This window comes from Nerophis lumbriciformis, linkage group LG04 (assembly GCF_033978685.3).
Source record: "Nerophis lumbriciformis linkage group LG04, RoL_Nlum_v2.1, whole genome shotgun sequence".
Lineage (NCBI taxonomy): Eukaryota > Metazoa > Chordata > Actinopteri > Syngnathiformes > Syngnathidae > Nerophis > Nerophis lumbriciformis.
In genome coordinates this window covers 31,699,638-31,843,816 of record NC_084551.2, presented here as the reverse complement: position 1 = coordinate 31,843,816, position 144,179 = coordinate 31,699,638, and the positions used below count along the sequence as shown (strand labels likewise).

General features: G+C 38.7%; 7 protein-coding genes across 16 annotated transcripts in view; 5 read left to right on the top strand and 2 right to left on the bottom strand.

Annotated features, from left to right (window-relative positions):
* aplp1 (amyloid beta (A4) precursor-like protein 1) overlaps positions 1-27,813 on the top strand; it is a 101,615-nt gene extending 73,802 nt beyond the window's left edge. The window contains exons 5-17 of one of the 6 annotated variants that reach the window (XM_061952633.1): positions 2,568-2,755; positions 2,835-3,136; positions 4,445-4,572; positions 7,189-7,263; positions 7,333-7,491; positions 10,762-10,890; positions 11,002-11,101; positions 11,178-11,345; positions 11,477-11,497; positions 16,178-16,233; positions 16,328-16,393; positions 16,458-16,601; positions 23,465-27,813. In XM_061952633.1, coding sequence (XP_061808617.1) covers positions 2,568-2,755; positions 2,835-3,136; positions 4,445-4,572; positions 7,189-7,263; positions 7,333-7,491; positions 10,762-10,890; positions 11,002-11,101; positions 11,178-11,345; positions 11,477-11,497; positions 16,178-16,233; positions 16,328-16,393; positions 16,458-16,601; positions 23,465-23,566 — 1,638 coding nt within the window. In that variant the 3' untranslated portion in view covers positions 23,567-27,813. Of the gene's footprint in view, positions 1-2,567; positions 2,756-2,834; positions 3,137-4,444; positions 4,573-7,188; positions 7,264-7,332; positions 7,492-10,761; positions 10,891-11,001; positions 11,102-11,177; positions 11,346-11,476; positions 11,498-16,174; positions 16,240-16,327; positions 16,394-16,457; positions 16,602-23,464 lie in introns of all 6 variants that reach the window. The other 5 variants (XM_061952618.1, XM_061952602.1, XM_061952625.1 and 2 more) reach the window with 5 other exon arrangements.
* Positions 27,814-50,462: 22,649 nt separating this feature from the next.
* Positions 50,463-70,410, top strand: zbtb32 (zinc finger and BTB domain containing 32). The gene is made up of 5 exons (XM_061952573.1): positions 50,463-50,509; positions 57,834-58,725; positions 63,400-63,488; positions 65,624-65,773; positions 69,987-70,410. The coding sequence occupies exons 2-5, from the start codon at positions 57,866-57,868 to the stop codon at positions 70,247-70,249; spliced, it is 1,362 nt and encodes a 453-aa protein (XP_061808557.1). The 5' UTR covers positions 50,463-50,509; positions 57,834-57,865; the 3' UTR covers positions 70,250-70,410.
* Positions 70,411-70,918: 508 nt separating this feature from the next.
* Positions 70,919-110,578, bottom strand: kmt2bb (lysine (K)-specific methyltransferase 2Bb). 3 transcript variants are annotated; one of them, XM_061952544.1, is made up of 36 exons: positions 110,173-110,578; positions 107,747-107,825; positions 104,128-107,622; positions 103,830-104,011; positions 103,624-103,743; positions 103,187-103,373; positions 98,975-99,212; positions 98,829-98,896; positions 97,483-97,728; positions 97,222-97,328; positions 95,378-95,503; positions 94,539-94,652; positions 94,272-94,418; positions 94,099-94,191; positions 93,899-94,016; positions 93,685-93,798; positions 93,254-93,438; positions 93,038-93,139; positions 92,818-92,928; positions 92,586-92,662; positions 92,239-92,462; positions 91,356-91,459; positions 91,110-91,247; positions 90,794-90,952; positions 90,588-90,705; positions 90,432-90,510; positions 90,187-90,347; positions 80,454-80,621; positions 77,385-80,367; positions 76,586-76,686; positions 76,302-76,439; positions 75,957-76,209; positions 75,654-75,761; positions 75,451-75,534; positions 73,345-73,474; positions 70,919-73,254 (listed from the first exon to the last, which is right to left on the bottom strand). In XM_061952544.1, the coding sequence occupies exons 1-36, from the start codon at positions 110,500-110,502 to the stop codon at positions 72,979-72,981; spliced, it is 11,463 nt and encodes a 3,820-aa protein (XP_061808528.1). In that variant the 5' UTR covers positions 110,503-110,578; the 3' UTR covers positions 70,919-72,978. The 3 variants fall into 3 exon arrangements, with proteins under 3 accessions (XP_061808528.1, XP_061808545.1, XP_061808536.1); XM_061952561.1 differs by having other exon boundaries at positions 97,507-97,728; XM_061952552.1 differs by having other exon boundaries at positions 110,197-110,578.
* A 5,500-nt stretch (positions 110,579-116,078) lies between these two features.
* Positions 116,079-119,990, top strand: psenen (presenilin enhancer, gamma-secretase subunit). Of its 2 annotated transcripts, none has more exons than XM_061945390.1 (4): positions 116,079-116,238; positions 116,485-116,564; positions 116,798-116,902; positions 119,606-119,990. In XM_061945390.1, exons 2-4 carry the CDS (start codon positions 116,504-116,506, stop codon positions 119,743-119,745), a joined length of 306 nt encoding a protein of 101 aa, XP_061801374.1. In that variant the 5' UTR covers positions 116,079-116,238; positions 116,485-116,503; the 3' UTR covers positions 119,746-119,990. The 2 variants fall into 2 exon arrangements, with proteins under 2 accessions (XP_061801374.1, XP_061801382.1); XM_061945398.1 differs by having other exon boundaries at positions 116,099-116,182.
* Positions 119,991-125,471: 5,481 nt separating this feature from the next.
* hspb6 (heat shock protein, alpha-crystallin-related, b6) lies at positions 125,472-126,532 on the top strand. The gene is given in 4 exon segments (XM_061952532.1): positions 125,472-125,578; positions 125,667-125,829; positions 126,002-126,124; positions 126,199-126,532. Coding segments are annotated over 4 exon segments (552 nt in total). The 3' UTR covers positions 126,358-126,532.
* A 17-nt stretch (positions 126,533-126,549) lies between these two features.
* On the bottom strand, positions 126,550-140,061 carry proser3 (proline and serine rich 3). Of its 2 annotated transcripts, XM_061952511.1 has the most exons (13): positions 139,714-140,061; positions 138,811-138,922; positions 138,500-138,741; positions 138,268-138,419; positions 136,517-136,614; positions 134,944-135,029; positions 134,729-134,862; positions 131,139-131,341; positions 128,364-129,007; positions 128,098-128,281; positions 127,147-127,300; positions 126,847-126,928; positions 126,550-126,700 (listed from the first exon to the last, which is right to left on the bottom strand). In XM_061952511.1, the coding sequence occupies exons 1-13, from the start codon at positions 139,722-139,724 to the stop codon at positions 126,643-126,645; spliced, it is 2,160 nt and encodes a 719-aa protein (XP_061808495.1). In that variant the 5' UTR covers positions 139,725-140,061; the 3' UTR covers positions 126,550-126,642. The 2 variants fall into 2 exon arrangements, with proteins under 2 accessions (XP_061808495.1, XP_061808503.1); XM_061952519.1 differs by lacking the exons at positions 134,729-134,862; positions 134,944-135,029 and having other exon boundaries at positions 128,364-128,480.
* Positions 140,062-140,194: 133 nt separating this feature from the next.
* lin37 (lin-37 DREAM MuvB core complex component) overlaps positions 140,195-144,179 on the top strand; it is an 8,121-nt gene continuing 4,136 nt past the window's right edge. Inside the window, exons 1-3 of the mRNA XM_061952488.1 lie at positions 140,195-140,531; positions 140,706-140,781; positions 140,852-140,902. Of these exons, the coding sequence (XP_061808472.1) occupies positions 140,438-140,531; positions 140,706-140,781; positions 140,852-140,902 (221 nt within the window). The 5' untranslated portion in view covers positions 140,195-140,437. The remainder of the gene's footprint in view (positions 140,532-140,705; positions 140,782-140,851; positions 140,903-144,179) is intronic.

The window sequence follows — 144,179 nt, the reverse complement described above, 5'->3', positions numbered from 1 at the left end:
TGCCGTATATCTAACTTGGCTGCACTCTTGCCATGAGAAAAATCCTGTGTTTAACCAGTTGCTTCCTCAGATTTGAAGAATTCCCGCCACTTGCCTTGATTTTTACATCACAAATATTGCAGCAAGCGTAATCTGCATTGCATTTGGAAAAGACGAGACACACTTTAGAGCGTTTTCTATTTGGCATGGTTGGGTTTTGGTCATGAAACATTGATGGGCTGCAAGATTACTAAGAGCGCGTCTGCTTCGAAATCGCCTGTTTTCCTCTCAAGTGCTAGCAAATACTCGCCACTCCATCCATCCATCCATCCATTTTCTACCGCTTGTCCCTTTTTTGGGGTCGCGGGGGGTGCTGGAGCCTATCTCAGCTGCATTCAGGTGGAAGGCGGGGTACACCCTGGACAAGTCGTCACCTCATCACAGGGCCAACACAGATAGATAGACAACATTCACACACTAGGGCCAATTTAGTGTTGCCAATCAACCTATCCCCAGGTGCATGTCTTTGGAGGTGGGAGGAAGCCGGAGTACCCGGAGGGAACCCACGTAGTCACGGGGAGAACATGCAAACTCCACACAGAAAGATCCCGAGCCCGGGATTGAATTAAGGACTACTCCCACTCCCAAGTGCTAATTCAAACAGACGTGACGTGACGTGCAACCCAGGCACCGAAACATGGCACTGCTGGATCTTACGTGAATCGGTGCCCGATAGTACCAGCTGGTTTCGATCAGTGCCAAAATAGTACTGAATCCCGTGCCCATCCCTATTGACAAAGCATGATCGTAATGTAAGACATTTTCATGTTGTAAATGCAGTTAAACCGGATGTATAGCGTAGCGATTTTATTTTAAAGCCGGAAAAGTGTGATTGGTTAGAGAAAGTGTCTTGACATTTTTGATGTCGGATTGACTGTTTGCTGTAAAAAAAAAAGTCTCCTTTCGACTTCCTGCCGACCGTCTTCATTTCCGTTGAGCTTTTATGTCATTCTTACTAACTAAATCAGTCACAGTAACAATGGAAATGTTATGTTATCACTGCACCTAAATCGTAATCTGAACACGGAAGTGAAGCACCACCCACCCGAAATACGCGCGCAGCAGGTGTTTGCTGCAGGGATGTCGCCTCTTCTCACAGCGAAAAATAGTCCTTTCTTATCAGGAGAACAACTTGCCATGGCTTTCAACCTGATATTTCCATAAGGTAGACTTTGCTTTGTCCATTTCTGCTCGCTTGTGGCTCATCAGTAGCAAGTGAACTGCAACCAAGTTGCCCCGTTAAGGCACGGCTTAAGGGTCAAAACGGACACATGTGCGTTAATCGCCCGTTAAAAAAATGAGTGCCGTTATTCAAATTTATAGTTAACGTGTTAAGTTATCACGTTAACTTTGACAGCCCTAATGTACAGTATACATATATATATACACACACATAGGGATGTCCGATAATGGCTTTTTGCCGATATCCGATATTCCGATATTGTCCAACTCTTTATTTACCGATACCGATATCAACCGATACTGATATATACAGTCGTGGAATTAACACATTATTATGCCTAATTTGGACAACCAGGTATGGTGAAGATAAGGTCCTTTTTTTAAATATTAATAAAATAAAATAAGATAAATAAGTTAAAAACATTTTCTTGAATAAAAAAGAAAGTAAAACAATATAAAAACAGTTACATAGAAACTAGTAATTAATGAACATGAGTAAAATTAACTATTAAAGGTTAGTACTGTTAGTGGACCAGCAGCACGCACAATCATGTGTGCTTACGGACTGTATCCCTTGCAGACTGTATTGATATATATTGATTTATAATGTAGGAACCAGAATATTAATAACAGAAAGAAACAACCCTCTTGTGTGAATGAGTGTTAATGGGGGAGGGAGGTTTTTTGGGTTGGTGCACTAATTGTAAGTGTATCTTGTGTTTTTTATGTTGATTTCATAAAAAAAATAAAAAATAAAAAAACGATACCGATAATAAAAAAAACGATACCGATAATTATAATTTATCGGCCGATAATATTACAGCATGAGGCATTTGATGGAAGACGTTAATGGAATCTCGGCTTGAAAATACACTCTCCACATATATACACACATATATATTACACACACACATATATAAATATATACTGTATACATATATACTGTATGTGTGTATATATGTGTGTAATATATAAATCGATTCACAGCTGTACTTTTCATATACATGTAGAACTATTATTCCTATTTATTATCTTTATTTTTTTTCTGTACTGGGATGTGCGATATTGGATATTTACAATGAAAACATACGCCAATTTTAATCATTACTATTGTTTCAGATTAAATCCCATTCAAAAAGTAGACATTGGTGGAATGTGTAAATTTGAATTATTCTGATCCAAGCCTGCTACCAGTGACTATTTCCTTCATACTTGAAAATAAAAAAAAATAAAAAATATTAGGACGAGCCAGTCTTTTGAAGGGAGTGCTTCCCTTAAGATCTGGCTCCCTCCAAAGAGCCATAAATCTTGAAAATTAACGACGTCTGCTTATTCTTCTCCTGAAGGCGTGCACTGCAGACAATCTGGAGCTCCATAGCTATGGAATGCTTTTGCCTTGTGGAGAAAATTTCCGTGGCGTGGAGTACGTGTGCTGTCCTGGTAGAAGCAGTTCCAGCAGCAAAGCAGACTTGGAGGAGAGAGAACTCCTTACTGGACACCAGACTTCCCAGAATGGCGGAACACTCAATTCCCTGTAAGACGCCATTGAGAGATCCGACATGGAAAATGTTATGATTCGTGATTATAAATTATAATCCTTGTGTTTTCCACAGCATCAAGGTGACAACACCCACCCCCAGTCCGTCCCCCGACTCAGATTTGTACGAGACAGACATGGAGGACGAGGACGATGAGGTGGTGGAGGAAGATGACGAAGAGGAAGAAGAGGATGAGGACGAGGTTGATGATGAGCCGGTGGAGGTGGAGGATGAGGAGGAGCAGATAGCTGTGAGAAACCCAGAGAAATATGAATACCCAATTGACTCTGGTCCTTACCAGACCTCGGATTATGTGGACTCGTCCTACGAGAAAAGCTACAAGCCAACAACATCGGCACCTCTGAAAGGAGACGGCGGTACTCATTCTTAATTTTTTTTTTAAACTCTTTAATTCACCTTGGAGCATCTATAAGTGAAACTTATCAGTATGTGGACACACATCCAGTTTATTTATACCAGTTCAAGCTGCGATTTTCATTAATAAGTGATAGGAGGAGCAATCAATCAATCAAATCAATCAAAGTTTATTTATATAGGCCTTAATCACGAGTGTCTCAAAGGGCTGCACAAGCCACAACGACATCCTCCGCTCAGATCCCACAATCGCATTAATTCTATGGCAAGTCTACTATGCGTACCCATGTGCTTTGACTTACCGTAGTGGATTATATTGAGTCGTTCTGCTTATTGAAATTATGCAAGGTAGGGGTTCTGTATGACTAGTAGATGGAGCAAAACGTGTTCATGTAATCCCACAACAATAAAAATCCCACACTACTTTTTGCTATACAGGGTGTCCCTAAAATTGCAAATTCTATTGATAAAAACAGATTAATTAACCCTTGTGTAATGTTCATCTTGTTGTTACTCAGCCAGAGTTTGTGGGTCTGATGGACCCGTTGCATTTTATGGCTTTTAATGCCTCACAATCAAACACTTTTATGTTAAAATACTGAACAGATGTTGACCTTATCCCAATAAACATCTGTTCAGTATTTTATATATATATATATATATATATATATATATATATATATATATATATATATATATATATATATATATATATATATATATACTCTATAGCATATATATATATACTCTATAGCATATATATATATATATATATATATATATATATATATATATATATATATATATATATATATATATATATACAGTATATGCTATAGAGGGAAGCACGATCTGGCGAGGGACATAGATTACAGTTTGACTCAATTAATAATAATAAAACAAAAACAAAAAAATGCAATATCTGATAATTTAAAAAAGCAAAATGTAATATTTTAAAAATGTTATAAATTAAAAGTGTAGACTATATGTACAGTGTATATTACAAAACATTAAGTATATATAAAATATATCAGCTGATTTATTTTCTATCTATGAAATAACACATTGTAAAAAAACAAATACTGTAAATATTTTTATAATTGTTTTTATGCATTTTTTTCCATGTCGCTACTTAACACTGCACTACTGCAACTTTAGAAAAGTAATGGCACAAATAAATATGCTGAGTCAGTAAGTAAATACATATGACATGTTAACAGTCTGTTGGTATTTTAAATATCTTAAAGACTTCCTTTAATAGGCAATTGAACTAAGTGATTTTCCATTTATTTCCTGTCTCTTCCCTGCAGTGACTACACCACGTCCCACAGATGGCGTCGATGTCTATTTCGAAAGGCCAATCGATGACACCGAGCATGCCAACTTCCTGCGAGCCAAAACAGACCTGGAGGAGAGGCGAATGAAGCGCATCAATGAGGTGAGTTTGGAAAAACAAGCTGACTATTTAGTCATCGCTACAGTACATCTTTGACGTGACGCAGGTGTCTTGTTGATCCATCGCTCACCGTCGCCGATCTGATCACTGACACAAACACGTGCTTTATTGGCTTTCAACAGAGCAGGTCATTCAATGTAAAGTGATTACTAAAAGTATTGGGACATCTCGCCGTCATACTGACAGGAAGTTCAAATGGAGGTATTGGTTGCCTCTGTTTTGCAGCTTTAACTGCCAGATTTTTAAGAATGCCCATAATCAAGTCAATTTATCCTCCTCTGTCAGCCATTGTTGGCATTTTTGCCCTGATCAACCAATCAGAGGACAGAAAAATGCTGACGTTATTGTCACTGAGAGGTGAAGCTATTGAGCAGCTTGGCTCAGGTGGTAGAGTGGTGGTCTCCAAACCTGAAGGTTGCGGGTTCGACTCTCAGCCCCCATGTGACCATCCTTGAGCAAGATACCGAACCCCTGGTTGCTGGGCATCAGAGGACGGACAAATGCTGAAATTAGTACGCCTGCATGCAGGCCAAGCTATACTCTGATAAAAAAAAGAAAATAGCCCTATTATTAATATAGTTCATCTGACTTAGGCCTGCACTCCTGAATGTGAAGTCCCTCAGCAGATTACAGTCCATAGACATGGCAATATTTAGAAACTGAGACTTGGCTGGACAAAAGATCTAACATGTACACATACAGTGCAGCAAGAGACACACACAACCAAATAAAGATAATAGACTATTGGGAATAAGTTAATACAATTTCATAAAACAAACACTAGGATTTAAGTTAGGTCAGTGCTTCTGGATGTGTTTAAACCAGTTTAAGAAGGCCTTGCTGTTTGAACATAATTTGAAACGAAATGTTGATGTTATGCCTGGGATGCAAAGCTAACATCTGATTGGTTAAAGAAAAAAAAAGTAGTTTAAGTGGGCCTGCACTCCTGAGTGTGAAGGCCTTTAGCAGATTACACTGATATGGTAACATGGTAAAGCAGTTTTAAAAAGGCCTTGCTGTTAGAACATCATGACCTACAGGTTATAAGCACAGGCCCCCCCCAAGGCTGTGTAAGTTCTCCCTTCTTGTTTAATTGCATATTCCAACCAACGATCTACGGAATCAGCAACCAAACAACTATATAATCAACACAGTCATCCTTAGTTTCCTGCCAAAGCCCCAACCAAAGCCCAAACTATTGACCAAGCCCAAACGATTAACAAAGCCTAAACTATCCTCCAACATGGACTCATACAAACAAGAGATAGAAGGGGCTGTGAGGTGGTGTGAGGAGAAAAATCAGATTTTAATTGTAAAAAAAACAAAGGAGATGGTTTTTGATCCCAAATCTGTGTGGGGATCACAGCCCGATCATTATCCATGGGGAGAGAGTGGAGCAGGTGTCCTCCTATAAGTTAAAGTTAAAGTACCAATGATTGTCACACACACAATAGGTGAGGGGAAATTTGTCCTCTGCATTTGACCCATCCCCTTGTTCCACCCCCTGGGAGGTGAGGGGTGCAGTGGTCAGCAGCGGTCCCACGCCTGGGAATCATTATTGGTGATTTAATGCCCAATTCCAACCCTTGATGCTCAGTGCCAAGCAGGGAGGTAATGGGTCCCATTTTTATAGTCTTTTGTATGACTCGACCGGGGTTTGAACTCACAACCTACCGATCTCAGGGTGGACACTCTAACCACTAGGCCACTGAGTAGGTAAACTATCCTCCAACATGGACTCATACAAACAAGAGATAGATGGGGCTGTGAGGTGGTGTGAGGAGAAAAATCTGATTTTAAATGTAAAAAAACGAAGGAGATGGTTTTTGATCCCAAATCTGTGGGGGATCACAGCCCGATCTTTATCCATGGGGAGAGAGTGGAGCAGGTGTCCTCCTATAAGTACTTGGGTATTTGTTTTTATTGAAGTTGACTTTGTTTGCTCCCGTATTAAACAGCGCCTGGACTTTCTAAGGAGGCTCAGGATCCACGGTGTGGCAAGCAAATATCATGATGTTGTTTTATAAGGCAAACATTGAATCTGTCATCCGTTATGGCATCTTCACATGGTTTGGAAATCTGTCTGTCAAACTCAAAACCCAACTTCAAAACCTCATCAAGAGGGCTGGTAAATAAATTGGCATGCAGCCCCCTTGTTCCCTTCAAAAAATATTCGACAAGACCGTGAGGAACCAGGTTCTTAAAATCACCTGTGACCCACACCACACACTTCATTGTGTTGATGTCAAATGGTAAACGGTACAGAACAGCAACATGCAAACTCAACAGGTATACATTTTCCTTTGTCCCACTGGCAATCAAAGCACTTAACAACAGAAAACTACTGTAATAACTGGATGCAATAATAAGGAGTGCAGTATTGGGATAGTGCAATACGGGAGGTGTGCAAAACGGGAGGAGTGTAATGTGTGATGTCATAACTGACTGATATACCTGCGCACTGTTTAATGTATGTAAAACGCTGTGTCTTGATGTCCAAGACAAATTTCTCCTCGGAGACAATAAAGCTAATTATTATTATTATTATTATTATTATTATTAAAAAGTTGAATTGCTTGAAATCATTTTATTTCTTAGATCATGAAGGAGTGGGCAGAGGCAGACAACGAGTCAAAGAATCTGCCTAAATCAGAACAACAAGCTCTTAACGAGGTAAGCTAACAATTGAATAGACTTGGTAGAATTGATCATTTATGATCTGCTGTCAACACTTGTCTGCAGCACTTCCAGTCGGTGCTGCAGACTCTGGAGGAACAAGTGGCTGGCGAGAGACAGAGACTGGTAGAGACTCACCTAGCCAGAGTGGAGTCCATTCTCAACAACAGCCGCCGCCTGGCCCTGGAGAACTACCTGACCGCAGTACAGTCTGACGAGCCGCAGGTGAGTGCATCATCACCAGGGGTGTTGAAGTGGAGGGGTAAGGGGGTGCTCTACCGAGGCACCTAAGCTTTTGTAACGTTTGAAGATTTTTTTTTCTGTCATTTTATTTTGTACCGTAGGTTATTAAAAACACGTCATAATTGCAAGGATAAAATAGATGTATCAGTTAATGTTCAATAATAGGGTATTTTGAATATAATTAAGATTGTCTAACTACCTACCCTCCCTATCAAAAATGCAAAATGGTCCGGTCCACCTGCATAGTGGCAAACTTAACTTTGAACACTTCACTCAACACAGACATTATGACATCATCAAAGCTCTCCTTTAAACATTCCAACACAGCACCAGCATTTTGGAGCACAGATGAGGTGACATGAGAAAGGTCAAAAATCTAAAGGATCTGTGGCACCTTAGGAGAAAGTTATGTGTAAGTTTCACTTTTGCATCTCATTGCACAAAACTGTGGTGCGTTCAAGGACCCTCGATTAAAGTTAGAACAGAGGCATCATTAGTTTTTAAAGGCAGGGGGAGACTTGATGTAGGGGGAGACTTGACCTGCGAGAGATGCACTAATAATAATAATATAATGTAGGGCTGCAGCTATTAGTAATTGAGTAATATATCGATTAGTTTCTTTGATTAATTGAGTATTATACACTTTATGGCTTTAATGCATATTTTAGGGAAAATACTTGAAATTTAAAAAAATTCTGCTCAAAAATAACCTTTCTTTTTTTCTAAAATTCACATCATCAACATTAAAATTGCACTTTTAACATGTGTGCTTCAATATAAATAAAATAAAATAAAATAATGATATCAAATAAAAAATCATTATCTGCAGTTTTCCGCCACACAAATCACACACCACCGATCTCACGTGCACTCTATTGTAGCGGAAACACTCTATGCTGTCCGGATTTTATCAATTTATAAGCATTGAACTAATTTAACCATTAATCGAAGCAACAGATTTGTATGTAGACATTTTTTTCGAGTTTATTTAATCGATTAATCATTGCAGCCCTGGTATAAGGATAATAATGACGTATTATTATCATTTGTATTATGATAATACCACGTGAATCAGATAATCTCTACACTTTGAAGTAATGGAACATTTGAAATGAATAAATCTTGCAATATTCAGTCCTGCATAAATTAATATAATCATATGTAAGTAAATAATGACAGGTTATATGAATATTTAAAATCATATTTTGGCCACTTTATATTGAATTTGTTGGCACTTTAAAAAAAAACAGCCAAAACCAAATTATATAGGGGATTTAATAAATGTGTTCAAGATATGTTAATCCTATCTTTAAAAAGTCAAAAACCTAATTAAGGTTTTGACATGCAAGAAAAAAAGGAAAATAAATGCATTTAACATGTTTATTCAATACCCTTACCATCATGTTATTGATAGAGAATTTTTCTAGATCTGTTCAAGATATGAAGGGGACAAGCGGTAGAAAAATGGATGGATGGATGTTAATTCCATTTTTAAAAAGTCAAAAACCTGATTGAGGTGTTCACATGCTTATGGGATTCATTTATTTCGAACATGCATACAGTTACAATTTAAATATATGTATTAAATATACTATTTTTCAATCTACACAAATGGTGTTTGCATAAGCAAAGAGAGTGAAGAAGGAAATAAGTATTAATGCATTTAAAATGAGCTTTAACATCATGTTATTGCTAGGGATGTAAGACAGTGGTCCTCAAACCTTCTCCACAAAGTGCCACCTCAGAAAACACTTGGCTCTCCAAGTACCACCATAATGACCAACATAAAAATACAGTAGAGTAGTAGGCCTAAGTATTCATTAAAAACAAGGCAGTATATTTAATATTTTTGGGCACTGTAACATTACACACAGTTTGAACAGTAACACTGTCTTTGAATATAAAAAATAAAACACTGTATTTTAATCAAGTGATTCTTTCAGTTTGAAAACTATTCTCAAAAAACAACACTTTTTTTAAAAGACAAAACCAAATCGGTTTATGTAGATGCATTCAAGCTATGTTAATCCCATAGGTTTTTTTGGGGTTTTTTTTACATGCTTTTGGAATTAGAAAGAAGAAAATAAATATACCTGTACTTCACATGTTTATTACATATAAATGTACTAACTCATGTTTACGTCATCGTTTTGCTCTGCTCTATTCCCCACTGCACTATTATTTATTAGCCTGCGCACATATTTCTTATTTAGGTACTTTTTTCTTTTTAGTTAATCGTTATAATTTATTCTTCCCATCAAACAAGAGAGCGCAGCCTACCAGTCAAATTCTGTGTGAGTTTAACATATTTGGCCAATAAATTGGATTTTGACTCAGAAATACATTTTAAACCATGTTATTAATAGGGATGTTCTAAATCAGGGGTCGCCAAACTTTTTGACTCGGGGACCGCATTGGGTTAAAAAAATTTGGCTGAGCGCGAAGATGCGTTATTGATGGGAAAATGCATTTTTAGACAATATGATTTGCCTGAGCGGCGAGGAGACACCGAGTGTAACAAGTGGTAGAAAATGGATGAGAAAGGACAGATTTAAAAAAATAATAATAATTAAAAAATATATATATATATTTTATATTTTATATTTTTTTACTTGGGACTTCCCGTGGGCCGTAGTTTGGGGACCCCTGTTCTAAAAAAAAAAAAAAAAAAAAATCAATCAATCAAAACATATAGCCCTTAATCACAGGCGTCTCAAATGGCTTCACAAACTTTCGACATCCCCTGCTCTAAAGCCACATCTGGGCAAGGAAAAACTCAAAAGTCCTCAGATGGAGGAAAAGCAGAAACCTTGAGAAGGGGCCATCGATGTAAGGTTATATATATATATATATATATATATATATATATATATATATATATATATATATATATATATATATATATATATATATATGGGGTTATCTAGATGTGTTGGAGATGTTATTTCCATCTTTAAAAAGCCAAAAACCATTTAGGGTTTCCACATGGTTATGGAATTAGTTTACTGCAAACATGCATACAGTATTTTTTAAAGTGTTTTAAAAAGATGATTTCAACCAACTCCATGCAAGAAGTAGTTTTTTAGTGCATGAAAACATACCTCATGAGGGTGTGTATGGGCCGGCGACATTAGGTTTAGGGTGGTACGGGGGAGGTCCTTCAGGAGTCTTGGGTCTGGGGGCCCAGGATTTGTTGCCACACCCTTGCTTGTCATCACCATCATGGCTGCTTGTCCTTCTGCGTCCTTGCAGCCCGAGCGCGTGCTGCAGGCTCTGAAGCGATACATGGCCGCAGAGCAGAAGGACCGCAGACACACGCTCAGGCACTACCAGCACATCGTGGCCGTCGACCCGCAGAAAGCTGAACAGATGAAATTCCAGGTTGGCGATTCTTCTGATCAAAAAAATGAGATACAGCAGAACTGCTGACTCATCTTTTCTTCTGGGTTCAGTCCCAATCCGCTGAGTAATTCAACTCCTTTTTTTTGTCAGGTGTACACTCACCTGCATGTGATCGAGGAGAGGATGAACCAGAGTCTGGCGCTGCTCTACAAGGATCCCATCTTGGCCGAGGAGCTGCATGAGGATATCCGTAAGAGGAAGCCATGTTGTTGCCGTGTTTTGAAGCATCCTCTCATTTTGAGAGTGGGTCTTTCCCTGCACTGCAGAGGAGCTGGTCCGTGCAGAGCGGGGAGACATCAGCGAGCTCATGACCACCTCCTTCTCGGAGACCCACACCACCGAGGAGCTTCTGCCTGCTGAGAGCGAGGAGGAGAAGGATGACGAAGAGGAAGAGGAACGAGAATTCCAGAACAGGCCTTACCCTCCTCGCGTTGGTACGGACTGTCTTTTTTTTTTTCTTGAAAAGATTGTTGCACATTCAACATGTTTGGTAATCCTGCATGTCCAATCATGGCCTGGACTGCTTTTTTCTAACTCCTCCTTTCTTTTCTCCTCGTCTCTGAAGAACTGCAGTCCAATAAAAAAGGTGAGCGTTTCATTGCGTGAACTGACAGACAACTACACAGAGAGAAACATACCTCAAAATGAAATACATCTATGAAAAGAAACCACATCATTTATCAAATTATCAATATATTGTATTAAAACATGCATTGTTTTTTGTAGTCGGTCCGAGGAATTGGGCTGTCAAACGATGACATTTAAAAAATCTCAATCATAAAGTGGTTGTGGATTAATTTCAAGTGATCAGGATTAAATATTCATTTTTGATCTATATTTATGGTGTTTGTATAAGCAGAGACTGAAATGCACTTGATGTGTTTATCGAATACCATTAACATTATGTTCATGTTTTTGATAGAGATCAGGGTTTTATGCTGCCGATTCTGATACCAATCATTTATTAGTGAGTTTGGCTGATACCAATCATATGTATTAACTGTACATTTTTAATTTATTTAAGATTAGTTCTAGTTTAACAATATAACCACAATATTTAAACTAGTTTCTTATTCTCTTTTTCAACATACAATTTTTGAGCAAAACAAAGTTAATGGTACACTATAAACAAAATCCAAAACTTGGTATCGACCCCACCGATTCATGGGTCGGTCCGCCCTCGACTTACATATGGTGTACTGACTGTGACAATGCTGACACACCAACAGTTGTTTATTTTATCCCCTCTTGAAACTCTTCTAATCTGCTTGTTAATTTCCTGTTCCAACGACACTTCTTAAAGGCCTACTGAAATGCGATTTTCTTATTTAAACGGGGATAGCAGGTCCGTTCTATGTGTCATACTTGATCATTTCGCGATATTGCCATATTTTTGCTGAAAGGATTTAGTAGAGAACATCGACGATAAAGTTCGCAACTTTTGGTCGCTGATAAAAAAGCCTTGCCTGTACCGGAAGTAGCAGACGAGTAGCGTGACGTCACAGGTTGTGGAGCTCCTCACATCTGCACATTGTTTACAATCATGGCCACCAGCAGCGAGAGCGATTCGGACCGAGAAAGCGACGATTTCCCCATTAATTTGAGCGAGGATGAAAGATTCGTGGACGAGGAATGTGAGAGTGAAGGACTAGAGGGCAGTGGGAGCGATTCAGATAGGGAAGATGCTGTGAGAGGCGGGTGGGACCTGATATTCAGCTGGGAATGACTAAAACAGTAAATAAACACAAGACATATATATACTCTATTAGCCACAACACAACCAGGCTTATATTTAATATGCCACAAATTAATCCCGCATAACAAACACCTCCCCCCTCCCGTCCATATAACCCGCCAATACAACTCAAACACCTGCACAACACACTCAATCCCACAGCCCAAAGTACCGTTCACCTCCCCAAAGTTCATACAGCACATATATTTCCCCAAAAACCCCAAAGTTACGTACGTGACATGCACATAGCGGCACGCATGTACGGGCAAGCGATCAAATGTTTGGAAGCCGCAGCTGCATGCGTACTCACGGTACCGCGTCTGCACATCCAACTCAAAGTCCTCCTGGTAAGAGTCTCTGTTGTCCCAGTTCTCCACAGGCCAATGGTAAAGCTTGACTGTCATCTTCCGGGAATGTAAACAATGAAACACCGGCTGTGTTTGTGTTGCTGCAGTCGGCCGCAATACACCGCTTCCCAGCTACATCTTTCTTCTTTGCTGTCTCCATTGTTCATTGAACAAATTGCAAAAGATTCACCAACACAGATGTCCAGAATACTGTGGAATTTTGCGATGAAAACAGACGACTTAATAGCTGGCCACCATGCTGTCCCAAAATGTCCTCTACAATCCGTGACGTCACGCGCTGACGTCATCCGACCGAGACGTTTTCAGCGGGATATTTCAAAATTTTAAATTGCACTTTAGTAAGCTAACCCGGCTGTATTGGCATATGTTGCAATGTTAAGATTTCATCATTGATATATAAACTATCAGACTGCGTGGTCGGTAGTAGTGGGTTTCAGTAGGCCTTTAAAAGCATTTATTTTTTGGTGTTTGACGCTAGCTTAGCGGTTAGCTGGACTATTACCATGCTTGCTCCTGGCTTGCTCCTGGTGTGTAACATGTTTAGCCTCATCCTCCAGTGAAGCTCGGGGCAGCACGGTGAAACAGGGGTTAGTGTGTGTGCCTCACAATATGAAGGTCCTGGGGTCAATCCCCGAGCTCGGGGTCTTTTTGTGTGGAGTTTGCATGTTCTCCCCATCTCCCTCCACCTTCAAAGACATGCACCTGGGGATAGGTTGATTGGCAACACTAAATTGGCCCTAGAGTGTGAATGTTGTCTGTCTATCTGTGTTGGCCCTGTGATGAGGTGTCCAGGGTGTACCCCGCCTTCCGCCCGAGTGCAGCTGGGATAGGCTCCAGAACCCACCGCAACCCCGAAAGAGACAAGCGGTAGAAAATGGATGGATGGGAGCAGCTCCACACTGTGTATGGGGACACATAATTAGTTGCTAGCCGCATGTCAGCCGGGAGACTAAAAATAAATACATGATGTTGCTCCAATCTTTTTTTTTCTAAATACCATGAGTGTCAAATGATTTAATTCTTTAAAAAATATATTTTTTCGTAAGAGTGTAAAAATCCACTCCATCCCTTTTTAAATTAAATTTGCTTCTAAACCAGTGGTTCTTAACCTTGTTGGGAGTACCGAACCCCACCAGTTTTATATGCGCATTCACCGAACCCTTCTTTAGTGTAAAATATATATATTTTTTCAAATTCAAGGCAAAGCTAGATGTTTTTTTACTGGTGCACAAAATGAACCGTGCATGAACATCACCTTGTTTAAAGAACAAAACCATCACAGTGCATGAACTCACAACAAATTACACACCTGCAACTCAGTGTGACTTCCGCTGTTGCCTTTGAGAGACCAGTTCAGATATGCGTGGCTTCACCTTGGCAAGTGCCACTCTCATGTCATTTCAAATGCTAAATGATAAAATAAAATTATTTATTTATTTTCACAGCAAAGTCTGTTCCTTTTCTTTGTTTTCCACCCAGACATACAATACTAGTACACAGCTCATGAAAAAACAATATTTTTTGTTATTGTCTTTGTAAGTGGGCCAAAACACTTATATTAGAAAATAATCTCATGGAAATGACAGCTGTCATTTGATTATAATAATAAAACATTTAATTTGTTATTTAGTCAGGTTTGGGACAGGTGTGCTCACATGTGCTCCACTGAGTGCTCAAGGAGTTTTTGCGTTTGCTCACGCATATGGAAAATTAGAGGGAACATTGTTTGAGGGTATCCATAATACGCCGATAGGGAGAAGTTTTTATTTACACAATGAGTCGGGTGTGTCTTGACCTCCGCGGCGGAAGCTCCACCGAACCCCTGAAGCCGACTCACCGAACCCCTAGGTTTCGATCGAACCCAGGTTAAGAACCACTGCTCTAAACCTTTCAAAATAAGCCTAAATGTGCACAGATTCAGGTTAATAAACAGTAGCCTAACGGGACTCCGGACCATCGCCTGAAACCCAGAAATGCCCGGATGTGCCTCTAGGTCAGTGGTTCTCAACCTTTTTTCAGTGATGTACCCCCTGTGAACATTTTTTTTAATTCAAGTACCCCCTAATCAGAGCAAAGCATTTTTGGTTGAAAAAAAGAGATAAAGAAGTAAAATACAGCACTATGTCATCAGTTTCTGATTTATTAAATTGTATAACAGTGCAAAATATTGCTCATTTGTTGTGGTCTTTCTTGAACTATTTGGAAAAAAAGATATAAAAATAACTAAAAACTTGTTGAAAAATAAACAAGTGATTCAATTATAAATAAAGATTTCTACACATAGAAGTAATCATCAACTTAAAGTTCCCTCTTTGGGGATTGTAATAGAGATCCATCTGGATTCATGAACTTCATTCTAAACATTTCTTCACAAAAAAAGAAATCTTTAACATCAATATTTATGGAACATGTCCACAAGAAATCTAGCTGTCAACACTGAATATTGCATTGTTGCATTTCTTTTCACAGTTTTTTTTGACAGACATTTAAAAAAAATCTCACGTACCCCTTGGCATACCTTCAAGTACCCCCATGGGTACGCGTACCCCCATTTGAGAACCAGTGCTCTAGGTCACGTGATTGCAACCCACCTATAGGCACGAAAATAACAAACTCAAAACAGGTGTTGAGAGGTCAGAGGCAGGAGTGAGGTCGTTGCAGGTGAACACACGCAAAACAGAAAGCGCAACCAAAATATGAGTGCTAGACAGGAAGTGAAATAATAATAATAATGGATTAGATCAAACATCACCAAACAGGAAATGACCTGGTGTGACAGTTAATATGTTAACTGTGATGTTATTTTTCTGACCAATACCCCATTTGTCAGATTGACTTGAAAATGTCTCACGCAGCTCAATGGGCTGTACATAAACACACACTGTAACTTTAGGGGGTCTAACCGAATGCACATAAAATAGGCAACTTTAGGGGATCGCCATCAAGCAACACGTCTTTGCAGTACTTGGCAACAAACTGTCAATAAGTCCTCAACCATTTTTCTAATGATATTAAACTTTTGCTTAAATGTGCTTATTTTGAGTGGTAAAACATTAAATATTGCAGGAGTCAGATTTACATAATAACACATTTATAAAGAATTGTTAGTGACTGAGTGTGTTGTTGTATATGCAAGATGTTGATGATTTTGTGTTTCCAGCAGATGAATACGACTACACCGCTTCTGAGAGAGGTCCTACTTACGAATACGAGGAGAAGGTAAAGGTAATTATTATTTTTTTTTCCATTTTGCAATATTCCAAACATACTCAAAGAATGAATGATGTACGTTTAACCGATTCTGTGGTCTTAGATCAACACCTCTGTGGACCTCAAGCAGGTCGTCTACAAGCCTGACGAGATAGAGAGAGATGAACTGGTAAAGACTTTTTGTGACCAGTTGAATAGTATTCGGAGGTCATCTCCTACCTTTCCTCCAACAGCAACCGGACGCCTTGGAGACGTTTAACCGCGGCGCCATGGTGGGCTTGCTGGTGGTGGCGGTGGCCATCGCCATGGTGATGGTGATCAGCCTGTTGCTAGTGCGCAGGAAGCCGTACGGCACCATCAGTCACGGCATCGTGGAGGTAGGATTCTATTCGGAAAGTAAAACAGCAGCAACAAGCAAAAGTGATAGTTAGTGAACTACTTCCTGTTTCAGGGAGGATGATTTAATGAGATGATGGATTGTACCTTTTTAATGCAGGACTGAATGTTGCAAATGGGAAAAAGTGAGAAAATATTTATTGAGCAGAACCTTTAGCTGCAACAAAATCCCAAATATCTTTATTCATATGACATGTATTTTATTTTCAATTTTGTCTTCTTCATATTGTTACACATTTTTTTAACTAGAAAATGGCAACAATATCCTCTCATAACCTTTCATCTGAAGTGGTTAGTTGCTTGGCTGAGCTGAGACATGAGCGACACTAGAATAGCTCATACTTGCCAACCCTCCTGATTTTCCCGGGACACTCCCAAATTTCAGTGCCCCTCCCAAAAATCTCCCGGGGCAACCATTCTCCCGGATTTCTCCCGATTTCCACCCGGACAACAATATTGGGGGCGTGCCTTAAAGGCACTGCCTTTGGCGTCCTCTCTCACCTGAAAAGGAGACTATTATATATGTCTCCGTTATCCATAGGTTCATCTATAACCCATAAAGTAGGCAGGCACAGAGCTATTTCTCAGAGTGTGTTAATTCCAGCCGGCACGTTAATACACTGACACACAACATCCGGATTCCCATCATGCATTGCTTCAAAACTACGGCAAGTAGTAATGTCCAAAAACATAACAGAGACAAAGCAGAAGAACGAAGAAGAGTCATGGCGATGACGAGTAAGAAGAAGAAGTACGCTTGCAAGTTCCAAAATGATTGGAAAAAATTAGAAGGGGAAGGGGTATGCTGCCTGCACATTTTGTAGATCAGACTTATATATATAAGAAATACTTGAAAATATATACACCTCCCGAATTCGGAGGTCTCAAGGTTGGGAAGTATGGAATAGCTACTACCCGAGCTACAGTGCAACATTAAAACAGGTGGCAAAATAGTACATTAGTAGCCAATCTTCCCCTGGAATGAGACAATCTTTGGGGGAGAGATTCAAGGTCCTTGATTGTGGGATTGGGTAAACCTCCTCCTTTGTTTGTGGAGGGTTTCCTTTCTTTTGCACTTCCTCCTTATCCAGAATTTGCTCATTGTTGTCCTCAAAGGCATGGTCTTTTGAGATAAGATTTAGAATCAACAGACATTGTTACAGTGTTGCATGCTGGCTGTTGTCGTGACCCCAAGATGCAGAGATGGCAGGCAACGTGCAAGTGAAAGGTTTTTTTTATTTGGGACGCAAATGAGGGGAACACAGCAGTATATCACGGATGAGCAAAAACAAGGCAAGGCAAAACACAAAAAGATTAGTGATTAATGACACTACACCACCTACTCACTTATCAAGAGCAGGTGTGTAGCATCAGCACTCAAGCCAAAGGAAAAGTGGCAGAGAATAGGGGCAGACAGGAAGTGGAATAAAATATAACAGCGCTGAACAGAAAATAATAAAAAATAATAAGGGAACATGAAATATAAATACAACCTGTCATCATGACCAAAAAAAAAGTCATTTTTGCGTAATATGGTTCTTTTAAAACGGCTGTGTCCAAAATGCAGCCCGAGGGCCATTTGTGGGCCACAGCTACTTTTTTTACGGCCTTAAGCATATTCTGAAAATGCTATTACTAAAAAAAAACATACAAAGTTAAATAAAAGAGCAAACCGTTGTAATGAGAAAAAGTTAAAATGCGGACACTAATAACACAACAATGACATGCATGCTGTTTTTTTCTTTTAAATTATCTACATATCGTATTGTAAGTATATGTATTGTAAAATAAAATACGTAAAGAAAGCCATCACAAGACTTTGGTATAAACTTGAACCTCCTTCTTGGAATCTGTGGCTGGAAAGTATAAAGAAAACATGGAAAATGGAGAAAATGACTCATACAGTATATTACATTTGAAGAAAAGATCTGTTAAAAAAAAGATAGCTGAAGTGGACAATTTATTTGGAAAAAGAATAATGATACTTCAATGTTTGGTATTAAAGCACCTTTTTGATCATAAGTAGCACATACATACATACATATATATGTATATACATATATATATATATATATATATATATATATATATATATATATATATATATATATATACACATATATATATATATACTGTATATATATATATATATATATATATATATATATATATATATATATATATATATATATATATATATATATATATATTATGTTCCCTCTAAAAATTCCAATAAAAATTAAGTTAAAAAGAAAAATACATATATAACGATGGACGCTGCATTTTTAGCTTTGTCAGTGTTTAACAATTAGGTTTTGTCATTATTCTGTGCATCTCTGGTAGTCCTTGTAACAATGCATTATGTAATAATAGTGAATTGTAATACAGTTTTATTTCCACATGTTGTAAAACCACATTTTGTTATATTGTGCTGCATTTTGTAAAATAATGTCATAAACTATGACACATTTTGTAATAATAATTACATATGGCAAATATTATGGAATGTGGGTCCTGCACTTTTTTTTGATAAAGTTATGGTTCTGGTATTAGTTTATTTTCGAACATGCATACACTTACAATATTGTACATCACATATTTCCAGTTTCTCATTACAGCATGTCTGAAAAGCAGTAAAAAGAAGCAGAGCTTAAAAACATTTAATAATTTGGTCCATTTGAAAATAAACCATCAAATTTGATGCTTTATTTAGAGAAACTACCGGAGCAACACAAAACATTTCATATTAATTAGAATTATTAAAAAAAAAATAGTAGGTCGTATCATTGGTCGAACAGAAATCAAATGGTAACTTTATTGATTATTATAGAGAATGTGATTCCAAGCTAGAGACAAATGTTACACAAATAAAGAATTAATGACATGAACATGACCAGTGCACTTAATGTTGGAAACACTCCCATGTAATATGGATTATACTATACATCATAGTAAGAATCAAAAACACTAATACAAATATGAAACAGAAAAATAATTTATTGTATCAATTTTTAATAAATGTGATGAAAATGTTAATATTTGATGCATTATGAATCGATCAACTGTCAGTTAATGTTAATAGTTAATAAATATTGTTTCTGTTTCATCTTTGCGGTACAGTTGTTTATTTTGGTATCATGTCCAGTACAGTATATTATTAGTTCCCAAAGTTTGTAAGAATATTTGCAATATGAAACAAGTTATTACAAAAAGGGCCAAAATTCAATTTGAAATGTGTTCAGGAATTGTAATACAAAATGTGGTTGATTATTGCAAAATGCAGTGTTACGTCAAGGTCAAGGTTTATTCGTTTATATAGCAAATATATTTTAAAACAGCCACTACTGCACCAAAGTGCTGTACATAATAAAAACCTGAGAGGTAAAAATAAATAAAAAAATGCAGTAAGTACAGAAAATTATTCAAACTATATGTGGCGAAGTTGGTAGAGTGGCCGTGCCAGCAATCGGAGGGTTGCTGGTTACTGGGGTTCAATCCCCACCTTCTACCATCCTAGTCACGTCCGTTGTGTCCTTGGGCAAGACACTTCACCCCTTGCTCCTGATGGCTGCTGGTTAGCGCCTTGCATGGCAGCTCCCGCCATCAGTGTGTGAATGTGTGTGTGAATGGGTGAATGTGGAAATACTGTCAAAGCGCTTTGAGTACCTTGAAGGTAGAAAAGCGCTATACAAGTATAACCCATTTATCATTTATTATATAAAACACAGCTAGACAAACCAATTAATAAAATGGTAAAAACTAACTAAGTGCGACACCTACACAACAAAATAGGCACTATAAATAAAATAAATAAGGAGTATCTATAAAAAAGTATAAATAAAAATACAAAAATGTCCATAAAAATGTCCAGCCCAGCTGCCAGAGCAAATAAGTGTGTTTTTAAAGAAGATTTAAAAGTCTCGAGAGATATTTCAGCTCTAATTTTCAGAGAGAGAGAGTGTTCCATATTTAGGGCCTGCGACCGCAAAAGCTCTGTCTTCTTTTGTCTTCAGTCTCGACCTTTGGCACTCGAAAAAACTTTGTTCAGATGACCTTTGAGCTTTCACCAGGGTGTGCAAAATAAGTAAGTCAGATAAAATATGGTGGAGCCAGCCCATGGAAAGATTTAAAGGGGAACTGTACTTTTTTGGGATGTTGCCTATTGTTCACAATCATTATGAGAGACAAGAAGACAAAAGGGTTTTTTGAGGGGGGTTTTTCCGCATTCTTTCAAAATCGGCTCATTCTCGGTGGCTAGCAATGCAGCTAATTGGAAAAAATCAATTCTACCTCTAAATCACTTTAAAAATGTATTCAAAAACCGTCAACAATACTTAATTCCGTTCCGTAACCTGTATAATAACCAAGCTGTATCGTAGGGTTGTACAGTATACCGGTATTAGTATAGTACCGCGATACTAATGAATCATATTTGGTACTATACCGCCTCTGAAAAGTACCGTTACCCCACCCCCGCGCTCCTGTCGTCGTCACGTCGTGTCATTGCTGGTTTACGAGCAGACGAGCATGTTCGGCAGCGCACAATCACCGAGTACTTACAAACAGACACAGTGTGTAGACAGAAAAGGGAGAATGGACGCATTTTGGCTTAAAAACTAACAATAAAGGTGAAGTTGTAACACTGAAACGCCCTCAGGAAGAGGTGCTTTAAGACATTGCTAGCTAGCTAGCAATGTCACTGATCCTTGTCTCCATGGCGACAAATAAAGTAAGTTTCTTACAAGTATCATCCCTACAGGACGAGGAATAGCTAAACATGCTTCATTACACACCGTAGCTCACCGGCGTCAAAATGTAAACAAACACCATTGGTGGATCTACACCTAACATCCACTGTATTGATATCAAGTACAGGAGCGTATCTAGTCGATACTACTATGATTACATTGATATTTTGTGGCATCACAACATCTTCATTTGTTTTTTTAAAATGTATATTATGTTTATAAACTCAGGAACGATGTCCCTGGACACATGAGGACTTTGAATATGACCAATGTATGATCCTGTAACTACTTGGTATCGGATTGATAACCAAATTTGCGGTATCCTCCAAAACTAATGTAAAGTATCAAACAACAGAAGAATAAGTGATTATTACATTTTAACAAAAGTGTAGATAGAACATGTTAAAAGAGAAAGTAAGCAGATATTAACAGTAAATGAAAAAGTAGATTAATAATTAATTTTCTACCGCTTGTCCTTAATAATTTTGACAAAATAATAGAATGATAAATGACACAATATGTTTCTGCATGTGTCAACAGACTAATTAGGAGCCTTTGTTTGCTTACTTACTACTAAAAGACAAGTTGTCTAGTATGTTCACTATTTTATTTAAGGACAAACTTGCAATAAGAAACATATGTTTAATGTACCCTAAGATTGTTTTTTTTGTTAAAATAAAGCCAATAATAAAAAAATTTTGTGGTCCTCTTTATTTAGAAAAATATCAAAAAGTCCTGAAATAATTTGAATACCGGTACCGGTGCCAAAATATTGGTATCGGGACAACACTACTGTAGCGACATTGTTATTGTAAGAGCGAACACTGAAGAACTCTTTTTCTAGCGTAGTAACACATCAGCGTGCTTCGGTATCAGCCGTAAAAGCTAACTACGGCAAGAGATAAGCTAGCTTCTACAACAACACGAAACGCGTTTTAAGTTTGTAATGCACAACACTGCCATAGGACAACAATCTGTAGTTACTAAAAAACATGAACCATCATATTACAGTATCTGTAAAGTAGGGATGTCCAATAACCAATAACCAATAATCGGCCGATAAATGCGTTAAAATGTAAAATCGGAAATGAACGGTATCGGTTTTTTTATTATCGGTATCGTTTTTTTTTTTTATTAAATCAACATAAAAAACACAAGATACACTTACAGTTAGTGCACCAACCCCCAAAAAAACCCTCCCCCATTTACACTCATTCACACTCATTCACACAAAAGGGTTGTTTCTTTCTGTTATTAATATTCTGGTTCCTACATTATATATCAATATATATCAATCCAGTCTGCAAGGGATACAGTCCGTAAGCACACATGATTGTGCGTGCTGCTGGTCCACTAATAGTACAAACCTTTAACAGTTAATTTTACTCATTTTCATTCATTACTAGTTTCTATGTAACTGTTTTTATATTGTTTTACTTTCTTTTTTATTCAAGAAAATGTTTTTAATTTATTTATCTTATTTTATAAAAATTTTTAAAAAGGACATTATCTTCACCATACCTGGTTGTCCAAATTAGGCATAATAATGTGTTAATTCCACGACTGAATGTATCTGTTGATATCGGTATCGGTTGATATCGGTATCGGTAATTAAAGAGTTGGACAATATCGGAATATCGGATATCGGCAAAAAGCCATTATCGGACATCCCTACTGTAAATTATTATCCCACATTTCATGTTCTGTCTGTCACGATACACGCAGCATGTCAATATAAAATGTGACTCACTCTGACCATCAGCACATTTGCATATTAATGAAGACAGAGATGCAAAATGGACTGCACGCCTTATTCTGCTCACTTAACAAACCTTTAGTAAGCCAGGCCCCAATACGTTTTGCAGTGGGACCATAATGGGCCAAGCGCACTGTGAAAGCCAGAGAAGAGATCGGGCTCACCAAAAATTTATCTTTGAGGCCCCCCACAGGTTCTTAAATGAAACCCTTCCTAGTTTGACTGCAAAAGACTTGTCTGTCAGATAACATAATGAGGTGAAAATGTATATAATGTAGCATTAATGCGTTGTTACAGTCCTCCTGGTGTGCGATTACTGAGCTTCTTGGTTTGTCCCCAGCAGGTCGACCCCATGTTGACCCCTGAAGAACGACAGCTCACCAAAATGCAAAACCACGGCTACGAAAACCCTACTTACAAATTCTTCGAGCAGATGAACTGAAGGGGGTTGCATCTCGTCATCACGGCGATGGTGCGCCAACGTCTCCAACCGCCTGTGATGGATCTACAACATTGAGAAAATATCAATCATCTGGATAAGCTCGCTCTTTCCCCCCCCCCCCCCCCCCCCATAAAATGTTATGACCGGCAGTCGCCATTAGCAAAATGTGAATAGTAGATGAACAATCTCATCTTCATTAGATTAGATCCTGCTGTAGTGTAGAAAATACTCCCATCCAAGCTGAATGGTGCGTAATGCTTTATAATATTTATTTTTACACTTAGATAATCATGTGTAGGCGGCCTGTTTGTCCTCATTTGAACACCAAACGACTAAGAATAAAATACAACATTTCACTCTACAAAATGACAAAAAGAACCTACCCTTAATAGTTGCCGTGAAAAAATTGGTTAACACACCAGATATTCCATCTAGCTTACAGTAGGGAAGGGATTCATATGGCCCCATCCCTGGGTGGAAGAGGGGAGGGTTAATCATTTTGCAATGCAGTCTGCTGAAAACGATGGAAAGCACCAGTCTGTATAGCAACTGACGCTGCGGTCAAAGTTGGAATTGCACACAAAACACATTTTAAGATTATTCAACACTCTACTGCCATCTGATGCTGAAGTTTTGTCACGTTTCATGTGTCAGGTAAAGCACGACGAATGGGGCCGAATGAATCCCCTTCCTAGTGTAGTTCCGTTGATTTGTACCGCTAGAAGCTGCAAGAAGCTACTTTTACGTAAAAGCATGACGAGTCGCTGTATGAAGCCGCTGTAATTCTTTGCGTCGTTCCCGTCACGTCGACACTGTAAATAACGTGGGAAGTACATCCTCCTCGTCGTTGGTGTGTAACAGAGTTTAGCCCATCCACCTCCTTTAGTAGTTCATTGTGCTGTAACGAGAAGGAGAAACATTTTCCTTACATGGCTGATTGAAAACGGACTGTTGTTAAAAAAAAAAAAAAATGTAATAAAAGAAAAAAAAAACAGCACAAGACGACACGGTAACTTCTTTCTGAATGTATTTAAGGTAGATGTTGAGATTCCATTTCTTTCTTTCTTTATTATTTATGTCGTTTCCCCGAGTAATGAGGCCAGGTGAGGTCATCCCAAAGGAGGTGTAAAATACTGTAGAGTGCAGAATATTTGTGTCAGTGTGTGTATTCAAGCCTAAAACAGTACACTTAGATTTAAATGGTGATAGTTTAACTTTAAGTATTGCCATCTTTGGACTGAACAACACAGCATTAGCACTCTATAGACGCTTTAATACCTTTTCCTCTTGTTAGCCGCCTGCGTCGTTTTATTATAAAAGACACTTCTTGAGTAGTTTGAAGAAAGCAGGATGTAAAAATAATGCATCTTTTTTTTTTGTGTGCAAAAACACTGTACGTTGGAGTTTGTGTTTTGAGAGGCGGGCTATGGTTGTGTGACACTGGGTCACAGCTTTTGTATAATTTGTACAGCTATGTTAGTGAATGACAGTGAAGTACTTGCCATGATACTACCACTGAAATCATAGATGAGAATAAGCTTGCCTGTTTATGGTTTTTATTTGTATCGCAAAAACACTGAGGGTCCCCGACTATAAGACGGAGTGTTAGGGCCACACTAAAAAGAGCAAAGTAGTGCAATAAAATTTGTATTTCATTTAATAGGACGTCTTTACTCTCGCAAAAAACATTTTCTTAGAAAAAGGTTGAATTTTTCACAACAAAAATAGGGTTGTACTGTTACTACAAAAAAGTTGTATTCATTAAAGAACATATTAAAATTATTAGTACTGTCAAACGATTACATTTTTAAATCAGATTAATGGTGATTTTTCCAATAAATGTATTGCTAAATTGGAATTAACTTTCAATACTAATACATTGGGAAAAAAGTTACAAGAAAAAGTGGTGAATGTAAAAATTCCCACACGCACTTAAACACAACATTCTGAATTACTCTCTCTCTAGCAACCTGCCATATATTTTTTGACTGATTATTTGTTAAAAAAAAAGCTGGCATTTTATTTTATTTTATTATCATTGCTATGAAAAATCCATCCATCCATCCATTTCCTACCGCTTTGTTTAAATCAAATTAATCACACATTTGTATTTTGATTAATCGAAGAAAATTACTTGCGTGCTAAATTTAAATTACTATCACATAAATGCATAATTGTCAGAATGTTATACAGGAAGATTGTTGAAATGTTTTACTCACAGGCGAAACTCAAAATATTTGAATATATATGTTTGTTTATTTCAACAGTATAATATATGACATAGCATCATAACATCCAACTCAAGATATTGTATGTGTTTGTTTGATACAATTTTGATGATTATGGCTTACAGCTTATGAAAACCTTGAATTGCACATTTCAGAAAATGGGGAGGTTTTCCAAAACTGCAGCCATGATCATCAAAGTTATAACAAATAAAAGCTTGACATATGTCACTTTGCATGTAATGAGTTCATATCATGTATTAGTTTCAGTTGAATTGTTGACAGGAATTAACTTTTGCACAATATTAAAACAATTATAATAATTTTACCTGTAAATGCACTATATTTGTTTGTTTCAAACAAAGTTGCATTTTTTTTGGTACCTAAACGCAACATTCTAAATTACTGTACTCGCTGTCCCCTCAAGCAACCTGCCATGCATGTTTTATCTAATGGTAGTGAATATTTGTTTAAAAAATATTTTATTACATTATATTTTGAATAGTGCTGTGAAACAATTACTTTTTATTTTTTTATATCAGATTAATCAGACATTTGCCTTTTGATTAATCATGATTAATTGCAGTAAATTACTTTAAATTAGTGCTAAGTTTAAATGAACCCCAATTTTTGTTTACAAAAGCAATTTTATTTTCAGAATGTCATAGAGGAACATTTTGAAAGTGTTTTACTTGAATGCACATCATTTATTTGTTCAAAACTTGATAACAGTTTTATTTTCGGTACCGTTGGCGTTTATTTTGAAGTGAAATTTGCACCTATGTATGCATTGATTGACGTGAACACTGATCACCATCCATTGTTAAGACAGGTAAAGTGTGGACGAAATAAATTGTGTGATTAATCTGCATTCATACATGATTAATGAGATAATTAAAAACATGAGTAAACGTGTTAACTTTGACAGCCCTAATTATAAAGATATTATTATTTCATATTTGTAATATTCAGAATGTGTCTGATTCCCTTTGGATTTATGCTTGAAAAATACTACAATTTCATACAAGTCTGATTTTTTGGGGGGGAGAAAAAAATAAAACTTTTTATTCTCCAAGTAATGACTTAATTCTAGTACTATTTTATTCTTGCTGTGTCCCTAACACTCCTTCATTCCCTACCAGCATTTAGCAGATGTAGAAAGGTATATAACACTGTAGTATTCACATTTATACGTAAGTTCAATTCTTCATCAGTCTGTCCATTATTTAAAAAAACAACACCCTATGGAATTATAACAAAAAAAATAGAGATTTGAATTGCTGCATTATTGCCTTTTACAATGCTGTGTTTTGGATGTAATTATATTGTATTTTTTATTTATACTGTACGTAATAATCAGTTGGATCAAGGGTCATATGCTTTTCACGTGTAACTTTAGGAGCTTGTATAGTACAACAATGACATGTTTAATAGAAATGTGAACTCTGGTCAAGTGTATATACGACCACTTGGCAGCGTCTGGCATTAAGCACAATACAAGCAAATGACTGTGTGAGCTAGGGATGGGCTTTCACCAATAATCAATAATTATTTTTTTAAATACATGTTTAATGGAATGGGAGGATGTCTCTATGAATGTTCTGAACTCCTGTGTTGACTGAGCAGAAGAATGTTGTGAGAATGTAGCTCAACTTCCCATAGTTGACGTAAACAGTGCAGACCGGATCAACAGTGCCTCTGCTGGTCACAGTCATGTACTACATCACCTTTTGCCTCAATTGCTTCAAGACACAATCAATGATTAAGCAATCTTTATCTTGCCCCTCCCTAGCTTGCACAGATTTTAAAATATAAGACACTGGTTGTGTACCACCTCTGATAGTAGTAGATTTTTGTTTTTCCATCTGGGCAATTACCAAACACCATGTACCAAAAAGAAGTTGATAATCTAATTGGAGAAGAGTTGTTCTCTGTTGTGTAAATGTACTTGCAAGCAATCTGAGGCTGTAAAACCCACCACGCTAATTGATAGTATAATAAAAAAAATGATTGACCCATAAATTGGTGTCCTTTATTTTTTTTTTTTTACTTTTTTACTTTACATTGAGGAAAAAGTGTTTTTTACTTTTTCAGTGAGGCGACATGAACGATGGAGTCGTGGTATAAAATCACTTTGATATCAGTGTAGTTTAGGCAACTGGAAAATGGCTTACATAAAAAAAACTGCAAGTCAACTGGAAAAAGATACGTAAAGAATGAGAGAATATTTGTGTTTGAACTATGTACAGCATAAATACTTTCTTGGGTTGGTTGGAAGTCAATTGATTAACTTCCATTGTTTAAAAAAAAAGGAGCAGAACTAGATATTTACAAGTAATGTACAATGGCAAACATGAAGTCATACCATTCAGAATTGGTCAAATTACTTTAAAGGGGAACATTATCACAATTTCAGAAGGGTTAAAACCATTAAAAATCAGTTCCCAGTGGCTTATTTTATTTTTTGAAGTTTTTTTCAAAATTTTACCCATCACGCAATATCCCTAAAAAAAGCTTCAAAGTGCCTGATTTTAACCATCGTTATATACACCCGTCCATTTTCCTGTGACATCACACAGTGATGCATAATACAAACAAACATGGCGGAAAGAACAGCAAGCTATAGCGACATTAGCTCGGATTCAGACTCGGATTTCAGCGGCTTAAGCGATTCAACAGATTACGCATGTATTGAAACGGATGGTTGTAGTGTGGAGGCTGGTAGCGAAAACGAAATTGAAGAAGAAACTGAAGCTATTGAGCCATATCGGTTTGAACCGTATGCAAGCGAAACCGACGAAAACGACACGACAGCCAGCGACACGGGAGAAAGTGAGGACGAATTCAGCGATCGCCTTCTAACCAACGATTGGTATGTGTTTGTTTGGCATTAAAGGAAACTAACAACTATGAACTGGGTTTAGAGCATATGAAATACATTTGGCAACAACATGCACTTTGAGAGTGCAGACAGCCCAGTTTTCATCAATTAATATATTCTGTAGACATACCCTCATCCGCTCTCTTTTCCTGAAAGCTGATCTGTCCAGTTTTGGAGTTGATGTCAGCAGGCCAGGGAAGCTAGGGTCGATATTCTTCTATGCCATCTCTGTCGTAGCATAGCTTTCGTCGGTAAAGTGTGCGGAACAAACGTCCAATTTCGTGCCACTTTCGCATCTTTGGGCCACTGGTGCAACTTGAATCCGTCCCTGTTCGTGTTGTTACACCCTCCGACAACACACCGACGAGGCATGATGTCTCCAAGGTACAGAAAACAGTCGAAAAAACGGAAAATAACAGAGCTGATTTGACTCGGTGTTTGTAATGTGTTTGAGAAAATGGCGGATTGCTTCCCGATGTGACGTCACAACGTGACGTCATCGCTCCGAGAGCGAATAATAGAAAGGCGTTTAATTCGCCAAAATTCACCCATTTAGAGTTCGGAAATCGGTTAAAAAAATATATGGTCTTTTTTCTGCAACATCAAGGTATATATTGACGCTTACATAGGTCTGGTGATAATGTTCCCCTTTAAAAACAAGTCATTAGTAGGCCTGTCAAAAAAAAATACGTGTTGAAGGTGGTAACTCATTTACAAGGTTGATGTCATTAACAGATAAGCCACACTTCTCTCTAAATGGTAAATGGGTTGTACTTGTATAGCGTTTTTCTACCTTTAAAATACTCAAACCACTTTAACACTATTTCCACATTCACCCATTCACACACACATTCACACACTGATGGCGGAAGCTGCCATGCAAGGCCCTAACCACGACCCATCAGGAGCAAGGGTGAAGTGTCTTACTCAAGGACGGGAGCTGCCATGCAAGGCCCTAACTACGACCCATCAGGAGCAGGGGTGAAGTGTCTTGCTCAAGGACACAACGAACGTGACTAGAAAGGCAGAAACTGGGGATCGAACCAGAAACCCACAAGTTGCTGGCACGGCCGCTCTACCAAATCCAATACCAAATAGTTACAGGGGCACTATTGGTCATACCAACGGGATACTGATAATTCAAATGTTTAAATCATTAAATTATTCCAATTATTGATCACAATTATGATCAGGAAAACCACAGAATGGTGGTATTACAGCATCAATTAAGTATTTAAATTATTTACTTCTACTGGCTCCGGTTTAAATCAGTTGGTTTTGCCCTGAAAATCCTCCAGTGTCCAGGTACTGATTTCCTCAGTTTGTAAACAATGAAATAAACGACTTTTGGGATCATAAAAAATATAAAGCTAGTGTTACCATATCTGAATTATTGTGCAGAAATATGGGGAAATAACTACAAATGTGCGCTACATTCGCTAACCGTGTTACAAAAAAGATCAGTTAGAAAAATACATAATGTTGGATATAGAGAACATCCAAACCCTTTATTTATTAAGTCAAAAATATTAAAGTTCGGTGATTTGGTAAAATTGCAAACAGCTAAAATGATGTACAAAGCAAACTATAACCTGCTACCAAAGAATGTACAACAATTCTTCTCAACTAAAGAGGAGAAATAAAACCTTAGAGGAAAAAATAAATTAAAACATTTATATGCACGTACAACACTTAGAACTTATAGCATATCAGTATGTGGAATTAAATTATGGAATCGATTAAGTAAAGAAGTTAAAAATTGTACTGATATGATCCAGTTTAAGAGGTTGTTCAAAATAATAGTGCTTACAGAGTACAAAGAAGAAGAATTATGAGAAATACTTCCAACCTTATTGAAAATAAGATATTCTTCATCTCAGTATGTTAATAATGACCAGTGTTGGGACTAACGCGTTACAAAGTAACGCCGTTACTATCGGCGGTAACTAGTAATCTAACGCGTTATTTTTTTATATTCAGTAACTCCGTTACCGTTACTACATGATGCGTTACTGCGTTATTTAGCGTTATTTTTTATGTAGTATCGGCTAGAAACTGAGAAGATCTGAGTGTTGCAGCGCTGCTGAAGAGGCGACAAAAAAGAGGCGCGCCGCGCGCTGTCTGTGTGTACGTGTGTGTGTGTGTGTACATGTGTGTGTGTGTACGTGTGTGTGTGTGTGTGTGTGTGTGTGTGGGAGGGGGCGTGTCTGTGTCTACTATCAAGACGTCATGGCGAACCCCGAAGCCGAGTTTCTTAAAATGGAGATATTTTCAGTACGTTTCTTTTATCGACCACAAAGAAAAGAACATTTTAGTTGAATGTAAGTTTCAAATATGCTGAAACAGCGACAAAAACAACATGCTTCGACGAAGCTAGTAAAGAGACACACACTTCAACTCCACCTCCAACAGCGGCTGGATTTTAATGAGGCACTGCACACTGAAGGTACACACACTCTGTCAATTCTCTTATATACTCTTTCATTTTAGACTTTTAGAGTGTTTGATTATCACATCACTCTAAATGTTTAGACTATAAAGTTCACAAACCTAAAGAGGGATACTAGTGGGCCAGGCTAATATTTCCTTTTCTCTAAACTAAGTGGGGAAATGTGTAGAGTGTTCTGGGCTTCAGACATGATTTTATTTCAGAATTCCTTGAGAAAACGCCTGGTTAGGCTTTATGTATGTAGTGTGTGCCTTTCTTGTTATACAGCTATGTTGTTATTATGCTGTTTGTTACTTATGTATGTTAAGTTACAGCTATTTAAAATAGTTTTGTCAATTTGTTCTGGTCTGAAACAAATTGGCCCTTTAAAACATATCTTTGTCTTTGTGTGTTGTATGTAGAGCACATTTCTTAGCAGAGTTCAGTGATGCAAATGCATGTCAAGTTGATCAACAGATTGTATTATTCTCCAGTGCAATAACAGTACTAAAATGAAGGCTAAAAGGGCATTAAATGGGGCCTTAAAAAAAATATATATATATATATAAGTAACTAAATAGTTACTTTTCACAGTAACGCATTACTTTTTGGTTTAAGTAACTGAGTTAGTAACTGAGTTACTTTTTAAATAAAGTAACTAGTAACTGTAACTAGTTACTGGTTTTCAGTAACTAACCCAACATTGATAATGACTGAATTAATTAATTAATTACATATTACAAAACTGTTGTATACTAATTCATAGATGTTATTTTATTATATAAAAAGGTCAGTAAATGATTCTATACATTTGTACGGTAAACGCTTTGAAGTGGCAAAGGGGTAGGATTAAATAAGCTTTGCTTCTTCCTACTCCTTTTTGGGCATGATGTAAAATGAAATGATATGAAATTGTGTGATGTATTATGATGTAAGTGTGTTCATGTTCGAAATAAACTAAAGAAAGAAAGAAAGAAAGCTAACCACTCGAGTAACGACCTTATACTGATATGATACCTGGTATCGTTACTGTCTACAGGTATATTTGTATCGATCCGCCCAGCTTTGCTTACACTCAGGAGCTCTAGCTTGCGGTTATAGCATATCCATGCTACATGTTTAGCTATTCCTTGTCCTCCAGTGACAATGATATCTATAAAAAAATTTAGTTTATTTGCTGCCAATGGAGGCCATTATTACTGACTTAGAAGTAGCTTTGTACTGTGAAGGGACATTGTCGCTGTCAAATTTGGAGGATGCAGCTAGAATGTGTCAACATGCATTGGCACGTAATAACAATAGTGTTAAAAACTCTATTGCTGAAATTGCCAAATTGATAAAATGTATTGTCTATATCACGCAACCCTACTTTGTGATCATATGTTTTACTCCCAATGTGTGTTACTCTTTTTGTATTCTATTTGTTGGTGGCTTTCAAAACACCCAAAGTCGCCTAACTTGCATTAAACAAGCATTCACGCCAAAATAAGGCATTAATAATAAGCTAAAACCGTTCAAAATAAAAAATCCAAGAAAAAATGATATAGTCAAAAGAGAAATAGTGTTTAACTTTAGAGATGTTATTTTCTTTTTGGGATGTTTTATTACTTTCCCTCTCACTGCAAATTCACATATATAAGCACACAATGACAATTTGGTCCATAAACAGTATGTCTATATTTAAAGCTTAATATCATGAAACTGAAGTCAGGTGTAATAAAAAAAAAAGTTTTTTTATCAAAATATTTTTAAATTATGCTAACTGGTGTCACTGCAAATGACTTCTTATTGTTGATCTTAAAAAAACCATCTACAAACATCAAATATGCGCCGAAACCAAGCAGAGCCCAGCACTAACACTAACACAGGTGAGTAGGCGGCCCCACACACTTCCTCCACAAATTACCAAAGAAGTTTAGAAAAAAGCCCAGCAGAGTAGTGTCATTACTGTGAAACAGACGTGTGTGGTTGTACAGTGACACCTTAACACTGTTGCCTCCAGTGGGCATCCGTCATGTCGCTTTGTGGTTCCTCTGAACTTGACAGCTCACAATCGTCCACTGTGGTGAAGTGACTCATATTTACCACGAAGTTGTTCACGCAAGCTTCTCGTTTAGCTCACCGCCTCTTTGATTCATTCAAGAAAACAGCTTGACACCTAATTTGCATGTTGGGTGTGGCACTCAAGCATCTGTTGGGCCACCATATTTAGTACCTTAAAGGGGAACTGCACTTTTTGGCGGAATTCTACCTATCATCCTCAATCCTTATGTGAGACAAGAACACTAGTATTTCCCTTTTCTGTGCGTTCTAAATAGTGAAAAAGCTGCTAGTAAGAGGCGGCTAAAAAAGCAGGTAATGGGGATACAATATAAAGCCCTCTAAAAAACTCTTAACAACGTTGTAAGTATGTATATAATGTAGTAGCATTCATGATAACGTAATATTTACGGTATTTTTCTAATTTTAAGCACTATTGCAACTTATTTCCTAGGCACATTGATTTCGCATGGTACATAGTGTAATGGCAAAATTCATATTTTAGTAATCTCTTGTCTAAAACCACAATTTGTGTCTAAGGGTTTGTATATTCCCTGCATTAGTCTGTTTTTTTGTGCTAAGATAACACACTTTTTATGACCCTTCATGCATTCTTGGGGCTTGCAGGGGATGTCTCCAAACCCCTACCTTCTCTGTGAATAGGACAAAGATTGTTGTGATGTTGGGAGATAACTAATGTATGTTGTATTTGTCCTTCGTCAAAAGGTTACTCTTCAAATTAGTTTATTGTGTGATTAAAAATGCCTGTCCAAAGTTGAATCGAAATATTTCTGGTTTTGGCTAATATCAAATTCAGATCAAGTGTATTTTGCTCATCTTCTTCCCCCTCCTAGGATGAGACACTTTGCCCAAACCCCTCTTGTTCTTCCCCTTTCATTCCTAAAAGCTATAAAGTTCTGGAAGTTTTTTGTCTGACTTCTGTCTCATTCTCTCTCGCTTTCTCCTTTGTAATCTGATGTTGAGATCTCAAATAAATACCTAATCAATCAATCAATCATCAATCAACATGTATTTATATAGCCCTTTATCACAGGTGCTTTGACGGGCTGCAGAAAACACAATCACTACGTTTCCATGCACTAAATTAGTCTGATTTCTGAAATAGTTCGTTTTTTTGTATTTTCACACCTACATGTGAAGTCCAAGTGTCCATGTACTCTCTCTAATGCGACTATTGGTCATATGCCGTGTACCTCCCGTACATCGGGGGGCGCTTATTTCCCTTTTAGCGCGGATAAATGTATTGCTTTTTCGGTAGACCTATGTCACAGAAGGCATTGGCGGCTCCATACAAGTAAACAGCCGTGCTCTGTAGTAGCTGATGTCAGCTGTAATATCGACACAGATGACAAATATTACGTCTCTAATGGCTATGCTGATTTTAAATAGCAGACAGCATCAAGAAATTATCTTAGCTTGCACTACAAACACGACGACGCTACTACAAAGAGTGTATCGGAGCGGATGCAGGTCCTGTCAAGCTTGTCACTGACAGTTTGGTTATGTTTGGGTTTTCCTCTGTGTTTGTGTTTTATTTCCTGTCAGCGCTCTTATTTTGGTTCCAGTTTCTGCACGTCTCTCTGAGCGCTTGTTTCCCTCACCTGTTCCTGATTGGCAGCCAGGTACACCTGGTGGCAATTGCCAATCAGGCTACTATTTATACCTGCCTCGCCCTCCAGTCAGTTCTTGAGGATTGTTAGCTGTTTGCTGTCTCCTGGTTCCTCGTATCTTGTTTCCTGTTTGCTAGTTCCTGTTTGCCGTCTCCAGTTTGCCTGTTTCCTGGTTCCTGATTCCTGTTTTCCTGCATTTTCTTTGGACATTAAAATGATGTTTTCCTGCAACAAACCTGCCATCTCTGCATCTTGGGGTTCGTCACCAACACTCCCTGACAGGTCCGAAGCAAAGAAAGGGAGAGTTTTTTAGAAAATACATTTCAGTTGGAGAATCATGAAAACGAAACTTGCGAATGTCTCAGAGTTCATTCAAAAGGCTCTGAGGATTGATGGAAGGAGTTTTAAATCCGAAAGAAGACCGTTTGTGCCACGATCGATACTGTTCCAGATGAGGGTTGCTATCATTCTGGACTATCTTACCAGTTGTGCGGAATACAGAGTTAATGTTAATCAGTTTGGAGTGCACAAATGCAGCGTGAGGAGGTTTGTGTACACTTTATTATTCGCCTTTAAAATATCTGCTTCAATCCTTCATCCTTTTGAACACAGACAAGACCAAGGAGATTATTATTGACCCACGGAGAAGGAGTACCCACTACACACCTCTGTAAATAGGGGGGACAAAGGTGGACAGGGTGAAAACCTTTAAATTCCTCGGGACCCACATCAGCGAGGACCTCACCTGAGATCACAACACCCAACAAACAATAAAGAAAGCCCAGCAGCGACTGTACTTCCTAAGAAGGCTGAGAAAATTTGGCATGCCACCCAAAATTATCAGCAACTTCTATAGAAGTACGGTTGAGAGTGTCTTTACCAGCTCAATCACGGTCTGGTATGGAAACTGCACTGCTAAGGACAGGAAGGCACTCCAGTGAGTGATTAAAACTGCTCAGTACATATCAGGAGCAGCCTTCCCCTCACTACAGGACATGTACTCTACCAGGGCCACCAGGAGAGCACACAACATCATAAAGGACAGTACACCCCCCCAGCACAGTCTCTTCAGCCTCCTACCATCAGGCAGACGATACAGGAGCCTGAAATGCAGGACTACGAGACTGACAAACAGTTTCTACCCACAGGCCATCAGGCTTGTGAATGCTAACTTGTGAATGTTAGCTCCCCCCGTTTTACTTTCGTCTTTTTGAACAAAAGACAGCTACCATGACCACCCCCGAACTGTGAACCATCACTGTAGACACTTTTCACCTTTGATCACTCAAGACACTTTAACTGCTGCTGTGACCAAATGTCACCTCCATATGTCACCTCCATATGGAGGTCGCGCCCCCTCCAGCTCCATGCGGACCTAAGTGACGTGTTTTCCTCTACCGTAAAGCAGTTTGTCTCACGTAAACAGCAATTTTGTGACACTCTTAAACAGGACAATACTGCCATCTAGTGCATTTGATGAAGGCACTTTTGTGCGTGCCACACAGCAATGCATCATCAGTTCAAAAATAGTGACAGAGAATTGAACAAGGATGGACAATTCAACCCTTAACTCAACAATGAGTAGATGAGTGTTATGTGTGTATATGTGTAAATAAATGAACACTGAAATTCAAGTATTTCTCTTATTTTTATATATATATATATATATATATATATATATATATATATATATATAATAAAAGAAATATATATTTATAGCTAGAATTCACTGAAAGTCAAGTATTTCTTACATATATATATATATATATATATATATATATATATATATATATATATATATATATATATATATATATATATATATACATACATAAAATACTTGACTTGGTGAATTCTAGCTGTAAATATACTCTTCCCCTCTTAACCACGCCCCCACCCCCATCCCCCCACCCCACCTCCCGAAATCGGAGGTCTCAAGGTTGTCAAGTATGACTTAAGCCCAACAAACATCCTTCACAAATTCCATCATTGGGGGTGTTCTGCAATGATTTAAGCGATCATTGTGTTGTTGCTACCTAAAATCCCCAAATGCAATCCGTGTATTACTTGTAAGAGAAATGTTAAATATTTAATGAACAAGCTTATCACCATGATTTGTCTTTGGTTAATTGGGGGCAATTGAGTCTGTTGCCAGATGTCGAGCTGCCTTGGGCATATTTTAAGGAAAGTTGTATTAAGATTGTAAATAAACATGCTCCTATCAGGAAATTTAGTGTTAAGGGACGAGAGAACCCTTGGTTTTCTCCAGAATTGTCAGAGTCCATCCATCAATGCAATGTGGCAAAGGCCAAAGCCAGGGAAGACAATTTTCCTTCTGATTGGTCTAACTTTAGACATTTAAGAAGTAAATGTACTTTCCTTATCAAGAAGGCTAAATCAGAATATTACTTATCAGTCACAACTGAAAACTTCAACAATCCACAGAAATTTGGGAAAGTGATAAAGCCTCTATCTGTAAATAGAAGATCTCAGGCTTTTCCAAAATATGTTTTGAAAGACTCTGTCCCTGTCTATGATAGGACCGAGGTCCTCAATAGCTTTACCAAGCATTTTGTAGCTTCTGGTTCCTTGTGTGACTCCACACAAGCAGCCCCTGTGACTCCCTGCACAGAACCTCCAATGTCTTCTGGAGAGCTTTTTAACTTTGTTCCTTTTACTGTGCAGGAAGTGCATGAAGCGCTCAAAGCTTTAAATCACAGGAAAACCCCTGGACCAGACTTGATAGAGCCATACTTCTTGATAATAGCAGCTGATTATGTTGCACAACTTCTTACGATTCTTTTTAATCTTTCAATCCAAAACAAAGAAATCCAACTTGTTTGGAAGTCAGCTTTTGCTACCCCTTTATTAAAAGGCAGTGATCAAGCTGTTTTAACTAACTACAGGCCAATATCAAATTTGTGTGTTTTGTCAACAGTTCTTGAATCTCTTGTGTGATCAACTAAGAGTTCCTGTACTCTAACAAACTTATTTATTAACTTCAATCCGGCTTCAGGAAAAAGTACAGTACCATTATGGCTTCGACAAAAGTGATACATGATATACTTGTTGATCTTGAAAAAAAACAATATTGTGCTTCCCTTTTTATTGATCTGACAAAAGTTTTTGACACTGTGGATGGATCATGCTATTTTAAAAAGTAGGCTTCTTTGTTCGGGACTATCTAATCATGTTGTTTCCTGGTTCACAAATGATTTGAGTGACAGGAGCCAGTGTATTAAATGTGACAGTCTGTGTTCCGAATATTTAAATGTCCACAAGGTGGTGCCTCACGGTTCAATATTAGGACCCCTCCTGTTCATCATGTATATTAATTAAAGGGGAACATTATCACAATTTCAGAAGGGTTAAAACCATTAAAAATCAGTTCCCAGTGGCTTATTATATTTTTTAAAGTTTTTTTCAAAATTTTACCCATCCCTAAAAAAAGCTTCAAAGTGCCTGATTTTAACCATCGTTATAAACACCCGTCCATTTTCCTGTGACGTCACAAACAAACATGGCGGAAAGAACAGCAAGCTATAGCGACATTAGCTCGGATTCAGACTCGGATTTCAGCGGCTTAAGCGATTCAACAGATTACGAATGTATTGAAACGGATGGTTGTAGTGTGGAGGCAGGTAGCGAAAACAAAATTGAAGAAGAAACTGAAGCTATTGAGCCATATCGGTTTGAACCGTATGCAAGCGAAACCGACGAAAACGACACGACAGCCAGCGACACGGGAGAAAGCGAGGACGAATTCGGCGATGGCCTTCTAACCAACGATTGGTATGTGTTTGTTTGGCATTAAAGGAAACTAACAACTATGAACTAGGTTTACAGCATATGAAATACATTTGGCAACAACATGCACTTTGAGAGTGCAGACAGCCCAATTTTCATCAGTTAATATATTCTGTAGACATACCCTCATCCGCTCTCTTTTCCTGAAAGCTGATCTGTCCAGTCCAGTTGGAAATGCATCTGCTTTGAGTGTCGCAGGGTATCCACACCTTCTTGCCATCTCTGTCGTAGCATAGCTTTCGTTGGTAAAAAGTGTGGAACAAACGTCCAATTTCTTGCCACTTTCGCATCTTTGGGCCACTGGTGCAACTTGAATCCGTCCCTGTTCATGTTGTTACACCCTCCGACAACACACCGACGAGGCATGATGTCTCCAAGGTACGGAAAACAGTCGAAAAAACGGAAAATAACAGAGCTGATTTGACTCTGTGTTTGAGAAAATGGCGGATTGCTTCCCGATGTGACGCCACGTTGTGACGTCATCGCTCCGAGAGCGAATACTAGAAAGGCGTTTAATTCGCCAAAATTCACCCATTTAGAGTTCGGAAATCGGTTAAAAAAATATATGGTCTTTTTTCTGCAACATCAAGGTATATATTGACGCTTACATAGGTCTGGTGATAATGTTCCCCTTTAATGAATTAGGTGTCTGATGCTAATATACATTTTTACACTGATGACAAAATAATTTACTGTTTTGATTTGAACCCTGCTAAAGCTGTAGAATCTCTGCAGAAAGCTTTTGATGTCGTCCAGCACACACTTCTGCAGCTAAAACTAGTCCTCAATGCTGGAAAGATAAAACTAATGTTGTTTTCAAACACTAAAAAAGGTTCCTCAAACTATCCCCATATCCCACTCTTCAGGGAAATGTCATAGAGACGGTAAAACATGTAAAAGTACCTCGGTATTTTGTTGGATGACTGCCTGACTTTCAAGCCTCATTCAGACAATCTTGTGAAAAAAGTTATCATGTGGCAATTTTGACAATGACTTCCAATGTATGCTCTCACTGGGGCCCCACATTGGGGCCTGTGCAGTGGAGTCTGATAAAGATCACATGTGACTTATAATCTAAACAGTCAGCAGTAAAAAACAGTTTAAAAAACCTGATTTGGCCCACTTTGGCCTGCAGTGTTAACGTAGTCTTTGACCTCCAGGTCTAGAGTTAGCCTTCCATTGCTCCCTGGCCGATAAATCGTTGATGACTTCAAACTTTCCTTTTTCCTTTCTTTACTTTTTTTTTTGTGTTACTTCTTCAAATATTGTTTGGTGTTAACTGGTTCAGCCTTCACTCTTTCTCTGTATTCTCCCAACCTTTCTTTTTCAATTTAGTTTTTGTTTTGGCATGTTGGTGTCTTGATTCTTTCTCTTTGAACTCCACAATTACATATAGAAACCAGCATTACAATTAAAAACATGATTATTTGCTTTAAATAGATCATTTACACGGCCCTGCGTTGAGGTGGCGATTTGTCCAGGGTGTACCCCGTCTTCCGCCCGAATGCAGCTGAGATAGGCTCCAGCACCCCCCGCGACCTCAAAAGGGACACGCGGTAGAAAATGGATGGATGGATGGATGATTTACACAATGATTCTTGAAGAGAATCACTTATTTTAAGACTTTGTGAACCCATTACTTCAAAATGGTAGGATTAAACTACTTTCCATTTCATTTTATCACAACCGAAATGATCATGTCACCATATATAGAGAACATACAAACCCTTTATTCATTGAATCGAAAATACTGAAATTCCACATCATAGTGAATTTGCAAACAGATAAAATTATACGGAAAGCAAACTATAACCTGCTACCCAAGAACATACAACAATTATTTTCAACTAAAGAGGATAAATAAAATCTTAGAGAAAAATGTAATTTAAAACATTTGTACGCACGTACAACACTTAAGACCTTCAGTATATCAGTATGTGAAATTAAATTATGGAACGGATTAAGCAAAGAAATTAAACAATGTAGTAATATGATCCACTCCAAGAAACTCTACAAAGGTAAAGTGCTTACAAAGTACAAAGAAGAAGAACCATTATAAACATTCTGAATTTATCTCATCCATCCATTCATTTTCTCGATAATCTTATTTATCTCACCATATGAAATATAACTTACTTCACTAATTATTATTTATTTTCATTGTTGTTACTTATGGAGTATATTGTGAATAAATTGAGAACAGGAAGTGAACAAAAGTTTTAGCAACTGTTATGTAAAGGAAAAGGGGTAGGATTAAATAAGCTCTGCTTCTTCCTACTCCTTTTCCAACATGTTGAATAGAGAAACTGGAAATTGTGATGTATCATGTTGTATGCTTGCATGTTTTTGAAATAAACTCAAACTCAAACTACCGAAACATTATATTTCAATTTGACAAATCTAGCTAATATGGCCCATAACTAAATAATGCTAGCAAGCAAATGGCTAGCAAACACATCATTAAAGAGTTGAACACTCATAAAAATGTAATATTTATCATAAAAGCTGAAAAAGTTTACATAATTGAAGACAGTCGTGACAGTTTTGAAAGATACACACTGATTTTGGAACACACTTACTTAAAAACTATAGTATTAAGTAGAGATGTCCGATATTATCAGCCGATAAATGCGTTAAAATGTAATATCGGAAATTATCGGTATGGTTTTTTTTTATTATCGGTATCGTTTTTTTATTTTTTTTATTAAATCAACATAAAAAACACAAGATACACTTACAATTAGTGCACCAACCCAAAACACCTCCCTCCCCCATTTACACTCATTCACACAAAAGGGTTGTTTCTTTCTGTTATTAATATTCTGGTTCCTACATTATATATCAATACTACTCAGTGGCCTAGTGGTTAGAGTGTCCGTCCTGAGATCGGTAGGTTGGGAGTTCAAATCCCGGCCGAGTCATACCAAAGACTATAAAAAAATGGGACCCATTACCTCCCTGCTTGGCACTCAGCATCAAGGGTTGGAATTGGGGGTTAAATCACCAAAATGATTCCCGGGCGCAGCCACCGCTGCTGCCCACTGCTCCCCTCACCTCCCAGGGGGTGATCAAGGGTGATGGGTCAAATGCAGAGAATAATCTCGCCACACCTAGTGTGTGTGTGACAATCATTGGTACTTTAACTTTAACTTTAACTTTATATATCAATACAGTCTGCAAGGGATACAGTCCGTAAGCACACATGATTGTGCGTGCTGCTGGTCCACTAATAGTACTAACCTTTAACAGTTAATTTTACTAATTTTCATTAATTACTAGTTTCTATGTAACTGTTTTTGTATTGTTTTACTTTCTTTTTTATTCAAGAAAATGTTTTTAATTTATTTATCTTATTAATTTTTTTGAAAAGTACCTTATCTTCACCATACCTGGTTGTCCAAATTAGGCATAATAAAGTGTTAATTCCACGACTGTATACATCGGTTGATATCGGTATCGGTAATTAAAGAGTTGGACAATATCAGAATATCGGATATCGGCAAAAAGCCATTATCGGACATCCCTAGTATTAAGTGACTTACCATTCAGCCATGAGGAGTAGAAAAGTAATGTCACTTCCTGGTAAAAAAAAAAAAAAAAAGATTAGGGGTGTGGCCTAAATGTAGAATCAGCCACGCCTCTAACACTCTTGAGTTTCGGTAGTGACATAAAAACAGAGGACATTTTTGAGCAACGTTTTTTTATTTAAAAATTAAACCTACAATAAATCTATGTCCTTCAACTTATGTTTGAACTTACTCATAAAGATATTTTAAATTATACCATTGAAACAATTCTAAAAAATTTGGGGGTGGGGGGGCAGACCGGTACGTTTCAGAGGCGGTATAGTACTGCGGTACTATACTAATACCGATATACCGTACAACCTTCCTATAAGGTAAGTAAAAATGCATGTGTTTTATTAAACCCTTTTTTTGGTTGAGGGACAACCAAAATATTGCCCAATATACGACTGTACTTGACTGTAAATGTAGTGTTCAACATAGAGGAGTGACCTACATACTAGAGTGGCTGCCTTCCCTAGTATAGCATACTGTACTTCTACAGTGCATTATACATCTTTTTTTTTTCCGTCTACAGAGAAACTTGATTTCATTGGATTTGTGTTTGAACAAATAAACAATTGAGCAAAGAAAAAGTGCACCGAAAACAGTATTTGCTCATTAAAAATGTTTAAAAGTACCATTTGTCCTAGTATTTACAGCGATGTTCACGTATCTATTTGTTCTTACATGATTAAACAACTTTCCAGCTGCAGTATGAATGAATGAGGTTATTGCTCAGTTTTACAGACATGTCCTGTTTTAAAATGTCTATGTTCGACACAAAGAGAGAGGCACAACGTGTTCTGCCATCAAGATTCTAAGAAGACCGAGCATCTCAACAACACTTTTTTACCTCAATATATAACATGGAAAAGATGTTGCAGCCACTTCTATTTTTAGGCATGGAGTGACGCTTAACCTGACATATAGAACCCCCCCCCCCCCCCCCCCTCCCCGCCATAAACTCAAGTGTGCGTGTTTCCTGTTACAGATTAGCATCTTTCAAGTGGTTAGGTGTGACAGCACAGACTGTTCATGTAGTGACCAACAAGTGATGCTCCACAGGATAAGGTTTCTCACTTTGGACTAATTGGGTCACTTGATCAAAGAAGCCATTTTGCTTCGCTCTAAAAGTGAATATTTGCCATATGCATTGTATTATTTCCTCAAATAGTGTTGTTGTACTCAATTGTGGAGTGAACAAGGCATGTCTTTTGAGGAAGGCATTTATCCAAAAGGAGATCTTTGTGCAAATCATACTTGCCAACCTTGAAACCTCCGATTTCGGGAGGTGGGGGTGGGGGCGTGGTCGGGGGTGGGGAGGGGCGTGGTTGGGGGCGTGGTTAAGAGGGGAGGAGTATATTGACAGCTAGAATTCACCAAGTCAAGTTCTTCATACATATTATATATATAAATATATATATATATATATATATATATATATATCTACATCCTGAAAATATGCAAACAAAACTGTATTTAGATAATTGATACTTCAAACTTGCATAAATAAATATTAAGGAATATAACATAACTTGGCTTCTGAGAGTTTCAAAATGTAATGAATAAAATGCTAAAGTTGTTGATAAACAAGCAATTATTTTAATAATTAAATATGGTCATTTTAAATGAATTATTATGATAATTTAAAATCAAATATTTCAAATATGTTTATTTTAATGTATAATTGTATGGCTGGATGTAATGAGTCACGAAAAAATACAAATAAAAATACAATTAATTTTGATGTTTTTAGCAAAATATGGTAAAAATGTATTTAGTTTTTTTTAATTTTAATTAATAAATATATTTATTTTTAGGTAAAATAAACATAATAATACAATTTATCTCTAGTCTGGATGATTTAGTTCTTGTCACCCTGTTGTCCTCCCGTCATGAAAAAAGGCTGTCCTCACTCAGGTCCGCATGGAGCTGGAGGGGGCGTGGCTTCCAGCTCCGCTGAAAATCGGGAGATTTTCGGGAGAATATTTGTCCCGGGAGGTTTTCGGGAGAGGCGCTGAATTTCGGGAGTCTCCCGGAAAATTCGGGAGGGTTGGCAAGTATGGTGCAAATGCTTGCTGGGCATGCTTTTTTGGGCTCTTTGTTTATAATTGGTTTCTATCAGTAATGCAGTGCAGTTGTCAGGGGCGTTTTAATCATTTATGGGGCCCTCCACATACCAAAAGCAACATGGTAATTTACAATTTTGTTAGAAACTACCATGCAAGCTGCACATTAAAGCTTGCACAATGAGCATCACAGACCCTGATGCTTTTACTGTAATTTATAGGCAGTTAGGAACATCAATCAACATTTACTTAAGTGCAAGCCATTTTTAGGAATTTATTATTTTGTGAGAGCAACTGGATTGGATGTGGCGAGTCGTGCTATTACGGTAGGATATTATCACGGTATTAAGGGGGGAAAAAAAGGCTTAAAAATGTTGTAGTGTGTAAAATACGACAGTAATGTTTAAGATAAACCCACTTACTGTAATTGAAGACAGGTATATTATAATGTTCTAATCATATTTATTACTACATACATGTTTGTTGAAGTGCGGATAATTGTGCAGGGACATACACTGTTTCACGCAAATACAAACCCCGTTTCCATATGAGTTGGGAAATTGTGTTAGATGGAAATATAAACGGAATACAATGATTTGCAAATCATTTTCAACCCATATTCAATTGAATATGCTACAAAGACAACATATTTGATGTTCAAACTGATAAACATTTTTTTTTTTGCAAATAATCATTAACTTTAAAATTTGATGCCAGCAACACGTGACAAAGAAGTTGGGAAAGGTGGCAATAAATACTGAAAAAGTTGAGGAATGCTCATCAAACACTTTTTTGTAACATCCCACAGGTGCGCAGGCTAATTGGGAACAGGTGGGTGCCATGATTGGGTATAAAAACAGCTTCCCAAAAAAATGCTCATTCTTTCACAAGAAAGGATGCGGCGAGGTACACCCCTTTGTCCACAACTGCGTGAGCAAATAGTCAAACAGTTTAAGAACAACGTTTCTCAAAGTGCAATTGCAAGAAATTTAGGGATTTCAACAGCTACGGTCCAAGTAGTAAGTGCAAGTTAAAGCTCTACTATGCAAAGCGAAAGTCATTTATCAACAACATCCAGAAACGCCGCTGGCTTTTCTGGGCCCGAGATCAACTAAGATGGACTCATGCAAAGTGGAAAAGTGTTCTGTGGTCTGACGAGTCCACATTTCAAATTGTTTTTGGAAATATTTGACATTGTGTCATCCGGACCAGAGGGGAAGCGAACCATCCAGATTGTTATCGACGCAAAGTTGAAAAGCCAGCATCTGTGATGGTATGAGGGTCCATTAGTGCCCAAGGCATGGGTAACTTACACATCTGTGAAGGCACCATTAATGCTGAAAGGTACATACAGGTTTTAGAACAACATATGCTGCCATCTAAGCGCCGTCTTTTTCATGGACGCCCCTGCTTATTTAAGCAAGACAATGCCAAGCCACATTCAGCACGTGTTACAGCAGCGTGGCTTCGAAAAAAAGAGTGCGGGTACTTTCCTGGCCCACCTGCAGTCCAGACCTGTCTCCCATCGAAAATGTGTGGCGCATTATGAAGCGTAAAATACGACAGCGGAGACCCTGGACTGTTGAACGACTGAAGCTCTACATAAAACAAGAATGGGAAAGAATTCCACTTTCAAAGCTTCAACAATTAGTTTCCTCAGTTCCCAATCGTTTATTGAGTGTTGTTAAAAGGTGATGTAACACAGTGGTGAACATGCCCTTTCCCAACTACTTTGGCACGTGTTGCAGCCATGAAATTCTAAGTTAATTATTTGCAAAAAAAAAAAAATAAAGTTTATAAGTTTGAACATCAAATATTTTGTCTTTGTAGTGCATTCAATTGAATATGGGTTGAAAACGACTTGCAAATCATTGTATTCCGTTAATATTTACATCTAACACAATTTCCCAACTCATATGGAAACGGGGTTTGTAATAAAAACAACCTACAGTTGAGTGTCTTTAAAGTGACAAGGTAAACATCCAGTGTAAAAAAATAATGTTCACTTTTACTTTCTGAGCAGCAGTGTCCTCCACAGTGGACATGTTTACATCAGTCTGGGGAAATGCTGTTTCTCAGAAAAGTTAACTAACAATTTAACTTTGATTAATGTAAATACAGCCCTGCGATGAGGTGGCGACTTGTCCAGGGTATACCCCGCCTTCCGCCCGATTGTAGCTGAGATAGGCTCCAGCGCCCCCCGCGACCCCAAAGGGAATAAGCGGTAGAAAATGGATGGATGGATAATGTAAATACCTCACAGACTATTGTTTTAGCTTTGCTAGCTTTAAATATATCTTCTGGTTGACAGTTTATGAGGAGGCGACTTGTCCAGGGTGTAGGCTGCCTTTCACCTGGGTGCAGCTTGAGAGGCTCCAGGCCGTCCGCGACATCAAGAGAAACAAATGGTAGAAAAAGAGATGGATGGATTGAGGATTTATCAAGTAGTTTTTCAGTTTCACGGAAGGATGTTTGGGTACATTTTTAGTATATATAGATAATCCGCTCAAGTCACACTTGAACAAAATTCCAAACGCAACGTTTGGATGAAGTAGGAAGGAAGGCAGGATTATTTTAGAAATATCTCTGCAATGCCTCCACAGTTTATTTTCAAATTCTCGGGACTTATGCAGATCCCAAATACACATAAGCAGGTACCATCAGGCATAGGAGCCGATCCCGTGGGTGCTTCGAGGCCCAAGCACCCACTTGGGATTGATGGCAATTTTCAATCTTTAAAATAATTTTTTTTAAAAACAATCTTGTTGTTCATTTTTTGGCGAGTTTGGTCCGTTTTACATAATACAAAAGTCACAAATCATCCATTCATCCATCCATTTTCTACCGCTTATCCCTTTCGGGGTTGCTGGAGCCCATCCCAGCTGCATTCGGGCGGAAGGCGGGGTACACCCTGGACAAGTCACCACCTCATCGCAGGGCCAACACAGATAGACGGACAACATTCACACTCACATTCACACACTAGGGACCATTTAGTGTTGCCAATCAACCTATCCCCAGGTGCATGTCTTTGGAGGTGGGAGGAAGCCGGAGTACCCGGAGGGAACCCACGCAGTCACGGGGAGAACATGCAACATGCAAACTACCCAATAATGAACTAATGATGCAATTGTCCTGACTTGGATGACACTGCGCATGAGCGAATGAAGTGCATACTTACTCAACAGCCATACATGTCACACTAAGGGTGGCAGTATGAACAATGCCAACACTGTCATCAAAATGTGCCATATAGTGAAACCACACTAAACAACAATGACAAACACATTTTGGAAGAATATTTGCACTGTAACACAACATAAACACTACAGAACAAATTCCCAGAGTTCCCTGCAGCACCAACTCTTCTGGGACGCTACAATATAAACAAACGCCATTGTTGGATCTATACCTGACATCCACTGTAATGATACCAAGTACAGGAACATATTTAGTCGATACTACTATGATTACATCGATATTTTTTAACATCACAAAATCTTCTTTCGTATTTTTAAAATGTATATTATGTTTATAAAGTCAGGAAATATGTCCCTGGACACATGAGGACTTTGAATATGACCAATGTATGATCCTGTAACTACTTGGTATCGGATCGATACCTTAAATTTGTGGTATCATCCAAAACTAATGTAAAGTATCAAACAACAGAAGAATAAGTGATTATTACATTTTAACAGAAGTGTAGATAGAACATGTTAAAAGAGAAAGTAAGCAGATATTAACAGTAAATGAACAAGTAGATTAATAATTCATTTTCTACCGCTTGTCCTTAATAATGTTGACAAAATAATAGAATGGAAAATGACACAATATGTTACTGCATATGTCAGCAGACTAATTAGGAGCCTTTGTTTGTTTACTTACTACGAAAAGACAAGTTGTCTTGTATGTTCACTATTTTATTTAAGGACAAACTTGCAATAGTAAACATATGTTTAATGTACCCTAAGATTTTTTGGTTAAAATAAAGCCAATAATGCCATTTTTTTGTGGTGCCCTTTATTTAGAAAAATACCGAAATACTTTTGGTACCGGTACCAAAATATTGGTATCGGGACAACACTAATTCACGCACACACCGAGCACCCACTGGCAGAAATGTAGATCGGCGCCTATGCCATCAGGTAAAAAAAAAAAATATTTTTTTAATAAGAGAGCCACTTTGAACCACTGTGCACAACACATATTTAAAGTCTTTTGGCAAGTCACATTTTCTTGATCTTTTTTGCTTACTTTTAGTCATATATCTCAATGTATCTCATGTATCTATGTTGCTTCAAATAAGAAAACTTGGTCTAACATGGACCTTAAAGGACAATGTTGATAAATTTTTTTAAGAGTTTTAGACATTAATTTAAGATACAGTGGTACCTCAACTTAAGAGACTTTTGAGATAAAAGTTTTCTCTCGTCTAATTGTTATGCTTTGAGTTGAAGGCAAAATTTTTACTTTCAAGCATCCCCGCCATTAGTTGGCGTAGCGAATGTCTTAGTGAGCCCTGTAAGATCCGACCAAAACATACTTGCTCGCATTAGCTTATAGGTAGAGATCGACAAAACTTTGTTTTCCAGGTATGGGAAAGAAAAAAGTGAGTGTGGAGTACAGCGCTGAGAAGAAGAAGTGGATGATATTGATGGAATCAAATAAAGAAATCATCAAAAACATGACCGAGCGTGTCGCCAACTTGGCTAAGCAATTTGAGTGTATCACTCCTATTCTGCACTATACTGAAGACTTAGACTTAGACAAACTTTATTGATCCACAAGGGAAATTGTTCCACACAGTAGCTCAGTTACAAAGTGTAAGGATGGAAAGGATAATGCAGGTATAAAGTAGACTAAAAATGTACCATAGTAGCAATATAAAATATAACATATATGTAATGTTTATATATTATATATACGGTATATAATATGTACTGATATATTATATTATTATATTATATTATATATTTATATAATTTATACAATATATAACAAATGCCAATTACCATGTACAATATTACAGTATATGTAACAGCTGCAGCAAAAAAAAGATCAGTATCAAATAGAGCAGTGGTTCTCAAATGGGGGTACGCGTACCCCTGGGGGTACTTGAAGGTATGCCAAGGGGTACGTGAGATTTTTTTTAAATATTCTAAAAATAGCAACAATTCAAAAATCCTTTATAAATATAAATAAAAACCTATCTTTTTTTCCAAATAGTTCAAGAAAGACCACTACAAATGAGCAATGTTTGTTATACAATTTAATAAATCAGAAACTGATGACATAGTGCTGTATTTTACTTCTTTATCTCTTTTTTTCAACCAAAAATGCTTTGCTCTGATTAGGGGGTACTTTAATTTTAAAAAAATTCACAGGGGGTACATCACTGAAAAAAGGTTGAGAACCACTGAAATAGAGAGTAGATCTAGCAGAAAATATACATTATAAACCAAGAGAGGTAGCTAACATAGAAGGTGTCAGGTAATAGACAGATATCATCTATTGCTGTATGGCGAGTGATTATACAGCTGGATGGAGTGCGGAATGAAGGAGTAGTTGAATCGAAATGTGTCCCTGGACACATGAGGATTTTGAATATGACCAATGTATGATCCTGTAACTACTTGGTATCGGATCAATACCTTAAATTTGTGGTATCATCCCAAACTAATGTAAAGTATCAAACAACAGAAGAATAAATGATTATTACATTTTAACAGAAGTGTAGACAGAACATGTTAAAAAGAGAAAGTAAGCAGATATTAACAGTAAATGAACAAGTAGATTAATAATTCATTTTCTACCGCTTGTCCTTAATAATTTGACAAAATAATAGAATGGAAAATGACACAATATGTTACTGCATATGTCAGCAGCTAAATTAAGAGCCTTTGTTTGCTTACTTACTAATAAAAGACAAGTTGTCTTGTATGTTCACTATTTTATTTAAGGACAAACTTGCAATAAGAAATATATGTTTAATGTACCCTAAGATTTTTTGTTAAAATAAAGCCAATCATACAACTTTTTGTAGTACCCTTTATTTAGAAAAGTATAACAATTATTTTGGTACCGGTACCAAACTATTGGTATCGGGACAAGACTAGTTTCAACCCAATTTTAATGGTTTGTTGTCAGCCGTTAATGAACCAGTGAGAGAGAAGAAGAACAATTAAGAGGAGGGACTAGGACAAGCCAGAGGAAACTCCTCTCACAAAACATTGCATTCACCTTGCAGTCACAGACGTGATGCAAGACTGCCAGAGCGAAGAGACTCACCTCAAGTAAGTGCCAACCTTCACACACATACTGTATTGTCACCATGCTGGTCTCATAAGCGCCTATGCTATGTTCATGTCTTGAGACAAAACATTAGCTCCACCTGCACAATCAAATGAGATCCAATGCAAGAAATGTCCTTTTTTTGCCCTAACTCTCAGTAGGATACAGTGCAGCTGCTCCAATGAAATTAGTTTTTCTAAAATCATGTCTATTTTTGCAAAGGCACAATGTTTGATACAACTGAGTATAAATTAAGTACATGCTGAAAATGTGTCAACTAGAAAGCAATGTCAGCAAAATCACTCGACTATAGAGTTGTGGTCGCAAGTTATTTCCTGCGGCAGAATAATACAAAAAGGGGGGAAGTTCGTGCTTGTTTTTGTGTTGACGTGACCCCAAAAGTAAATAAATTCAAAGCAAACTCAATATTTCATAGGGATTAATCAACAAAGTATTTAGAAGGGGCTATTTGCAACTTGCTCAATCAAAGTGATGTTTTTAAACTAGAAAATCTAACAACACCACCACCAGGTAGTTTGTCACTATCACTGGTTTAACAGAACAACTGTTTCACTATTACTATTTGAATTGGATAAAAATTGCTTGTCGGCCCAAGAAATTTGTCTGGCGTTCTGACTCGTCACTCACCGCTGTCCCATACACACGTAATCGCAGCGAGCGTGTGCACAGAAGCAGTCCAAAAAAAGTCATGTTGCAATCTTGTTGTTGCTATTATCGACAATACACTCAGTGCCGCACCTTCACTGATCACGCAGTCCGTGTCGGGACCCACTATCCGTGAGTAGCCCTGTTTTGCATATAGAAGCGCATGTAAAAATAAATAAATAAATGAATGACAATGACAATGAAATGTTACTGCAAACCTATTCCTCGTCACTTCCTGCTCCGTCACTGATAATAATATAATGGTAAATTTCCCCACAAATTCCCATTGGCCCGTGCGGCGCGCAGCATTAATGCTTGTATTAAAAGGCAGGGTAACACTTTAGTATGGGAACACATTCACCATTAATTAGTTGCTTATTAGCATACAAATTAGTAACATATTGGCTCTTAATTAGTCATTATTAAGTACTTATTAATGCTTTATTCTGCATGGCCTTATTATACAACCAGTAAGCCATTAACCAAGAGTCTTCGCTCAATAACCTCAGAATTATTGCTTATTAGTAACCCTAACCCAAACCCTTATATGTTCCCCTAGTGTCCAAATAACTCTAAATTAAGTCTTAGAATATGTTCCCCGTACTAAAGTGTTACCAAAGGCAGTATTACTGGGTTCAGAACTTCAGATCCCAGTCGGAGATTAGTAAGAAAGGTTTGAAAAATTATGATTATAAAATATTTTGAAGGATTTATTTCCCATGAATTTGTTTTAGCACAAAACATGCATCAAATTAAATTCAAGTTTGCTTAAAAACAAATATAACAATTGTTTCACATACGTAAAAAGGTGTGAACATTTTTTATAACTTCTTCTTAGGGCCCCAAGTCGTGCATACACTTAATGATAACCAATGTTAGCTAGCCAAATGACTATCATTAGTTAATAACACACACATATTTAATGCTCATGTATTATATTGTATATGAGTGTAGTTTGCAGAATTATGTGCTAAAAGTTGGAAAAGGCCAGGATATAATGTTTACAACATGTTGATAAGTTAGCACCATAGATTTTAAAATGCCTGATAATGTTAGAATACAAATCTGCAGAAAAGTGTGGTTGTACAATATAACAAATATCTTTAGTATATAAAGTAGGCGAGTAAAAGGTGTGAAATGTAAAGGTCAGATTTTTGATAGATTTTTAAAAATAATCTAACAAAATATATTCATTCTGTGTAATGAGTTTACTCATGTGATTAATCACAAAATATTATCGCATTAATCATGTATAAATGCAGATTAATTACAAAATGTATTTAAATCGCACATGCACCTCTACCTTCACCACACATGCTTACCTGAAAGTTAAAGTTAAATTAAGCAACTAGGTAAACCTGTAACTAACTATGATTAATCCGAATTCATTTAAATAATTTGACATACATATTTTTTACACACACATACACACACATATATATAACTGTATACATATGAAAATATAACACTACAAAAAACTTTCTATCGCTACATATTTTTACAGCAATGCCAATTTCAAATATTATTATTCCAATTATGTACTATTTTTATATTATTTTTGTACTAACAGTGTTAGGCTTAAATCAAATCTCAAACATGATACATCTGCATTTACATTGTGCACCAAAATGTTTGAGACACCTCTCAAAAAAAGTTGGGGGAAGTTTATTTATTTAAGTGCATGACGGTTCCATTTGCACAATTTAGAATGCCTGAAAAGGAGTAGGAGGAAGCAGAGCTTATTTATACATCATAGTGGCGTTTTAAGGTGCATTTTGAAATGTATTAATTTGAGCAGGAATGGAGGAATACACTGCAAGAGAGCGATTTAAAAAACCGGTGCAATAAATTCCAGGAGGGGGGAAGCTAAATGTCATGTTGTTTCACATTTACTTTTCATTACAAGTCTGAAAGGCGCTTGCTTAAAGACAGTGTGACCCATCACAAACTGTATCATCATCATAAAAGCTCATGAGGCTCACAGCTTTGCGAGTACATTTTACATGCACGCTATTACACTAAAGGGCACCGTAAATGACCACAAAGTACGGTAGTGTCTCATGATTCATTCTACATTGATGCTCTGCAAATGTTCTACTGTCCTTGTGTTGAGTCACACTTTAGTACACTGTAAGGATTTTGTGGCTTTACAGCACATATGTGAGCACAGAATATGAAATCTCCACACATCAAGCACACATTGAAACGTGATATCAGATATAAGTGGCAGTGAGACCAGCGCACGTACTCACAATGTTGGATGAAGGTTTCAAACCCAACATCAAACGCTTGGTCTTCAGACGCAGCTATAATATTACATTATAGTTATTTATTTGTACTTATTACAACAAATATATTCACATTTTTAAACCATAATTTCTAGTAATGCAGTTATTTCAAATTATTTACAACATTAAATAACTGTTAATTTGAAAAACTGTCTTTCGTGGCTTCAGAATTTGCAAGTTGTTGTTTTTTAATAGATTTTTATATTTAATACAGAGTTGTGATACAGTACGCATATAGGAGTGACTGGCATGTGTATGCCAATTTTTGGCCTAGCAAAATATCACTTTTGTATCCGTTTTTATTTTTGTAATGTTTTAAAACAAATCCCAATTTATTTGTGTTGAGAATGAATAATGAATAATAATATAATGGTTAGTTGAAGTTTCTTTCGAACATGTATAACATTTTAATATGTTGCCTCCTTACACTGTTTATTAGTATATACAAGTACTGATATAGTCTATATGTATTATGTTATTATAATGAAGTGTAATATAATATTTAAATGTAGGGTGCAGAGAGTATTCAAGATTCATTAGCTTTAGTATGAATTAAAAAAAAAAAAAATATATATATATATATAGAAAAATTATATTGTTCTATACATATATATATATCTTTGTATATATATAATATATATATATATATATATATATACATACATACATATATACACACACACACACATATATATATATATTATACATGTGTATATATATATATATAATATATATATATATACATACATACATATATACGCACACACATATATATATATATATTATACATTGTGTATACATATATAATATATATATATATATATATATATTTTATATATATATATATTCACAAACACACACACACACACACTCACACACACACACACACACACACACACGCGCACACACACACACACACACACACACACACATTTTTTTGTTTTGTTATTATTTTAACAAAAAGGTCTTTGTACAAACGTATCCATAGTTTTTCTCAATACAATCATGATTTGTCTCCAGATATATAATAGATCATATTTAAAAAAAATTAATTTACGCACGCGCACACACACACACATATATATATATATGTATGTATGTACATATATATATATATATATATGTATATATATATACATACATATATATATATATATATGTATATGTATATACAGTATACATATATATATACATTTATATATATATATATATATATATATATATAAAAGTGACGTGCGGTGAGTCAGATTTACAAACATATGAACCCTAAAGAGTATCTTATTCACCATTTGATTGGCAGCAGTTAACGGGTTATGTTTAAAAGCTCATACCAGCATTCTTCCCTGCTTGGCACTCAGCATCAAGGGTTGGAATTGGGGGTTAAATCACCAAAAATGATTCCCAGGCGCGGCGCCGCTGCTGCCCACTGCTCCCCTCACCTCCCAGGGGGTGATCAAGGGGATGGGTCAAATGCAGAGGACAAATTTCATTACACCTAGTGTGTGTGTGACAATCATTGGTACTTTAACTTAACTTTAACTTTACACATACAAACTGTAGCACACAAAAAAGCACATTTAATTAAAATAAACGTTATTATGGTCTTACCTTTACTTAGAAATTAAGTCCATGCACCGCAACTAAAGCCCTCACTTAAACGTTCCACGTGCAAGATTGAATCTATTTAAAAAAGTGTAACCGAGGGTTTATAAATGTCGCCTATACTGTATGAAACTACAAAATAACAAACACGGAGGCTCCAGTTTACACGAGGACCACTTTATTTACCTTCTTTCAAAAACCTCCGCAACGTGACATCACTTCCGCTCTTAGCGCCTTCAAAATAAGAGCTCAAGGCATATGCTGTATAACAGCGCATAACAGGAACTTAACATCACAAAGAGGAAAGCCCATGAAAATAGGTTACAAAAGTTATTTAATAAGAAGCCAAAAAGTGCAAAAACAATAATGTTCGTGTTGGAGGAGTTGTGAATTAGGTACACCTGCAGTCTGCAGGTGTATCTGCACAGCAGGCCAGCAGTTAGCAGAGTCATTGCGCAATCCATGTTGCGGCACTGAGTGACGTGCCTCAACTGGCTGCTGTTCACCGCACCGTCTCTTCTCAGTATTTGAATGGCAAATGTGAAAATTCAGCGATTTTGAATAAAAATAATCTAAAACTTGTGAAGTTAAATGGAAAATAACTTTATAGTATAATCACTGGATACATATAACCATTTTTTTTTTTGTTGTTGTCCCTGCAGTCATTCACAACTCCTCCAATACCAACATTATTGTTTTTGCACTTTTTGGCTTCTTATGAAATATTTTTTTTAAATAGATTCAATCTTGCACGTGGAAAGTTTAAGTGTGGGCTTTAGTTGATATAACAATTCTATGGCGGGGGTGCAGGAAGCGAGCCTCAGCCAGTGTGTCTTTTGCAGCCGTTTTATGATCGCTCAGCACAAGAAATACTTTACACACATACAGTTGTTGACAAAATACACTGTACATTATATACCTCAGCTAACTAAACTATGGAAATGTATAATATAATTCATATAGCAATACGGTCTCACTGCACAGCAGGCCAGCAGTTAGCGGAGTCCGCAATCCATGGTGAGGCACAACGCAGTGACGTGCCTCAACTGGCTGCTGTTCACCGCACCGTCTCTTCTCAGTATTTGAACGGCAAATGTGAAAATTCAGCGATTTTGAATAAAAATAATCTAAAACTGGTGAAGTTAAATGGAAAATAACTTTATAGTATAATCACTGGATACATATAACAATTTAAAAATTTTTTTTTCTTTTTACATTTTTTTTCTTTCCATGATGGCAGGTGAGGCCCTGTCTCACCTGCCTCTAGTGACTGCACGTCACTGATATACAAATACATATATATACACATACATATATATATATACACACAAACATATACACACACACACACACACACACACACACACACACACACACACACACACACACACACACACATATATATATATATATGTACATATATATATATATATATATATATATATATATATATATATGTGTGTGTATATGTATATATATATATATATATATGTGTATATATATATATATATATATATATGTGTGTGTATATGTATATATATATATATATATATATGTGTATATATATATATGTGTGTGTGTGTGCGTGTGTATATATATGTGTCTCTCTCTCTATATGTATAAACTTTTTTTGTGTGTGTATATATGTATATATATATATATATATATATATATATATACATATATATATATACACACACAAAAAAGTATATATATATAGAGAGAGAGAGAGAGAGAGAGAGAGAGAGAGAGAGAGAGAGAGAGAGAGAGAGAGAGAGAGAGAGAGAGAGAGAGAGAGAGAGAGAGAGAGAGAGAGAGAGAGAGAGAGAGAGAGAGAGAGAGAGAGAGAGAGAGAGAGAGAGAGAGAGACAGACAGACTTTTTTTTTTCCTTTCAGTAGTCTTTTGCTAGATTTTTGCCATCATTTTTGTTGTGGTAGTCAATTATAGATGATTTTTCTTAAAGAGGAAAAATATATATTGTGACAAAGGATTTTTTGTCCTTTCAGTAAATGTATGTATTTTGGCCATCAGTTTTGTTGTGTTACTCCATTATACATGATTTTTCATAATCATAAATTAATTTGACAGGTTGTAACTCACTTGCATAATTTAACTTAAAGAAAGACCAAAATAGTTTGACACAAATGCAATTATTATTGTCAGAATGTCATCAAGAAACATTTGTTTTAAATACTTGACTTAAATGTACGTATTTATTAGCTCAAAACTTGATTAACAGTTTTTTAAAGTCCAGTCAGGGTCTATTTTGGAGCAAAATTTGTCAGGGAGTCTCTTCACTCATTTTTGCACTCCCGTGATTTATCTGCGTACTGTATATACATGAATACCACGATCATTTTGACTGGTTAATCACATGAATTAACACGTTATTTTTGACAGGCCTCATTTTAACCTTTTGAAGGCTTTTTGATCAAATGTCAGGTTTTTCAATTAGTACACATTTGCATAACATGAGTGAGTTGACCTATTTTAAACCTGTGACATTATCTGATCAAAAGGCCTTCAAAAAGGGTCAAAATTGAAAAATAAAATAAAAATACAAATACATTACATGTTTGATATTTTTGGTTAAAAAATAAATAAAAATGTTCCTAAATGTTTTTGCACCCTTTAAAATCTTAAATACTTTTATATCCTGTGTGGCTTGAAGAGAATTATGATCGAATGTCTTTAAAGGGTTAAACATGTAATTAAAAAAACTGATGGAAAACAACAGAACATATTTTTCTTGCTTCTTTGTGTTCTCAGATGCCTAAGAACATTTACAACTCACTTCAGAAATGATCCGACTCAACAACACCCAATTTTTCCACTTCCTGCACCGGGCCGATGCCTTACGTCGCTCGGGCTCACTGTGTGACGCCGTCATCACTGTAAACCATCACACTTTTCAGGCTCACCGTCTGGTGCTGGCTTGTGCCAGCAGCAGACTTGCACGGACACTCGATCAAGAAGAGACTGACCACCAGGTGCAATGCACACTGGAGGACATCTCGCCCAGAACCTTCCAGCAGGTCCTGGACTTTGTATACACGCAGACTTTAGAGGTGTCTGTGGACGACCTGCGGCGGCTACTCGCAGCTGCTCGGACGTTGGAGATGTGGCCGCTGGAGGAAGAGTGTCAGCATCACTTGGACGTGCTCCTGCGCGAGACAGAAGAGGAAGGCCACAGACTACAAAAGGGAAGGGGCAGCCATGATGAAGCAGATGCAAAGAAGAAGAGAAGAGAGGAGGACAAACTCCAAGACGAAAGAAAAAAGTCAGCCTCCACTTTGATCAGAGACAGCGTCATCACCAGCTCAGTGTCCCACATGATGCCTTCATCTTCTTGGACGTTCCCAAGCCACATGTGGAGCTCGGTGAGCACCCTGAGGCGCATAGCAGAAAACTACTCCAACTTCATAGCAGCTCAGCCCTCCGCAGCGCACGCCATCACGCTCCCTGAGCCCCACGTCATACACGTGCAGGACCCCCGATACACCAACGCAGCAGCTGCTCACTGCTCTGCCGTGACGAGCTTGCACGCACGCTACACACAACATCACTACACTGCCTCCGCAGGGATGACAAGCAGCACCAAGCAAGAGCTACACGCAGGAAAGAAGGCCAGACTGAAGGCAGACAAGAACATTGAGTTGAGGTATGTCTCCTTTCAAAAACTGACTACTATCTTAAAGGGAGGTAACAATAGGAACATTTCATATAATCCTGACCAAAATAATCGGGTTATCATTAATATTGCGATATTTATTGTTGAATGTGCTTAAAAAGTACTTAGACACTGAAATATTTTAAAGTTAAAAAGTTAAAGTACCGGTACCAATGATAGTCACACACACACACACTAGGTGTGGTGAAATTACTCTGCATTTGACCCATGCCATTGTCCCACCCCTTGGGAGGTGAGGGGAGCAGTGAGCAGCAGCGGTGGCCACACTCGGGAATCAGTTTTGGTGATTTAACCCCCAATTACAACCCTTGATGCTGAGTGCCAAGCAGGGACGTAAAGGTTACATTTTTATAGTCGTTGGTATGACTAAGCCGGGGTTTGAACTCACGACCTACCAATCTCAGAGTGGACACTCTAACCACAAGGCCACTGAGCAGGCAAAGACCAAGTTATTATTTTTTAAATAACTAAAATAAATAGACACTGCTAGAAAAAACACTATTTTGTATGTTTTGTATTTCTTATGCTTCACTGATAGTGATTTAGGCCTCGTTCACACTATATGTCAATTCCGATCTTTTTGCCCATATGAAATGGAAATAAATCGGATATATATGCAATGTGTCTTTAATGTCGCAATCATCCGACCAGAATGTCAACAAAAAGCGATAAGCGTTAAAATCATTCACTAAAATAGATGGGGACAAAATAAATGGGTGACTACGGAGCAGAAAACAGGTGAAAATAATACTGTGTAAGGAATTCATGTGAAAGTTCCATCCCTCCTGTCTACGACTGCTCGCTCACAGACACGTTCTTCAAGCAGACATTGACGGAAAATATCCCATAAAACTGCCAGAGCCAAAATGCTTGTCCTCTTAATATTCTAGGCACAATAATTTGGTTCAGAAAGTGTTGATTTTGATTGCACAAAATCCTTGAAATTGCCATAAATGCGCCAGTCTTGAGACCGGCTAGAGCGGAAGCTACAATGCAGTGCATGCGACGTCATGTCCGCATGCTGGTCAGATTGCATTCACATTAGAAATCGCATTTTTCTATATTAATTCCTTTTTCTGCTCTTATCCCATGTCTTGCTAGGTAGACTTTTTGCAGCATTATCACACATGCCCCGTATGCCCAACAAACACATTATCAAACATCACAAACAGATAAAATACGCCTTCAAACACAACTTTTTAGGATGATATAGTTTTATTGCAACTATTATGTTTTTTCCATAGGTTTGGCTCATTTCTTTAAACATAAATTGTATTCTTAAAACCCTAATGGCCTAATCTACTAAAGGGTTGTGTGTTTTAAAACTAGGGGTGTCAAAATAACGAGTTAACTCATTTGGTGTATCACACAATATTATCGTGTTAATCATTTGTGAACGCAGATTAATCAAATAAATGATTTTGAGTGTTCATGTTCATTCTTAACTGGATGGTTACATGAAGGAAGACAGGTTTTATATGGTCAGTCATCAGATTTAAGCAAATAAATGATGTGTATTCAAATAAAACATTTAAAAAATGTTCCGGTAGGACATACTGACAAAATTGCATTTGTGACCAAATATTGGGTACTTTATTTGGCCGCAGCTTCCGGAGAAAACCTTCACCATGCTAAAAATAGGTTCTGTTGTCGACATCAGCGTTGCTTAACCATAGAGCTGGGGCCCAATTTTGGGCCGCGAGCGCCCCTCTAGAAATATGTGCTTCTCAGCTGTGGTCTGTGTGGTCCACAACCGTACACGTTTGTAATACACTTTTCCACCACTTGTGGCAGTAACGACAATTTTAGACAAAAATAAGAAGTCTAGGGCTAAAGCCATAAAGAAAATTCTTAGAGGGGAACTGCACTTTTTTTAAAACTATCGTACACACATCTTTTTTTTTAGGGTCATAAAAATGATAAAACAGGGTTGCAAAATGCGACTAATTGGAGTCACTATTATAGTCTTCAAAGCACTCTAAAATAACTTCATAACCCTCCATCAAAGTTTTATATACACAGTACAAGTTTATGTATAATGTAGTAACGTTCATAACAATATGTAATATGTTCAATATTTACCATATGTTGGTCATTTTATGAATTACCGGAACTTCTTTCTTCAGCGCATTTATTTCTGTTTCCATAGCAGATAACTTCCGACCTCCGGCAACAAATGTGTGTTCCTACTTCCCGAAAAAAATGTGAGTGTTTTTGTAGTCATGGCAGACTTGGTAACAGACGACAAAGACGACTATTTTTTTAGACAAATGAGGATACACAACCTTATCTTTATGAAGCTGAATATACGGAAGATGAACCGCATGCTTATAGAAGTGAGCACGAACAGAGGCTGAAATGTTGGAGCAGATGGAAGCCAAGAGAGTGTGGTGGCATGCTTTGCCGGTATAATTGTGGAACTTGGAGCGACATAAATGGAGTGCTGCTTGAGCTGCTTCTCAACGATACAGATAAATTAATTGTTTGTGGGGTTTTTTAAATGTCAATTTAAATGTAGTTTGTGTACACCTATCTTTGGACCTTGCTTTGGGGAAACTCCTATTGCATCAGGTGTCTTCGTAGGCTTTCAAAACACCGTCATAGTGATGCTGGCGTTTCAGGTGGCTGGTATGTTTTTTTTTTTTATGTTCTCAGATTTATCGGTGTGATGTCATAATTCCTCACATCAGCATGCTATTTATCAGCCCAATATTTATCATGCACGCTTTTTAATAACCTAAGTAATAAAAGCTGACATGCACCCTGTGTTTTCTCTCTTGAAAAATATATATATTGTATTTGCTTTAAAAATAAAACATTTATGTATTTATTTGACAGAGACAGTACAACTAAACATTGCTACCCATAGATAACCAATGTCAAAGTACATAAGACTTATAGCCATAGGCACAGTGACATCAAATGTCTTGAGTGTTTGTTTGTATAACGACAACGGAGGCTTCACTACACATTTTGTGGCCTGTTCCCAGACCATGGCACAGTAACACACATGGGATAAAATCATTGCATGCATGTAAACGTGTGCAGCTTGAACATATAAACACGGTCTTATAAGCCTGAAACAGTTTATATTTCTTTTTATAATATGGCCATCAAATTTTAGCTTAGGGTCCAAAATAACACCCAGATATTTAAATTCCTTTACCAAAATGGCCCCCATATCTTGTCATTTTTCAGTGTGCGGCCCACAGTGGGAAATGTTTTGACACTCTTGTTTTAGATCAACAAGATCTATTCACTTGGAAATTCTGTTGAATGTATGTTAACTATCGCGTACCTGTACTTAATCATTTGCAAGTACGTACGAATACATTTGCAATGTGATTAAATTATTGTGAAAGTTGATTTCCTTGTGAACAATTGCCAAGTTGTTTGGGGTTTGTTTGTGTTATTTTCAAAAGGTTCTGTTTCAGGAAATGAGCCAAACCAATGGGGACAAAAATGTAACGGTACAATTATAATGTACACACAATCAGTGGTAATTCTTTTTTTTTTTTTTTTGGAAACTATTGCTTTTCAAACTTTTCAGCTAATTGTTTTGTAAGACACTAAAATACTATCATTATGACAATAACTTTCTTTAATTGTACACACAATTAGTTGTAATTTTTTTTGGAACTATTACTTTTCAAACTTTGCAGTTAATTGTTTTGTAAGGCACTAAAATATTATGACAGTCACTTTCTTTGGAGCAGAAGGGTTCCGAAAACAGCAGGATAAGAAAATGACTTTTTTTTTTTTTTTTTTTAACATAAACTACATGATCATTATCAAATTATTCTTATTATTACAATCTTAATTATTATAATTACAATCTGGGTCATGTGGATCAAGAAAATCCATATTGCGTAAAGTTTTTTCATACATGAGATATATTATTACAAAAGACCTCTATATATAAAAAACGATCACCATTATAAAAAGAAAACGCCAGCAGCACCAAAACCAATCAATTTAATTTGTTTTAATTAGACCCTTAAGTCATCTAGCGCTTGTTGGCCATCTTTTCCATTGCCTTTGGTTTCATTTAAAACACTTGATTCATTATTAGCCTATTTTCCTTGCACAGTTCTTCATCTTTCCCCTAATTTGGTTGTATTCAAAGAGATACCTGACTCATCAACATGTGCTGGTGCCCCCGTTCACCTTTTGCGCCGTTTGTCAGAAGGAACAAAATAATATTATTGAAAGATGTTGATTTTACCAACAAATTCAAATCTCTTAGTATATGGCATTCAAAATATGTCTCTTTGATGTGAATAATTTCTTTGTTTTGATGCAAAGTGCAATGTGTATTGTTCTGCACAGTGCAACGTAATAGCGTTGTGTGCGTGTGTGTAGAGGGGAGTCCCCCATATTTCTCCCCTCCTTTCTGCAAATGAAGTTTTCCAACCACTGAAACTTTGTTTCAGTTAAAACCGGCCATTTCTACACTCTATGATACTGTTGTTGAACATTATGGGGTGAAATCTTCCTATAAATGTGATTTTAGGATCTGTATTGCAGACCTGGGCAATTATTTTGACTCCGGTGCCAATTATAAATATACATAACCGGGATTAATATTTTTCACAGATAAAAATGTACAATGACAATATTTTTCAAAGCATATCTTCTTCACAGTTACCCGAATGTGCTGCGAGTTGACACAGTTAAAGCCTGCACACACTGCAGAGATGCGGTGCAGCCGGAGTCAGCCTCCTCACCAGCAGGTAACATTGTAATAACAGATACTCATGGATTGTGAAGACTCATAAATAATATAAATGTAACGCTTTCAACAACAAAAAAAAGACAGCACTTATCGTGACCTCTAACCTCAGCGTTTACACGCTATATGCAATGGAAAGTGTTAAAGAGAGTTGTGGTTTAGAGAGCAAGGATGCAACATGTGGTTTATAGCGAGACAGCTAAAGTACAGTATGTCCTGCTTGTATTTGTTGTTCGGGACCAAAAAAGAACAATACACAATCATGCAGCCCTGCGGTATCACTATAACTAATGCTTGTTCTATATGTTACTAAGAAACTCCACCCTCCACATTGTTGAAATATTTGTTTAGAGCAGGGGTGTCAAACTCAAATACAGAGTGGGCCAAAATTTGAAACTGAACAAAGCCACGGGCCAAGGTTGAACAAATTAACCTTTTAATAGGGACCCAAACAAGTTTTGCATTGAATATTGAACAATCAAGGCTTATATAACTTTATAGTGACATGCAAAATCGAGTTTCAAATAATAATAATAATTAAAAAATATCAATGGCATATCAAATACAATTTAAATAAAAATTGAATGCCTCTTTTCTATTTGCAGCCTTCTGAGGTAAATATCAATATTAACTTTTTCTACGGGCTAATACATTTGAAAATAAAATAACAATGAATAAACCAACCATTCAGGACTTTAAACTGCTCAGTTTGCAACACACTGATGTAATCTGATGTGCCCAAGCCAGATACCTGCCATCTTTTCTTGGATGCTAGTTCATTAATGTCGGGGCTCAGGCTTTGAGCTGAAACAACCTTCATTATCGAACAAAGTTGTTCATCAGTCATTATATCTCGTAGTGTGCCCGGACCACAGTCTTGGGGGCGTGCCTTAAATGCACGGCATTGAAGGTCCTCTACGAGCTGTCGTCACGTCCGCTTTTCATCCATTCTAACAACGTACCAGCTCAGTCATAGGATATGTGCGGCTTCTGTATAAACACACACGGAAATGCAACGCATACTTGATCAAAAGCGATACAGGTTACACTGAAGGTGCCCGTATAAATAACTTTAACACTGTTAGAAATACAGTACACGCCACACTGTGAACCAACACCAAACAAGAATGACAAACACATTTTGGGAGAACATCCGCACCGTAACACAACATAAACACAACAGAACAAATACCCAGAACCCTTTGCAGCACTAACTCTTCCGGGACGCTACAATATACATCCCTGCTACCACCAAACACCGCCCCCCCATTACGGTGCGGATGTTCTCCCAAAATGTGTTTGTCATTCTTGTTTGGTGTGGGCTCACAGTGTGGCGTATATTTCTAACAAAACTTAAAGTTGTTCATACGTCATCAGTGTAACTTGTATCGCTGTTGATCAAGTATGCATTGCATTCACTTGTGTGTGCGTGCAGAAGCCGCACGTATTATGAGACTGGGCCAGCACACGTTGGACTGAATGAAAAGCAGATGCGACGATTTATGGGAGGGACACTGAAATCTGGGACTCTCCCGGTAGGGTTGGCAAGTATGAGAATTAGCGGTGAATGCGGTGTGACCGCGGCACCGCCGCTGAATACAATCGGCGGGCCAGCTCTAGTGTTAATTTGATATCGCCTCAAGGGCCAAGTGAAATTACACTTGGCCCTTGATATATATATATATAGATATATATATATATACATACATATACTGTATATATATAAATATATACATACATATACTGTATATATACAGTACATATATATATATATATACAGTATATATATATATATATATATATATATATATATATGTCTATTTCCATGATATTCCGCATTGAACAGTCAATGCTGTTTTATTGGCCGATGCCGTGATGCCGTCAATGCGGAAATCTAACAGTTGTATGGCACAATGGTAACTTAACCATATTTTCTCACCTACATCATTTTAAAACTAAGATATGCAGTGTCAGGAAAGTAAACACAGTGTGCTGCAACAGGATGCTGACTCAAATCAGCTTCATGCATCACAGCTGGTTTACCTGTGGCAATATATTATTTACTACATTAATAATTATGTGTTCCCCCTAAATATTTTACATGTGCAACTTTTTTTTTTTTTTTTGCCTGAACAGGGGAATCATGTGCAAGGTGTCGACTCTTTGGGAAAGATCCCCAATCCAATGCACAAGACCACAGAGGAGAAAGACAATACCAGTGCCAACACTGTCCCAAAAAGTTTAGTCTAAAACATCAACTAGACACACACCATCGAGTTCACACAGGTAGGTGATGCTTTAAAAAGGCAAGTAAAAATCCAGCAAAAAAAAAAATTTGGATGTTGGGGGATGTTTTGCATAGAGTTTGATGATTGATTGATTGATTTTAGTTTATTTCGAACATGAACACACTTACAGAATAATAAATCAAACATAATTTCATATAATTTATCTTTACATCATGTACAAATTACACTCCTGCGAGTGCTCTGAAGTCCGAGAGCCAGCTCCAGCTTGTGGTGCCCAAGACGAGACTTAAAACCAGAGGAGACAGGGCCTTCTCTGTGGTCGGCCCTAAGCTCTGGAACACTCTGCCCCTCCATGTTCGAACTGCTCCCACAGTGCAGTGTTTTAAGTCTCGTCTTAAGACCCACTTTTATTCTCTGGCTTTTAACACTACATGAGTTGTGTGGTCCTCTGTGTTTTTAAATTTAGATTTTTATTTATGGTTTTAAGTGGTTTTACCCTTTAAAATCGTTTTTTAATCATATGTATTTTTATATTGGTTTTATATTTATTTATTTTTTGTTTTTATTCAGTCATTGGTGGAGCTAAGGATAATATTTGAATATTGTTTTTAATATTGTTGTGCAGCACTTTGGAAACATTTTTGTTGTTTAAATGTGCTATACAAATAAAGTGGATTGGATTGGATTGTATGAAAAGGAGCTGGATAACGCAAAGCTTATTTAATACTACACCTTTCCCACTTCAGAGCGTTTACAAATACATATGTTCATTTATTGTCTTCTTTTTGTAACACAATGACATCAGTGAATGCTTAATACAGCAGTTCTTGCAATAGATAATTAAGCCATTCATGATTAACAGACTGAAATGGAGAATATCCCGTTTTCAATAAGGTTGAAGGTATTTCTCATAATTCTGCTTCCTTGTACTTTAAGCACTTTTCTTTTGGACAGCCTCTTAAACTGGATCATATCAGTACATTGTTTACTTTCTTTGCTTAATCCATTCCATAGTTTAATTCCACATACTGATATGCTAAAGGTCTTAAGTCTTTTATGTGCATACGAATGTTTTAAGTTATTTTTTCCCTCTAAGGTTATACAAACCCTGTTTCCATATGATTTGGGAAATTGTGTTAGATGTAAATATAAACGGAATACAATGATTTGCAAATCCTTTTCAACCCATATTCAGTTGAATGCACTACAAAGACAAGATATTTGATGTGGCATGTTCACCACTGTGTTACATGACCTTTCCTTTTAACAACACTCAGTAAACGTTTGGGAACTAAGGAGACACATTTTTTAAGCTTCTCAGGTGGAATTCTTTCCCATTCTTGCTTGATGTACAGCTTAAGTTGTTCAACAGTCCGGGGGTCTCCGTTGTGGTATTTTAGGCTTCATAATGCGCCACACATTTTCAATGGGAGACAGGTCTGGACTACAGGCACGCCAGTCTAGTACCCACACTCTTTTACTATGAAGCCACGTTGATGTAACACGTGGCTTGGCATTGTCTTGCTGAAATAAGCAGGGGCGTCCATGGTAACGTTGCTTGGATGGCAACATATGTTGCTCCAAAACCTGTATGTACCTTTCAGCATTAATGGCGCCTTCACAGATGTGTAAGTTACCCATGTCTTGGGCACTAATACACCCCCATACCATCACAGATGCTGGCTTTTGAACTTTGTGCCTATAACAATCCGGATGGTTCTTTTCATCTTTGGTCCGGAGGACACGACCTCCACAGATTCCAAAAACAATTTGAAATGTGGACTCGTCAGACCACAGAACACTTTTCCACTTTGTATCAGTCCATCTTAGATGAGCTCAGGCCCAGCGAAGCCGACAGCGTTTCTGGGTGTTGTTGATAAACGGTTTTCGCCTTGCATAGGAGAGTTTTAACTTGCACTTACAGATGTAGCAACCAACTGTAGTTACTGACAGTGGGTTTCTGAAGTGTTCCTGAGCCCATGTGGTGATATCCTTTACACATTGATGTCGCTTGTTGATGCAGTACAGCCTGAGGGATCGAAGGTCACAGGCTTAGCTGCTTACTTGAAGTGATTTCTCCAGATTCTCTAAACTTTTTGATGATATTACGGACCGTAGATGGTGAAATCCCTAAATTCCTTGCAATAGCTGGTTGAGAAAGGTTTTTCTTAAACTGTTCAACAATTTGCTCATGCATTTGTTGACAAAGTGGTGACCCTCACCCCATCCTTGTTTGTGAATGACTGAGCATTTCATGGAATCTACTTTTATACCCAATCATGGCACCCACCTGTTCCCAATTTGCCGGTTCACCTGTGTGATGTTCCAAATAAGTGTTTGATGAGCATTCCTCAACTTTATCAGTATTTATTGCCACCTTTTCCAACTTCTTTGTCACGTGTTGCTGGCATCAAATTCTAAAGTTTATGATTATTTGCAAAAAAAAAATGTTTATCAGTTTCAACATCAAATATGTTGTCTTTGTAGCATATTCAATTGAATAAGGGTTGAAAAGGATTTGCAAATCATTGTATTCTGTTTATATTTACATCTAACACAATTTCCCAACTCATATGGAAACGGGGTTTGTATTTCCCATAGTTGTAGTGGGTATCAGGATTATCTCAGTGAGAGCATGTCCCAAATTCCAAGCTGCTGTTTTGAGGCATGTTAAAAAAAATAATGCACTTTGTGACTTCAATAATAAATATGGCAGTGCCATGTTGGCACTTTTTTCCATAACTTGAGTTGAAGTTGTTTGGAAAACCTTGTTACATTGTTTAATGCATCCAGCGGGGCATCACAACTAAATAAGGCATAATAATGTGTTAATTCCACAACTGTATACTGTATATCGGTATCGGTTGATATCAGAATCGGTAATTACGAGTTGGACCATTTTGGAATATGGGATATTGGCAAAAAAGCCATTATCGGACATCTCTATAGATTTCCATCAACTAAAGTTGAACAAACTGACGTATAAACGCTGATTTCACTCACAACTTTGTATTTAATGAAATTGTTAGCATAACAATACAGTTTAAAAATAGAAATGAAATGCAAAGAATTCAGTTAGTTACATAACTTGTGTCAAAAAAAAAGAAACTTTGGCAATAAAGACACAAATTAACCTGCATAAAACGATTTAAAAACTTTTAAAATTCAAGCCCATGTGGTGATATCCTTTACACACTGATGTCGCTTTTTGATGCAGTACCGCCGGAGGGATTGAAGGTCCGTAATATCATTTCTTACGTGCAGTGATTTCTCCAGATTCTCTGAACATTTTGATATTACAGACCTTAGATAGTGAAATCCTTAAATTCCTTGTTATAGCTCGTTGAGAAATGTTGTTCTTAAACTGTTCGACAATTTGCTCACGCATTTGTTCACAAAGTGGTGACCCTCGCCCCATCCTTGTTTGTGAATGACTGAACATTTCATGGAAGTTGCTTCTATACCAAATCATGGCACCTACCCGTTCCCAATTAGCCTGTTCACCTGTGGGATGTTTCAAATAAGTGTTTGTTACAGTTAAAAGTTAAAGTACCAATATCTCACACACACACACTAGGTGTGGTGAGATTATCCTCTGCATTTGACCCATCACCCTCACACCCTGGGAGGTGATGGGAGGAGTGAGCAGCAGCGGTGGCCGCACACAGGAATCATTTTGGTGATTTAACCCCACATTCCAAACCTTGATGCTTAGTGCCAAGCTGGGAGGTAATGGGTCCCATTTTTATAGTCTTTGGTATGACTCGGCCAGGGTTTGAACTCATGACCTACCGATCTCAGGGTGGACAGTCTAACCACTAGGCCAATGAGCAGGTTTGATGAGCATTCCTCAACTTTCTCAGTCTTTTTTGCCACTTGTGCCGGCTTTTTTAAAGCATGTTGCAGGCATCAAATTCCAAATGCACTAATATTTGCAAAAAAAAAAAAAAAAAAGGTTTCCAGTTCAAACATAAGTATCTTGTCTTTGCAGTCTATTCAAATGAATATAGGTTGAATAGGATTTGCAAACCATTGTATTTTGTTTTTACTTACGATTTACACAACGTACCAACTTCACTGGCTTTGCGGTTTGTAGATGATCTGTATAAAGGGAAGGGCAGCCCTGATTATATCATATTAGGTCATCCAGACACATTAACCTCTAAACCCCTATTGAAAATATTTCTTTTGAGCTGCCATTTTAAAAATTAACACACCTCTTGCATTCTGCATCTTTTCTTTGCTCCAAGGTGAAAAACCCTTTGAGTGTCGTCTGTGTGGTCAGCGCTCTCGGGACTTCTCGGCCATGATCAAGCATCTGCGTACCCACGGTGGTGCGTCTCCATACCAGTGCACCTTGTGTCTGGAGTTCTGCAGCAGCCTGGTCGCCATGCAGAGGCACGTCAGGAGCCACCCGTTGCACGACTTCCCCCAGGACTGGAGCATCAGCAGCACCTACCTGTACACATCACATGCGAGTCAACACAGCAGGAATAATGCGGAAGAGTGTTAAAAAGACTCTTACCTTTTTATTCTTCTTGGGACAAATGTTTTACACACACCTCACAACACAGTGAAAAGAAACATTTATAATGAAAATTCTCTCAAACAGCCTTATGTATAAACATAAGGTCGCAGTATTGCACTGAAAACAGCTTTCTATTACCGTATTTTTCGGACTATAAGTCGCAGTTTTTTTCATAGTTTGGTCGGGCTCCAGTGCGACATACATATGTTTTTTTCCTTCTTTATTGTGCATTTTAGGCAGGTATGACTTATACTCCGGTGCGACTTATACTCCGAAAAATACGGTATAAATCCTTCATGTTTCAGTCTTAAATAACAAAAGGGTTCGTAATTTTACTTTAATTTAGTTGTATTAAACAGTGATTAACACCTCTTTATACTTGATGTATATATTTCAATGTGCCTGTGAAGTAAACAAAAAGTTTTTGGATGGATGAAATTATTCACTAAACATTATTCCTTGTGCAAAACAGTCAAACAGTGTCACTCAACTTTGAAGTACAGTACAAGGTGCACATGATATGACTTGAAATACCACATTAGTCATGGATTAAAAAAAAAAAAACCAAAACATACATACATGTGATGAAACATTTTAACATCTTTATTTAGGCAAATAACATTATAAATAAAAAAAAGTGCATAGAAAAAATTAAACCGGTTTAGAAATACGTATACAAATATTTACAAACTCAGGGTTTATTTGTACATGGTAACAAAGACATAAATTTAAAGATCACATATTTTCTCATTTTTGTCTTTTACACTTACTTTAAAATAACCCTACTATATATATATTTATATTTATATATTTGTGTGTATAATATAACATAGCTTTCTGAACAGATTTGGGCAAGATCAACTGGATTTTTTTTTTTTTTTTACAGGTTTGACCAGAGCTTTGCATCCTTCATTGCAAACACACACGCACCTAAAACAACACAAACAGACATACTCGCAAACATACACCAGCTCTGCAGACATTAAAACCGAGTTATCCTGTTTTTGCATCAGTATTCCCAAACATCTGTCTAAACAGCTGAGGTAGAATCCTTGCAATGAGTTGGGAGTGACTCTGTTTTTTGTTGTTGTTGCCAGCCAGGTGATTGACACTAAATAATCTGGGCTCCATCCCAGTGATTGGACATGCAAAATGACAGAATTCAAAAGTAGAAACAAATATGATCCCATTGAAAATATGTTTGGAGAGATAAGGTACAAGGGCAGGGAAATATCATCATGAGTTTAAAGAGGCAAACAGTGCTTGCTTTTAATTCTAAGACCGTCAGTTATTTACCGTGACAACAAAAAAAATTAAATTAAATTAAAAAATATTTAAAAATACCTAATTCCAAACAATCCCGGTCACAAAAAAGGCCATGAATGTATGACACGATTGCTTCAAAGGAAAAATTCAAGTAAATCGGTGAAACAAAGGACATCACTTGTAAACAAAAGGGCACTACAAATGAAGCTGTACATCCGCCACCATTTATACAAAGAGCAAACTTTCCACCAATAAATGTAAAAATCAAAAACTTGAATAAATATCACGACTCATTTCTTAACAGTGTGAATTCAATTAACCGTATTAATGACAGTACTTAACATCGACTAAGAACAACAATTCAATATCATTTTTGACTTAACGAAGGCTTGTGATCCCAAGTGCTGCATCTAGTGCGCTGTTCACAACAAGCCTGGTGCAGGAGCTAAATGCACACGCTCAGTGGCAATTTACACCAGCACTCTCCCTGATTTAGAATTCAACAGTAGCAGGAAATTTGCGAGCTGTTAATTTACGAGGGCCACCAAAAAGTCCTATTAGGATCCGCAAACAGCAGCAACCACGAGCGGAATAAAACATTACCGGTAACTTTAAAAATTGGGATTCATTACTCTTACTTTTTGGTATGGGTGGGTTGATACATATTCTATGCATCAAAAAATATAGTTCTCAAAGATGCATTTTTTGTTTTCAATTTTGAACCTAAAACAGAAGGCGATGACTAAAACAAAAGTTAAGTACTGCTAGAGTGCATTAGTTTTAACATAGCAGGGCAGCCAAACAAACCCTGATCTGGTAGGACATCTCAGTCAAAGATGTTAAATAGACAGCAATGTTAGCACCATGGTTATCTTCTGATTCTGAAAAAAATAAAATAAAATCGATAAAAGAAAGTGTCCACCATAAGAGAACGTAAAATAAGGTTAAGGTGAATATATGGCTCAAGAACTGACCTCACCACAACACAAATGGGGCAACAATGTGATTACACAGGTGCTAAAGAAAGATAACCCCTCCTCCAGAAATGACTAAATTATAAGGAATCTGTCAAAGCAGAGTATTACAATTTCAGCAACAGATAAGGCTTGACGTATGTCGAAGAAATGTGGTTGGGGTCATCCACAGTGAACTTGGAGCCCCTGCCCGAACATCATACTGCTTTAGAAATTATTGTGTTCTCTCGTGTGGCGACCCTGCTGAACCAGGTGTATATGACAAGGCAGCCTTAAGGGGAGCTTTCAAACACGTGTCAGCGTCAGATATGCTCTTCTGGTTCCCCGCACATCGAACACTGTCAACTAGTCTCCGTAGTGGCTAATTCCTATGCTGTGCTTAGTGCCTTCCACATTTTGGAGCTGCATCCAGTGCCACCTTAATTAAAGGCTTTCTAGTTAACGAGATTAATTCCGTATCAAACGAGCAATCTCTCAGTTGAGGAAGCGCCGACATCGCCGCGCCCCACAGTTACAATTGAGCTTGTTGCTGGCGTCCTCGATGGGAAACTTGTAATCATACGTGAGCTCCTCTCCCCTGTAGATCTTCCTCAAAGCGAAGATGACGATATGCTTGCGGCCCTCAACATTGATTACTCGGGAGTAGCAGTTGGGCTCACACGAGTGGTTGATGAATCTTGCCGCGTTGCCGTGCATGGTTGCGTCCACCACGTCAAAATCGTCGATGCGAAACATGTAACAGCCAATACCCTGACAAAACAGAGCAAAACATAAGGATTTGTTCTTTTCCCCTTATTTACTATACATACATGAAACAAAAAAAAGTAATAGAAGACCGACCTTGCCATCGTAGTACTTCTCCCTTTTGTCAGTGAGCACAGCTCGAATGACAGTGCCAGCGTACTCAATCACCATCTCGCCTGCTTCAATGTTTCTCTTGCAGAAGAGTCCACGCCCATGGATAGCAGACCTATACCATAGGAGGGTGGGGGTGTCAGGGATCAGATGATCTCACCGTAAAACAGTCTGTTGGAGGTAGGACTTGCAACGCCTAAGAAATATGTAGCCAAAATGTCCACTAGAGGTCAATGTGGCTTAAAAGGGTTTAACTCATTATTTGCATGGGTTTGAGCAAGTCAAAACGTTTATTTGAATAATGTTTCAACAATAATGGCAACAGTGCCAATAGAGCCAGGCAGCCTCAAGTATATACACCCACCACTTTAGGGAGGGCAGTGTTTTAAAAAAGCAGATTTGATCATTTTGTCTTGGCAAAACAGATAATCTTGCTGTTAAAATGTAAGTGTAATGTTAGCACTTTAACTCACATTGCTAAGCTAGTGTTAATGTTTGTATCCGCCCGTTCCACTCCTAATGTTATGTTGTTGTATTTGATTTATGGCATTCATTATGTTGCACAAGGCATGAGGAAACTGGCTAAAACTGCACTGATTGCATCATTACCTCAGCTCAGAAAGTTGTGTTTTTGTTACCTTAAGCTAGCCTGTTTATTGATTAGTATCCGGGCAACGCTTTTCAAATTATTTTTAAATATCCATCCAACCATTTTCTATAATACATCTTGGATTTTCTTTTTTAAATGACAGGTAGGTAAGGTTAACTTTTTTTAATAGAAAACACTAGGGATGTGCCAATTGATCAGTATCGGCCAAATTAACGTGAAAAAGTATATGAACGCCATTGCGGATTAATGCCTTTTAACGTCGACCACAAATGCAGATACTCTCTGGCTGACAGTTTTTTTTAAAGTCCCTGCACCGACAAGTAGCAAGCAGCTAATTATGCATCTCCATGCAGTGTGGAGCCGTCGAAACATTACTAGACAAAAATATTAATTTACCGGTAGATCAGATTTGTTGAATAAAACTAGAGATGTCCGATAATATCGGACTGCCGATATCATCGGCTGATAAATGCTTTAAAATGTAATATCGGAAATTATCGGTATCGGTTTAAAAAAGTAAAATTTAAACTTTTTAAAACCCCGCTGTACGGAGTGGTACACGGACGTAGGGAAAAGTACGAGCAGTTCCGTCTCCCAGTCATACTTGCCAACCCTCTCGATTTTCCCGGGAGACTCACGAATTTCAGTGCCCCTCCCGAAAATCTCCCGATTTCCACCCAGACAACAATATTGGGGGCGTGCCTTAAAGGCACTGCATTTGCGTGCCCGCCCAATCACATAATATCTACGGCTTTTCACACACAAAAGTGAATGCAAAGCATACTTGGTCAACAGCCATACAGGTCACACTGAGGCTGGCTGTATAAACAACTTTAACACTGTTACAAATATGCGCCACACTGTTAACCCACACCAAACAAGAATGACAAACATATTTCGGGAGAACATCCGCACCGTAACACAACATAAACACAACAGAACAAATACCCAGAACCCCTTGCAGCACTAACTCTTCCGGGACGCTACAATATACACCCCTTGCTATCCCCTACCCCCCCTCCCGCCTCAACCCCGCCCACCTCGATCCCAAATTCCAAGCTGCTGTTTTGAGGCATGTTAAAAAAAATAATGCACTTTGTGACTTCAATAATAAATATGGCAGTGCCAAGTTGGCATTTTTTTTTCCATAACTTGAGTTGATTTATTTTGGAAAACCTTGTTAAATTGTTTAATGCATCCAGCGGGTCATCACAACAAAATTAGGCATAATAATGTGTTAATTCCACGACTGTATGTATCGGTATCGGTTGATATCGGAATCGGTAGTTAAGAGTTGGACAATATCGGAATATCGGCAAAAAAGCCATTATCGGACATCTCTAAATAAAACCAAACTAAATATTAATACCGGTACATTAAAAAAATGTAATACAAACTATCAATAAAAAATACAAACAAATATCAAACAATAATCATTCTAAAAGATTGACATTATTTCGCAGATGAAATTCAGAGCTGACCTGTACACGCCAACAGCTTCTTTCGATGTCCTTTCCAAGTGTCTGAAGCGCATAGCCATTGGCAACTCCAAACTAGTGGCCCGTCTAAACAAAAGCAAAAAATAAAATCAAGTATTTTTTTCACCAAAAATATCAAACTTGTACATTTCCAGTTATAAGCATTGTCAAGGAAAGTCAGACTAATGTTTTAAACGTAATCTGACCTTGTGGACTTTAAAAGAACATCGTCTTCCTCATCGTCATAAGGCCCAATGTCGGGAAGCTGCCTATGCTGAGATGCCAGGAAGTTGAACATGTCAAATGTTGACTTCCTGTTGAAATAAAGTGTTTGAGACTTGAGTTAGTATTTTTTTTAACACATACTCGAATCTCAAAACCAGCGCTTTGATGTGGTTATTTTTAAAATACTGCCATTGATCGGCACGTAGGCTACGCCAAAACTTGTGCACACACAACTTTTGTCCTGTTGAATTCTGTAGTTCATAAGCATCTTCTTGTACACAAACCTAAGGTATAGCTCAGACCGGGCACAGCCAGTGGAATTGATAGGCAAGTCATCTTCCGGGCTGAACTGCTTGAAGAAACGGAAGGAGTGATGTTGACAGTGTTGTGCTCCTTTAAGTTGCTCCAGCAAGAAGACCACAGCATCGTGGACCAGACCAAGCATTCGGGCGCCGGTCATTCTCTGAAAAGCCAGAGGTCTCAACTTTGCCATTGCTCGCGCTTCCTGAACCCCATCTATTACTGCTTTCCAGGCCACTAGAGGTAAGGATGAGAATGTAGTGTGTGAAATAACAATCCAACTAATGGGTAAGATGATTAGAAAAATCAACACACTCTTTGAGACTCACCCTCAATAGTGTCTGCCTCGACACTGAAGCCATCATCACTGCTTATCTCGAATCGCAAGTGTGGCTGATCTTTGTTTGGTAAACATTCTTTGTCATCATCAGATGTTGATGATTCATCATCTGAAGTGGAGGTAGAACCTAACACAGGACAATTGACTTATTCTTCTCACTGAACAACAAACTATCAGTTTACAAAAAGTTATTAAAAACTAATTGTGCATACAAAAAGGAACATATACAGTAACATAGCAAAATATGAAAAAATTAACAAATAAAAAAAGTACCAGAGTATTTCTTCCAGTCAATGAGAGAACTGTGTCCCACTGAATCCCAAGCCTGCTGCTTGCCATGTTCACCCCAAGGCAGACCATCCCACGGTTCAGAACTGAAAGAAAGGACATGAGTGACTGGACTGTACTGGACATGTCATCTCTTTGCATTAATTAGAACCACATTTCATATAAATAATGTGCATGGTAGGCACATAGTCCTAACATTTGCTTTTTAACAGATGTTTCCCATGTTATAGATGCTGTTCATCATTTACACTGTACTTCCTTATTAAAAGAATTGCAGTTTATGTACTTAGCTGCAGACACTACTTGACATCTAACAAGGCATTTATTAGAAGACAGGGAACAGAGCAAATGTAGCAAAACCTCAAGAAATTTGGCAAGCTGGAGTGGGGTAGATTAATCAAAACCATACATAACCATACATCTGTGCTGTAAAGTTCAAATTTGAATGACAATAAAAAGGAAGTCTAAGTCTAAGTCTAATAAAAATAAATACTGTGAAGCAATCACAAGGGATATGTGTTTTGGTAGGTACTGCTGTTTTGGTTAGCAGATTTTCGTGTTATCGTTTCTCTAAGCACTAACCTAATGATTGCTAAATGTAATTGTATAGGGAAATCCGGTTTTGTATATACGGTAGATAATCACAATTAATGCTTGTTTCCCCCAGAGGAGAAAAACAAAAAGGTCTTTTTGGGGTGACAGTGGATGACATGAATGGCCATTAAGTAAGACGTTGATTATACGTGAAAAAATACAGTATACAGTACATGAAAAATAACCTTACTCAGAGCTTTCAAAATCGCTTAGATGCTCCTGCTTCAACTCATCCAAGTTGAGTACTCCTTTGACAGTTGGAGCCTTGATGCGAACTCCAGAGGCCCTGCTGGACGCACTCGGAACGTTTGGTCGCTTGTTCTCGTCCTCACTGGTCAGTTCAGAAGGAAGGAAATCCACTTTAGACTTCTTGGTAACAATACGGTCTGAAAGCGAAGATACTCGCTTCATGCGGACATGAGTGCGAGGGCAGGAAGCAGGATGAGGTGCTGGTTTGGGACATGGTGCTGGAGATTCAGGTTCAATGAGTAGGCCAAGGGGCAAAACCACAGAGGAAGGGCTAAGCGTCCGAAGCCCGCTCCACTTGGGGGTGTAGTTGCTTGCCATTGCTTGGTTGATAATTGCTTCGGCGCTCTCTGCAGGAGATATGTTAGAACTCTTAGGTGACAAAGTAGACTGCCCAACAGTCTTGGATGACTTGGATTTTTTCGACGCACTCGATTCTTTTTTCTTCTTTGGCTTGTTCTTTTCTGGAGCGGTTTCATCTTTGGGTGTTTTTGCAGTCTTCCTTGGCTTTTTTACATTAACCGATGACAATGCCCCATTGGTATTGTGAGTAAGCAGCTGGGTAATCGTGGTGGGATTCTGATCTGGAGGAGTAGCTTGCCCGGATGTGGTTGACATCATGTTTGTAGCAGGAGGTGGAGAAGACAGGTTACCAGCTGCTGCTAGCGTGGCTGATAGTGCATTGCTTTGCAAAAGACTGGCAATCTGAGTGACGCAGTTAAAGGATGAGGAATTTGGATTAGGCAGCTGAAATGTGTTGCTCTCTGGGTTCTTCACAAAAATCTGCCCAAGACGGTTCACCAACAGGACATGCGGAGTAGGGTCAACATTTGGACCTCCCACTTCCTTCACAGTAAGAATGGCGTGGCCAGGCAAAGCCTGTGACAAGACTGGATGCTGAGGTTCTAAAGTGGGTCTTGGGGTAGAAAAGTTAATTGAGATTGTGTGACCAGATGAAGCATCCTTCTGTGTGGATGAAGTGCTGTAGCCATTTAACATTATTGGGGCTGAGGTGGTTTGGATTGAAGCAGGGACAGTTGTAGTGAGTCCAGGTGGAAAAGTTACCGAAGCAGAAGAAAGAATGGTGACCGCTGTTGAACGTAATGGCTGTGTTTGTGTGGAGTGCATGGGTATTGAAATGTTACCAAAGGTTTCTGGATGAACACATGTTTCTGATAGCAATGGATTATTTTGAGGTGACTCATTTAACAGAGTCTGTGTCAGGTCTCCAACAGGACTTGGGGTGGTTAGTTTGGTAGATAAAGAATCCACTTGAACAAAAGCTGAGTCCTGTGATGAGGTTACTGGATGTAGTGTAATACTTGAGACTGTAGGCTGGGTGAAACCAGGCAAACAGGAATACATCTGCACAGATTCTGAAAGTCCATGAGAAGGGCATTGCACATCTGTTGATATTAAGGGGGAGGATTGAAGAAAACCCTGCAGCAAACCCTGAGCATTGTCAGCTGAATCTGCTAAGGAAGGTTCCACCGAGTTACCAGTTAGATGATTAACTAACACAGTACAGGCCTCAGCTGAAGACACGTGACTGTTGTCAGATTTTGGAGGTTTTGAATGTTCAGTCTGCTGGGACTGCATTTGTGTGGCCTCTAAAACAGCAACCATCCCTCTCAAATGTGGGGCTGTGTCATGCGTCTCAAGAACAATTGGTATTCCAGAGGCAGGTTCTAGACAGGAACTCTGTAAACTCCCTTCAGAAGAGGAGTTTTTAGTCATCTTTGTCAGTAAGTCCGGCAGACCCTCATTTGTAGGATGCATATTTTCCTGCTTTGTGTCAGAGCATTCCGCTTTGTGTGGAGGGACCAAACCCATGCCATTAGGGTTATGGACTGCAGATAAGATGCTCACAGAAGAGGACTCTTTGTGAATGTCTTTGGGTGACAATTTGGGGGTCTGATTAAGAATTTTTGGGACCACACTGTTAGTTAGGTTCTTGGCTGGGATCAGAGATTTACCGGAAGCCCGGACTTTCTGGGAATCATCACTTGTTGAGATGCTTGCATCACTCTCTGTTCCGTCATCCACACCATCAAGTTGAGCCACGTTCCGGGAGGAGGCAGATGTGGGAGACTTGGAATGATCTTTAGACCCTGGACAGCTAACAATAGTGCGTGAGAAGTCAAAATAATGCTCCATATCATCATCAGAGGAGGTGTTCTCCAAGTCAGCCCTGCCTGAGGCTGCTGACCGTGGCAAACTGGCAACAAGGGACTTTCTTTTCTGTACTTCTTGGGCTCTTCCCCAAAATTCCTCTTGATCGTCTCCTTCCACCACTATTTGTCCGCCACAGTTCATAGCCACAACTTCATTTAGGAGTGTCTCTTCAATCTCCTGGCCAAGAGCCATACTGGAATCCTTGTGGAATGGATTGTAGGGAAATTCCCCTTCATCCTTCTGTTCACCACCCTGGGGTGAAGTGCCATTTGCTGGAGAGACATCTTCCGGCTCTGGAGATGCTAAGAAGTTGTGCGGTACCTCAACAGAATCGGATTGGCCTAGATCAAAAGACAATCTAGTCCTGGGTAAATTGTGTATTGATGAAGACAGCGACAGACTTGGAGGTGGAAATGTTTCTGTACTGTCCTGCCAGGGAGACTGAGGAAAGAAAGACGAGGCACAATGGGTATTTGCGTTACCAGTGCAACGAACTGAGGAAGCACTTCTGCCTCCAACTGGACGGGCTGAATTCATCAGGTTGTCTGAACTAGCACTTGGAAACAGCGGGGAAGTGGAAATGGAAGCTTTCCCCGCACGGAGAGTGACTGGTCCAGTTGGGGGGCCCAGAGGAGGAGACATGTTACCACGCAGGCCTGCTGTCTGTGAGTGAGGGTTGTGGCGCCTAGCCCTGCGGGTCTCCTCCAGATCGCTTACTGTTAGTATGTGGTGAGGTTTTGTTGTGATTGCTCCTAGAAAGAAAAACAGAAATAATCAACACATTCAAACCGGACTTTATACTATTCTCATCAAAAGTACATAAAAATCAACACTTTACCTGGCGATGGCAAAGGTCTGGACATGCCTCCAGCTGGTCTCCTGGTTTGAGGATAGCTGGGAATCTTTGGCTTTATCCCATGGTCTGATTTTGTGGATGGAACCCTGACAGGCAGTTCCTCAGGTTGAGGATGTGATTCTGATGCATCGGTCTTTTGAGACTCAGATTCTAATTAGGAAATGCAATACATTAATTGTGGTATTCAAATATTTGCAATGAGACCAAAGATTTTGACAAAAAATATTGCAAAAAATGTGTCTCGGTTTTCCTACACTGTCTTGAATATTATCACATATCATTCTGCTAAATGAGAGCCCAAAAAAGGCATCCATACGTTGGTGACCAAGACTCTGTGAAGAATACATAGCGGTTCTTGTAGCGTTGGAACACTATAGACAGATTTCATCCAGGGAATCTTTTAATCATTCTTACTATGTGCATGTGGCTAGTTTATATGTTCATAACACTCACACAGAACAATTTAAAACTCCATATCATTCACCTTTTTTCCTCATAATAAGCACTGGGCGCAGTGCACTGATGGGACGTTCAAGTGTGCTGCATATTTCTGGTTTTGGGGCAACCTGTGCTTTTTTCTATTGAATATGGCTTTAAAATAACCTACCGGTACTCAGACGTTGCAAAAGCCAGAACATTTAAAAAAGGTGGAGTAACACTACTGAATCCAAAAAAAGAACTCGAGCAAAGTACAAAGGCATCATCTGTTACAATATGATTGCCATGTAAATGTTCTTAGCTAACACAGATTGCAGGAGTAATTTGTAGGGATGATGTTCGAAACCGGTTCTCCCGGTTGTTCGATAAGAAAAGAACCGATTCCATGGACTCAAATCCCTTTTTGAGAACCGGTTCCCGTTATCGAGGCCACACTTTATTCGAATCCCTGGGAACGAATCCCGTCCCACAGGAAATGCCCTGTGACACGTCCCAGGAAATGACGTAGCTCAGTCATTAGGCGGCAGATACAGAAAGCAGCAACAACAATGGACCGGAAAAAACGCCTCAAGGCATGGCTTCATTTTACAAAAAAATATGACGAGGAAACGACTATCTGCAATTATTGCCAGGCTTCGCTCTCATGTAAGGGGGGAAGTACAACAAGCATGTTGAAACATGTTCAGGCTGCACATAACTTGAAGGTTAGAGAAAGGTGTCGTGGAGAAGCAGCGACGAAGCACGCCCCTCTTCAACCTGCAGCGCCAATTCCAGTGATAGTGCTGGTGAGTAACTAACGTTAACTGTTGCCGGTTAATTTCCATATCTGCTCACTCGTAGCCTTTAGGCTAAAATAATGTTACCTCGTATGTCAATCCAGGATTGCAGTAATGTTAGCTAGACTAACGTTACCTAAGCATAGTATGCGTCTGATAACATTAACGTTATCTTGTAGCCTACACCAGTGGTCCCTAACCAGTGGTCCCTAACCACCGGTCCGTGGATCAATTGGTACCGGGCCGCACAAGAAATACATTTTTTTTTTTATTAAATTTTTTTTTTTTTTTTTTTTTATTTTTTTATTAAATCAACATAAAAAACACAAGATACACTTACAATTAGTGCACCAACCCAAAAAACCTCCCCCATTTACACTCATTCGCACAAAAGGGTTGTTTCTTTCTGTTATTAATATTTCTGGTTCCTACATTATACAGGACTGTCTCAGAAAATTAGAATATTGTGATAAAGTTCTATATTTTCTGTAATGCAATTAAAAAAACAAAAATGTCATACATTCTGGATTCATTACACATCAACTGAAATATTGCAAGCCTTTTATTATTTTAATATTGCTGATTTTGGCATACAGCTTAAGAAAATTCAAATATCCCATCTCAAAAAATTAGAATATTTCCTCAGACCAAGTAAAAAAAAAAGACTTATAACAGCAAAACAAAATCAAACATTTGAAAATGTCAATTAATGCACTCAGTACTTAGTTGGGAATCCTTTTGCACGGATTACTGCCATCAATGCGGCGTGGCATGGAGGCAATCAGCCTGTGGCATTGCTGAGGTGTTATGGATGCCCAGGATGCTTCAATAGCCGCCTTTAGCTCATTTGCATTATTGGGTCTGATGTCTTTCAGCTTCTTCTTCATAATACCCCACAAATTCTCTATGGGGTTCAGGTCAGGGGAGTTGGCAGGCCAATCGAGGACAGTAATGCCATGGTCAGTACACCAGTTACTGGTGGTTTTGGCACTGTGGGCAGGTGCCAGATCATACTGGAAAATGAAATCATCATCTCCATAGAGCTTTTCAACAGCATGTAGTGCTCTAAAATCTCTAGAAGCGTCTGACTTGGACTATGGAAAAGAAGCACTGGACAGTCAAGTGGTTCAGAGTCCTGTTTTCAGACAAAAGCAAGTTTTGTATTTCATTTGGAAGACAATGCACTAGAGTCTGGAGGAAGGCTGGAGAGGAGCAAAATACAAGTTGCTTGAAATCCAGTGTGAAGTTCCCACAGTCAGCAATGGTTAAGGGAGCCATGTTAGCTGCTGGTGTTGGTCCACTGTGTTTCATCAAGTCCAGAGTCAAAGCAGCTGTGTACCAAGAGATTTTAGAGGACTACATGCTTCCATCTGTTGAAAAGCTCTATGGAGATGATGATTTGATTTTCCAGCATGATCTGGCACCCGCCCACAGTGCCAAAACCACCAGTAACTGGTGTACTGACCATGGCATTACTGTCCTCGATTGGCCTGCCAACTCCTCTGACCTGAACCCCACAGAGAATTTGTGGGGTATAGTGAAGAAGAAGCTGAAAGACACCAGACCCAATAATGCAAATGAGCTAAAGGCCGCTATTGAAGCATCCTGGGCATCCATAACACCTCAGCAATGCCACAGGCTGATTGCCTCCATGCCACGCCGCATTGATGCAGTAATCCGTGAAAAAGGATTCCCAACCAAGTACTGAGTGCATTAATTGACATTTTCAAATGTTTGATTTTGTTTTGCTGTTATAAATCTTTCTTTTTTGCTTGGTCTGAGGAAATATTCTAATTTTTTGAGATACGATTTTTTAGTTCTTAAGCTGTATGCCATAATCAGCAATATTAAAATAATAAAAGGCTTGCAATATTTCAGTTGATGTGTAATGAATCCAAAATGTATGACATTTTCATGTTTTTAGTTGCATGACAGAAAATAAAGGACTTTATCACAATATTCTAATTTTCTGAGACAGTCCTGTATATCAATATAGATCAGACATGGGCATTCTGCGGCCCGTGGGCCACATCCGGCCCTTTGTGCGTCCCTGTCCGGCCCGCGTGAGGCCAATCATAAATTACAAAATACATTTTAAAAAGTATCTATGTCGAGTGTGCAATACAACGGTGTTGATTTTGTTTTGAAAAGCGTTATTTGTATTACCGGTACTTCCGTGTGGACGTATGCACGTGAGTGAATGTGAACAGCGGCAATCACAAATTACAAAATAAAGTTTAAAAAACATTTATGTCGTGCGCGCAATACAACTGTGCTGCTTTTATTTTGAAAAGCGTTATTTATGGGCGTATGTCCGTGTGTAACCTGTGAGTGAAGGTGCACAGCGACACGTGATGAGACGCTAAAAAGAGAAAAATTGATGACGAATGCCGTGTTTTCAACAAGACATGGACTGCAAAGTATTTCTTTACAGAAATTTAAGGTAAAGCCGTGTGCTTAATGTGTGGTACACATGTTGCAGTGTTTAAAGAATATAATATGAATCACCACTACACGACGAAGCATGAGGAAAAATACCGGAATCTGTCTGATGAAGCGCGTGCAAGGGAGGCTGATGCGTTGATGGTAAAACTTCAAACCCAACAAGGACTTTTTGCCAAATTTCACACCCCCAGAATGCAGCCGTCAGGACAAGTTTCGTCATTTCTCACAAAATCGCCAGAAAAAGTAAGGCGTTTTCTGACGGAGAGTTTATTAAGGAGTGCTTATTGGACTCTGATAATGCCCGTGCCGGATAATGCACCCCCGGCGTAGAATGCACCCCCTGACGGCAGTGTTATATCAACTAAAGCCCACACTTAAAGTTTCCACGTGCAAGATTGAATCTATTTGAAAAAGTTATTTAATAAGAAGCCAAAAGTGCAAAAACAATAATGTTCGTGTTGGAGGAGTTGTGAATGAATGAAATATGAAATCCGTGCTGCAGTCGCTGCTGGGCCACAACATTAGGTACACCTGCAGACTGCAGCACGGATTTCATATTTCATTCACTCACAACTCCTCCAACACGAACATTATTGTTTTTGCACTTTTGGCTTCTTATTAAATAACTTTTTTAAATAGATTCAATCTTGCACGTGGAAACTTTAAGTGTGGGCTTTAGTTGATATAACACTCCCGTCAGGGGGTGCATTCTAGCCGGGGGTGTATTATCCGGCACAACACCTGAAACTTGGAGCTTCAGCTGAAGAACAGAACGGCCGACTTTGACTGTTTTTCGCTGGCTTTGGATGAGAGCTGTGATGTACGTAACACCGCCCAGCTGCTCATCTTCATACGTGGGATAACTGCTGACTTTCAAATCACGGAGGAGCTGGCAGCCATGCAGTCAATTAAAGAGACAACCACAGGTAATGACTTGTTCACATAGGTAAATGCGTGTTTGGACATGTTAGGACTGAAATGGGACAAGCTGGCAGGTGTGACAACAGATGGTTGTCCAAATCTGACGGGGAAAAATGTTGGACTTTTAAAGAGGATGCAGGATAAACTTTAGATTAACCCTGTGCAGAAATTGACATGTTTGCATGTTTGTATTGTACATCAGGAAGTGTAGTGTAAGACAGTGTTAAAATTAAAACCATCAAAAGCAATCTGCTTTTGTATAAAGTTAAGTTAGGTTAAATGAAAGTGTTATTATTATTATTAATTATTATTATTATTATTATTTATCTTACGGTACATCAAAAATAATATTGAGCAAAATTTAATTGAAATATTGTCGATGTGGCCCTCCAGCAGTGCTCGGGTTGCTAATGTGGCCCCCGGTAAAAATGAATTGCCCACCCCTGATATAGATCAATACAGTCTGCAGGGATACAGTCCGTAAGCACACATGATTGTATTTTTTTATGACAAAAAAATAAATAAATACCATACCATGGGTAACAACAGTCAATATTTATTTTTTTTATTTTATTTTTTTAGGGGGGTAACAACAGTCAATATTTATTTATTATTATTAGTTTTTCTTATAAAATAAAAGTGAGCTTTTGTTAAACCAAATATTGTGTTTTTTTTCCATATACAACAACCTATCTGGATTCGATAAGAGAATCGATAAGGAATCAATTCGAGAAGAGGATTCGATAATGAGCTCGAATTCGATAATTTCTTATCAAACATCATCCCTAGTAATTTGTATGTTGCTTTGTTTTTTGCCATGTAAAATTGTAATTTTACTTTATAAAAGTGGAAGTACAGATTACCTGAATTGACAATATTTCTTTTCGAAACAGGTATTCGGTTTTGGATGGACCTTTTGGAACAGATAACACAAACCGAGGTACAGACCTACTGTGAGCCTACTGTGGAACTCATATCCTGAAATATATTTGTTAAATATCACAGGGTTCCTACAGGTATCAGTAGATCTAATGTAATGCTTTTTAATGCCATTTTTAATGCGACTTAAAAAAGTATTAATGCCCACGTCCAAATCCTTTTGTGGGTATTAAATAAATGATAAATGGATTATACTTGTATAGCGCTTTTCTACCTTCAAGGTACTCAAAGCGCTTTGACAGTATTTCCACATTCACCCATTCACACACACATTCACACACTGATGGCGGGAGCTGCCATGCAAGGCGCTAACCAGCAGCCATCAGGAGCAAGGGTGAAGTGTCTTGCCCAAGGACACAACGGACTTGACTAGGATGGTAGAAGGTGGGGATTGAACCCCAGTAACCAGCAACCCTCCGATTGCTGGCACGGCCACTCTACCAACTTCGCCATGCCGCCCCTAATTAGATTAGTATTAGTATTAAATAGTCAACATCTTGCAATTGTCTGTATAAACACAATTGTCACCATTTGACAATGATAATCTTGAATAGTTGAAAAGTTAACATGAACTGTTACTATCTAGTGAATTCAAATTGGCTCACAAGACTGTTTCATCTGATAATGCATTTCTATATATTTGTTGTTCCGCAGTAGTATCCAGTGTTCTGACTTTGTGCACGGCTGTAGACATTAGCCAATTAGAAGGTTCCGCTTGTCAATCATCACACTGTACCCTCAATCAAAATTATCAAAGGGTAACTGCACTTAAGCCCTCTAAAAACATAGAATTCTGATTTAATAGATCAATATAAAATACGTAGAAGTCATTTTCCAAATGTTATCTCTTTAAAACATGGTGTAAAATTGAATATCCTCTAAAGGTATGAGTTATAATAGCCACAAACTGGAGGATTCATTTTTAATCGGGATACAAATTTAAAAAAAAAAAGATTTCATGGAATAATAAATACACATCATACTAGGACTACAAATGATACATGTGTTCGGAAATGGATGATTGATTTATGCATTTAAAAAAAATACATGTCATGGAATGATATTTAGAAAAATGCCAACAAGAATAAACTGAGTCAACTTAACATCTTGAATAAATTGTATTTTGCACCCTCTCAAGTTGTTTAAGATAGGTACAGTAGACAGCAAGTTATGAATAAAGTGGCAGGCAGTTGAAGGAAACCGTATTCATTCACTGTGGGAATGTTAGAAAATTTAAGTTGTGGTCGGTTGTGAGAATTGCCTTGTTTGACCATTTGAGGCCACCGTAGTCCACAAGGTTGCCTTCTCAAGAGAGTTGCTAATGTTAGCCACGTTAGCTCATGTGTGTTGAACTGGAGACGGCTATAATAAAGGAGTTGTGTATGAAACAAGTTCAGCTTCCCTATTAACATGACATGGTGTCACAGTTAAGGACTACACGCCTATAGTGACCAAAGAAGGGTAAAGTTTGGGCCCCCAGAGCCGTTTGATTTTGCCGTCTAGTGCAGTGTCTGGTATGGAGGCAGCGCTTTTCTCGTTTTGGGACCTTACAAAAGCTCTTGTATCCAGTTTTAAAGCCAGAGCCGAAGAAAAGAAACATACAGACAGACGTAGCGATTTATCAATGACCGCAAAGTTCTTAAGTTAATTTTCATGCATCGTTTGATGGATTGATGTATTGACTATTGGCCTACAATTGTATTACATTTTCATTGCCTCTGGACATTGCATTTACCGTATTTTTCGGATTATAAGTCGCAGTTTTTTTCATAGTTTGGCCGTGGGTGCGACATATACTCCGGAGCGACTTATGTGTGAAATTATTAACACATTCCCGTAAAATATCAAATAATATTATTTATCTAATTCACGGAAGAGACGAAGCAAAATGTCAGCAATCGTCACACACACGTCAACCAATAAGAATTCGGCGGGGGACGGTCATGGCAGAAGTGCATTGTGGGTCATGGGATGCTAACTGCTGTATGCTAGATGCTACTGCCGTAGCTATTAAAATGGATCATTTCTACATTGGCGGTAACTTATAAAAACTGAACAAAAATGGCACCGAAAAGGAAATCATATACTGCAGATTACAAGCTGGACGTAGTGAAATATGCAGCAGAAAACGGCGATCGAGCAGCAGAAAGAAAGGACGCTAGCGGCGCATACCAGGAGCGACAACGAGGTAGAAGATTTCATCGGATTTAGCGATCAGGAGTGACAGATTGTTTGGTTAACGTGTAGTATGTTCTATATGTTATATTTGGGCGGCATGGCGTAGTGGGTAGAGCAACCGTGCCAGAAACCTGAGGGTTGCAGGTTCGCTCCCTGCCTCTTACCATCCAAAAATCGCTGCCGTTGTGTCCTTGGGCGGGACACTTCACCCTTTGCCCCCGGTGCCACTCACACCGGTGAATTGAATGATGAATGATAGGTGGTGGTCGGAGGGGCCGTTGGCGAATATTGCAGCCACGCTTCCGTCAGTCTACCCCAGGGCAGCTGTGGCTATGAAAGTAGCTTACCACCACCAGGTGTGAATGAATGATGGGTTCTACATGTAAAGCGACTTTGGGTACTTAGAAAAGCGCTATATATCCATCCATCCATCTTCTTCCGCTTATCCGAGGTCGGGTCGCGGGGGCAGCAGCTTAAGCAGGGAAGCCCAGACTTCCCTCTCCCCAGCCACTTCGTCCAGCTCCTCCCGGGGGATCCCGAGGCGTTCCCAGGCCAGCCGGGAGAGATAGTCTTCCCAGCGTGTCCTGGGTCTTCCCCGTGGCCTCCTACCGGCCGGACGTGCCCGAAACACCTTCCTAGGGAGGCGTTCGGGTGGCATCCTGACCAGATGCCCGAACCACCTCATCTGGCTCCTCTCGATGTGGAGGAGCAGCGGCTTTACTTTGAGCTCCCCCCGAATGACAGAGCTTCTCACCCTATCTCTAAGGGAGAGCCCCGCCACTCGGCGGAGGAAACTCATTTCGGCCGCTTGTACCCGTGATCTTGTCCTTTCGGTCATGACCCAAAGCTCATGACCATAGGTGAGGATGGGAACGTAGATCGACCGGTAAATCGAGAGCTTTGCCTTCCGGCTCAGCTCCTTCTTCACCACAACGGATCGATACAGCGTCCGCATTACTGAAGACGCCGCACCAATCCGCCTGTCGATCTCACGATCCACTCTTCCCCCACTCGTGAACAAGACTCCAAGGTACTTGAACTCCTCCACTTGGGGCAAGATCTCCTCCCCAACCCGGAGATGGCACTCCACCCTTTTCCGAGAGAGAACCATGGACTCGGACTTGGAGGTGCTGATTCCCATCCCAGTCGCTTCACACTCGGCTGCGAACCGATCCAGTGAGAGCTGAAGATCTTGGCCGGAGGAAGCCATCAGGACCACATCATCTGCAAATAGCAGTGACCTAATCCTGCAGCCACCAAACCAGATCCCCTCAACGCCCTGACTGCGCCTAGAAATTCTGTCCATAAAGGTTATGAACAGAATCGGTGACAAAGGGCAGCCTTGGCGGAGTCCAACCCTCACTGGAAACGTGTCCGACTTACTGCCGGCAATGCGGACCAAGCTCTGACACTGATTATACAGGGAGCGAACTGCCACAATAAGACAGTCCGTTACCCCATACTCTCTGAGCACTCCCCACAGGACTTCCCGGGGTACACGGTCGAATGCCTTCTCCAATATATATATATATATATATATATATATATATATATATATATATATATATATATATATATATATATATATATAGCTATATAAATCCCAGTTATTATTATTGTATTTATTTGAATGACTCTTACCATAATATGTTACGTTAACATACCAGGCACGTTCTCAGTTGGTTATTTATGCGTCATATAACGTACACTTATTCAGCCTGTTGTTCACAATTCTTTATTTTAAATTGCCTTTCAAATGTCTATTCTTGGTGTTGGATTTTATCAAATAAATTTCCCCAAAAAATGCGACTTATACTCGAGTGCGACGTTTTGTTGTTTTTTTTCTTTATTTATTATGCATTTTCGGCCGGTGCGATTTATACTCCGGAGCGACTTATAATCCGAAAAATATGGTCATGCTTTTTAGTGCCATTCAGGGCCTTAATTTTCACAAAATCCATTTAATGACTTTTATTGCTTTTTAATTCCCCACGGAAACTCTGTATCAAGACACGCACCTGGTAATGCACATGGGTTGTGCTCAATGGTGTGATTATCTCCTTGGTCAGGCATTTCTTCATCAGGTTTCTCTGGTATTAAAGGTTGAACTTCGCGGACTTTGCATGTGTATTTGCATTTTTGCACTGGATTGACCGTGCTCCAGTACCATCGTGAACACCTATGGACAAAGAAGTGGGGCATTAAAAAGTGCTGTTCATGAACTTTAACATTAATAAAGTCAACACAAACAAAGATAACTTACTGAAATCCCACAGGAAACAACTTTCCTTTGTTGGCTGAAAGTTCTGACAGGACACCAAGTTTATCAATCTGTAGTGATCCTGCATCGAAACAATATGAAAAAGTTATCAGAAACATGTTGTAAAATATAAAGTAAAGAATAACAGTGTAAACTTACCAATCATGACATTTATTAACTCAGGCTCCAGTCCAGTTAAAAACTTCCTGCGGAGGCTGATGCCTTCAAAATCCACATACACTCGTCGATTGACTTCGAACTCTTGACCGGTAATCACCTTAACAACAACATGAAATTCATGTCACAATAAAGCTCAAACCATGTTAACCATATTATTTCAGAATGAAATGGGAGACAACTGCTACCTTTCCACTGATTAGATGTTTGTGTTTGTGGCAGTAGACCTTCTTATCCTCCTGGAACACACAGTGACGGGAGCGGGCACACATAAAGTGATAGTTGCTCTGACAGGAAGTCAAGCAGCAGCCTACTGTGGCGCCCGGCTGGTTGCAGCGTTCACAACGCTATAAGGAAAACATAATTGGTGGAGAGAAAATATTATTGGAGTTAGCAGCAATTCTTAAAAAAATAATAGAAGCAAAAAGAGACAGATGAAACACTATATTTCCAAGCAAACATAATATTCAAAAGGTAAATCAATGTGTGTAGCAGATTACAAACCATCAAGCGACCCCTTGTGACCGCACTGTGTACATGTAGTAGAGAGCCATTATCCTCTTCAAACACCTCTGCTGACCATAGACTGCAGTTGACATGTGCCCACTCATTTTGGCCCAGGTACAACAACCTACCGGCGTCCTAAAAACAAAAACATAATTTAACATAACTGTTAGTAAGAGGAATATTATATTTACAATGGTATCAGTGTCATCGTCAGAGACAATGTGTGTTATATGCACTCTTTACATTAGGTTTACGTTCTCCGTATTTTTGGCACAAGGAGCACTGTCTCTCATCATCTTTCGACCAACCAGTGTCTGGATCTGCTTTCTGCAGGCGTCCTTTTTTCCCTGAGTATATGGAACAAACAGTAACTTAAAGAGAAACAAGTTCAGATTTCAAGCTGCAAAGGGTTTAAGTAATACGGCATATACCGGTACTTAAATGATAACCAAGTAATACAAAAAAAAATAAAAAATACAATCCACCAAAAAACGTCTTAATTTTTCTTAAACGACTGAACACAGAAAACATGAAAACAAATGACTTGCTTGTTGATACTTATAATGCAGGTGACTGAGTCTGCATTCATTTGGCACCAAAATAAGGGACCAATAGCTTATACTTTTTTTGGTGTGGTTACTACTACGTTGGTTTTGGTGTCCATCCCTGGTTGTCAACGCCGCAGCCTCCTGTATTTATTCATTCTGAATCATCAGAATAAACTATTTGTTTCATTTAAAATATTTTGGTAAATGTAATCTTATTTCTAAAAGGTTTATGTAATAGGAGCAGCTTTTTGTTGTGGAAAATGTGTTGATCGTTATGTCTGATATTTAATGGATGCTGACAAACACTGTTTGCCTTGTCAATAGGAAATCATGTATGTGGAAAAAGATGCATCAATAATCGCTTGTAATAATCGTTAATCGAATAATGGAATCGTGAGGTGCCGAGTCCACACTGCACTTATGTTTGTTGCATTCTGTTAAAAGTGAAAAAAGATGGCTCCAGACTTTTATTTTGTAGAAGAGGGGCCAAAATAGCTCTCTTGATAGTTAAGGTTGGCGACCACACACAGAGATAAATGCACATTTTATCAGCTCTAACCTAGCGTTGAAAATCTTACCTTTCGATTTGTGCCTGAAGTCCCTGCGGTTCTTTGTGTGGTTCCAGCTGGTTGGCTCTGTAGACATTGGAGTAGTCATCTCTTCTTTTGTTTCAAATAAAGTATGTTCATTATCCTCTTGTAGGAGTTCCAGAGGCGACCTTGATAGGAGTTTGTTCCTCTCTTGCCACTGGGCATAAACATGCTCATGGGTGGGAGGATGAACAGCATGTGACAGCATCCCCCTACAATGAACGAATGAGACAGACATTTAAACATTATCCACAAGCAAGCAGTGAGCCTAAGACACATACTTCACCAGCAATATACAGATGAATATACACCTAAACCAATGAACCATCACTCACATAGGCAGTCCTTTAGTACGGGGGTTCCACACTTTTGGGTCTTGACTGTTAAACCAATTAAAGACTTCTTCAAGTAGCTTCAAATAAAAAAATACTTCAGTTAATACATTGCCAAAACAATGTGACATCTTAGCTAATTGTCATCAATTTTTATGTATTGAGGGGAATCAGATGCTGTAGAAATGCTGACCTATCACTGTTCAACTGTAAGAAGAAAGAGACAAATAATTACCTTTAAATAGTATGAGCGTGCCAGTGCAGTGGGTCTTTCCTCTTCTGGAAGGTCATCTTCTTGTTCAAGTCGCTTTCGTACCACTTGAACCACATCTTCATGGAACATTTTCTAGAGAGAGAAAAAAATAGTAGCAATTTATGACACATTTAGAACCAGGTTAGTAAACATTTATCCTTAAAGTTCTCATATTTTTATTAAGATATGTGTGTGGACTCACCAACGTGGTATAAAGGCCTTTGTCAAACTTCTTGCCTACAGCTCGAAGGTCACAAGCTGGTTGTCCTTCTATTCCACTGTCAGGGTCCACTGACTTTTCACACTGCAGTAGAAACAATATCCTTTGTGACAAACTGTATTTGAAAATTTCTATTTAAATGTAATTCCAAAATGTCCCAGAGTAATACTTTTTGACCTGTTAAAAGAGGGCACTCACCTGTGAGCAGGTAACAAGATGCTGGGTGAGGGTGGAAGACAGCAAGCAAGCTAGAACTTTCTCCACCCCGGATCGAAGCTCGATGTAGAGAAGTTCTCTCCAGGCACTGGGCTGAGTCACACTGCATGGCCGACAGGAATACACCACACTCTCTGGTAGACTGGACAGGATCTCATACAGTTCATCTGAAAATATGTACACAGAAAGGAAGAATTTAGAAGATGTAATAAACTGTGTTCACATATATTTTAGCTTAAAATATGGTAGCTAAAAACAAAAATAACCTCCCTTAAAAGGAAAATACCATATTAATTACAACAGCTCCATCTACTATATGCTTGGGGTTAACTTTTTTAAAAACACTGTCTTGTTGGGGGCTATATTAATTTTTATTGCAACACTGCAGAGGCACTGACCACACAAAATGTTACCTGTTAGATCCTCACACTTGGCATGTACCCAGTGGTTACATGTGCCACACTGCATCATCTGGCTGTCATAGTCATTGTCCTCATAGCACTTGAAGCAAATCGGGCAATAGTTACCTGATGAGATATGTAATTTAATTAAAAACACAACATTTATGTAATAACCTGTGACAAAATACCTCAATACGCAGCTTCACATGATAAAACATCTCCTCACCTAGTTCATAGAGATTTGAACAGTCTGGACATAGTCCTTTATTGTGGTTCCAGTCTATATCCCAGCTCTTTCCTGGCGTGACCCCACAACTCTTACACCTGATGCATGTCATACAAACCTGCAGGGACACCATCGCATATATTTTTATAAAATCTAAACATGCATGACTTTGGATTTTTAAAAGGCAAAAAGAAACCTACCCACGCCTTCCTCTTCTTGTTTTGTTTTGGATAATTTGGTCCGAGACAGGAAGCGTGATAGCAGTTCTGACATCTTTCACACTGCAACAACGGCTGAGAGAGAACATTTCAACATGACAAGAGAGAATTCGCTCAACTTCTAAAACTAGTGACCCCAAAAAAGGTGTGCGTACCTTTGACTGCTTGTTTTTCTGGCCACACACATGGCAAAACTTGCAGTGACGACAGCACCAGTTTTCTTTGTTTTCCACTGAGGGGCGCTCCACCTCTTCAAGGCAAAACCAGTGGAAGGGCTCACAGCACACTTGGCAATGCAACATCTGAAAAAAAAAAAAAAAAAAAAAACCTATAATACACAGCATCTTAGCAGCAAAACATGAAATACATACTTTTTCCATTTAAATGTTAACACGTTTGTAGAAAAGGGGAAAAAAAGGTACCTCATGTTGTCCTTTACTGGCACAGAGGAGGCACACATACGGTGGCATGTTGGGTGCAGAGGTCAAGATACTTAAACCACCCATGTTCCACACATTCTCCAAGGTACAGTCCTCCTGACAACACATTTAACAAAACGACTATTCAAAAAAAAATTGCAACTTACAAAAAGTTAGATATTAGGCATTTCGGTGAAATTTCAGGATGAGCCTAATATACACTAACAATACAGATTAACTTAAATGTGTAAATATTTTAAAGAAGAGTAATTTCTGCACAACTTTCTATTCTTTAACAATCAGTTAAACAGCAAAATTCTCAATAATAAATGATCAAATAATGTGTTGAATAAATGATCTTTTTGCCTGTTGTAACATGCTGATGTGACATTCCAAGCTCAGTGGCTACTTGGTCTCATTATGTCAAAATGTGAACAGCATGATTTAGAGGAGTGTAAGTGTTTAAATTGAACCAGGAAATGTATTGGTTGAATTATGGATCACACCCCTTTTGTGGATTTTACTGTTCACATTCTTGTGTACTGGAACATTGAACAGTTGGAGCGTTTAAAGGTTTACTGCAGGTCAAACTAGGTTCACCTGTAAATGATATGGTGCATTTTAGCCTCATCCTGAAATTTCACCAAAACCTGAATAACCCTAGCTTTTGTGAGCAGAGTATTTACAAAGTTAATGCACTTCTTTGGGCTTATATAACAATTGGATGATTCGTTATAAAATATATTTACAGCACTTTTAAAGTTACGTTTACCAATACATTCAAAATTGGGTTGGGGCAAATGTTGGCACAGTAGAAAATACATGCAAATACAAAACTTTACCTTGAAGTCAACCCGTATTTTATGGGTGGGTTTGGAAGACTCAACCTCTCTCTGTTCAAATCCATTAGCCAAGGCAGCCAGGACACTTGGTGGTGTCTCCTCAAAAGAAGCCTGTGATGACATACCCTGGAAGTAGCATAACTTGAATGTGAGTTGAAAAGTTACAGGGAGACTGCACTTTTTTGGGTGGGAATTTGCCTATCATTCACAATCATTATGAAAGACATGACAACAGTTGGATTTTTTTTCATGGATTCTAATAATAAACTAAACGTAAATAAAAGTCCACTTACAGTGGAGACAATGGGAGGTCCTCTAATCCGCCCATAAAATCGAAAAGCGCCATTTTGTAAACTCCATTTACATTTTGTGACTTTAATATTAACCATGTATTAGTGATATTGTCATTATAAACGCTAATGCAGACAAACTATTTGTAGCTGTGCTGTGATAACAAGCTTGTGTACAATATTGACATGATCGACTTACAAGGTTTTTCCTTGCTTCCTTGAAGTTTATTGAAGATCATAAATCATGCCTCCCACCTGGAAAGTAGATGGCTGAGGACATATTCCGACAAGTGGGTACAATTTGACAGCCATTTAGGGCCCGGAAATGGCGGGAACGACACGAAAAGATGCTTGGTCGCCCTGCACCCCACCCCATTTCTTCGCGAGGATTATCAGACAATCTTCACCAGTCGGTATCCTAATGACAGCAGACCTTATACAGTAAGTGATGTTTTATCATGTTTGTTGGCTCTCATGATGTCTGCAGTGATTTATAATCAGTGATGAAGAAAAATTAAAAAAATGTTTTTAAAAAAGGCAAACGTGATGCGTTTTTTAAATTAACGTGCTGCATAGGCTTAAAATGATCAAAATACATAAATATTAAAAGTTATTCTAAATTTGCCTATTACTACATTACATATAAACTTACATCATGTCTATAAAACCCTAATTGAGGTGTTTGGATGTTTTTTTAAAGGCTTTGTAGACAGAATTGAGCAGCTCTCATAGGCTCCATTGTAAGCAGACTTTTGACCGCATTTATTTAATATTTAAAATGCATAAAAAACTAACATCCATCGTTATGGCTCTCATAATTGCAAACAATAGGACATATTCCAAAAAAGTGCAGTTCCCCTTTAAGTCTGCAAATATTCCTGTCAGGAACATTAGATTATGCTTTACGTATCCTCCATTACTTTGGCATCCAAATGCAACATACGTAAAGATGTAAAAAAACTAACTTACTGTCGACATCGATGAAGCAAATTTGAATGATATTATTCCAAACTCGGGTTGATATTTTACACATTAATGATTACTTGATTACCTATTAGTAATAGATAACCTACTCAGTGGCCTAGTGGTTAGAGTGTCCGCCCTGAGATCGGTAGGTTGTGAGTTCAAACCCCGGCCGAGTCATACCAAAGACTATAAAAATGGGACCCATTACCTCCCTGCTTGGCACTCAGCATCAAGGGTTGGAATTGGGGGTTAAATCACCAAAATGATTCCCGGGCGCGGCCACCGCTGCTGCCCACTGCTCCCCTCACCTCCCAGGGGGTGATCAAGGGTGATGGGTCAAATGCAGAGAATAATCTCGCCACACCTAGTGTGTGTGTGTGACAATCATTGGTACTTTAACTTTAACTTTTAGATGACTCATTGTGTATTAGGTATGTTGACTTTTCAACAAATGAAAACTTCAGTAAAGAGAAATGTAAAGTCAAGGTGACAGTAAAAAAGGAAACACAAAAATGATGGAGCCAAAGAGGGGACAAATACAGCCCTATCAACAATATTCATCTTGAAAGTAATCTCAGATTTACCAACCTTATCGGGTTTACGACGAACAGATGGCACACGGTGTGAACAGGATTTTCGATGCCGGGTCTCATCATCTGATATATCTCCAAGGAATCCGTCCAGTGAAACAAAGTCTTTGCGGGACAAAAATGAAATAAAATATTAAGGTTAGCCATGTACAAGCGCATCAACACACTCAGCGGACTTCAAAATTCATAGTGACATACTGAAATGACAGAAGGAATTGATACATCTTATTTACAGGCAGGACTGATGCAGCTAATGTACCTGGACTCAAACGAGGTCCGTTACCTCTCTTCTTTGCAGGTGACGCTGAGCTGAATGTCTTTTCATCCAGATCGGAATCATAGTCCATCAGGTCGAAGTAGACACGTGGTTTCACGACACGCTTAGGCTGCTTCCTCACAGATGGACTGTCACCATGGAGACCAGACGGCGAGTCTGCCACGCCCTCCATCCCTTCATCATTACTTGAATGCCCGCCACTGAAAGAGGGTCGCCTTCGTTTGGAACCTTAAATACAAAGACGGTACAAATTCCTGATTTAAATACCGTATTTTTCAGACCATAGGGCGCACTGGATTTATAGGGCGTACTGCCGATGAGCGGGTCTATTGAGGTATTTTTCATACAAAAGTCACACATCATAAAGCGCATTAAAGAGGTCACAATATGATTTTATTTTCAACATTTAAAACACTTTCTTGTGGTCTAAATGTACCAGGTAAAGGTGGTTCTTTAGTCAAAATGTTGATTAGATTATGTTTTACAGACCATCTTCAAGACGCTTTCTGATCGCCTCTTCAGTATGTGCCGTTTTGTGGGCGGTCTTATTCACGTGGCAGCATCTTTGTTGTACCAATAGCGAGTCCACTGACAGATATAAGTTATAACTGTACGCTAGTATGTATTATAAATGGCAACAGTGGAAGATGAATGCCCCACAACAACAGGGTAGAGAAAAAGAAAGAGCTTATTGATGCGGGCTACAGTGGTGGACGCGCGCAAATTTTCGGGATTTATGCAGATCTCATATACACAACAGCAGAAAACATTAAGTAAGAATAGTTTCTTTAGCATAATAGGTCAAAACCAAACACAATACAATATATCACCATGCCATTTTGGGGTCCTTATGTACACACCACAATAATAGCCGTATGTTGAAATACAGCACATCTGACTACGGTAGCCGTAATGCGCAGACAATCCATTCAGCGGTACGGCTTCGTAGCTAACCAAAGTTGTACTAAAACATTTTTACAGATTTTTGAGCGCCGTGTGTAATGTTCTATATTCTTAATGAAACATCAACGTTTTAGTCTTGCCAGTTTGCATCATTAATTGAACATCAGGCATCAACTTGCAGTCCACACGGATCTCTTACGCGTGACTGTAATCTACTGGTCACAATTATCATTACACCATATGCCAAAAAATTGCTTCGAGGTCGGTGAACACAACCAGAATTAATACCTACATAAGGTGCACCTTATTGTGAAACGCAATATTGACTTTTGAGACAATTAAATGATTTTAAGTGCGCCTTATAGGCCCAAAAAAACGATAATTTTAATTTCACAGAACATGCAAATGGGGGGGGGGGAAATCACCTTTGGGTACTGTTCTTCCACTTATGCGTCGTGCTTTTCTCTCTTCAATCTGATCACATTTCTTGTACCTTGTGGGTTAAAGAACACAAACCTATTATTTGTGAAGACTACATTTTCTAAACAGGTTGTCATATACAATAACTTACACGCAGCACTGTCGCTTGGTGTTGGGACCACCAAACTTGGGTTTGTCAAGGCAGTTGATGCAAGTCCCACAATCCTCCTCATGATGACAGCCTTTGCATACACCACACCTGCGAGAGCGGTAACCGAACGGCCCAAGTCCTTTTCGTTTTATGAAACTCGACGCCTTCTTGACCTTAGTGACTTTTGAGTCTGAGAAGTCGGGGCTGTCCGATTCTGATTGAGAGCCATCTGCAATATCTGGAACACATATTCAAGACTCATTATCATTTTGAAGTTGACAGAATGTTAAGAAGAATGATTTGCCTTTTAAAATATATTGCTGGAGTTTCGCCTGGTTCATGTTGCAGTGAAGTTAATTTAAAGGGACCTATGATGATTTTTATCTTTTCTGATTTCCAAATGTTACAATGTTGGATACTCGTACATTGCCAAAGTGTCTAATCATAAGGTTCATGCATTTGGGCGGGAGCATGCTAACAGTTTTGGATGCCGGTTTACGTTGTGTTTTGCGGTCTTTTTTTTAGCAGTGGGTACAGTGTAGCGGAAGTAGAAATTTGGTCATTGCTAATACATGCTCTCTGCAAGGCCCCTTCTTTCTGCTCTGCTGCCTGTAGATTCCTTCTCGTTTCATACTCTCTTGCCTGCTCTGTTGTCTATAAAATAAATACGTCTGTGCTTATTGGCCCACAACATTTTACACAGGACTGTTTTGTCGACATGGACCACTAAGGTAAGTGCGAAGTATGACTAGCCGCTAAACTCCGAAGGAAAAAACGGCACCATGGTAACAATACAACTTGGTTTGAGGAAACACAAGAAAATGGAAGATACAGATACATTATCGTGGCATGCACACAATATCACCGACGTGCAACATGCAGTGACATAAATGCTGGCTTCTTTATGCTGATCTGTATCGATCCGAGAGGGGGCAGGTGTGACCTGTGAATCTATATACTGTCTATTTTCGACCAGGACTGGAAAAAAGACCTGTGATGTTCGTCTTGAAGATATACTGTACATCACTTTCAAAATATAGATTTTGATACTTTTGATGGAATCTGGGAACGTCTCCACACATGAAGAGTTTGCAGACAGTGAAATAAACTGGTTATTAATGTGACTGTGGAGCAAAATTCACACCAAAGCATATCTAATACATATTATCTTGACTAGTGGTTCTCAAACTTTTTCCACCAAGTGACACCTCAGAAAACACTTGGCTCTCCAAGTACCACCATAATGACCAAAATTAAAATACAGTAGTGTAGTAGGCCTTAGTATGCATTAAAAACCAGGTCGAGGTTTTATTTAACAAGTATATTTTTGGCCACTGTATTATCATTACACATACCGGTAGTTTGAACAGTAACACTGTGTTTGAATATAGGAAAATTAAACACTGTAATTCAATCACATGATTTTTTTGGCGTACCACTAGATGTAGCGTGTGTACCACTACCACAGTTTGAGAATCACTGATTTAGACCAAAAAGAAGAGTGACAAATGTAGGGATGATGTTTGATAAGAAATTATCGAGTTCAAGCCTATTATCGAATCCTATTATCGAATCCTCTTATCGAACCGATTCTCTTATCGAGTCCAGATAGATTGTTGTATATGGAAAAAAACACAATATTTGCTTTAACAAATCACTTCACATTCTCTACTGCTCGCTACTATAGTATTACCATATCTGAGTTATTGTGCAGAAATGTGGGGAAAAAACTACAAATGTGCGCTACATTCGTTAACCGTGTTACAAAAAAATTTAATTAGACTGATACACAATGTTGGATATAGAGAACAAACAAACACTTTATTTATTGAGTCAAAATATTAAAGTTCGATGATTTGGTAAAATTGCAAACAGCTAAAATGATGTGGAATTAAATGATGGAATGGATTAAGTAAAGAAGTTAAACATTGTACTGATATGATCCAGTTTAAGAAGTTGTTCAAATGAATAGTGCTTACAAAGTACAAAGAAGAAGAATTATGAGAAATACTTTCAACCTTATTGAAAATAAAATATTCTTCATCTCAGTATATTAATAATGACTGAATCAATTAAATACATATTACAAAACTGTTGTATATACTAATTCACAGATACTTTATTATAAAAATGTCAGTAAATTATGTATATATTTGTATGAAGTGGGAAAGGGGTAGGATTAAATAAGCTTTACTTCTTCCTACTCCTGTAAAGTGAAATTATATGAAACTGTGATGTATTATGATGTGGTCGGATCATGTTTTGTTTAGTTATGTTCTGTTAGTTTTGGACTTCCTTAGTTGTTTTGTGCACTTCGGGGGTTTGTTTTAGTCACCATAGTTACTAATGATTTTCACCTGCCTTGTACGCGCACCTGTTGCTCATCAGAGACTCTATTTAAACCTGCCTTTTCCGGTCACTCGTCGTGACTTCATTGTTTGCATTTGTAACAGTTACGTTGGCATTCTGGTTTTCGAGCTCATGATTCCTGTTCTAAGTTACCTTAGCTTCTAGTATTCCTGTGCTAAGTTTTTGCTTTAGCTTCTCATGCGAACGGCACGCTTTCCTTTTGTTTCGTTCCTGTCTGTTGTAATGTAATGTGTATGATTTATGAGAAATAAATAATCTCCTACCTGCACGCTTTCATCCGGAGCAGTCAGTTTTGCGTCCCGGGAACTAACCGCAGCACGCCGCACCCCACCGTGACAAATGACTGAGCTACGAGTCGTAATTTCTTGTGATGTCACACGGGGCATTTCTTGTCGGGACGGGAGTCGTTCCCAGGGATTCCAATAAAGAACCAACTCTTTTTCTTTACTATAGTGGTCTCGATAACGTGTACCGGTTCTCAAAAAGAGATTTGAGTCCGAGGACTCAGTTCTTTTCTTATCGAACAACCGGGAAAACCGGTTTCGAGCATCATCCCTAGATAAATGTAGATTAGAATAATCATAGGTCCCCTTTACTTAGAAAAATTAAGCATGTGACATTGCATGTAGCAATAATTAATAGGGGTGTAACGGTACACAAAAATGTCGGTTCGGTACGTACCTCGGTTTAGAGGTCACGGTTCGGTTCATTTTCGGTACAGTAAGAAAACAACAAAATAGTACAATAACAATAGCAGAGACTACTCATCCCTGAACACCATGGAGTTTATGTAGGCTTAATGATGCACTTACATTAGTGAAGTGAATTACATTTATATAGCGCTTTTTCTCAAGTGACTCAAAGCGCTTTACATTGTGAAACCCAATATCTAAGTTACATTTAAACCAGTGTGGGTGGCACTGGGAGCAGGTGGGTAAAGTGTCTTGCCCAAGGACACAACGCCAGTGACTAGGATGGCGGAAGCGGGGATCAAACCTGCAACCCTCAAGTTGCTGGCACGGCCGCTCTACCAACCGAGCTATACCGCCACATTATTATATCAACTATCAGAGACAGAAACTCTTCATTTAACATAATGTCCTTTTTTGCTGCTTCAACACAGATCAATCAACACAGAAAAAGGTAAAGTGAAATAACAGACAGACAGGGCTTTGCTGTCCGTAACACACACAAACACGCACACACACAGCAAAATGAGCTAACGTTACGCTAAAAGCAAATTAGCCATCACCTCAAGCCAGGACTGCGAGCGAGCTGAAGCTGCCATTTATGTTTCTAGAACGTCAACGGGCTCATAGTGATGTTACTAGTAGTTGACTGGGCGGTGTTTATTATAATTTGGGGAGAGTCCGCTGCCTGATGCTTACCTGCTAAACGCTAAGCACTGACTCCATGCGCTCTGAATATGCACTGCTGATTGTCTGTTACCGCTCTGAATACGCACTGCTGATCGGCTGTTACTGCTCTGTTTGTAACTAATCAGATGGTTGTGTGGGTGGGACAATGCTGGGTGCTGTGTAGAGTACTGACAGACAGGCAGAAGGAAGCGGAGCAGCTTGTTAAGACTTTAGCTTAGGCGGCTACTTTATATGTTCATGTGGAAACTCGTTCGGTACACCTCCGAACCGAACCCCCCGTACCGAAACAGTTCAATACAAATACATGTACCGTTACACCCCTAATAATTATCCATCCATCCATTTCCTACCGCTTGTCCCGTTCTGGGTCGCGGGGGGTGCTGGAGCCTATCTCAGCTGCATATGGGCAGAAGGCGGGGTACACCCAAAGAAAATCAGGATTGTGACTGTCATTTTCACCTACCCTTTGTGACAGCTGAAGGAGAGATGCCTGTTCTTTCGTGCAGAGGCAGAGCGCTGAGCCTGGGAATGTCATCTGGTACCAAGGCCCGAGGCTGTCCAAGCACCACGGAAGCGGCTCTGCAGACGTGCTTTATGCGTGGACCTCCTGCTTGGCGAAACTCTTGGCACAGCATGGAGATGAGCTGCGGCTATAAGCAAGACACAAACAGAGCAACATGCTCAAGCGCTGAAAGAATTGTAGAACGATGATGTAATTGACTCTAATGGGAATAGTTTAGATCAAATGCAGGCGCACATCAGCATACTGCATAGGATTTGTGTGCTTCATTGTGCTTATTTTAATCTACAGACTAGTCAGATAGGGGTAAAAGGCGAAGGAAAGAGGATATTTAGGTAGATCGATTGTTCTCTGCAGGCTTTATTGATTCATGCACTTACTTGTCCTTGAGGTGGCTCTGTCTTGATTGGAACATCGGTATCAAGCTGCATCCTTTGCTTCCTTTTTTGTCTCTTAGAGGTCAACTTTCTCGATCGGACACCAGTTGGGCCAGATAACAGCTACGGAGAAAAAAACAAGGCATCTGTTTAAGAAGGTTGTATTTGTATTTAAATACAACTCATCCTTGGTGACGGCATGATCCTACCCCAGATGACTTCATCTGTTTCTGCTGGTCAATTTTCATGAGCTGAGCTTTCGCTTTTCTGAGGAGGTTCAACATTCTTTTATTGGCACCAGTAAGTCGTGCCCTTTGCGAAGCTCCTTTCCCCACAGATGCAGGATAGTCGACTTCGCCTGCACCTGACTGCTGTCCAGGCTGAGGCTCGGCTGTGGGTGTAAAGGAACACATGCCAGTTACACATCACATATTTTTTTACATCAGTCACTAAATAGAAATTCCTTAGCTTTTTATAACCAAGGAGTGTAGATAAAAGTGCACGTACCTGAGTGAAGCTTGACACTCTCTTTCCCGACTAAATCCTCTTTATCCGCACTATGAAAGGTGAGCAACCCGGACTTGGTATCTTTTATGCAAACCTTTCTAACAACTCCAGGTGAGTCAATGTCTTCTATTTTGAGCTTGGATTTTTCCTTTGCACTGTCTGTGCTGCGTTGCCTCAAGCTAATGCTCATGGCCTCATCGTCAAGTCCTTCCGCTAAATCAACAGGTGGCTGCAGAGTTTTGCTTAAACCTTCCATTTCTGCTGCACTTTTGCTTGGGGGAAGTCCTTTGTGCAACTTGTTCAGTCGTTGATAAATTTTAAAGTGTGCTGCTTGCTTGTTCAACTTAAGAGGTGACTTCTTTTTTTGAGCATCCAAAAGGCCAGTAGATAGACAATCTCTGGGTTTATCAACCGGTAGAGATAAAAAGAGATCTTCACATTTGTCCTCGGGAGTTTTGTCCAGTGTAAAGATTTCCTCAGTCAACTCTGGAGGCAGATCCCACTTGAAATTGGAACCCTTCTGAATAGAGATCTTCTTTTCCTCTTTGTCGCTTTTTGTCTCCGTAAAAAGGTCAGTTATGTCAGCGGTGTCATCCAGGTCGTCAGATGAAAACAGATCCAGATCCAACTGAGCTTCTCTCAATATGTCCTCCTCGTCAACAGGTAGGATGGGGGAGATGGCTTGGCCCGGCTCGTCATCTTGCCTCTTTCCAGTGCGTATTTGCAAGCCTAGTTGCAAGCCTTTCTTTGGGGAGTTCCTCCGTGGCAACACGGACATTCCAACATCATCCATAAATCGTTGTGGGGTTTTGATCACTCGAGAGGATCTAGCACTTACAACGGGCATTATGAAGTGTTTTATGTTTTTTACAAACTTTGTTTTGCCAGGCGGATGGTCATCACCATCTGGTCGTGACCCATCCACTATCGAATCCATTTCTTCCTGTTTCAAACTGTCGCTGTCTTTGTCAAGCCCTATTTCTATCAGCGTAGAAAGGATAGACTCTGGGCTTTTAGAGTGTAACTTAATACCAGAAGGTCTCTTTTTATATTTTTTATGCACACCAACTAGTTTAGTATCTGTACCAACTGTGGGAGAAGCGCCTACTTCTGATTGGATTGAAATGTCAGCATCCTCTTCAATTGTTCCCTGATTTTTTGATTTAAGTGGAGCAAACTTTCCATCCGTGTTCCTGTGTTTGTGCTTCTGACGCTGTCCAATTAAATTTTTCCGCCTCTTTTTTACTTTTTTCCTGGATTTCTTTGGTAAACACAAAGTGTTTGGGTCACTTCCTTGACTTTCTAAAGGCACCAACTGCTGACAATCTATTAACTGGATGTCTGTTTCCTCCTTTACCGATGCTGGTTTCTGCTCTTCCTCCACTGATACAGTGACCTCATTTTCCTCAGGATGCTGGATGCTTTCTTCTACGGCCTGGAGCTGGACATTTTCTTCTACGGCCTCAGGCTGGACGGTTTCTTCTACAACATTAGGTAGACTTGCTTCTGTTTCTAAAGCTTGACTATCATCCTGAAAGATAGACTCTGTGCCAGCAGATTCAACAGCGGCCAACTCTACATCAATGGTGCTTTTTTGAGTAACAGCAGCTTTCTTCTTTTTAGCGGACCTCCTTTTCCCTGATTTACTATTTCGATGTCTCCTAGGTTTCGAAGGCACGGACAATGGTTTGTCCTCATTCATTTGTAGCTCGACCTCATTCTCTGTCGTCTTCAGCGGAGACACTTCATCAGGCACCGGTAAGGGATCATCTGTTACCTCTGTGGAATCCTTCGCAGGAATATCAGAGGCTTTATTGCTGGTTTCCTCTGAGGACTTTTCAGGGAGAACATGCGCACTGGACTCATGAGCAGGAGATTCAATTTCCACCTGTGGTGTTTTTTCCTCCACAGGACTCGTTCTGGACCTCCGCTTTGTTGGAGTCGTCGTGGGTTTACGTCGCTTTTTTTGAGGCGACTCAAGGCTTGCCGTTCTGCTCCGAAGTTTCCTGGTGGGCTGGACCTCCACATCCAACAAAACTTTTTCCTCTTGAACTTTATTGCCTTCTTTAGGAGCATGGTCTTTATTTTCAGGCACAGGGCTGACTTGCTGAACCAAAAAGGATGCCTTGGACTTTTTATGTTTGCCAGGAGAAGAAAGCTTTTTTATCTGAAGAGGTGGGACTTTCCCACACTCCAAATTTTTGACTTCTTGATGACAACTTTCATTTTCGCCTCCTGCTGTAAGTTTCTCTTGCAATGTGGACTTTTTCTGACTGGTCACATCAGCTTCTTTTTGGCTCTCTTTCTCGTAGCTGTCTGTTTTATTACTCTCCGGTGGAACGGAGTTGTCTACTTGTGAAAGATGTTCTACTACTGTCAGACTGGTGTCAACAGCACTCTCACACAGAACGGGCAGATCTACTTCAGGTCCCCTCTTTTTTTGAGGTTTGACTATGCTGTTAGCAGGCTGGGTCTGACTTCCTAATGTAACTAATGATAAAGTCCAGATGAATTTTTTCCGCTTCTTTTTTCGAGTTGACTTTTTCCCGCTGGAGTGTGTGTCATATTTGGGGTTTTTGATCCTTATCAATTTCAAATGTGGGACCCCAGCTTCCTCGTTCGACGGTAACCCGTCACCAGGTTCCACAGATAAATGATCTGTCTCTGTGGAGGATGAAGAATGGTTATCTGGCACTGAAGTATCCTTCTTGTTAAGCCTTTTACTTTTCCTCTGTCCACCCCTTTTCAACAAGCCAACTTTTCTGGACACTTGTGGCTTTGTATTGAGAGTGGACTCACTTTTGATGGGATTTTCCGGTTCAGCAGCAAGGTTTGAGACAGGTTTTAGGAGTGGGTTAGTGACTCTATTACTTCTCCGAATCACTTTTCGATTGGCTTTAGAGTCTTTTATTAACTTTGCCTTTGACTTTATAGCCTCTATCACAGTGTCAGATTGATCAGGTGACTTCTGGTCCTCAGCAACAACTTCGGTAGCAGGCTGGCAGGGCGATATTCTCCCCTTTGAAGCAGATCGTCCGCGTCTTCTGGCAGGTAAAATCCCCACACCCTTGTTGTGTGCAGTCTCCTCATGCGGTTCAGCTTTTAATTTGACATGAGCGCTGGAAATTTGTTCAGCCTGAATGATGTCGACTTTGGGCTGCTCCTCGGCTTCTTTTACCTTCATTTTCTTGACAGACTTTTTATGAGGCTCCTTTACAGTTCTAGTTTTCTTTTTAGCCACCAACTTTATAGTAATCCTCGGCGTTGGTGACAACGCTTCACTTTTCGTCAACTCCTGAACCACTGTGTTCTTGCCTTTAGAACGTTTCCTGGAACCCTTAGCATTCTCCGATTTGGAAGATGCGGCATGCTTCTCCTCTGCCGAGTTTTCATCTTTCACAGGATCAGGTGGACACATAGGTACCTCCTTGGCTGGCGGAATAGGCGGTACCTTCGTCGCACTTTGACGTTTGGATTTTGTACTGACATCCTCACCTAAGAGAACAAAACATTGTAAAATATCATACAATCTAGAGAGGAAATAGCATTTTAATATTGAATTGCAACTTGTTCATATGTAATTGTAACCCTATGTGGGTTGAGTTGCTTTTTTTTTTACCTTTGGAAGGGTTATGCCGAGACCAAGGCGCTCCTTTGGAACGTTTTCTCTCGGCTACAAAACCTCTGAAGTCATCGCCCTTAAAACAAAAATAAGAAATTAACACACACAACAAATTTCATATGATTGTGCTTGGCCAGTCAGAAGAAACATGGCTCAAATATAAATTATTACACAACATAGTAACTTCAAAAATAGACTAATGAGTGCCCCAAAAAGTGTCAAAACTGCCATTCAACATGAATTAACGCCCAGTGTAATAGTTATGTGTACACTACATTGATTGAAGCTTAATTAGATGTTTATTATGATCATCACAATGGTTGTTTACATTCTGCAGCAGATATTTCATTCAGATAGTAGCTTAGTGACAAAATCCATCAAGTGCCTTAAAGGCCTACTGAAACCCACTACTACCGACCACGCAGTCTGATAGTTTATATATCAATGATGAAATCTTAACATTGCAACACATGCCAATACGGCCGGGTTAGCTTACTAAACTGTAATTTAAAATTTCGCGCAAAGTATCCTGCTGAAAACGTCTCGGTATGATGACGCTTGCGCGTGACGTCACGGATTGTAGAGGACATTTTGGGACAGCATGGTGGCCAGCTATTAAGTCGTCTGTTTTCATTGCAAAATTCCACAGTATTCTGGACATCTGTGTTGGTGAATCTTTTGCAATTTGTTCAATGAACAATGGAGACAGCAAAGAAGAAAGCTGTCGGTGGGAAGCGGTGTATTGCTGGCGGTTGCAGCAACACAAACACAGCCGGTGTTTCATTGTTTACATTCCCGAAAGATGACAGTCAAGCTTTACCATTGGCCTGTGGAGAACTGGGACAACAGAGACTCTTACCAGGAGGACTTTGAGTTGGATGCACAGACGCGGTACCGTGAGTACGCATGCAGCTGCGGCTTCCAAACATTTGATCGCTTGCCCGTACGTGCGTGCCGCTATGTGCATGTCACGTACGTAACTTTGGGGAAATATATGTGATGTATGAACTTTGGGGAGGTGAACTGTACTTTGGCTGTGGGATTGAGTGTGTTGTGCAGGTGTTTGAGTTGTATTGGCGGGTTATATCGACGGGAGGGGGGAGGTGTTTGTTGTGCAGGATTAATTTGTGGCATATTAAATATAAGCCTGGTTGTGTTGTGGCTAATAGAGTATATATATGTCTTGTGTTTATTTACTGTTTTAGTCATTCCCAGCTGAATATCAGGTCCCACCCGCCTCTCACAGCATCTTCCCTATCTGAATCGCTCCCACTGCCCTCTAGTCCTTCACTCTCACTTTCCTCATCCACGAATCTTTCATCCTTGCTCAAATTAATGGGGAAATCGTCGCTTTCTCGGTCCGAATCGCTCTCGCTGCTGGTGGCCATGATTGTAAACAATGTGCAGATGTGAGGAGCTCCACAACCTGTGACGTCACGCTACTCGTCTGCTACTTTCGGTACAGGCAAGGCTTTTTTTATCAGTGACCAAAAGTTGCAAACTTTATCGTCGATGTTCTCTACTAAATCTTTTCAGCAAAAATATGGCAATATCGCGAAATGATCAAGTATGACACATAGAATGGACCTGCTATCCCCGTTTGAATAAGAAAATCGCATTTCAGTAGGCCTTTACATTAGTGAAAATGTGTTGAGCAGCCCCAAAACAATAACTATAGGGCCAGTGTTGTCCTGTGAAAACCAAAAGTTCCAAGCAACAGTAATTACATCTGTATGTTGTTACATTTCTAGCAGCATGTCAATGAGAAAACACAAGTCACCAGTTTGGCAGTACAGTACTTGCTAGCATGCAGCCATACCCTATGTATAACACATTGAAATACACTCTAAACGTGTCCACAACAAGAGTGTTATACGAAGTATGTAATAACGTTACAAACCACATGGTCTTTTATAAAGAAAGACACAGATTTTCAGAGTGAGTAACCGACAACAGTTAGCAGCGTAGCTAGTGGCTGTGCGGGGCAAGGGTGCTAGCCTTCCCGTTCTTTGTGTTCGCTACTATTAGCTGCCAGCTACTCTGGCCCGATAAGGAGCGGGCCATTCGACAGCTAATTGCGATCGCTGTTTACAAATTGGCGTACTCACTCACTAGCTTTCATTAAATATTCAACATTTAACGCCGCGCGGTGATACTGTACGTAACTGTGCGACAATTAACACAGACGCGTTAAAGTTACTGTACTTTTATTGTCCAGACTGTATTTGACAGAGCGACTCACTAAATGTCATGAAAAACTCCGCTCGGCTAGCATTAGTTAGCATGTTAGCATATGAGGATTAGCAAGGGGGATGTTGACATTTCTCCATGGCACCGATAGACACATTTTAGAAAGCACTCAATAGTACACATTTAATAGTGTGATCATGTGTGTGTAGAAAAAATAAAATAAGGATACTAACTCCTGAGTCGGGTTGGGACCTCACCTCTTCGCTCCCACTAGAGCTGTACCCAGCTTGGCCAAGGGTCTTGTGGCTCGCTTCTATTCCGAGTAAGCGCAAGTGAGACTGGTCTTCGTTTAACGATACCACCAGGTTTGAGGGCCTGGGCCCTCCGCAAGTCACATCTTCGCCTTCTAAGCCTGACCGCCCGAGTTGCCACCGCTTCTCAGAGCGCAAACGACTGCGAGATGACCAAGGCCGACCGGGGAAACGACCTCTGGCCGTGGCGGTTCCACCTTGGCCTCCCCCGGCAGCCGCGGTTGCTGATCCGCATCCCGCTGCCGCCATCATTGCTTCAACAACAACACACACACATACGCACACACGGACGGCTAGCAGCTTGCGCGAGGACTGGCAAGAGGGAAGGCGCGAGATGGGCGGGGCGATGGCGCAATGCCTCACGGGAACTCTAGTTTTTCATCAGACGTGACTCACGGAGGGTTACGCTCTGTGGACATCTAGTGGTGGCTGTAAGACTGACAAGATTAAGTTAAAGTACCAATGATTGTCACACACGCGCTATGTGTGGCGAAATTATTCTCTGCATTTGACCCTTGATCACCCCCTGGGAGGTGAGGGGAGCAGTGAGCAGCAGCGGTGGCCGTGCCCGGGAACCATTTTTGGTGATTAAACCCCCAATTCCAACCCTTGATGCTGAGTGCCAAGCAGTGAGGTAATGGGTCCCATTTTTATAGATACAAGATGGTAGGGGTCTGGGAAAAAATCGATTCGAATTCAAATCGCGATTCTCACATTGTACAATTCAGTATTGATTGTCATTTTTCAAAAATCGATTTTTTTTATTTTTTAAATTTTTAAATTTTTAATTTTTTTTAAATTAATCAATCCAACAAAATAATACAAAGCAATACCATAACAATGCAATCCAATTCCAAAACCAAACCCGACCCAGCAACACTCAGCAATAAACAGAGCAATTGAGAGGAGACACAAACACCACACAGAACAATCCAAAAGTAGTGAAACAAAAATTAATATTATCAACAACAGTATCAATATTAGTAACTAGGGATGTCCGATAATGGCTTTTTATCGATATCCGATATTCCGATATTGTCCAACTCTTTAATTACCGATACCGATATCAACCAATACCGATATCAACCGATATATACAGTCGTGGAATTAACACATTATTATGCCTAATTTGGACAACCAGGTATGGTGAAGATAAGTTTTTTTTTTTTTAAATAATAAAATAAAATAAGATAAATAAATTAAAAACATTTTCTTGAATTAAAAAAGGAAGTAAAACAATATAAAAACCGTTACATAGAAACTAGTAATTAATGAAAATTTGTAAAATTAACTGTTAAATGTTAGTACTATTAGTGGACCAGCAGCACGCACAATCATGTGTGCTTACGGACTGTATCCCTTGCAGACTGTATTGATATATATTGATATATAATGTAGGAACCACAATATTAATAACAGAAATAAACAACCCTTTTGTGTGAATGAGTGTGAATGAGTGTAAATGGGAGAGGGAGTTTTTTTTGGTTTGGTGCACTATTTGTGTATCTTGTGTTTTTTATGTTGATTTAATAAAAAAAAAAAAAAAAGAAACAAACAAAAAAACGATACCGATAATAAGAAAAACGATACCGATAATTTCCGATATTACATTTTAACGCATTTATCGGCCGATAATATCGGCAGGCCGATAATATCGATAAATGCGGCTGATATTATCTGACATCTCTATTAGTAACAATTTCAACATAGCAGTGATTAAAAATCCCCTATTGACATTATCATTAGACATTTATAAAAATTTTAAAAAAGAACAATAGTGTCACAGTGGCTTACACTTGCATCCCATCTCATAAGCTTGACAACACACTGTCTCCAATATTTTCACAAAGATAAAATAAGTCATATTTTTGGTTCATTTAATAGTTAAAACAAACTTACATTATTGCAATCAGTTGATAAAACATTGTCCTTTACAATTATAAAAGCTTTTTACAAAAATCTACTACTCTGCTTGCATGTCAGCAGACTGGGGTAGATCCTGCTGAAATCCTATGTATTGAATGAATAGAGAATTGTTTTGAACCGGAAAAATATCGTTTTTGAATCGAAAATCGCGTTGAATCGAAAAAAATCGATTTTGAATCAAATCGTGACCCCAAGAATTGATATTGAATCGAATCGTGGGACACCCAAAGATTCGCAGCCCTACAAGGTGGACATTGATGCTACCCACCCCCCCACCACCACCAACACCACATCCCACCTCCCCGGATTGTAAATAATCATGCTTTCTGAGCTCACTATGTTCACCGTTCGCTATACATATCCTACGAAGTGAGACATACACAGTTACAATGTCCATTTCTCAGATGATAAAATTATTGATGACTAAAATATGCTGATAGCAACCCAACCTAACCCCCCACCCCAACCCCCTCCACATCCCAGCCCTCGGATTGTAAATAATTCAATGTATATACTCTGATGATTAACTTGTGTGATGATTGTATTATGCTGATATATTTGTACCATGAATTGATTAACGTGGACCCTAACTTAAACAAGTTGAAAAACTTATTTGGGTGTTTCAATCAATCAATTAAATCCTGCACCATATGTAACATGCATCCAGAGACTGTTTACCACCTGTTTTGGACTTGTGAAAGCACTCAATCACTATGGCAGGGCATCTGTCGTTTCATCCTGGACAACATTCATGACAAATTTGTGCTTTGTTTTAAAGATGTGCTATTTGGATTGGGGAAAAAATGTTGTCTGTCTATCTGTGTTGGCCCTGCGATGAGGTGGCGACTTGTCCAGGGTGTACGCCGCCTTCCGCCCGAATGCAGCTGGGATAGGCTCCAGCACTCCCCGCGACCTCGAAAGGGACAAGCGATACAAAATGGATGGGAAAAAAAATTGAAAAGGAATTTTACCTTTGCAACCTCATTATACTATTGGCTAAATTGTATATTCATAAATGTAAGTTTCTCAATACCTGACCTGTTTTTTGTGCCTTTAAAAAAGAATTAGAACTCTACTTTAAAACACTCTCTACCTCTAACAACCAAAACGCTGTGAAAACTATGATGCTGTGTTCCTAATTTGGATTATTTACGGAACTTGTGTGAGCCTATGGCTTTACATTTTGTTACATATATATTTTGCATTCTATTCTAGTTACTTTATTGAGTTTACAACCGCCTAGCGCTGTTTTGTACTGTTTTTGTACCATTTCTGTACTTGTTTTGATTATTATTATTTCTTTATTGTATGTAAATGTTGCATATTATACAAACCCCGTTTCCATATGAGTTGGGAAATTGTGTTAGATGTAAATATAAACAAAATACAATGATTTGCAAATCATTTTCAACCCATATTCAGTTGAATATGCTACAAAGACAACATATTTAATGTTCAAACTGATAAACATTTTTTTTTTTTTTTGCAAATAATCATTAACTTTAGAATTTGATGCCAGCAACACGTGACAAAGAAGTTGGGAAAGGTGGCAATAAATACTGATAAAGTTGAGGAATGCTCATCAATCACTTATTTGGAACATCCCACAGGTGTGCAGGCTAATTGGGAACAGGTGGGTGCCATGATTGGGTATAAAAACAGCTTCCCAAAAAATGCTCATTCTTTCACAAGAAAGGATGCGGCGAGGTACACCCCTTTATCCACAACTGCGTGAGCAAATAGTCAAACAGTTTAAGAACAACGTTTCTCAAAGTGCAATTGCAAGAAATTTAGGGATTTCAACATCTACGGTCCATAATATCATCAAAAGGTTCAGAGAATCTGGAGAAATCACTCCACGTAAGCGGCATGGCCGGAAACCAACATTGAATGACCGTGACCTTCGATCCCTCAGACGGCACTGTATCAAAAACCGACATCAATCTCTAAAGGATATCACCACATGGGCTCAGGAACACTTCAGAAAACCACTGTCACTAAATACAGTTTGTCGCTACATCTGTAAGTGCAAGTTAAAGCTCTACTATGCAAAGGGAAAGCCATTTATCAACAACATCCAGAAACGCCGCCGGCTTCTCTGGGCCCGAGATCATCTAAGATGGACTCATGCAAAGTGGAAAAGTGTTCTGTGGTCTGACTAGTCCACATTTCAAATTGTTTTTGGAAATATTCGACATCGTGTCATCCGGACCAAAGGGGAAGCGAACCCAGACTGTTATTGAGGCAAAGTTGAAAAGCCAGCATCTGTGATGGTATGGGGGTGTATTAGTGCCCAAGGCATTAGTAACTTACACATCTGTGAAGGCACCATTAATGCTGAAAGGTACATACAGGTTTTGGAACAACATATGATGCCATCTAAGCGCCATCTTTTTTATGGACGCCCCTGCTTATTTCAGCAAGACAATGCCAAGCCACATTCAGCACGTGTTATAACAGCGTGGCTTCATAAAAAAAGAGTGCGGGTACTTTCCTGGCCCGCCTGCAGTCCAGACCTGTCTCCCATCGAAAATGTGTGGCGCATTATGAAGCGTAAAATACGACAGCGGAGACCCCGGACTGTTGAACGACTGAAGTTCTACATAAAACAAGAATGGGAAAGAATTCCACTTTCAAAGCTTCAACAATTAGTTTCCTCAGTTCCCAATCGTTTATTAAGTGTTGTTAAAAGAAAAGGTGATGTAACACAGTGGTGAACATGCCCTTTCCCAACTACTTTGGCACATGTTGCAGCCATGAAATTCTAAGTTGATTATTATTTGCAAAAAAATAAAAATAAAGTTTAAGAGTTTGAACATCAAATATCTTGTCTTTGTAGTGCATTCAATTGAATATGGGTTGAAGGGGATTTGCAAATCATTGTATTCCGTTTACATAAAAGTGTTAAAAAAATAAGTTGTAGATTTTTTTATTTGTTCAACGCTTAAGTCTATCGATCTACTTCAGATCTATTTGTGTTTTTTTAATTATTATTTTGTAATTAATTTTGTTTGTTTTATGCCTTATTTGTCATAGAAAACCTAGTTATTGGTTTTCATTATTTTTGAGCAATGACATTAAAACAAAAATCCCAATAAACTTCCCAGGGATCCAAAAAGGTCCCATTCATAAAAGTGTTATAAATAAGTTGTAGATTTTTTTATTTTTTTTACTTTCAGCGCTTAAGTGTCTTTAAGTTTTTTTAAATTAATATTTTAAAATACATTTTGTTTGTTGTATGCCCTTTGTGTCATAGAAAACATACTTATTGATTTAGACCACAATATGAAGGTGCCGAGTAGTCTGGGGTTCAATCCCAGGCTCAGGATCTTTCTGTGTGGAGTTTGCATGTTCTCCCCGTGACTGCGTGGGTTCCCTCCGGGTACTCCGGCTTCCTCCCACCTCCAAAAACATGCACCTGGGGATAAGTTGATTGGCAACACCAAATTGGCCCTAGTGTGTGAATGTGAGTGTGAGTGTGAATGTTGTCTGTCTATCTGTGTTGGCCCTGCGATGAGATGGCGACTTGTCCAGGGTGTACCCCGCCTTCCGCCCGATTGTAGCTGAGATAGGCTCCAGGGCCCCCCGCGACCCCGAAGGGAATAAGCGGTAGAAAATGGATGGATGGATGGATGTATTCCGTTTATATTTACATCTAACACAATTTCCCAACTCATATGGAAACGGGGTTTGTAAACAAAGGTTTATAAAATTAAAAAAAAAATAATAATAATCAAGTGGTGACTGTTGAACGATGTAACACGAACACGTAATTAAGTCATTGTAAATAAAAACAGAAAAAAATGTAAATTCCATTTGTATATTCATGCCGCATTTGTGAGTAGCTGTACTATTCTAGGAAACGTGTGACGACTGACAGCCATGACGCTTTCTGTCATACTCCCAAACACTAGATGGCGATATTCTGGTTTAGTCGGTACACGCCTAACCAAAGATGCAAAGAAGTCACACACAAAGACGCGAGAAGTAGGAAGTAACGGAACTGGTTTGTTGCCATTTATTTTCCAAACAACGTTTGCCAGTTCTTGTTATAAATAACCGGTAAATTATACATTATCCATATTACAATATCATAATTACGCTAACCATGGAGTAGCATCGTCTTGAAATGCCAGAAATATGCCAGTATTTGATTAGGTTGTGCTCGAAGTAGTCGGAGGCTAGGCTAGCGAACGAAGATTGTTTGCAAAGCAATAATACTTTCGTCATTTAGTGTTAATGTCATTATATTTTCTCATCAGTTTGTCAGGTTACCTTGTATGTTAAGATTGTTCCTGTCTGTCACAGAACATCCCACATATTCACAATGAACCTGGAGAGACTTCCAAACGAGGAGAAACTTAACCTGTGCAGAAAGTATTACTTAGGTAAGAGCACAGACACACACAAATAATAGATATAAGTACGAAATACATGATGTTAAACAATAATGTTTGGAAACTGAAAGCAATTAGGCAGTAACGTCCACACCACTTTTTCATTAAGTCGAGATATATGTTTAACACTTTAGCTATTTAAACTTAATTTTACTGAAAAGGTTTGTTATTTGCTGGTGCGGGGTACTGTTCAGTAAATTGTGTCAAATTAATTTTTCTCGCAGGTGGATTTGCCTTACTGCCATTCCTGTGGCTGGTCAACGTGGTTTGGTTTTTCAAAGAAGCTTTTTTTAAGCCAGTCTACACCGAACAGCTCCAGATAAAAACATGTGAGTGCAATAACTAATACTAACTTAGTAACGGTACAAACAATAAATTAAACCTCAATGTACTAATAACAGTGTAGTTCAGAGGTCACCAACCTGTAGATTGTGATCCACCAATCGATCTTTGAGATTTTACTGATAGATCCCAAAAATATTGGGAAAAATAGATTCATAATTGCATCACTGCCTTGCTCCTTGGAGAGTGACCAACAGATCTGCAAACAGGCATGCATTTTGTTTTTGAATAAACACGTCTATGCTCTTTGGGTACACATTTTGTTCGATTTGCAACTTTAATATTTGACTTCTGCACCACCATATGCTACACCTGTTCGTCATGCACACTTGTTGCGCGATGTGCATAGCGCCAGTTCGAACAAATCCTTGAGCTGACAGCGATGCGGATTGTTAAGACTGACTGTAAATTCATATTAAGTAATTCCAGCTGCAATAACTCCTTTTCCTTCAATTACCATAATTTTTCGCGACGGGAAGCTGACAAGCTAAATAATTGCTCACAGAGAGGTGTGCAAAGTGTGGCGTAGAGGCTTTTTTGTGCCGGTGACATGTTTTTTGGCCCGTGTAGAAATAAACTTAAACAAAAAAAACTCCAGGAAAATTTAAAAAAATGGAAGAAAAAGGCATAATGATACAATATTGATACTAATAATAACACACATTTTTGTATTTAAATGTGTCTCTTTTTTAAGCCTTTCTATCAAATTAAAAAGAGTATCTAAAATTATCATGACGGGTGGTAGATTATGACATTGTCCATTTCCGATATCAGGTATCTCGTGCTCCAAAAGGTTGGTGACCACTGGTGTAGATGAATGTGTTACATTGTAACTGTTGCGTGGTTGCCGTTCTGCACATTTGTTAGCTATGTTGTCTCTTATGTAGTGGGAAACCATCAAGCCAAAATTATAATATGAAACATGTATTTGTCTTGTGAGTTCACCATCTTAGTTTGTAATGTATGAACAAACTGATTTTTCATACATACATACATAGTATATATATATATATATATATATATATATATATATATATATATATATATGTGTGTGTGTGTAACTATTGTATATGTAACTAAATATATGTATATTAGAGATGCGCGGATAGGCAATTATTTCATCCGCAACCGCATCACAAAAGTCGTCAACCATCCGCATCCACCCGAACTAACATTTAATCAAAACCGCATCCGCCCGCACCCGCCCGTTGTTATATATCTAATATAGACGATGCAAGGCATTAGTGAGGTTATAAAGCTTTTGCCTGTTAAAGAAAGGAGACTGATCCAATGGAGCAGAGACATTCAATGCGTGCCACGCTGTCATGGCCCAGACGCACACCAGTGCGCAATCATCTGGGAGCCGCGCTGAGCGCACCTCCAAGCGCGTGGAGGTGCGATCCCGCGGCGGCTCCACCCGGGCTCGCGCCCGAGGCTTCAGCGCGCACCGCGGCGGCCATACTACTCGTCACGGCCTAGCCCTCGCGGCTCTCGCTGCCGGCGACGGCCGGGTATGGGCCCGACGCTCCAGCGCCATCCATTTTCAGGGCTAGTTGATTCGGCAGGTGGGTTGTTACACATTCCTTAGCGGGTTCCGACTTCCATGGCCACCGTCCTGCTGTCTATATCAACCAACACCTTTTCTGGGGTCTGATGAGCGTCGGCATCGGGCGCCTTAACCCGGCGTTCGGTTCATCCCGCAGCGCCAGTTCTGCTTACCAAAAGTGGCCCACTCGGCTCACCAGGGTGAGCACCACCCCTTTCGTGAGCGCACTGCGCGCGGAGTGACCCCTGTTACGCGCCCCCGGCAACGGGGGTGGCGGGCATGTAAGCTGCGCGGGCGGAGCGCGCGGAGTGACCCCTGTTACGAGCCCCCGGCCACGGGGGTGGCGGGCAGGTAAGCTGCTTACCTGCTGCGCGTGACGCCGGCCGCGGCGAAGGCGGACGAGGCGGGGTGTCGGTGCGGTGGGCGCGGTGGTGACCCTGGACGTGCGTCGGGCCCTTCTCGCGGATCACCTCAGCTACGGCTCCCGGTGGGGCCCTCTCGGGGGAAGGGGCCTCGGTCCCGGACCCCGGCGAGGCGTCCCTTCTCCGCTCCGTAAAAGTGTCCATCTCTTTTTTTTTTCTTCTTCTGTTGTGGCATATGCTGCAGGTGCCTGCTCGTTTTTTGTATGTGGGTAACAACATTTAACTATGTATATATATTTCCGAATTGGTTTAACTGCCACCCGCCTGAATCTATTTAAAATCTTAATTTTTTTTAATTTCAACCGCCCGACCCGACCCGCGGATAAAATCTAATTTTTTTTTATTTCAACCGCCCGACCCTCGGATAATCCGCGGACTCCGCGGTTGTATCCGCAAACCGCGCATCTCTAATATATATATATATATATGTGTGTGTAACTATTGTATATGTAGCTAAATATATATATATATATATATATATATAAATGTGTGTGTGTGTGTGTAACTATTGTATATGTAACTATATATATATATATATATATATATATATATGTATATGTGTTACATATACTATTGTATATGTAACTAAATTATATATATATATATATATATATATATATATATATATATATATGTATATATATATACTATGTGTGTGTGTGTGTATCTATTATATATGTAACTAAAAATATGTGTAACTATTGTGTTTGCTTTCCGTGTAGATGTGAAACGCTCTGGAGTGGGATTGCTGTTGTGGGTGGCAGTACTCACCACTTGGATCACTATTTACCAGCATTACAGAGCCGAGTGGGGCGAAATGGGAGATTACATCTCCTTTAATATTCCACTGGGCAGTCCTTGAGCCCCTTTATTTGACTATAATACTTATTTTTCTCAAGATGAATAGTGTGTTCAATCAATAATTCCTACTGGGTGTATGTGTAAAAAATAGTTGGTTAAAGTTATATGATTTAGTTTGTTCAAGACCAATTGTTCACGCAAGATATCTTAACTTTTGGCAAAAGTGTATTTAGGTTCATGTTTGAAAGTAGTCCGGTTCTACCTTTTGTTATGGATGACTGTTAATAAAACACTTGTTATTTCAAATTCCAATGTGTTTTTTTCCCCTCCCCAAATTAAAACAATGACATATACAGTATGTCAACATGTTCTGCAGCAGTATTATGTTGTTTGAGTTCTGTGTCATTATCTTTTCATGGCTCAACAGTGATTTACGGTATGCACATGCACATATTCTGCAGTGCAGCAGTGGTCCCCTCAAGTCTGGGGAATTACTGGCGCCTGTTGTGAAACCCAATACCTTAATCCCCTTCTCCCCTTCATATGCCCCCTCAAACCCCACTGTCCTATCATCCTGTATGAGTCATAACATAATCAGTGCCAAATTTAGTCGGTCCAGTCAAAGCTTAGGTGACAGCTTCCACATTACTTAAAAGGGGAGCATGTGTCTGCCGCTCATGTGACCGCTGACTTCACACTATTGTGCATAGAAAGATTCAGAAAGAAGGACGTATTCTTCATTAAAAACAGAGGACAGTTCCTAGATAAAGTTTTCTAAGCATGGACAATAGTTCACCAACATTTATATAAGTACATTGGGATGTTATATGCATTTCTAGCTTGGTCTGTATAGTCTATGAATACAGCTTGAATCAGGCGTGTGCAAAACTTTTTCCACTCTGAAAAATCTAAAGAAGCGGGGGCCATTTTGATATATTTTAAGTACAGAGTCAGTATTATACATATAAGAAAAGAAAAGCCTGGATGTCATCAAAAAACATGCTCTAATGAGGACATGGTGGTAGGTAGGTTAAGGTGAGCAAACCTAGTACTCTTTTTCTTCAGCTCATGTCGTAAACTTACCCTGAGCTCTTTATAAATAAAAATGGCGATGATCATTTGGGAGTTCTTCATTGTTTCGGAAGACATATTGCATGGTAATTTCACTAAATGTTAGGCAAACATTACACCAGGAAAGAATAAAAATCATGCTTCAACACATCAACTACCAGCCACGTGAATGGCCAGCATCACAATGACAGTGTTTTGAAAGCCTATGTAGCCTATGCTAAAGAAGTTGCCACTCATAAAAAAAAAAAATAGACAAGTTAATTGGCTGTTGGTGTCATTCTTGAGAAGCATAAAGTTATATAGCTGATCCTGGAGGTACCCAAAACAAAGCGCAAGCTCAGAGGGGACAGAGCTTTCTCTGTTGCGGGTCCCAAACTCTGGAACGATCTCCCTCTCCATGTGAGACAGGCCCCTTCTTTGGCTATTTTCAAGACCCTTCTTAAAACCCATTTTTATTCACTGGCTTTTAACCCAGCATGAGACTTTGAACTGTTTTTAGCTTTTAACTTTTTGAACTGTTTTTAACTTTTAAACTGTTTTTATCTAACAAACTGTTCTTAGGGTAATTTATATTTGCTTTTTAATTGTGTATTTTTATTTCTGTTTTAAATGTTATTTTTTAGTCTGTCCTTTGCCTCTATTTCTTTGTGGTGTACAGCCCTTTGTTTTTCAACTGTGCTTGTTTTTAAAGGGCTTTATAAATAAAGTTGGTATGGTATGGTATATATTCATATCGGCTTGAAAAACAACAACATTCTGCATCACTAGTTTTTAGAGTCAACATATAAACTTTTTCCCATTACTTTGACCTATTTGCTCTTTTATTCCACTTTGTTTTTAGAATGTATGGCAGACCGTTAAAAGATTTGCCCCCGGGCCGCACTTTTGGCATGACTGGCCTCAATTAAGGACCAGATCCGGCCCGCCAGTGTCCAAAATTCGGCCCACCAGCGTCCAAAATCCGGCCCGCGTGAAGTCCCAAGTCAAATTTTTTTTATTTTTAATCTGCTTTCGAATCTATCTTCTACGCTTGTTACTCTCAGTGTCTCCTAGCCGCTCAGGCAATTCATATTGTCTAAAAATGAATTTTTCCATCGATAACGTGACATCAAGTGCGCACTCTTTCAGTCAATTAGTGCGCAAGGAATATATATATATATATATATATATATATATATATATATATATATATATTGTGATCAAAGTTGAGGGGAGAAACAACACGAGTATTTATCTCTACATGTGTCCTGCTTATTAGTGGGAAGGTTATCTGATTGCCAAAAAGAAAAGTGTCATGATAACCCTAGAACAGAAAATAGTGACATAATCGACTGTTCAGTCCGATATGAGATGTACAATATAATATAAATTGCCTTCACGTTATTTTCAACCAAGCAGATGCTAACAAAACATGGTTAGTATCAATTTTTCAAATATTACTTTGTCTTATTATACAGTTAACTTCTCTTTTTACTTGTACTTGTAGATTGCGTTGTCTTTTTGAGGTTCTGAAATAAATGGAATACATATATATACACACATATATATATATACATATACACATATATATATATACATATACATATGTATAGGGCTCGGGATCTTTCTGTGTGGAGTTTGCATGTTCTCCCCGTGACTGCGTGGGTTCCCTCCGGGTACTCCGGCTTCCTCCCACTTCCAAAGACATGCACCTGGGGATAAGTTGATTGGCAACACTAAATTGGCCCTAGTGTGTGGATGTGAGTGTGAATGTTGTCTGTCTATCTGTGTTGGCCCTGCGATGAGGTGGCGACTTGTCCAGGGTGTACCCCGCCTTCCGCCCGATTGTAGCTGAGATAGGCTCCAGCGCCCCCCGCGACCCCAAAGGGAATAAGCGGTAGAAAATGGATGGATGGATATAAATATATACATATACATATACACATATATATGTATACATATACATATGTATATATATATATATATATATATACATATACACATATATATATATATATACATATACATATGTATATATATACATATACATATGTATATATATATATATATATATATACATACATATATATATATATATATATATATATATATATATATATATATATATATATATATATATATATATATATATATATATATATATATATATATATATATATATAGCAGCTCTGTAGCTATCAATTATTTTAATGATCCAGTAATATTAGTTTGTTCGATTAACTAAAGCACATTTCAGCCTCAATGCGTATTTTAGGGAAAATACTTAAATTAACAAAAAGGTTTCTGCTTGCCATCATTGAACTTACACTATTAATGTATGCAATGACAAAAAAATGAACTGATGTTTACTGCAACACAGATCACGGTATCCACACACTGCCACTCCTATGTCAAATTATCAATCAAAGTTTATTTGTATAGCCCTTAATCACAAGTGTCTCAAAAGGCTGCACAAGCCACAACGACATCCTCGGCTCAGATCCTACATCAGGGCAAGAAAAAACTCAACCCAATGGGCGTAATGAGAAACCTTGGAGGGGACACCACCAACCCACCTGGGTGACCAGTGCAATGGATGCAGAGTGGATACGGTTAATAATGACAAATGATGAATTGTTTCAATCAGAATCAGATTTGTTGGCCAAGTATGTTTAACACACAAGGAATTTTACTTGGTAGACTGTGCTTTTTTTGTTCATTTAGATTAATCACACTTTTGAATTTCCATTAATCATGAATTACACACATATATATATATATATATACATATATATATATACATATATATATATACATATATGTATATATTAATTAGGTTATTACGCACTCGCATTAATTAAATAATTTTTAAAAAGACCCCAATATTTGGACACAAATAACATTTTATTGTCAGATTGTCATCCAGGAACATTTTTGAAATATTTTACTTGCAAGCTTCCGTCAGTCCCAGGGCAGCTGTGGCTACAAATGTAGCTTACCACCACCGAAGTGTGAATGTGAGCGCGTTGAGTATCTACTTGATAGAAAAGCGCTATATAATTTTAATCCATTATTATTATTATTACTACATGTATTTGCTCAAAATTTGATAACTGTTGTATCTAGTTTAGTCAGGATGTATTTTGGAGAACAATTTGCCAGTGAGCATTGTTGGAATAATTGTTTGTAAGTTATCACAAAAGAAACATTATATTGCATTATGTTCCTGATGAGAAGATGAAGGCTGTCTTTCGAGGCCTAACAAGAGGAAGAAGGCTCATAAAACTCCACTGTGATTTCAACACGGACAGATGGCAGGATCTGCTCAACTCCCAGAGGAACTCTCTTTGAAGTGTTAAACGAACTCTCTTTGAAGTATTTCACAAACTCTCTTCCAACTATTTGGTAACTGAAGTCAACGCTATTTACGACCCGCTGCCCTCTTGAAGTCCCTGTGGTCAGGAGACGGGAGGGGTTATCCATTGTCCTCCAACACCTGCCCCAGCTGGATCCAGGAAGAGCCCAAGCCCGAGAAATCCTCTTCTTGGACTTCAAAGCGACCGAAAACAATGACTCTTTTACACACTTACCATTCCTGCTGTGACATATGTTGGTGCGTGAACATGGAACATCTGAATTAAAAGAGGAGACGAAAACCTTCTTCGTCAGAGCGTGGTGCAGGACTGTGCAGAGAGTGCAGTGGCCATGTCTCTCCTCAATATTGAGTCCAAATTGAATTCTGTCTCTGTTTGATTCCTTGCCTATTGTCTTGTTTAATAGATGTCCTGTGTTTGAACGTGACAAGCATAATAGTCAGAGTCTCCCTATAATCACGTATGGATTGACCTGATCACTGACCTTACAACATCTATTGTTAAAGGTAAAAAAAACGTGCTAACAAAATAAATTGTGATTAATCTTTGTATATACATGATTAATGTGATATTTTTTTTGTGATTGTTCACAAGTTAACTTATTGTTGACAGTTGTAATATAAATATGTAAAGATAATTTTATAAGATGTAAAAATAGATTCGCTCAGGAACTCAATCAGTAAATATACATTATACATCGGAGTAAAGGGATAAACATTTGTATGTGTAACTGCAATACAGATTGAGATGTAAAACCACTAGCACTTAACAATTACCGTAACGTGTTCTCAAACCAAACCCCGTCATAATATTTTAATACAACCCTTTGTCTATCCCACCTGTTATGTGACACCAATCACTGGTCCAAACCTTTCTTCTCGTATGTACATCTACTCACCATGAACCTATTCTAAGCTATAATAACAAAGGAGACTTTGTGCTAATAACAAAGGAATGTTTTGACTTGGTACACTGACTTAATTGAGGACGCAAAAGGGTGGTGGCCCACGTGCACTGACATGTGTTTGACACGCCCCTGCTGTCTGTCCCTGTCTGTCTGGCTTTATTGGCCAAGAGGGGTCAGACTCATCACTATGTCTTTTGAACTTATTTTTGGCTATGGCTACTTGAAAAGGTTTGGACTGATGGCTTAATCATTGAGGTTTTGTTCATAATAACAGCACAATTATCCCTGACACAACAGTTTGGAAACAGATGATGATGTTAACATTCATTCAGCAGTGAGCCTGTGACAGCTGCTTCAGTCCCCAAAACAAACTGTCCCGCTGCAAGAACAGCCTCCCAAGGGTACGCATGATGAGAACATAACAGAAGCAAGGTGCCCCTATGAATTCCCCCCATTATGCAACTCCAGTATAAAGCCAAGCTATGCTCAGCAGCCTGAAGTCACACAGCCACTCTCATTCGCCACAAGGAACTTGATACTCTGACAGCGTGCTTCGGAGAGAGGTAGGCTGTGGCCACTGAATGACTTGCACTCTGCCTTTGTGCTGCCACAACTGCCTTTAAAGTTCTCATCCATTTTCCCTCCTGTCAGATTTAAAATGGATTTCATCCTGCCACACACTCTCCCGGTTGGTGGTATCCAATGGGAGAAACTTTTACCCCCTCTTTTTCCTCGTCTGAATGGGACACACGGACAATACAACTGGACGCCGAAACTCTTAATCCCAGAGAATGATAGTACCAGCGCGGCCGAGGTAAATCTGTTTGTTTACTAATTGGGTTCAACATGGTTGGAGTTTGTGGGCTTTAAATATGATCATTGGATTCACGCTGAAGCTTGTCGTGTCAATGTTAATATTTGATATTTCTTATTTCATATTTTATTACTTTTTTAAAGTATTTAACAATGACGTCAAATGTTGGCAGGCAACATGTGACGATAGTGGATTCACAGTACAAGTAGACGTCAAACACTTTGACCCCGAAGATCTGCTGGTCAAAGTGACAGGAGATTTTATCGAAGTACAAGGAAAGCATGAAGAAAAAAAGGTGGGTCTATTGCTGCATTTCAAGTTATGTTATCCTCGCTCTTAATAATGTATTCCCTTTTTATGTTCTTTTAGAAGGACGGTCCCGGGTTGACAACACGGCAGTTTAATCGTCGCTATCGAATTCCAAAGGGAGTGGACACCATGGCTTTGGAATCAGCCATTTCTCCAGATGGTGTCCTTATCATATCTGCACCCTTGCTGGACACAGACATGTCCACATCCCTGACCTAATCCTAGTACTACTCAGCAAGCTGTCCTCACAAATCACACAGTAGTTATGTTCTAATGCGGTCTTTGAGGTTTGTAAATATTGTTCTACAATTACCCATCATTCTTTCATAAAGTTTCATGAAAAATGCACAATTTGTAAATATCCAGTCGACAATTAAAATTTTGTGTACCTTTGTATCATGTGGTTGTGAATAATGCACCTATGCATACGTCAAAATGTTTTAATATACATGTATTTCTGCGATAAATACAATATTTCCTTGCAAAAGTAAAGATGAAAAAGCATCATGTTGGAGAAGCTTCTTGTGTAATCAGAAATTTGTACACCATAGAGTTCACTTCACTGAAAAAAGAAATAATAAATGCAACATTATTGCTCATACATTGAAGGTTTTATGACTAAGAAAACTAGATTACTTTGAAAAATGTCAACATTTTAAAAGCTTGAGAAGAAAATGTCTCACTGAGCTTTTTTGTTCCTAATTTTACCTGATCTGCTCCTTCACCCATTTTCTCTGTGTGCGAAGGACTTGTAGTAAAGGATCATCTGCAAACTCTATCTCATCCGAATCTGAGAAGAAATAACTCAATATCAATTCAGAAAGAGAGAGTCAAATAGTATAGCCTGCTCTAAAAAGGATGGTTATCTGTTTTTCTAATTAAATCTATTACTGAGGCACTAAACTGTTTTAGAATGCAAGCGGATTACAGCGGCCCATGTGTCAGAAGATATGGTTCAGAATTAAGAGTGGGTTAAATGTTGAGTGTTGTGTTGGCCCCCCAGCTCACCTTCAGCCTCTTGGAGCAGCTGGGACATGACCTCCAAAGAGTTGTGTGTGTCGCAAGGTGGATGTGAGGATTGAGAAGGTGTTGGGAGTAATGGGACAGCTGCAACTTTTGCAGGAGACGACTCCGTCGGTGGGAATAAGACCTCTGAAACAACCTGCCATGATACAATTAAAACAGTCTAATGTTTAATATCTACATTAGGATGAATATTAGTAGTAAGATGAGCAATCACACATACTTATGACTTTGATCTTTAATATATTCTTTATGAGCGGTATTCTCTTGTAGAGTTAGGGTTATGGTTAGTCTGTCACTGCGTGCCTTCATCCAAGATGCACCCTTTGGGTGGAGCGATCCTTAAATGTGGGCGTTGCAGGTCGAGTCTGGCCTTCCGCGTATTTAAAGCATTGATGATATCAAACTGATCACCCTTCCAGTATAGTAGAGGAGAGTACAATCTACAATTGTAATTTGTTGTGCTTATGCATAACCTTTTTTAAGTTAAATCTGAAAGTTGATTTGGATAAAATTTTACCTTCTTTCAGTTTATCTATTTACATTATATTTAATGCGTGGGGCGGCATAGCTCGGTTGATAGAGTGGCCGTCCCAGCAACTTGAGGGTTGCAGGTTCAATTCCTGCTTCCGCCATCCTAGTCGCTGCCGTTGTGTCCTTAGGCAAGAAACGTTACCCACCTGCTCCCAGTACCACCCACACTGGTTTAAATGTAACTTAGATATCGGGTTTCACTATGTAAAGCGCTTTGAGTCACTAGAGAAAAGCGCTATATAAATACAATTCACTTCACAAATAATTAGATTTTTATGAGATTATTTTTGAAGACCTGGCCCTGTGCAAGTGTTCGATTTCGTGATAAGGTTAACACAGTGACATATGGAGAAATATTTGTGTAGGTGGTATGCAAAACATTCCCGTTGTGCAAATGCTCACCTGTTCTAAAGATTGCTGAACTGGAGAAAACGGTCGTGTATGGTTGTCCTCTTTTTTGCGAATCTCCTGCAGTTGCTGCTTATGCTGTTCTATCCGTGACTTGTTCTTTTGTGGAGGTTTCTGATGCGCAGAACTCCTGCTTGTGATGTTGGGACTGTCAGTATTTTCACTACGTTCATTGCGCCTGCAGGTACAATTACGTTAAGCATTCAGTTTACGTTGAAAATGGTCATGTATGTCATTGTGTACATGTGTCTGTATTTTACCTTGCCGACTTTTTCTGCTTTCGGATAGCCCCATCTGTCTGACTTTCTCTCAATTGTTTTTTCTGGGCCTTGTCCTTTGGTGCCACTTTAGTCTCAATACAACCTCCTTCTCTGGGCCTAGAATGACAACCTCCTTTTATACATTTATAAGAAGTGACACCCTCTAAAGGTCGAGCAGGAGAACTTTTATCTAGAGGGCTTAAAGGAAAGCCACCTTTGACAGAACAAGAATGACTTCCTACTTCCACAGGTATAAAAATATGGCCTACATTTGTGGGTCTACAAGTCCAACCCACTTCTGTAGTTATAGAAGAAGCAGGAGGTGGTGATGCAACGTGTCTATGAGCAAGCTCCTCCATGTAAGTATCTTTAAAGTTTCCAGACACTTGTGTTTCTTTGCTTGAGGTTTCTTTTTGTTTGTGTGAACTTCCTTGCAAATTGCTACTGGGAGACAATGAGGGACAGGGAAAAAGATCACAGAGTTGATGCATATGTGCAGGAACACGTGCAAGAGACGCTGGACGGGGGACTGAAGAATCAGACACAGAAAATGCAGCCGAGGGTTGATGTCCATGGGTTTCTTTGGTTTCCGGCTGGGGAACAGCTCTTTGTGTGGGCTCAGTGCACTGAACAATTTGCTGTTGCTATAAATGATACAAAGTAAAGAAAGTGGTAAATGTGACATTTTTTACTTTCATACCCCTTAATGAAAATTAATTAACCATGAAAACACTTTACAAAAATCACATGTACAAAAGTATTTACAGCACTTGCTCAATACTTTGTTCATGCACCTTTGACAGTCTTTTTGAATACGATGCCACAAGCTTGGCAGACCTGTCTTTAGGTATTTTCGCCTATTCCTCTCTGCAGCACCTCTCACGCTCTATCAGGTTGGATGGGAAGTGTTGGTTTTCATCCAAGATGTTTCTGTACATTGCTGCATTCATCTAACCATCTATCCTGATTATTCTCCCAGTTGCTGCTGCCAAAAAAACATCCCCACAGCACCAAGCCACCACCATGCTTCTCTCTCGGGATGGTACTGGCCTGGTGATGAGCGGTGCCTGGTTTCCTCAAAACATGACACCTGGCATTCACGCCAAATAGTTCAACAGGGTCTCTGCAGGTATCAAAAAGTCACATTTAAGACTTTTTAAGACCATCCATCCATTTTCTACCGCTTGTCCCTCTCTGGATTTTGGGGGTGGCTGGAGCTTATCCCACCTTGATTATAATGAAAACACTATTTCATATCTATTACGGACAAAAAAGTACAAAGACAAAGGAAAATCAGAAGGCCAGAATGAATTATAAGTATATGAATTCATTCACTGCTCTTTCACATTGGAAAACAAAATGGTTAAACTAACTATATTACTCCAGAAACCGCTATAGTAATTTAATTGGAAACAATTATAGCAAATATCATAACAGCATCTCTATGAATATAAAATAGATTTGCCATAGAACTGTTTTCTTGCAAAAGGTGCAGTGTGCGTCATATCAAGTTTTTTCATGTAACAACAACCAGAACGTCAGCAATGGTAGAGGAAAGCACATCAATATATTGTTTGCTAAATGGTTAACTTTTGCAGTATATTTGCGCCTTTCAGAATTAATAATTCAAATACGTAAATAAAATGTATGTACAATGCACACTCTGTACACTTAATTAGAATGTTGTCTTTGAAAAAAATAAACATATGACCTATGATGTGCCGCTACCTGCACCATGAACCTGACTGATCTACTGCTGCGCCTGCTAATGCTGGTGAAATGCGACGTCACGTTTTGTGGTTACATTATAGCGTCCTCAAAAATCGAAACATTTTAAAGCAAGACTGAAGTTTATGCATGTTTTAAATAAAAGTAACGTTAATAGATTTTTAAGACTTTTTAAAATCGTATTTAAATTTTTCTTATGAGATTTTAGGAGAATTTTATACATTTTAAGGCCTTAAATTCAAATTGTTGGATTTAAGACTTTTTAAGACCCCGCTTATACCCTGTTCAATGCTTGTCAGACTAGAGAATTTAGTTTCTCATGGTCTGTAATTCTTTCAAGTGCATTTTGGAAAACAGGCCTGATTGGTGGACTGCTGCTCAGATGGTTATTCTTCTGGAAGGTTCTCCTCTCTCCACAGAGGAATGCTGTAGCTCTGAGAGAGTGACCATGGGGTTCTTTGTCACCTCCCTGACTCAATTAATATGAATACAGCAATATACAGAGTCATCCTGGATGACAAAGAAGAATAGGCAAAGAAGAATGGGCAAAACTGCCTAAAGATAGGATTACCAACTTAGCTGGTGGCATGGTATTAGAAAATACTTGAAGCTGTGATTGCTGCCAAAGGTGCATCAACCAAGTATTGAGCAAAGGCTGGGAATACTTATGTACATGATACTTTTTTAGTTTTTTCATTTTAATACATTTTCAAAATTAAAAGAAACACTTTTCACATTATCACTATAGGGTATAGTGTGTAGAGTTTTGAGGACAACAATTTATTAATTTCATTTTGGAATAAGGCTGTAACATAACAAAATGTGAAAAAAATGAAGCCCTGTGAAAACATTTCTGAATGAACTGTATAAGCTAATTTCAATTGATCATGAAGTAAGTAAACATTGACTCGGCAAAGGGATTTGATTTATTGTTGTTTGTAATTCATGTATATTGTAATTGTGTCTTGAGTTGGAAAACATTTGGAACACCCTGCTTTAAATTGTGCAGTTGTATCTAATGTTCAGTAAAGAAAGAATGACCCCTACCTTGTAAGGCTGCTTGTTTCCTGAGGAAACGGGTAGAGTGGAGTGAAAAGAGGACAGAAGAAGTCCGGAAGGTTGCTGAGACTGACACAGCTTGCTGGCCTGTTCCATCTTTCTGCGAAGACGCCACTGGAAAAGAATGTCCTCTTCCAGGCGTGTAGGAGGTGCAATTGATGTAGTGGCAGTGAATCTTTGGAGGGGTATTGCTGCAAAGACCAAAATATACAAATGACACAGACATACATTTTACATTGTAATGCATAAATAGGATAATTTGTATACTTAGCCCTACGGGTCAAAACACAAATATTATAATTATAGCCAGAGCGTTTTGTTTTTTTTTAACCTAAAACACAGGCGTTAATTGGAAGCAGGCAATGCTTGAAGAGAGGCTGTTATTTAATTTTTAAACTGTATTAATGCTGTGTAGTGCATGAGAATGTGGAAAGGACAGTAAAGTGGTGCCTCAACATAAAGAGTGTTTTAAGATAAGAGCTATCTCTAATTGTTATGCTTTAAGTTGCAAACAAACATTTTAGTTACAAGCATCCCCGCCATTAATTGGCGAAGCGAATGTCAGTGAACCCCGTAAGATCCGACCAAAACATTTCGTTTTACTCACTAAATAGTTGGGAGATTTGATGATTTGATTTGGCCCAGACACTGGGAAACACCGGAGGTGTGACTCTCTCCGCTGGTTCACATACAAATACATTCTCATTACTTTTACATCCTTAATTTAGTCAAGTTTGATGTCTTCTTGGCACTGCACCAGAGCCGAGGCCCTCGCAAACTGTTGGTTAGCCTTTTTTTGATGTGGAAAAAGTCAAGATCTTTGTTTAGTTCACTTTACTCTAAGACTGTATTTCTTTTATAATTACCTTTCATTAACCTGAAAATAAGCATGTATAAAAGTGTTAAAACACATCCGTGTGAAGTTACTGACACCTATTGACCAGTCAGTATACACTACTACATGTTCTCATCTGTTTATTTCTCTTAAAAAACCCACAATAAATGTTCTATTGTTTTTACAGTGGAACCTTGAATTACAAACTCCTCTATATGCAAACTTTTCAATTTACAAACGTTTGGATCAAGCCAAATGTGTCTCTGTGTGCGAACCATGTCTCTGTGGACCAACGCTTCATTCAGGCACATTCAGGCATGAAAGAAGGGCGAAACGTTGTTGGGCAGGCAGAGCCTTCTACTTTACTTGTGCAGGAAAAGTCATGTCTCAACACTCCAGCATGTGTGCCTTTTCTTTCTTTTTCGGCTTTTGACAAGTTTTTTCCATTTTGCTAACTCAATAATACTCCTAAAAACTCAACAGGTCAGCGTAGAAAGAAGAAGGGGGCCGCTGTGGAGTTTTAAAAAAGACTATTTGCGAGGAGTACATTCTTGGCGCTTACAAGCATGACCACAGCACAGCACAGTAAGTAACCACATCAAGTTTCAATTGTAATGAAGCTGGTCTTTTCTGGGAAAAGATGCCAAAACAGAATGATATCAGGGGAAGACACTATCTTTTCTCTCTTCACAGAGCGGCCCCTCACTCTTCCAGATCACAAACACGCAGACACGTACGGCTCTCCTCTGCCCCTTGCCCCACCCTGTTCCTGTTTCCCTCCTGTCTGCTCTTTTCTCTTTAGTTCTATGCCGTTGTTAATGTGTGTGCATTAGACTTTTTTTAATATTTATTTTTGTAGCAATATGGTTGCTAAAGATAAGGTTTTGTGTGATTTTGTTTGTGAGAGGGCACCATTATGACTTCTGTGTGTGTGCGCGTGTTGGCAGAGCAGAGCATACAGCCAATTGTTGTTGTTTTGACTTTATTATTACCGGTACATAGACAGTTGATCCATCAGTCCCTTGTTATGTTTGTTTGATATACAGCAAGGTGTTCAAAGAGTACAAACCTTCACTAAAATGCGGACTTTTGTCGAGGCTGGAACACATTATCCATATTTACATTGTTTCTTATGGGCAACTCTGCTTCAATATACAAACGTTTCTATTTACAAACCATGTTTAAGAACCAAATACATTTGTGAATCAAGGTTCCACTGTATTCATCCATCACTTTTCAACCGCTTGTCACTCAGAGTCGCGGGGGTGCTGGAGCCTATCCCAGCTGCACTCGGGCGGAAGGCAGGGTACACAATGAACAAGTCGCCACCTCATCACAGGGCCAACACAGATAGACAGACAACATTCACACTCACATTCCCACACTGGAGACAGTTTGTTACTTTCAGAAAAAAAACACAAGATAAATTCAACTGACTGTTGACGAAAAAAAATCTAAGGAATTTGATTTAACAATGAAAATTCTTAGTCGGAGACAGCCCTACTCGCTAGCAATAACTTATAGCTAAAGATGGACATAACTTTTGTTTTTTCACGCATGGAAAGGAGGAAAGTGTGTGTGAAGAACAGTGCTCAGAAGAAGAAGTGTATGATGGTCATTGAATTAAAGAAAAAAAAAATCAAACGACAGACCGCGCAGCAGCCTTGGCAAAGCAGTTGAAGCATTGTACTGCTAGACTGCACCATATATAAGCAGAATGAGTCGATAACGCCAGCTAAATATGCTAAAATAATTTTTAAATAGCAACATTTATCCATGAAAATATAGAGAAGCTTCTGGTAGTGTTTTGACAGAAAAGCAACTTCAAGGCGATAAAGTCCACTCTCCAAGGTAAATGCTCTATATTACTTCATTCGTTAGGAGTGAATTCTAATTTATTGTTGATCATACGATGCTTCTTATCTAAAAGGTTGTTTTTTCTTTTTAAATGCATGCTACATGTTGAAATAGAGATGTTTTGGGGGGCCAAGCGTCAATTAAATTGATTTCAATTCATTTCAATGAACAATGTTGATTTGAGATACACGTGTTTTGAGTGAAGAACTCCGTAGTGGAACCACTTAAGCGCATAAGTTCAGCTACTACTGTATAGTTTTCTTTAACCACATGATCAAGTGTATTGCACAACATAGCAGCAACAAAACCAACAATAATAGTGGTGATTAGTTAATTGTAAACAGTACAGCAAGTGTATCACATGAGTTTCACACCAACAGCTAAATAGTTTTTTAAAGTGCGTGCAAAGGTAGATAAAGCTGCTGCAGCCTGATTACTCATGATACTTTAAATGCAGCCATCTGCCATCTTGTGAACTTAATAATAACAACATCAGGAGGTTGTCGACAGCCACAGCTAAGATTGCCAATGTTTGTAGACCTGAGGCTAATTCAAGACCTTGCCAATTACTTGCATACAGTGCATCCAAACTTTGAGTGCAATATAATGTTTCCCCTTCCAGGAGGCGCTGAGAAACAGAAGTGCCTAAGTCAATGGGAGAATACGTGGGAACACCCACATTTAGGCTTGCTCCACCCAAAGTGTATAGACTTAAGTCAAGGGGCAGAATTCTGCGCAGCCAGAATTCACGTAGTTGCACACTTTTTTTCACTTAAGCCAACAACTATCTGGATAGTGGCGTATCTCGGCATTCACAGAATACAAGTTCACACAAGGAAGCTCTAAAAAAAAGACAACAAAACTACTGCTACAACTCATGTCTTACCAGCTGTAGATGTTATTTTGGTGTTATTCAAAGGTCTGTACACTGGCTCAGCTATTTTGACTGGATAAGAGGGCTCATGTCTTCCCAATCCATCTGAACTGGCAGGCATCAATCCCTCACTGAGAACATTTTCACTGTAAAAAACAAAACAAAACACTAGCTAAAATTCAACTAAAGGTAATAATTATGACACTGTTAAGAATTTATCTGCAAACCCTCTCTGCAGAAGTCTCCTGGTCTTTTCTTGAAAGTGAAGTAGCTCTGCATCCTCAAATTCACTCTGACAACTGTCAGATAAAACCTGAGGATAAAAAAATGCACTGAATACAAAGTGAGACATTTCTCTTAAAGGCCTACTGAAACCCACTACTACCGACCACGCAGTCTGATAGTTTATATATCAATGATGAAATCTTAACATTGCAACACATGCCAATACGGCCGGGTTAGCTTACTAAACTGTAATTTAAAATTTCGCGCAAAGTATCCTGCTGAAAACGTCTCGGTATGATGACGCTTGCGCGTGACGTCACGGATTGTAGAGGACATTTTGGGACAGCATGGTGGCCAGCTATTAAGTCGTCTGTTTTCGTCGCAAAATTCCACAGTATTCTGGACATCTGTGTTGGTGAATCTTTTGCAATTTGTTCAATGAACAATGGAGACAGCAAAGAAGAAAGCTGTAGGTGGGAAGCCGTGTATTACGGCAGGTGTTGTGCCGGATAACGCACCCCCGCCGTAGAATGCACCCCCTGACTGTTGTGCCGGATAACACAGCCGGTTTCATTGTTTACATTCCCGGAAGATGACAGTCAAGCTTTACCATTGGCCTGTGGAGAACTGGGACAACAGAGACTCTTCCCAGGAGAACTTTGAGTTGGATGCGCAGACGCGGTACCGTGAGTATGCAGCTGCGGCTTCCAAACATTTGATCGATTGCCCGTACGTGCGTGCCGCTATGTGCATGTCACGTACGTAACTTTGGGGACTTTGGGGAAATATATGTGCTGTATTAACTTTGGGGAGGTGAACAGTACTTTGGGCTGTGGGATTGAGTGTGTTATGCAGGTGTTTGAGTTGTATTGGCGGGTTATATGGACGAGAGGGGGGAGGTGTTTGTTATGCGGGATTAATTTGTGGCATATTAAATATAAGCCTGGTTGTGTTGTGGCTAATAGTCTTGTGTTTATTTACTGTTTTAGTCATTCCCAGCTGAATATCAGGTCCCACCCGCCTCTCACAGCATCTTCCCTATCTGAATCGTTCCTCCTGCCCTCTAGTCCTTCACTCTCACTTTCCTCATCCACAAATCTTTCATCCTCGCTCAAATTAATGGTGAAATCGTCGCTTTCTCGGTCCGAATCGCTCTCGCTGCTGGTGGCCATGATTGTAAACAATGTGCGGATGTGAGGAGCTCCACAACCTGTGACGTCACACGCATATCGTCTGCTACTTCCGGTACAGGCAAGGCTTTTTTATCAGCGACCAAAAGTTGCGAACTTTATCGTCGATGTTCTCTATTAAATCCTTTCAGCAAAAATATGGCAATATCGCGAAATGATCAAGTATGACACATAGAATGGACCTGCTATCCCCGTTTAAATAAGAAAATCGCATTTCAGTAGGCCTTTAAGTTGTGTTTGCTCTAAAAAAAAGTCACCCAGATATTCCATTCCAAAGGGGAGGCAAATAAATCAGCATTTTTTTCAAACATATTACCCCCGAAAAACATGGATTTTATGGCATGTCAAGGAAGGCTTGATTGTGGATAATTCCCAGCAAACTTACATATGCGTCCATATTGTAGTCTCCTCTACATGTTGAAGAATTGAAGTCTTCATCAGACTGACGTGTTACTGAACTGAAGAGCTCTCGTCTGTGGTCATCTGCATAATATGCAAAAAATTGTATTACAAAGTGTGGCATATTTTTTACATTTCATGAAAATAATAATAAAATCACTGCTCTAAATCTCTCTCAACAGTTACTGCAATATTCTCACCAAAAGTGACGGTACACTACTTGCAATATGTTGGAAAATAAACAAAAAGTTACGGTCGACTTTAAACTTTCAAAACATGCACGAATGAGCACAAGATTGTCTGTAACTTGTAGACGACAGAGTAAACATTGAACAATAAGGCATAATTATGATAAGACAACCTTTGGTGTTTGTTTACCAATGCAGGCATGTGTGTGCATTGGTCACATGTGTAAATATGCCAGCAGATGAAGCACACTGTTTCTTATGATATGTAGTAAATACACTCAGCCTAAATTCACACTTTAGGAATGAAGAATATATTGAAAATGACTTGAATAGGCATATCACAGTATCTCACAAAAGTGAGTATATCCTTCAACCATTTTTACAATAGTCCATATTTTCAATGGAGACCAATAGAGATTAAGCGTGTATATTTTTAGAGTACTCAGTGTACAGCTGGTATGAAAAATGTAATTTATTTAGTAACATAGTCTTCAGCATTAAGGATCTTTAACCGTGAACATTTGTTTTCTCTTCTCATGTTAAGGCTGAGATATATTTTTAAGGGGTGTGCTCAAAATATCGATTCAAAACCAAATCACAGTTCTTATTTATTCTGATTCTAAGTTCATTCATAATATTAAAAAACTTTTTTTTTTTTAAGAATCCATTTTTCTAAATGTTTTTAGGCCACCCCGCTGCAAGCATACATCACACGTAAGCAACTAAGATAAGTTTTGTAACCTGTAACCTGTTTTGAAAATGTTTTATTATAGTTACCGGTACTGTACCAAACAATACATTGCGAGAATCAGTTTGAATCGGGAATCATGTTGTATCGAATCGTCAACCAAATAATCGGATTGAATTGTTAAGAACACCCAATGATTTCCACCTCTTATCATTTTTAAACTCTTCTTTGCAGTAATACATACACATGTATTTTGTTGCGGTTGAATAAAGCCTTATTTTGCCAGTTTTTGTGTGCCATGTTGATCAGATGCTTTTCTCAGTATTTTTGTTTATATTTGTTCATTAATTACATTTTCTTCCACACATTTCCCTATTATAATTATAGAGGAACAATTCTAACAATTTATTGCAACTTTCCCATTCTCACACAATTTCATTGCACCTAACATCTAAAAAAATCTGTACTTTCCATTGCAATGTTTGGGAAGAACTGTGCCTGCGAGATCTCGGCGAGACTAGTAAATTGCTGTCAATGTTCAAAAACATTTAATTGTAAGACACAATAAATGCATGTTTTGTTAGCTTTGTTGAAACCATGTGCTTTTGGGGATAATGGTTACAAAAAACACTGATTACAAATGTCATTAAATCACAAAGGGATGTAATAATGAAAAAATAAGCCTTACAACACTGCAACTTTTTGAAAATGCTGTCATGAAAAAAACAGCAAAATCCTGGAAAGACTGTTTAGACCACAAAGATTCTTTAGACCATTCTCTTCCTTGTTTGAAAATGACACTTATTTAAAACAATCGATTAATTCTGAATAACGGTTATAATGTCTATGTCTGGAACATACCTATGTGTGGGGTTTTAGTTAGTGCGGAGCTGGGCGGTAAAGATGAGGAAGACAGCCGCCAAAAAGGCGTCGTATCTCCTTCAATGACAGATGACATCTGCTGGCGCTCCTCTCGACTCATCGGCTGTCCATATCGAAAGCGGTCAATGTATCTGTGAGGACAATGCCTATTAAAATCACTATTATACTGTATATTTAAATATCCTCCAGCACATATTTGTGTGAATCGTACGTATCCACTCGTGAATGCTGTTGCTGTCCTAGACAAGAGGAAACTGTAGCTTGTTGAGCCCTTGAAGACAGCATCAATATTATATCTGTATCAGATAAGGTTGAAGAAGAATCTTTGTCCATGGAGATTCCAGATTGAGCAAGAGAAGGCTGTCGTTTTTCGGCGGTCCATTGATCCCCATGTTCCTCAGGCCTGTGAACTTTTGGATTGTCTTTCTGGTTGGAGAGTACAGGAATCAAACTCTGCAAAGAGGGAAAATAGTGTGGGTGCAAAAACATATTTCCAGAAATACATATTGACACTTGATTTACAGCTTTGTTCCTTTTGTCCGGTAAGGCTTTATGACGAGGTTGGCCGAAGGGTGCGTTCCCTGTTGGAGGTGATGCTGGTTGCGGGGTTTTCAACCTTGTCATCACAGAGTTCCTAGAATGACACAATCATTGATTGTTGAGTTTGAGTTTATTTCGAACATGCATGCATACAACATGATACAAAACAATTTCCAGTTTCTCTATTCAACATGTTCGAAAAGGAGTAGGAAGAAGCAGAGCTTATTTAATCCTACTCCTTTCCCTTTACATAGCAGTTGCTAAAACTTTTGTTCACTTCCTGTTCTCAATTTATTCACAATATACTCCATAAGTAATAACAATAAAAATAAATAAATAATAATTGGTGAGGTAAGTTATATTTCATATGGTGAGATGAGTAACATTATCTTGAAAATGAATGAATGGATGAAATAAATTCAGAATGTTTATCATGGTTCTTCTTCTTTGTACTTTGTAAACACCTTAAGTTTGAATAGTTTCTTGAAGTGGATCATTAGTACATTGTTTAATTGGTTTGCTTAATACATTCCATCATTTAATTTCACATACTGATATACTGAAGGTCTTAAGTGTTGTATGTGTGTAAAATTGTTTTAAATAACATTTTTCTCTAAGATTATATTTCTCCTCTTTTGTTGAGAAGAATTGTTGTGTATTCTTGGGTAACAGATTTTAGTTTGCTTTGTGTATAATTTTAGCTGTTTGCAAATTCACTATGTCGTGGAATTTCAGTATTTTTGATTCAATAAATAAATGGTTTGTATGTTCTCTATATCCAACATTATGTATTATTCTAACTGATCTTTTTAGTAACACCGTTAATGAATGATTGTCACTGTGAGCTGTGGACAAAAACAATCACGTTTTTTCAATGTATCTTACCTGGATTTCATGTCAGATTATGTTGTCACTACTCATCACAGGTGGTCAAAAAAATTCCCAGCAGAAAACGTTTAAAAGAAATAAATGTGATTTTAAGATACCATCCTTTTGAATCCCAGCGAGTTTTAGTGACATTTACTTGGTTACAGTACACTTGTCTTTACGGTAACTTTAGCCACGTTATCCACTTGCGCCTCAAGACCACAAACTGCACGTTAACTCACATATTACTCCCCGGTGTAGCTCTTAAAACATACATGTTTCCTTCAAGTCTTCAACTTTAATAATTCTGAGCTTTTAACTACCTTGTTTGTCGTCAACAACGTTCTCGACAAAAAAAACTACCGGTCGTTATCGAGCAAAGACGAATAACCAATAGAAACCGGCCTTGTAATGATAGACGTGGCAGTTGTCCAATCACAGAGAGTGTCTTTGTTTCCAAAGAACCAATAGGCAAATAGAAAAAAGGCAGCGCGCGGAAGAGGAAAGTCTGCCGAGTGCTATGGCTAACATGCTAAGTCTTATGAACGCCAGTGGTTCAGTTATCGAATAAAACCACAACTGTAGTTTGTATTTTTAATGCATTGTACGGAACAGGCGTGGGCTTCTGGAGCATTAGGTGACGCCGGGATAGTGTTGTGTTGCAAAATCGTCGTCGTACATTGAAGCTAATGTTGTGACTTGCTAGCTGCTTTGAAAGGGGCCACTTGTCAAACAGCAGCTGATGCGAACATTTGGATTGTCGCCTTATAAATTGGTTAGCTTATCGTGCATTAATAATATTATGCATCACGTCAAGATCAAGACCGAACGGCCAGGTAAGACGTGTAGTATTACATTTTATTGCTTCAGTATGTGTTACTACTGTCGTACCCGGATGACGATTATACATACACATGCAGATTTAGTCACAACCTCATATTTTACTAGTATAGTTGCCGTTTCGGAAACTTGCACGTTTTACTTTTGGTTTAAACTTATTTTCCTTGTAGATGCGGACGGCACCGTTGCTCGCAGCCGACTGGATGACATTTTAAAGGGGCTTGTGGAGAAGGCTGAAAACAAAAGGTTTGTACCGGGGAAGTTAAGTTACACAAAGTGCTTTCTATACGAACTAACTCAAATACATTTTGACCAGGGATCAAAATGACAGCGACTCTGGAAAAATATCGGTGGACACAATTACCAAGTAAGTACAAAGTAAGTAAGAATGTTAATGACGGTAACGAATTGCTGGGTTGCAACCACGTGACCTATTGACGCTTCCGGGTTTCAGACGGTGGTATTGAGCAGTGTTTTTCAACCACTGTGCTGTGGGATATTATGTAGTTTCACCCATTTGGGATAAAAACATTTTTTGCAAACCAGTAATTATAGTCTGCAAATAATTTGCCGTTGTTGAGTGTCGGTGCTGTCTAGAGCTCGGCAGAGTAACAGTGTTTTTGATTGATTGATTGAGACTTTTATTAGTAGGTTGCACAGTGAAGTACATATTCCGTACAATTGACCACTAAATGGTAACACCCGAATAAGTTTTTCAACTTGTTTAAGTCGAGGTCCACTTAAATTGATTCATGATACAGATATATACTATCAGATATATACTATCATCATAATACAGTCATCACACAAGATAATCATCAGGGTATATACATTGAATTATTTACATTTTTTACAATCCGGGGTGTGTGTGTGTGTGTGGGTGGTGGTGGTGGTGGGGGGGGGGGGGGGGGGTTTAGGTTTGGTTGTTATCATCAGTCATCAACAATTGAGAACAGAGAAATGGATATTGAAACAGTGTAGGTCTGACTTGGTAGGATATGTACAGCAAGTAGTGGACATGTATATATAGAGCGAGAGATCAGAAGGCATAAGAAAAGTATCTACATTTGATTGTTTACATTTGATTATTAACAATCCGGGGAGGGTGTTAGTTTAGGGTTGAATTTGCCTGGAGGTGTACTTTTATTGCGGTTTTGAAGGAGGATAGAGATGCCCTTTCTTTTATACCTGTTGAGAGCGCATTCCACATTGATGTGGTATAGAAAGAGAATGAGTTAAAACCTTTGTTAGATCGTAATCTGGGATTAACGTGGTTAGTGGAGCTCCCCCTGGTGTTGTGGTTATGGCGGTCATTTACGTTAAGGAAGTAGTTTGACATGTACTTCGGTATCAGGGAGGTGTAGCGGATTTTATAGACTAGGCTCAGTGCAAGTTGTTTTACTCTGTCCTCCACCCTGAGCCAGCCCACTTTGGAGAAGTGGGTAGGAATGAGGTGGGATCTGGAGTGGAGATCTAGAAGTAATCTGACTAGCTCGTTCTGGGATGTTTGGAGTTTAGATTTGAGGGTTTTGATATGTAATACTCTTCCATATCAGTAGGTGGCAGCCGGTAGCTAATTGCTTTGTAGATGTTGGTAACACGTCTTGTGAGACGACAAGTCAAAGGCTATGCAGAACTAAACTAAAACCTAACTGGCCATAAAGTAAGCAAAAACAGACTGCTGGACGACAGCAAAGACTTACTGTGGAGCAAAGACAGCGTCCGCAAAGTACATCCGAACATGACATGACAATCAACAATGTCCCCAAAAAGAAGGATAGCAACAACTTAAATATTATTGATTGCTAAAACAAAGCAGATGCAGGGAATAGCGTTTAAGGAAAACGTGAAACTGCTACAGGAAAACACCAACAAAACAGGAAAAGCCACCAAAATAGGAGCGCAAGACAAGAACTAAAACACTACACACAGGAAAACAGCAAAAAACTCAAAATAAGTCATGGTGTGATGTGACAGGTCGTGACAGTACACCTACTTTGAGTCAAGAGCTATAGTGATGTGTGGTTGGTTATGGTTTAAAGTCGTATCCAACAATTGCAACAACGACTTTTTACTGTCAACTGAGTTTCGTTTTGTAATGATTTCTGCTGGTGGTGTGCCTCCGGATTTTTTAAATGGAAAAAAATGTGCCTTGGCTCAAAAAGTTGAAAAACACTGGTCGAGAGTCTCATTAAAGCCTAGTATATAGTTGGTATCACGACAAGTGACTTATTCCCGGAAGTGAAAACCAGTGGTGGTTGATCAAGCTAAGATGGCTGTTGTACAGCAAGCAGCGTGCGGAGTACTCAAGGGGCCTATATCTTCTTGAAAAAAGCAGATATGAGCAAAAAAATCAAACTATGCAATGGAGTTATTAAGTCGGTCGCATTCCCAGGCATATCAAACAATTGTGTTCCAGACGCCATTCCACACAACAAAACAGATGGAAATTTGGAGCATGGAGGTCTACAACTTCTTTATGTGTGTTTGGGTAAAGGAAGTTGGTATCAAGACTCTCCGTATAAACATGCATTGTTTTTGGTCGATTAAGGTTGCATTTAAGGTACCAGTAGAGTGGGGAAACAAGTTGCTTCTATATTAAAGCTATTATCATATATATCTGATTTATGATACCAAAAGATGTCCATAGTTTGCGAATTAATAGATATGATCAAAATAGTATCAATCCCATGGACATTCCCAAGCCATTTTGAGAGGTAATGAGGAAGTCAGACACTTCCTCGTGTGACGTAGTAGTAGGGACCGCAGAACCCTTCCCCACCAAAAACAATGTAAATCGTGCAGACTTTGTGAGACCCAACAACGATTACTTTGGGCAAAATTATGATCTATAACCTTATACTGTTCCTTTTGTTTTGTATTGTTTTATACAACATTTTTAATCAATCCAACAAAACAACACACAATAATACAATTCCAAACCACTACAGGAACATTCAGAATAGCAATCAACAGAGTAATTGAGAGGACAGACAAACATGACAAAAAACAATCCAGAGTAGTCTAAAACAAAAATGAATAATATCAACAACAGTATCAATATTAATACAAATTCCAAAATAAAAGTGATTTAAAAATCTCTAATTTACATTGTCATCACAGCCATATATATATATATATATATATATATATATATATATATATATATATATATATATATATATTTTTAAATGAACAATAGTGTCACAGTGGCTTACACATTTTAATTTTCCTGAGGGAACTCTCCTGAAGGAATCAATATCAATAAAGTACTATCTATCTATCTATCTATCTACACTTGCATCACATCGCATAAGTTTGACAACACATTGTGTTCAATATTTACCACAAGGATAAAAATAAGTCCTATTTTAGGTTCCATCCATTTGTTTAATATTACCGTTTTGTTATGATGCATATTGAAGGAAATGCATTTTTATTCTTTAATTACATGTTATTAAATTGATGCAGATCACCAAGAATACAAGTTTGCATCGTCATTGAGATGTTTATATATTGTAATGTGATTGCTTCTCTTGTTGTTTTCAATCATAACTCTTTTATTCTCTGACAACAAGAGTTTCCGCAGCTTCCTGACACTTCATACACAACTTGCTATCTACTGTACCAATTTTAAACAGCAG

Excerpts from the sequence above, each read along its gene's own strand:
- zbtb32 (XM_061952573.1), top strand. The coding sequence starts at position 57,866 with ATGATCCGACTCAACAACACCCAATTTTTCCACTTCCTGCACCGGGCC. Across the intron at positions 58,726-63,399 it reads GACAAGAACATTGAGTTGAG|TTACCCGAATGTGCTGCGAG; the intron begins GTATGTCTCCTT and ends TCTTCTTCACAG. Across the intron at positions 63,489-65,623 it reads GTCAGCCTCCTCACCAGCAG|GGGAATCATGTGCAAGGTGT; the intron begins GTAACATTGTAA and ends TTGCCTGAACAG.
- proser3 (XM_061952511.1), bottom strand. Across the intron at positions 138,742-138,810 it reads CGGACAAAAGGAACAAAGCT|AGTTTGATTCCTGTACTCTC; the intron begins GTAAATCAAGTG and ends CCCTCTTTGCAG. Across the intron at positions 136,615-138,267 it reads AACTAAAACCCCACACATAG|ATGACCACAGACGAGAGCTC; the intron begins GTATGTTCCAGA and ends CATATTATGCAG.
- kmt2bb (XM_061952544.1), bottom strand. The coding sequence starts at position 110,502 with ATGATGGCGGCAGCGGGATGCGGATCAGCAACCGCGGCTGCCGGGGGA. Across the intron at positions 94,192-94,271 it reads AGAAAAACAAGCAGTCAAAG|CCGTTGTTGCAGTGTGAAAG; the intron begins GTACGCACACCT and ends GTTCTCTCTCAG. Across the intron at positions 90,348-90,431 it reads TTGTTTCCTGTGGGATTTCA|GTGTTCACGATGGTACTGGA; the intron begins GTAAGTTATCTT and ends CTTTGTCCATAG.
- psenen (XM_061945390.1), top strand. The coding sequence starts at position 116,504 with ATGAACCTGGAGAGACTTCCAAACGAGGAGAAACTTAACCTGTGCAGA. Across the intron at positions 116,565-116,797 it reads GTGCAGAAAGTATTACTTAG|GTGGATTTGCCTTACTGCCA; the intron begins GTAAGAGCACAG and ends TTTTTCTCGCAG. Across the intron at positions 116,903-119,605 it reads ACAGCTCCAGATAAAAACAT|ATGTGAAACGCTCTGGAGTG; the intron begins GTGAGTGCAATA and ends CTTTCCGTGTAG.